The sequence below is a fragment of the Zootoca vivipara genome, chromosome 6 (assembly GCF_963506605.1).
Source record: "Zootoca vivipara chromosome 6, rZooViv1.1, whole genome shotgun sequence".
NCBI classification, from domain to species: Eukaryota; Metazoa; Chordata; class Lepidosauria; order Squamata; family Lacertidae; genus Zootoca; species Zootoca vivipara.
In genome coordinates this window covers 59834675-59960145 of record NC_083281.1, presented here as the reverse complement: position 1 = coordinate 59960145, position 125471 = coordinate 59834675, and the positions used below count along the sequence as shown (strand labels likewise).

At 45.9% G+C, this 125471-nt stretch overlaps 1 protein-coding gene across 8 annotated transcripts; it reads right to left on the bottom strand.

Moving 5' to 3' along the window:
* Positions 1 to 29332: 29332 nt before the first annotated feature.
* On the bottom strand, positions 29333 to 97809 carry ACSF3 (acyl-CoA synthetase family member 3). 8 transcript variants are annotated; one of them, XM_035118956.2, is made up of 10 exons: positions 97725 to 97809; positions 93511 to 94239; positions 92195 to 92350; positions 80912 to 81066; positions 78623 to 78768; positions 69468 to 69580; positions 57617 to 57743; positions 34972 to 35106; positions 34139 to 34250; positions 29333 to 29695 (listed from the first exon to the last, which is right to left on the bottom strand). In XM_035118956.2, exons 2-10 carry the CDS (start codon positions 94207 to 94209, stop codon positions 29578 to 29580), a joined length of 1761 nt encoding a protein of 586 aa, XP_034974847.2. In that variant the 5' UTR covers positions 94210 to 94239; positions 97725 to 97809; the 3' UTR covers positions 29333 to 29577. The 8 variants fall into 8 exon arrangements, 7 of the variants coding, with proteins under 7 accessions (XP_034974847.2, XP_034974845.2, XP_034974848.2 ...); XM_035118954.2 differs by having other exon boundaries at positions 97497 to 97790; XM_035118957.2 differs by having other exon boundaries at positions 97612 to 97790.
* Between the last annotated feature and the right edge of the window lie 27662 nt (positions 97810 to 125471).

Sequence of the window (125471 nt, the reverse complement as noted above, 5' to 3'; positions counted from 1 at the left end):
GCTGATGCCCCTAGAAATTCCATCCCTTCCTCTCCTTTAAAAAAGTAATGGCTTTGGGCCCCTCCAGATGCCCTATTTATGAAATACCTGTTCTGATTTGCTTGGACAAAACCTAAACAGAGGTTAGGCTCTGTCCAGCTTTTATCCAGCATTCGTTCTGATATGCTTGCAGGGAAGTTACACAACAACGAGCATTCATCCTGAATTGCTTATTTACAAAGCTTCCTGCTAGTCACCCATTCATCCCACACATTTCAATGCATTTCCCCATCGCTTTCCAAACCACAAAAGTCTGTTTTTGTTTTTAGGTGGATTTGTTGTGCTAAGCTGACAGAGCACCTGACTCCACTTTAATTATGCAGATTCCCAGCATGTGATCAAATCAACCCTGCAAAACAGCGAGAGTCCGGAGGCATCCTTTGCGGTGAGAGCTCACCCATGCAACATCACTCAGAGACCTGGATCTGCATCTATTCCTTTTATACAAATTCTGTACCAGGGGCCCACACTCTGGGTCTCTTAAGCACTGAGAAGTGCCCTAATGCAGAAGTTAGTCGTAGCCCACCTTTCCTCCAAGGAACTCGGGGCAGCATTCAGAGTTCCTAGGCTGTTTCCCACTCAGGTGCTCCCAAGCCCAAGTTTAGCTCGCAAATTTGGTTTCAGAGGAGCTCTTTCTCTGGACTACTTGGATGGAATAACAAGGCCTGACAAGCACTGCCAAATGTTCAGGATTATTGGGTGGTCAGGAGGTTGGCCACTGGCTGGAGAAAACTCAGACGGGAGCTGTTTCCCCGTTAGTTTGTCCTATGTAATTTACTTATTCCTGCCAACCTAGCAGTTCAAAAGCACAAAGTGCAAGTAGATAAATAGGTACAGCTCCAGCGGGAAGATAAACGGCGTTTCCGTGCCCTGCTCTGCTTCGCCAGAAGTGGCTTAGTCATGCTGGCCACATGACCCGGAAGCTGTACGGCGGTTCCCTCGGCCAGTAAAGAGTAATGAACGCCGCAACCCCAGAGTCGTCTGCGACTGGACCTAATGGTCAGGGGTACCTTTACTTTTTTTTTAATTTTTAAACATAATTTTTATTGATTTTACAAATTACAAAGAATGGTACATACATGAACACCTTTTCCACCTTCTTCCTATCCCCCTCCATGGGTCCTCCCCTGCCACAGAAGTATCCCACGCAGGTGAACAGTCGGAAGTGGTCCATTTTATGATTGGATTTCTGTCCTCCTCCCCCTCCCCTGCCCCGAAGCCCCCCCCTGCCACCAGGGAGCTCCAGTGAACCAGGGCAGTACGCAGGAGTTCATCCATCCAACCGTCTATTGTCATACCCAAAAAAAAGAAAATACAAAGAGAAAAAGAGAAAAAAGAGAAGAAAAAAAAAGACAAAAAGGAAAAAAGACAAAAACAGAAAAAAAATTCATCATAATTGTTAAATTCATAATTATTAAACCATCTTTTGTGGGCTTCCCCACCCTCCCCCCTTCCCCGGTTTTCCTCCCTTATTTATCATCTTCAACAGTTTCATATTTCATATTTTATAACATACACCTTTATATCTTATACCACTTTTAAACTAACTATTATCATTTTCGCCTAATGTCCAATCACTGAAAAATCAAACTCCCATTTTTTTCTTCCCGTGCCTAATTTTTACCCCCTCTATAAGCCTCCATATTTTCACCTTTTTCCAGAATCAATTCACTCTTTAAACCTATAACTATTCCCAAACTAACCTTACACCCCCCGAGTACCGGCTCCACCCCACCAATCCAGCAAGTTCCATAGTCAGCAGTCCAGTTATAATCCTATTAATCCATCCTTACAATCACAACTTCACTTTCCCTTCACCCCACCCCCTGTTTACAGTCTTTTGCCATCCAGGCCTCCCTATCAGACCCCTGAGCTTCTTCTCTTCTCTGCTTAATTTTTCCTTCTTCCCTGTGGTCATTCTGGAGTTCCAGTAAATCCAATCGTGCCCCCCTCGAAGGGGAGGCACTCCATCCAACTTTTTGTAGAGTAAAATCATCATTTTTTTCGTGGTGGGCTTCATTTTTTGTTAAATCATCACAGTCCTCATCTTCATCTTTTCCTTCCAAATCACAGTCACCATCATTGTCATTCTCACATTCGTCTTCTTCAGTTTCAAAAGCTTCATCTTCTAAGAAATCATATTCTGCCATCACCATCTGGAATTGTTGCTGTAACTCTTGCCGTTGTGTCTCCTCTTGACATAGCTCTATTCTTGCTTCCCACATTAAGGTCAAAACAGTCCGCTGAAACTCAGGCGGGTACCTTTTTGTTGACATAGTTCAATCCTGTCAAGGTCAAAACTTGTCACATGGGGTGGAATATGATCGCAGTCTATTTCCTCGACTCCATTTTAACAAGCTGGCTGCATTCTTAAAAATAAAGTTCGAACTCACATTTCAAAAGCATATAGTCCAAAAAAGAATTTCCAAAAAGTCCAGAAATAAAGATAGAAATAAAATTTAACTATAAATCCTGATCAGCTCACTGGGTTGTCTGGGCTGCCGGCTCCCGAGGAAAAGAAAGGTCTTTCTTAGTCTTAACCTCTTTCTGCAGGGCATTCACAACCACAGTCTCTCTCCCCTTTTACCCTGCATTTAGGGGAGATTCTCTTTGATGCCTTTGAGGGATCCTTTTAAGTTAAGATCTTCTGTTTACGGCTTCGGGTTTCTGTTTACTGTCTCTTATGTTACCGTAGGGGGGGTGGTGGTTTCCTCTTTTCCCCTCTCTCCCAGGTCCCAATTGTTGCCTTAATTTACATTCCAAAGAATCCAAATTACTCACAGTCTATTCATTTGCTGAATGTTCTTGGAAGAATTGGCCGCCTCCACTTCCCAGACTCGCAGCTTCGCGCTCTCAGAGCAGCAGTGTCAGCCTGTCCGCCGCGGTTCACCTCCTCGCTCTCGGGGGCTTAAACAAAGCCGATCCGGGGAGGAGAGAGCCCGCTTTTGGCGCCGCCAGGCAAAATCAGTCCCCAAAAAGCTCGATTTGGGGCTTTTAAGGAGGTTTCGCTTCGCTGGAACGATTCCCTCCACCTCTGAAGCGCCGAGGTCCGCTCCGCTGAGCGGACCCCCGTCTGAGCAAGATGGCGCGGCCAACCGGAAGCCGGGGTACCTTTACTTTTAATTTACTTATATTTTATTGATTTATATATTTGGTAGGCTATATATTCTTTTTTAAAAAGTATTTGAGAATATAAGAGAAAGGAGAAGAATACATTGTTATTGGTAACTATAAAAAATTAAAGTATGTAGGATATGCATTCTACCAAATTTAAGGCTAATATATAATATTGAAGGCACTTTACCACCACTCTGAATGTGAATGAACTTAACCAGAGAAGGAGCAATTTTTAAAAAAGTCATAATTGTTGTCCATAGGAAATTATTTCTCTGCTTTGCTCTTTAAGCTAGTGTGCACTTCTTTATTAGTTTTAATTTGCTGCATAATGTTAAGAGCAATTAGAAGAAGCATCCTGAATATGCCAGAGATATTTCAGATGATATGGAAAAAAAGCATACCATAATTATACTTTATATGAAAAAAACAGTGATGCTTCAAATCATACCCAACTCTATAATCAATCCTGAAGATAGAGTAAAATTTTTGTTAGTTGATGCTAACCCATGGATTACCCATGTGGTAGTGGTCTTTGTGATGAAGGCCATGAAAGCCAGGGAAAGATTTCTGGATGACAAAGTAAAGACCCCTTCATCGTCTGTTTAACTCGTTGCTTGTTTTCCTTTTATTCTTGTTTTGTGGGATGAAGGTTTTGTTGGGATAGTATGCAACGAATTTTAATATTTTTAATTACTGTCGTGTTGATATTTGTGTAAAGGCATGGCCCTCACAATAAACGGATTTGTTGTTGATGATGAAAAAAACAGCAATAATTATGCCCTGCCCTTCCACTGTATTGACATCACTCATGAGGGCTTACAGCCATTTAAATCAGGAATGCGGAATTTGTGGCCCTCCAGAACATATGGAGAGCACCAGGTTCCTCATTTCTGATTTACAACAACAACAACAACAACATCCATTCTGCCCCCCCCAAAAGCAATACAGAAAATCAGAAACAACAACAATAAAAACAGTGGTGTAGGAAACAAAGCCAGGGGCCTGAGCAACTTTATTCAATAATTACATGGAGTGAAAGTAGAAGATGTACCTCTGCTATGATGACTAAAGGCTGCCCAAAGCCTATACCTCTGGGGAGGGAAATCTTTTTCAGACTGAGGACCGCAATTCGTTTTTAGGCATTCTTCTGAGGGCCACAAATGGGGACAGAGGCAAGTGGAGGAAGCAAAGGATGTGTATTGTTTCTGCACACACACACACCCTCCAACCTTCGTCCAGGTAAGCAAACATTATCAGAGTTCAAGGACCCATTGCAGCCGGGCAGAACCCCCCCCCCCCAGGAGGGTAGGAAGCAGTGCTGTGGCCTGGGGAGAGTCCCGAGATTCCTTATCCTCTGGGGTTTAAAGACATTGAACAGACGTAATCGAAACAGATCTTACAAACAGTCACAGTCAGCCTCCCATATGGACAAATCCTAAGCGAAAAAAGGTAGGTTGGGAGAGAGCAGAGCCTGGGCTTGAGCTTTACTGACAGAACCATGGAAAGTTGGTTCAGGGGCAGAAGGGAGAAAAGTCGCGAGGAGGTGGCAAGGAACCAAGGGCCTGGAAAGAGTTGTGGGGGAGACAGGGCAGAAGATCGCTGGAGGCATTTGAGTGCATTTTTGGTTAGCTGTTCTGTCGCCTCGGGGGCTGATTGACCATGACCGCCTCTCCCTCCTTGCAACCCCAGGTCTGCTAGCTGGGATGTTTCTGAACAGCTGCTGCAGGAATTCCAAATGCTTACATGAGAGGGAGAGTTGTCCGGGGTGGTGGTCACAATGGGGGAGGGGGGGCAAGCAGAAAACAAGAGCCGAGGCTTTATTGCTGCTCCCTACCAGGCTCTGCTTGTGTCTCAGACGTCCATGTTTCCTGCTTGCAACAGGTCGCAATGTGAAAATCAAAGCGGGGAGGGAAGGATTTTTCATTCTACCAAGTTCCCACTCATCTTTCTCAGTTCCTTAAGTCTGCATTCCCACCCCCAGCCACCAGCAACTTTGAGCTGCATTGAAGGTGAAGCCCGATCAAGTTTGTAAAGAAAGAAGCGGTGAGGGTGAAGTAGGGAGGGTGACTATTTAAAGTATTGAACGAAATTATTTAACTTGCATTTGAGGCCAACAGCTTTCCTAAATATGTGGCAAATGCAAAACCGCCAAGGCATCTGATCCCACTCTGTGGTTAAGGGCACACAGTACACCACACAACACACAACCCACCTGCAGAAATTACTGCCACACAAGGGTGGGGTATAATATTTTAAAAACAAAATAGTGATGGCCAATAACTTAGATGCCTTTAAAAATGGATTAGACAAATTTGTGGAAGTGGGAAGGTCTGCCAGTGGCTCTAAGGAACCTCCAGATACAGAGGCAGTCTACCTCTCTGAATACCATTTGCTGGAAGTGGGGTCTTTCCTTCATGCCCTGCATATGGGCTTTGCAGAGGCACTGTGAAAATGAGGATGGTGGGCTAGGCAGACCTTTGGTCTGATCTAGAAGAGCTGCTCTTGTTCTTAAAGCAAAAAAGAAGCCACAGGGTACATTTTAGAAATGAGTTCACTCAATAACCCAAGGAAATACAGTTGTGACTTCTAAACATCATTTGATGGCTGTTTGGTTTCCATTTATAATTTTTATGAATGGCGCAGTGCAAGGTGGAAGTCCTGTGGAGCTGCACCTTTCATTCTGGATGGACCTTCTCCTGAAAACGAAACATTCATGCTGCCTGCTTATTGCACTGGTTGCCTAGATCTGTGCTCTCAAAGTGCATATAAGAAACATGCCAGAGGATTTTGTTGGGATAAAAGAAATACAAATACTTAAAAAACAAACAAACCAAGCTCAATCAATGCAATCCTATAAAATAAAGTGGTATGGACTTTCCAAAATAGGTTCTGGGACTGGGGATGCCCAGCTCAAATCAATTCCCTGGGGGTGGTCTGAAGGCATATGATGCAGCAGCCTTGCTGAAAACAAGCCTCTCTGCATAAAGTCAGCATCAGGAGGGGATGCTGGTCTGGGACAACCTGCCCCATGTTCCACCTGGAGTTCCATCATGAATAGAACAAACCTATCCTCAGGGGCAAGCTTAGGTAGAGAGCTACCTGGATGAATAGCTGCCATTAAGAGGGTGGTTGTCCAATCAACAGAGCTCCAGTGCCTGGGGGTGAGGGTGACCAATGTGGTGTTGAATTGAGGGCCAGTAGAACTGGACCATAAAAATGGCTGATCACCGAAGAATTGATGCTTTTTAATTATGGTGCTGGAGGAGACTCTTGAGAGTCCCATAGACTGCAAGAAGATCAAACCTATCCATTCTTAAGGAAATCAGCCCTGAGTGCTCACTGGAAGGACAGATCCTGAACCTGAGGCTCCCATACTTTGGCTACCTCATGAGAAGAGAAGAATCCTTGGAAAAGACCCTGATGTTGGGAAAGATGGAGGGCACAAGGAGAAGGGGACGACAGAGGATGAGATGGCTGGACAGTGTTCTCGAAGCTACGAACATGAGTTTGACCAAACTGCGGGAGGCAGTGGAAGACAGGCGTGCCTGGCGCGCTCTGGTCCATGGGGTCATGAAGAGTCGGACACAACTAAACGACTCAACAACAACAACAACACAACAACAGGGACTACTAGAAAAAGCTGTGCCTTGAGGATCTGTTGGGATCCTCTTCTGAGAACTAAGGATACTGGCTGGTCATCAGGATACCGCAGGACAGCCGAGAATCAAGCGAAGTGCCTGCAGCATGTCCCAGTCAGAGAGGAATGTCACAGTTGTTAATTTCCTGGGGTCCCAATGCCAGGAATGAGCCCTTCCCGCTCTGCAGGCATCTTCTTGTCTAGCTAACACTGGAGCCAGCAGGTCTCCCTGGGAGTGGAAACTCTCCCCCCCCACTGTAACTACCCTCTTGCTTGTTGGCTGGGCGACACCCAGAGGGGAAGAAATTTGGCTCAGTTCACAGTGTAGTATGTGCTTATGAAACTGGCACTTCCCCAAAACAGCACACAAATTGCAAAGCAGCTATCCTTCAAAAGGCACACTTCTCCAGCTATTGAAACGGAACTCTCCAATGAAAAGAATGGGCAGGAATTTGTACATCAGGAGAAAGTATGCATTACAACCCATATATTAGGGGGAACAATATACCAACATGCACATATATTGGGGGGAAGTGCTCACGTATAAAGTTGTATTTAGGCAAAATTGTATCCAAAACTGTGTTTGCGCCCACTAAAATGCTGTCAAACGCTTCCCAAAGTGTGTGCAATATGCACACTGACTTCAAAAGAGATTCGCAAACCGATACAGAGATGTGGCGAACTGAACTTAAGACTGGAAAAATGAGAAATAGAGAAAATGACAGAACCGTGGAAATGCAGAGTTTGAAGAGTCATCTATCTAGTCCAACCACCACTAAAGAATCTCTGAGCAATGGGCATCCAATCCAACCTCCAATGAGAGTCTACAACCTTGCAAGGGAGTCTGTTCAACAGCCAAACAGCTCTTACTGTAAGAAAGGTCTCCCTAATGTTTAGTCAGGCTGTCCTTTCTTGTAATTTGAATGCATTGCTTTGGGTCCTATCCTCTGGAGCAGCAGAAAGCAAGCTTCCGTCTGACAGCCCTTCATATATTTGAAGATGGCTATCATATCCCCATCCCCCATCTTGTTTCCTCCAGGTTAAACATACCCAACTGTTCAAGCCAGGTGTCCCCATCCTATATTTAAAAATGGAAAGCATAATGCTGGTGGTCAACAAAAGAGGTTAAAAGACTCTCTCAAGGCAAATCTTTAAAAATGTAGTATAAACACTGACAACTGGGAAACACTGGCCTGCAAGCACTCCAGTTGGAGAACAGCCTTCACCAAAGGTGTCATGGGCTTTGAGTGAGGTAGGCTGCCTCAAAAAAATGGCAACAAGAAATATCTAAATTTTTATAGGAGGGCAGGAGACCCAGGATTAAACATCGAATTTTAATAGATGTAAAGGATAGAGGTGGCTTCGCCCTGCCCAATTTGAAATTGTATTATGAGGCAGCCTGCCTCACATGGATGAAGGAATGGTGCAATTTGAAAGATATGGATATGTTGGACTTGGAGGGACATAATAACCGTTGGGATTGGCACGCTTATTTAATATATGGAAAGGCAAAAATACACAGAGATTTCTCAAATCATATCATAAAGAGATCCCTTCTTAAAGTTTGGGAGAAATATAAAGATCGGTTGGAGTTCAAAATCCCATGGTGGGCCTCTCCAGTAGAGGCCACAGAAGTGAAGAAAAAAATATGTTGGAAAATTGGCCTATCTATAAAACACTTTTAAAAGAAGAAGAGAACAAATTGAAACTTAAGAGCTTTGAGGAATTAAGAGATGTCATTACAGATTGGTTCCAATATTATCAAATATTCGAAAGATTTAAAGTAGATAAACAAAAAGGGTTCGCCAAGGAAACCTTGAGATTTCAATCCGACGCAATAAATTCAAAAATGTAAAACCCTCTCTAAAGCTTATCACCTCCTCCTCGACTAGGAAGTTGAGGAGGAGGAAGTTACATCAGCTTTGGGTATGCTATAACAATGTCTCAATGGGAAAACCTGTGGAAGAATAATTGGAAATTTACTACGTGCTATGCCATAAAGGAAAACTTGTTAAAAATGCAACACCAGTGGTATTTAAGTCCATGGAAATTAGCGAAAATGTACAAAGGAGCCAAAAGTAATTGTTGGAGATGTGGAGACCAAACAGGCTCACTGTACCATATATGGTGGCAATGTAGCAAAATAAAGAAATTTTGGGAGGAAACCCACTTTGAACTAAAAAAAATGTTAATAATCTCATTTATTAAGAAACCAGAGGCATATCTGTTAGGCATTACTGATTCAGATATTCCTTAAAAAAAAAAAAAGATATTTTTTGTATGCAACAGTGGCAGCGAGAGTTCTTATAGCTACAAGGTGGAAGAGTGACATAATTCCTTCTAGACAAGAGTGGATACAAAAATTGACTGAATATGCTGAATTAGGATAGTCTATCTGAAAAAATAAACAATAAACAGAGAATTGAATTTGTATCAAAATGGGAAGCCTTCAGAACATATCTTAAACAAAATTATAACCATGTTAAAATCTGTAGCAGCTTTTGAGTGATCCCAGCAGTTTTTATTAATTGCTTATAAATATAAACATTTAAAAATTGTGAAAATAGTAATATAAAAATAGTATTTTGATATGGCAGTAAATTTATGTAAAAAGAATTAAGGAATAAATGGGAGGTCGGGTATAAAAGATGAGATTTTTATTTTTATTGTAACATGAAATTGCAACCACAAATTATTTATGTCATAATTTTTATCTTATTTTCTTTCTTTTCCCCTCCCCTCTTAAGTTGTACCCCTTTTCAGTATTTTTTTTTGTATATAATAAGCATGGAAATAAGCATGAAAAAAAACAATAAAAAGAAGAAGACGCTCGAACTCAGGACGCAAGGGAGAAATGTGTTAAGAGGAAGGCACGCTTGGCAAACCCTCACCGTGATCAACTCCTGCCCAGAAACCAGTGTCCCCACTGTGGAAGGATGTGTGGATCCAGAATTGGCCTTCACAGTCACTTACAGAATCACTGTTAAGACCGTGTTTATGGAAGACAATCTTACTTGGCTACTGTCAGGGGACCACCAGAGGTCAGCAGAGAGCCCAGCGAGGAGGCGCAAGGGTTCCCTGATGCTGAGAGCTCCGAGCATCGCCAGGGCAGTCTGGCGACTTCATGCAGTAGTGACTGGCAAGCACAGAGTCCTGCGGTAGAAGGGCTCTCAGACTCTAGAGAGCATGAGCAGCGTGGGGGGACGCAGGGGACTGAAATGTAGGGAAGGGAGGAGGAGACTAGCGGTTCCCAAACTACTGTGTTGGAGGCGTTCCTGCAAGACGACACTTCCAGGATCTGAAAGTGACTGACTGGACATGAGAACTTTAGCTCTGCCTTGTGCATATCTGTATAATAAAACGTTGTAAATATACAGGTGCGGAGTCGGGAGTCGTTACTTGTGGAAAAGCATTATCGGCTCCTTCACAGTGCGAGTGATTACCAAAGAAGAAGATTTGCACATCTGATTTCTCTTGCCCAAGCATAAAATGAAAAACCAAAATGGACACAGATTCATTCATCCCTTAATGGCTCCTTCTTGGCTTTGTCTGCCCCCCTTGCCTTTTGGTACCCACTGGATGATGCAAAGGCATTAACAGTGCAACACAGGGGATGCTGCTGCCCCATGGGCTGAGTATCTGTGGTCTGGGGGGTCATGCAGCATGTCCTACTTCCCCCCTACAATGCCCCCCCACTCTCTGCACACACACACACACAATGCACAAATGCACATTGCGGGGTTGTGCCAGCAATTTCCCATCCTCACCTAGCCAGAAGGGCCTCACTGAAGGATAATCTATTCTTTGGGCAGTGCAAGGCCTTCCCTCAATTGATGCTTGGCCCACTCTGCTGCCTCTGCCTCCCCTCGACTGCCGCTTTGATGCCCAGGTGCCGAGACCATCTGGCTTCCTGCAGGGCCTGGGCAAAGTCCAAAGACAGCTTAGCAGCACCAGCACAAATATGACACACTTGGCTGCCATGTGCGAGTGTGAGCAAGAGAATGCAGCGCTTCTGTCCCTTCTCTGCTAGGCCTGGGCAGCAGCACCCCCTCCCATCAGCACGCCAGCTGGTATCTGTACTGGGGAGGACAGTGGCAGCGGTGGCAGGAGGAGCTGTTTTTGTCTCCATTTGGTGGGCATCACATCCTCTGACCTGGGAGGGAGGGAGGGAGCCGCAGTCACCTCTGCTGGCTCCGAGGCTGAAGCAGATGGCTATTTTGAGGATCCAGGAGGCGACAGAGGAGCAGCAGGCGCCAGCTGCGCATGGTTCTCTCTCGTGCCCTTCCCAGGTATGGACGTGGTACAAAGAGGCTGCTCCCAGTGCAGCAAGTCACATGCACTTGCAGTTTGTGCCAGCCAAGGCAATTAATTTGGTAGCAGATGGCACAGCTCTAGGCAAAGGGCTCTCTCTGCTGTGAGCGAGGTGCTGGAGCCCCTCTCCTTGCTCTCTGCAGGGCATTTAAAAGTGCGGAGGAGCAGGGGATAGTCCACAGACGCCATGGCCAGCTTTCTCTTTCCCTCTCTGTGCTGATTTTCAGAGTGGATCACATAGCTTCATATTAATTTTGGAAAGGCCATTCTGCTCATGGGCAATCAGCCTCACAAATTATCAGTGGTGCTCAGTGAATGGATACGACTGTGCAGCGTTTGGCAGAATAAGGCAGAGGAGCAGAAAGATATATTGGGGGGGGGGAAGGCTGTTGTTAGGGATGGGAGAGCAAGTCACACTTTTTGAAACAGTATGCAAACTGAAACACAGCCCTTTGAAATCCACACCTATCTCAATTTGGCAGTGCAGTTCTCCAGCCAGGCAATGTATACCAATATGCTTATACTAAGCGAAATAGCTGTGAAAATAGCTTCCTCCTACCTTTGCAGTGTATATAACAGATGTCCTCAGTATTGCACCTTGCTCCAACATTCTTCTTTTTTTAAAAAAAAAAGTGTTGCAATACTTTTATTGATTTTAACCTTCATTCATTGCCTTATTGAACTTATTTATTTATTTAAAAAAGCTCAATCAACTTAAAAAGCATCGCAGAACTGCTTTGGGGATGTGGGAATAAAGGAGTGTGTATGACACACAGGTTATAAAGCAATTGCATAGCTGCCAAGTTCTCCCTTTTTTTTAAGGGAAATTCCATTATGCTGAATAGGCTTCCTCGCGAGAAAAGGGAAAACTTGGCAGCTATGCAATTGGTGCTGTGCACGGCTGGTTTCTGCAGAAATGGTGCAGAGCCACTTTCCCTTCCTGAGTTGGACTCTGAAGAGAGAAGAGCACCCTCTTCCAACAAAACACAATGAGCTCGCTTCTGGGGTGGTGCAGGCCCACACATATCCTATGTTTGTATGTACATAACGCTGTGAGTGAACTACGGGCTAACAAGTGACTGGAAATATCTGCACTATTGGAAAACGGCTTTTTCCAAAGCATAAACCATTTTTTAAAAATTCCTCTTTGAAGTTTGCAAACGTGTCTGTTCCTGCGCCAACCTATGCTGGTCCTGGCACCACTGAGGTTACTATCTGCTGAACTCAAGATCAGCCTGGTCACAAATATTCCCCTGCAATGGATGTCAACCACACTTCCTGCCCTGGTTGCCTTTACACCTGCAATCTTTAACACCACTGGAGCCAGGAAAAGGGGAACGTCCCAAGCTCAGCTTGTCCTGGTAGTGCAAAATACTCTGTGGTTAAGGATAGGATGAGCCGCTCTTTTTAGGCGGGGCCAGCAGGGGGAGCTCAAGCACCAGCAAACAAAGCCTGGAAAATCCAGCCATCCATTCCTGCTGTGTCCAGGCCATGGGCTAGAGGGGCAGCTATGGCTCATCATGGCACAACCAGCCAAGAGAAGCCTGGCAGCAGTTTGACTCAAACGGAGTCCAGCTTCTCTCTTCTGGTAGAGATCCTGCTCCCACCTGTGGTCTTTCCCACTTTGCAATTGGGGTGCACCTTCTCCTGTGATGAGCACCTACTCTTGTGATGGGGGTGGGGTGGCCGCTGCTGCCACATGGCAAGGAGAAAAATGTGTGTGTGCGTGCTCTTGCATTTTCAAGGTAGGTTATCTCTCAAGGTTATGTATTTGGAAGATACAATCCATGTATCTGATGAAGTGGGCTGCACTCCAGGGATGCTTGTGCCATAAAAAAAGTGCAGTCTTTAAGGTACCACAAGACTCTTCGTTGCTCTTGCTGCAAGAGATGGAGGCTGTGCACACCCACCAGACCTTTAAAAGTGCATTCAAAGCACCTTCTTTCCCCTCAAATAATTCAGGGTGCTATAGTTTGCCAAGAGTCACTGTAAGTCTGTGAGGGGTACAGTGCCCAGAATTCTTTGAGGGAAATAAGGCACTTTGCGTGTGCTTTAAAGCAGGCTGCATATACACCATACATTTAAAGCTCCCCCCCCCAAAGAAGAGCTACAATTCTCAGAACTCTCCACAAACTACAGTTCCCAGGTTTTGGGGGGTGGAAGTGTTTTAAATGGAGGTACTTTATATTACAAGCTTAAAATGCAGCAAAGTAATTATTACCTGGATCAAATTTGTGGGTTTTTTTTTGGGGGGGGAATACATCAGGATATTTAAGGATCGTGGCTAATGTTGCATGCACACTGTTTCCCAAATGAGCAAAAGGAGTACACTGGATGCAAAGTGAAACAGGAGTGTGTACACAGCCTAACATAGCTACCGGTACCTCTCTGGAATTTGTAGGGTATATTTCAACAACACATATACTCCTTTCAAGTCTTGCTGATGAATTTTAAGACAACAGCTGTGTAAGAAAAAAGGTGGTTTAAAATCTACTTGGAAAAGTTGTTTTCTATTTTTATGGTGCTGCTGGTTTGCCTGTTTATATTTTACAGAATGTAAGAGGACAGGTCCCTACCCCAAAGAGCTTGCAGTCTAACATTTGACCTGGAGGTGGATGGGAACAAGAGAGGAAGGAACGGGAATTGGAGGCAGGGTAAATAGGGAAACATAATCAAGCCGCACGGGGAGAGAGGGCTCTTGGGCTCAGGTCCTGTTTGAGGATTTCCCAGAAGCACCTGGAAGCTGTTCTTATGCTCTTAATAGCCCATTGTTCCACCTGCTGAATGCACCAGCGGCCATAAACCAAAACAGTTAAAATATTTTTAGGTAGAGTATGACTTTAGATATTGGCAGTAAGGTCCGGCTGAACTGAAACAGTTTGAAATCCTGCCTCCCTCCAGCATTTCTCAAGCAATAGGGACCATCTTCTTGTTCCGACTCCCTCCAAGAGCTTCCAACGAAGACCTGGGAGTGGGGGTGGGGGCAGGAGCCAGAAGAGACATTTCCAAGTGGGGTATGGGGCACTGGACCTTTTTTTCTCTGCTGGAGATGCAAAACCTGAGCCTGCCCTTGTCGCCGGAATGATGGCAGAGGGCATTCCGAGGAGATCGGAGAGCAATGGGTTTTAGGAGAGGCAAAGGCCAGACCACCTTCCATGTGGAAAGATAACAGGGACAGTTCAGACCATACCCTGGAGGATTTGGAGGGGATCAAGCAGCTTCTCCGATACAACCCCCCTCTCCCCCCCCGTGTGTGAATGTGTACAGCGTGTGCATTTGAAGGAGGAGAGATGGGCGGGCAAGGGAGGTGTCGCCTAAGGGCCTGAGTTGAGGCAAAGAATCGCATTGAAAGGCCATTGGCTGTACTGTAGTTGTCACATCTGATGTTGTCGAGCGGAGCCACTGATCTGTGCAGGGTGGCTAGTGGCGATGCCACCTTGTCAGCCCACATATGCCCATCGCCTGTGATCCGAGGGTGATGTGCGACAAAGAAGCCACAATGCCAGCTGAACGGGAGGCATATGGGAAGAGCCCCCCAGGTGGGGACACCCCTGCAAGGCCTCCCTTGTCATACAGGGACTGTGAGGCTTGCTAAAGTGGCAAGGTTTTTTATTTTTGTTATTTTGAGGCTTGGGTTGAAAAAAGTGGGTGGAGGGAAAAGCTTTGCAGGACAGAACGGCTAAGTGCAGAAAAATCTTTCTCACTTTCATGCTCAATCTCTTTTTGACTATCGTCCAAGCAAAGAAAGAGCCCTGTTTGATTTGAAAGCTTGCACCATGAATGTGAAAGGCAAGTCGAGCCATAAAAATATAAGAAGAGTCCGGTTGCTGGATCAGGCCAAAAGGCCCATCTTGTCCAGCATCCTGTTCCCCATCACAGTAAACTAAACGTCTCTGAGTAGTTGGCAAGCAGGGGTGCAACAGTGGCACTCTCACCATTTGATTCTTAGCAGCTGGTGTTCAGAGTCACCGTGTCTCTGATGGTGGAGGCAGAACACTGCCCTCATGGCTAAAGATGAAAGAAAGAAAGGCTAAAGAAAGTGTTTGCCTCACATACGCTGCATTTTGGGCTGTCAGTTCAATGAGGCTACTGGGTTGGAGCCCTTTCCTCCTAAGGAACATATCCCAACTTCCCGATCATTTTGGTTGGTCTTTTCTGCAACCACTTCCAGCCCCAGAAAACCCTCCAGAGTGATGTGCTCAGCCTATCTCCCTAGCTGCCTTTGTACTTGGAATGATGTACTGGCTGTTCTACAAGAGGAAAAATTTCAGTTCCTCCTGGTCTGCCCTAATCCAGTGTCACCAGTATGCATTGAATTCTCATTCAATGTACATCCAAAGCACCCAAATAACCCTGGGAACTGTATTTTCCCTCTTGCAGAGCTACATTTCCCAGCACTCTTAATGAACCACAGTACCCAGGATTCTCTGGGGCAAACTGTGTGCTATAAACGTCCGGTGTGGATCTGCTCATAACACATTTGGTCAGGCCCTTCCTGAGAGCCAGTGTGGGGACACCTTTCAATACTCTCAGACCCTTGCACTGAGCAAGGCAACAGTGGCAGCATCTCCAGGCCTGGCAGTTTCCAGGCATGAAGCTCAGAAGGATGTGACTGGCTTAGGCAACCATGATCACAAAACCTGCCCCTGGACTCCTCCAACCTTGCTGGACAGCTCAGCTCCACCCAGTTTGTGGGTCTTGCTAGCCTTTGCCAATCAAGCTGGGGAGGGCATTCCACCCACCCATCCTCCCCTGCCATTTGCCTTGCCTTTAATGCATGGAAACACACACAGAGAGACTTTTCATTTCCTGGCAGTGGGCAGAATAAGTGTTTTGACTTTGCTGCTTTGGGTCCCCGGTGGCCTCTGGCCGAAAGAGGCCTCTCTCCTCCCTGCGGGGCCCCTTGATTAGCTGGCTCCAGCCTGACCCTAATGCGCTCTGGCAGGAGGGCAGTCTAGCAGATGGTCTCTGCCACTGGCACGCTGGAACTCTGGTGAAGTGGGTCAGGCTGGGGTTGGCATGTCAGGAGACAGAGAGGGAGATTATGTCAGATCATCTTTGACGAAGGAGGAAGAGGGGTGTGCGCCGTGCCATGGGACGGGCGCAAGAAAAGCATATTGTCTCTATCTTGGCCTCTGGCTCCCTCACATGTGCATGCATGTGTGCAACTGGGTTCGTAATTCAGACACTTGGGTGGTTGTGAGGCTGGTGGCCTTCAGGGCTGAGTGGGGACTTGAACCCTGCTCTCCCAGGTCCTAGTCCAACACTCCAACCACTATGCCACACTGGCTCCCAAATACACTGGCTGGCAGAAGCTGTTTGGGGCTTCAGAACATGGACAACCCCAGTCCAACCTGGAGGTGCCAGGGATTGAATCTGGGACCTTCTGCATGCAAAACAGATGTTCTACCACTGAGCTACAAGTCCTTCTTGCCAGGCACTGAAGCTGATTGCTTTTAGAAGGCTTCCCTCTCTCCATCACCTCACCTCATCCTGCACTCCTTTCCTTTCATCTGCGTGATAGTTGCCCTTTGGTCCACAGGTTTCCCACCCTTTCCTTACAGAGTTCAAACAAATGGTTGCCACGCTACTCCTTTATGGCACAAAAGCCCCACCAGAAAAACACAAAAAGTTGGCAGCTCATCTGATTCTCCAGAGAAATCACTGTGGGCGGGTTGGAAAGCAAAGACTTCCTCGACCTATTTTAGCACCAGGAAGAGAATAAGCCCTTCTTGACACTCCCCCCCCCCCCCCAGTTCTTTAGCTGCGCAAGGTGTGATTGGACACATTCATTATATTGCACCCCGCAGCAAATACAAATACTGCTGATTTGGTTCCAGCAAAAACAAACTGGTTGCATTTTGCATTCAGGCAAAGAGGAGCGGGGAGCCAACACAAGGATCGTAAATGGGAATCATGTTGCTTCACTGTTCTTCACAGCACTTAGCACTCCATTGGCACTGCATAAATACAAAGGCAACCCTCCTGCATTCCTCTGGGTTACAAGGGCCTTGGATTTTTGGTTGTGATCCACATAGGACACACTCACAGAAATAAGCTCTGTTACAAGTTACAGCAGAGCTCTCTGATGCTTGCATTGGGAATGGAAAGTTCCTTATGTAGACTTTCCCCAGCTGCAAAAGCATGCATCTCTTGTTGCAGCTGTCGTTGCATTCACACTGGGCCAGCAATGTACACAATCCTTCCCAAGAAAACTATGGCACCCCTCTCTCATCACAGCTGTTCTCTGAACTCAAGATCCAAGAACTAAACCACATAGGCTTGGTTACAGTAGGGTACCGGGATAAAGGGGCTGTGCCAAAGGCTTCAAGGGAAAAGGTGGGTTTTGAGGAAGGATTTGGATGAGTTAAGGACAGTGGGATTGCATAGGTGTTCTTCAAGGCAATTTCAAGCATAAGGGGGCAACAAGGGAAAATGGGCAGAGTAATTTCAAGGTGTGCAGGAGACCTTTGGCCAGTGGAGGCTGGAAGAACAAAGATTACGGGTGTAATGAACTGGCAGGACAACAGGGAGGAGGAAGAGGATTCCAGAGATGGGTTTAGCCGGGACTGGGACACACCGGGGCAAGCAGGGGCTGGGGAAGAAAGTACTCACGGCATGGCAGAGAATGGCGAAGGGTGGAGGTCAGTGCACAGGAACCAGAGCAGTAGGACCCATCATCAGAGCCAGAGGGGCCCCTGTCTCCATGAATATGATGGGCTCTGAGGCATAGGAACAGCAGGAAGAGCTCTCTAAGAGGCTGAGGCAGGCAAGGGCCCACAGCCCAGCTCACTAGCTGGCCAGGTGGGGCTCACTAGCTCTGGGAGGAGGTGTGTGATTTCTCAGCTGGAGTAGGCTCAGGACAGGTGAGGCTCATGTGCCTCATCAAGCCCAGATGCTGCAATCAGCAGGCAAAGCAGGAAAGGGAAGCAGAGCTGAGGTGCTAGGTCTGCTCAACTGCCCATGTTGATGGACCTCAGCTTGGATGCTCCAGGATCTCTGTGGGACAGTGCTTTGGTTTGGACACTGCACACTTGACATAAATCCCCAGGTAGGGCTAGGAGAGAGTGCCTGCCTGAAATCCTAGTGGACATCCCCTGCCAGTCAAGGCAGACATTGCTGAGCTAGATGCAACAATGGGTCTGACTCAGTATGACAACTTCCTATGCTCCTATTTAAACCAGCCCTTTATTCAAAACCATGAGGACTGGGATCTTACTTAATATTTAGGGACAGTAGCAAAGTGGCAGAGCAGCTGGTCGTCAACAACAACAACAACAACAACAACAACAACAATTTATACCCTGCCCTTCTGGCTGGCTTTCCCCAGCCACTCTGGGCAGCTTACAGCATATATACAAAATTGTAAAACATCAGACATTACAGGACTGCCTTCAGATGTCTTCTAAAAGTCAGATAGTTGTTTATCTCCTTGACATTCGATGGGAGGGTATTCCACAGGGCAGGTGCCACTACTGAGAAGGCCCTCTGCCAGGTTCCTTGTAAACTCACTTCTTGCAGTGAGGGAACCGCCAGAAGGCCCTCTGGGCTGAGTGAATGGGGTGGAGAAGCTCCTTCAGGTATACTGGCTGAGGCTGCTTAGGGCTTCAAAGGTCAGCACCAACACTTTGAATTGTGCTGAGAAACATACTGGGAGCCAATGTGGTCTCGGCGGCCGCTCCCAGTCACCAGTCTAGCTGTCGCATTCTGGATTAGTTGTAGTTTCCGGGTCACTTTCAAAGGTAGCCCCACATAGAGCGCATTGCAGTAGTCCAAGCGGGAGATAACTAGAGCATGCACCACTCTGGCGAGACAGTCCGGGGGCAGGTAGGGTCTCAGCCTGCGTACCAGGTGGAGCTGGTAGACAGCTGCCCTGGATGCAGAATTGACCTGCACCTCCATGGACAGCTATGAGTTCAGAATGACTCCCAGACTGCGTCCCTGGTCCTTCAGGGGCACAATTACCCCAATCGGGACCCCATTCATGATTTGCATGCAGAAGGTCCCAGGTTCAATCCCTCAAGTTTCCCAAAGTTGGACAACAGCTGCTGCCTAAAATCCTGCAGAGCTATTGCCAGCTAGCATCAACATTACTAATTTCGAGGGGGCCAATGGTCTGACTCAGGATAAGGAAGCTTCTTATGCTCCTGTAGTTTGGGGGAGGGGCATAGAAGAAATAAGTGGTTGGGTGAGGGAGTAAGTTCATAGAGGATTTGGAATGTAAGGACCTGGAAGTTATGTTGAACGGGGGAGCAGATTGGGAACCATCACAGGGACTGAAGGAGAGGCATCACCACCACCATATACTGTTGGTGCAATGAAAGACATGAATGGTTTTGGCACAGCACATACAGGTGGAGAACTTGACCTTCTGCTTGCTGAGTGAGGTGTCAGACCCCCAAATGAACAAAGGCAGCCTGCAGAGGGTGTGTGTGCGATTGGCTTGCACACAGGCGCGCACACACATAGCAGGGAGATGCACCACCAGGGAGAGGGGGATGCAGCAGCCCGTCTCTGCATCCCCCACTGCACAAGATGAGATGTGCCACTCTTGGCAGACAGCAGCCCTGCCACTGAATGCCGAAGCAGCAGCAATAAAGGCACCCGAGCCTAGGATTTTATATGGCAATAAAAGATAATGTCAGCTATAAAGAGCGCAGGCAGTTCCCAGCTCTGGAGGGGTGGGGTGGTGCTTGGGGAGAGATGCTGGCTTCCCTTTCCTCATACAGGCAGAGGAGCCAGGAGCAGATGAGAAAGGGGTTAGGGTGTGCATTTGGGGAGGGGGGGCTGCTGCTGCTGTGTGTATGTGTGGCAGGGAAGAGTTTCCTTTCGGCCTTAGGCAGGGGTACAGTGGGGATCTTGCTGTGCCCCCTTGCTACCTGGACGAATGCCCCTGAGAGTACACACCACCCTCAATGGCCAGAACTGCGTCACATCGTCCATGCTGATTTCAAACCCAGCTGTAGAGCTGTAAAAGCCGCAGAAAGGGAGCCAAGGAAAAGGTCATGGGGCTGGAACAACTGCCCCACAAGGAAAGGTTACATTGTTGAGGACTTTTAGTTTGTGGGGGAAGGTGAGAGAGAAGGGATAGGACAGAGGTGTGCGGAAAGAGGGTTTCTCTCCCCCCTCTCTCAAAAACGCTAGAAGCCCACAAGGTCATCCAATGAAGCTGATTGTTGGAAGATTGAGGACAGACAAAAGGAAGCATTTACAGTGGTACCTCGACTTATGAAGACGATCCGTTCCGCGACCGTCTTCGTAAGTCGAGGTTTTCGGATGTCAAAGCGTGTGGTTGGTACATGCGCGAAGCGCAATTTCACGCTATCTGTGCATGTGTTGACCGTGCACGGGGCGAAAAGACTTCCGGGGTTGCCGACTTCGGAAGTCGAAACCTTCGGAAGTCGAAGCATTCAGATGTCGAGGTATGACTGTATTCAGAGAGAATTCTCTCCCCCAAAAGAGGGAGTGAGGGCTAACTTGGATGGCTTTAAAATCAGTTTAGACAAAGGGCTAATCCACACTTACCTTTTGCCCTGCTCTTTCCAGGGGGTAGGTCTGCACTTTAAAGGTCTGCATCAGGTTCTTTTTTTATGCCCCCCCCCGAGCTTCCTCTGAGAAAGCCCACTCTTTAAAGTGCAACGAACGGCAATTGGGGTTGGTTGTTGTTGGTTCAGATTTAGCTTTAAAGAGCGGGTTTTCATGGGGAAACCTCTGGAGAGGGAGAAAAAAGCAGACTTTAAAGTGTGAACTTTGCCTGGAAAGCACAGAGGGAAGGTGAGTGTGAATAAGCCCAATTCCCAGGACAGGTTATCAAGGATTACTAGCTCCGATGGCTATGTTCTCCCTCCACTGCTAGAGGCAGTATGCCTCTGAGAAACACCAGTTGCTGGGAATCACAAATGGGGAGAACACTGTTTCACTCTGGCCGTGCTTGTGGACTTTCCGTAGATGCTGGACTATGCTTGGTCTTACATCTGATCCAGCACAGCTCTTAACTTATTAGCTCCTCCCATATTAGTTCCTTGTTCTGCTCACTTGGGACCTCAAACGTTTTTGTGTCAATGCAGAAAATTTGTCAGGTTCCTTGCAGTGCACACCCACTTCTTTCCCGCAAGAGCTGTTCACACTGGGGTTCCTCTGCAGCATAGGAGCTGTATTGGTTCAGAATGCAGAGAATGAGCATCGCTGAAAACCTCTGATTGGATGTGTGTTAGATTTCACAGAAGGTACCGTGCGATCCACGAGGCTGCCAAGATTTGAGGGGTAATATGCCAAGTAGTGAGAACTCCAGAGTTTGACCATTTGACTTACCCAGCTGTCATTCCATTGATACCCCACTGAATCCTTGCAATTCAGATGTTCTTTTAAATGCAACTCACTTTATTTACAGGAGCACATACTGCAGAATGGGGGAGAGCTGTGTGGTGCAAAAAGATGGCAACCTAATGACCCCCACCCCACTGAAAAGACTGCCCCAAACCAGCCAGTAGAGCTGAAGTCCAGAGATGGTGCACTAACTTAACCCAGAGAAAAAGCTCCCCGGGGAAAGTCGGTTCAATTTCAATTTGGCCATTTTATCTACTAGCTGAAAGGTTTGGAGGAGCTGAACCATGTTGGATCAATGAAGGTCTGGTTGGGCGGCTGTGGCTCCTATCCTCACCCTGATCCAGTCAATAGCAGGGGAACCAGTGACAAATTTAAGAGAAAAGCATGCAGAGCAGGTATATCCATCACATTAACGATCTGTCCCAATTCAATCAATGGGCAGAGTTGGAATCTGCTCCTCGGTCACTTCCTGTCCCAAATTCTTTACACTGCTCTGTTGCCTCTGCACGCTTCCTGGAGCTACTCCACAGGCCCTTGCTTTGAGATTAGCCTATGGATTGGGGGGGGGGGGAATCCATGGACGTTATGATGCCTGAATCAGTGAATGCTATTGCTGAATCGTTGGGCTGTATCCAGCATTGTCCATCCACGGACACAAGGACCATCACACTGGCAGACAGGTTGAGCTTTGATGCTGCGCAACATAGCAATCCAATGCAACAGCCACACTAGTGGAACCTTGATGCTCAACAGACAGCACCTTCTATTGTGCAGCAAAGTTACCAGCTACCTGCTTATGCCTTCTTTTGAGCAACAAAACTCCACTGGTACAAAGCTTCTCATCACCGGGACAAGTATTCCGCTAAGTCACTTTCACATTGGATACAACCCCGTAGTTTCATAGATAGCTTACATTACAAGACCCTCTCATTTTAGGCTATCTAGTCTATTCTCTGCTTGCTGCAAGAAATCCTGAACTGATGACTGTTCACCTCCTGGTTGCAGGCCTCCAGTGAGGGGCAGCCTACCCTACCCCTGCTCTGACTGCTCATGCCAACCAGACATTTCTTCAACCAAAATCTACCCTCCTGTGACAATTTGAGCTCTAATCCTGCCCCCTGGGGCAGCAGAGAACCAGCCTTTGCCCTCTTCTAGCTGACAGCCCTTCAGGGATTTGAAAAGTGCTGTCATGTTTGTTGTTTCAAATTTTTGTGGTTTTAATTTGCTTTAATTTGTTGCATTTTATCTGGTCAGGTGTATTTGAGACGTTCTCTTTGGTATAAAATGACTGATAAATGTATAGAGTGACTGTAATAACTAACTAACTTTGACGTATCGGGTCCCTCTGTACTTTTTAAAAACCAAGCCGCTAAACCCACCCAATAATAAGGCAGGCGTGATAGAGAATGGCACTGATCTGCTAGGGGGGGGGAGTGATTTGGGAGGTTGGCATGTTTTTAATTGCTTTTATTGCATGGTGTCACTGAAGACTCCTGCAGGCAGCAGTGAAGTAGACAGATGACTTAATAGCCTGTCGACGTTGCAGTCTAACGGAAGGGCGGGCTGCATATGATCCGACTGTCAATGGGGCACATGGGTCACAACTAGAGAGGAGGATGGCAACGAGCAGGAGGGAGGAAGAGGAATGAGCTGGTGGCCAATGGCAACAAGAGTTCATGGGTCATGGCTGCTTCCAAAGGGGCAGCTTGTAGTGCTACCCAGGCTGCAAGTGGAATTGAACTCCACACTAAGGAGAGCACTGTGCTCTGAGTGTAGAGCCCACTGTGTTCCATCCACACCAGGCATCCCCAAACTGCGGCCCTCCAGATGTTTTGGCCTACAACTCCAATGATCCCTAGCTAACAGGGCCAATGGTTGGGGAAGATGGGAATTGTAGTCCAAAACATCTGGAGGGCCGAAGTTTGGGGATGCCTGATCCACACGGTGTGACACAGGGGCGGGCACTTGAGACTCAGCACATAGTCACTTCCAGCCCTACAACCCTTTAATGACCCCATATATATTTAAATTCCATCTTGTAATCAGCACTGAACCTCTTTTATTTAATTAATTACTAAAGTGAGAAATTGGAGATAATAATAAAAAGGAAGTGGGCCATTTGTGAGATTCTTCTAACCCCTGGATCCAGCAGGTATTAAAATATAAGCCAGGCTAGCTTCTTGTGTTGAGGAGATTGCCTGGGTGGCTGGCCATTAAGAGAACAAAGGAAGGGGTACTGTACAAGACTGCAAGTTAGGGGGCTCTGTCAACTCAGAGGTAGTTAGAAGGAAAAATCCAGGTTTCATAGCAGAGTTGAAGTGATGTCACCTAGGAGTAAAGCAGCAAGCTGGAAGGAGAGTCAGAGCAAAGTATGAGAGCCACGTTTGATGTCTGTTTGAATCCAAGGCTGCGGCTATGAGAGAAGCAAGACCCTTTGGGGTATTGATGCTGTGAACCCCTCCATCACAGGCTCACGATGCATATATGTGCATCATAAAGACACAGCAGTCTCTGTTGGGCTTCACTTCAAAGGAGACACAAACCCTGAGTAAGTGCCTGGAACCCCAGGAATTTCGCACCTCTTGGAGACTGGGCTGGTGTGCAATGATATGTGTGTAGCAGTATAACACCATCAAAATATAGTGTTAATTTGTTGTGTTGTGGTGTTATGGAGTTATATAGCACTATAACGCTAGAATAGAATAAGGCAAATTTAAATTTATTTATATATATAGTGTGTGTGTGTGTGTGTATATATATATATATATATACATACACACACACACACCATTCTCTGGTCATGGCAATTTTATCCATGCTATTAATGCAGTGATTGGAAAAGGCTTTTGAAAGAGAACTTTTTAATATAAGATTAACACGATACCCTCATGGTGTTATAGCACTGAGCCTCTTTTATTTAATTAATTACTAAAGTAAGAAATTGGAGATAATAATAAAAATAATAATAAATGAGGGTCTTAAAAAAATGGTTCCTGTCCCAAAGGTTACACTTAAATCTGTTCTGCTGCTGTGGTAGGTTCACTTTTGGAGCTATAATTTCTAGAGTGGTTTCAAGGCCTCTTCACAGGGAACTCTAGAAACTGGTATCTCAGTGCAGGGAACAGGGGTCTCCTAACAACTCTCAGCTCCCTTAACAAACTTCAGCTCTCATAATTATTTGGGGGAAGCCATGATTGTTTAAAGTGGCACCACAATGCTTTAAATGTATGGTGTGAATGTGGTCTTTATGTCTGGCTAACCCAGTATCGTCTGCTCTGGAAATGGGGAAGCCTGTGGTTCTCCCATTAGTCCTGCCAACTGACTGTGCTGGCTGGGACTGCTGGGAGTCTAGCTGGAGTCTAGCAACATCAGGAGAGCCACAGACTCTGGCCAGGACTCTCCGGTGCCTCAGGCAAAAGCCTTTCACTCACCTGCTACCTGGAATCCTTTTACCTGGCAATGCTGAGGGATGAATCTGCGGGCTTCTGCAGATGCCCTTCCACCCAGCTACTGCCTTCCCCTACAACAGCAAGCCCAGCGGGACACAGCTGCTGCCCCTTTTGTCACCTCCATACTGCAAGGAGGAAATGATAAGCAGGGGCAGAGAGAGGAGGGAAGCTCCCTCTCCTTTATGCTTTAACTACAACACTGTCCCCTCCCTGCCCCACTTGGCACCAGCAATAGTCTCCCACCCAGGCAGGGAGCTCAGGTGCTGAGTTCAAGTGTTCATTGGCAAACGCTGAATGGCCTTTAAAGATCTTGTTTTTCCTTCCTTTCAAAAGAAAGCCCCAAGGAAAACGGCGCAGCCTACCAGCAAGCCCCCTTGGCGGAGCTCACATCCCTCACCCAAGCATGACAGGCAGCTGTTTTACTGTATTTGCTACCTGTGCTCATCCATCAAACCCATCGATCGGGCAACGGCGGAGTTTTATTAATGATCTTGTCAGTGGCCTGGTGCAAGGTGCAGAGGCTTGTCGGGAATGATAGATCGCGGAGCGCACCGACTGCTATTTATTCTCCAGTGACCTTGTCTCTCCCCATTGTTGCTTGCTTAAGAGTTATGAACGCGAGACATGATAATTTGATATTGATCTATATGGTAAGTGAAAAAATTTACTGCGTCGTTGATGTTTTAACCAAGGGGATGGCACGATAGCCCTCCTACAGGGTGCCCCACACAGAGTGCTCCTTCCTGACACCCATGGCTTGGTGAAGTGCCCCAATGGGTAATTGGGGGTGGGGTGGGAGGAGAGGAACTAAGGATGCTTGGCTCCTGACCCCCCCCACCTCCCCCATTTTTCACAATAAGCTCTATGATGCCACTGTGATTGGCAGGATCTGTTATAGCTTGGCAACAGAACTGCAACAGCAGTCAAAGGGAAACCTGGATCCCCCCCCCAAATTCTGGGTTTTTGAAAAAAAAAGTTGCCTGGGAGGGGGGATTCCCCCCTACTTTTAATTATTTTTAAAACTGCCTTCTTCTTGCAGACCATATGCTGCAGCTATGGTTCCAAGATTTTATCTACAAGCTGAAAAGGGGGCTGGAAACAATCTGTCATTATCTTTTTTCTGCAGAAAGAACCCCAAGAAAATGAATGGTATCCCCGCAGCCCTGGAAGATAATAGGGCCAGGGAGGGGTTAGCGCTATGGCAGGGAAGAGGCTAACCTTTGGGGGCCAGAGGGCCACATTCACCATTGGCCAACCCTCAAGGGGCTGTGTGGAAGCAGTGGGTGTGGCCAAAAGTGCATGTGCCCCCCCTCCCACACACAGAGCCCCCCCCCCCGCTCATCAAATGATCACTCCAATATCTGGGCAGGGCAGAGAGGTTTAAACCTGCATCATCCAACACAGCACTCCAATCTGTTTATTTATTGCAGCTCTGCCATAGGGTCTTGGGGTAAAGAGAAGCAGGTGGAAACGACAGGCATCTGGTTGGCCACTCTAAGAACAGGACTCTGGACTAGATGAGCCATTGGCCTGATCCGGAAGGCTCTTCTTATGTCCTTCAAATTTTTTCTCGGAGGCTGGATCAGGTCCCTGGACCTGGAGCTAGCCAACCCTGCTCTATGGACCCTAGAAGAATGCAGCTACACCCTGATCTAGGTAGGCATTAAAGACTGCTGGTGTGGGGGTTGTAAAAGGAATCAGGAGAAATCTATGGACCAAAATGCATTTCAATGGCCAGTGTGGTACAGTGGTTAGAGTGTCAGGCTATGACCTGGAAGACCATTGTTTGAATCCCTACTTGGCCATGACAGTCCCTGCCTCTCAGCCTGCCCTACTTCATGGAGTAGTTGTGACAATTACACAAAGGAAGGGGAGGACTAAAAATTTTGAATAATTTTTTTAAAGAGCCTCCTGGAGGAAAAGCTGAGAAACAAATGTAATAAATAAAATATATATTGGCTGTGGTGGATTGACAGGTGAGGGCTATTGCTCTCATGTCCTGCTTGTGGCTTCTCCTGGAGCCAAAGGCTTGTCCGCTGCACTTGAATTCCTGAAACCTTCAGACTGAACCACAACGGCTGTTCTAAAATTGTTTTACCCTTTGAAATCTTTCGAGTACGCAGACCGAAGTGGGTTGTGGACTGGCCTTATCTTGGCATTTGCATTAGCTATACTTGAGCAATATTGGCAGGAAGCACATGTGTGCAGAGCCAGCCACATGGATGAGCACTAGCATGTGCAGGTCTAGGCCTGTGGGAGTCTCCAGGTTGAATTGACTCACCCTAGGAAGCCTGTTGGGAGCAGCGCAGAGAGAGGGTGGGGGAGAGAGGCGTGCCTGGGTTATTAAGAGAGGCTGACATTTATTTGCTCTTCCCTAATGACTACTCCCTCCCCTCCACCACCCTGCATCTGTAGCCAAACAGAAGGAGAGTGTGGCAGAGCGTGCAAAAGGACAGATCGCAATTTACGGTGGGTTATTAGCCGTCCTCGCTCTGAGATTACACTCCCCTAATGAAGGACTCTTTTACGGCACCATAAAAATAGAGGGGGAAACCCCTCAAAAAGGGGGGGAGAGAAGCAGGGGGTGTTGGCTGGAAAGAGTGGAATGAAGAGGGGCAGGAGGGGACCAGGGTGTTTATGTGCACCTGTGATACCTGCTGAATGAGATATTATTTCATCCGAGATGGAGCCGCATGCAGGTTGAAGGTGAAGCGGAGCCAGGACTGATGACAGAAAAGGAGCACCAAACGGAAGAGTCTCCCCGTGGGGAACGTCTTCGGCTGTAGAAGAATGGGAACCGAGTAAAAGCATTTTAAAGCACATTGATCAGAGCACCAGAATCCCCAATGACGCTCATTCCACAGCACACACGAGAGCTATGGTGATGCTTCTCTTGCCTCTTGTGGAAGCACATGATAGGCAGAGCCACTTAGGTCCTGTCCACACTTCTGCATGTGCCTAGAAAGAATGGGTCTGATAGGTTTCTCCCTTGTCCCACTGCTTTCCAAGGGAAAATCTGCTCTTTAGTAATAGATTGGGGCAAATGGCAATCCCGGGGGAAACCCGAATTTCTGTTTGCTGAGTGCTAAAGAGCCATTTTCCCCAGAGGAAGCAGCGGGAAAAGAGGAAGTGTGGCTGAGCCCTCAGAGAATGCACTTTTGTGCTTTGCCCTTTGATTGGCAAAGTGCTGCTGCCGCCCAGAGTGTCTAATTATAAGAATTAGTGCAAACTGAGATGTTGCTTTAAAACAGAAAAGCAAACAAAACTGGATAGAAAAGAGTTCAGAAGTTTCCTGAAATAAGCAGAAACGGCCAATTCTATACTGGCATTCTGCCCCCCCCCCGGAATGCTGCAACACCCTAAAGACAACGGAATTTGTAACACGAAAGGTTGCAGCTTGCACCTTTGTCACTTGGGGTGGGGTGGGGAATTGAACTGGTACCTCGTTTGCAGTTCTCAAACCAATACACAAAGTGAGTTGCAGCTATAGTTCTAAATTCCCACTTCTCCATCAAAAAAGAAAATATGTAAATAAACATAAACATAAAAAGCATATATTTAGTGGGAAATGTGCAAAAAAATTGTTTATAGTAGTGAAAACAATGCACAAAAATGCATATTAGGAAAAACTGTTTGTAAAAAGTGTGTATATTTGGCAAAAATGTGTATATTAGAAATGCACATGGGCATGTACACATGTTCATGCAGACTTTTTAAATAAAAAACTCAAAATGATGCAGAAATAGGGCAAAGTGAACTTAAGATGGAAAAAACGAAAAACTGAGAGAAACTGAAATTGTTGTCAGATGTGTCCACCCCTAATATATTTACTTCTGAGTAAATATGGACAGCGTTGCATTGTTAATCTCTTCCAATTGTGCCATACAAGCCAACACTTTCTTGTGGCTGTTAAAACACAAACGTTGCCTGCAATATGCATTGGGGGCTTGGGTGGATGCTGCTCAGCCCCACAGGTGTGACTGCTGAGAAGGAGGGAAGGGGTTGATGGAATATACCATCTTCTGGACTTCAGGATGTGTGTGTGCGCACATGTAGGAGGGAGGGAGGAGAGGATAACAACAATTTTCATTGTCATTCCCTCCTTAGGAACCCAAAAGTATACAAAGAACACCTAAAGATGGGGGTGGATTAAGACAGGAGCCACTGGTTTGTTTTTTAGAGTCCAAGCAAGTCCATGTTTGCAGAACAGACATCAGTTTGCTTGTACATGAGTTGTTCAATTGATGAAACGAGGAGCCTTCAGTGGGTAGGGGTGTGTGCTCTTGTGTGGGGCCCAGAGCTTCTGTTCAAAATGCCTTGAGTTCCCACAGACCCTGGAAGGTAAAACCAGCAACCCTGATTGACACAGAGCTCAAAAATTACACCACTGCCAAACCCTGAACTCGCTTCAGGAAGAACATATTGCCAACCAAAAACAAAAAACAGACTGAGCAAGAAGAAAGCCAGATTTTATGAGACAGTGATTCACAAGTTAAGAAAATAAATCGCAGATCCTGTCCAACCTTACTCATCATGAGATAAGGACTTGTCAACACGCAAGGGTGCCACCGGGGAGCTGGAAAACAGAGCACTCAGTCACGCTTTTGGAAAAGCCTCACCACGCTGCCCCACATTTCCATGCAAGGGTGTTGTCACGAAGCCTCGCCGTTCTGCATGACTCCTGCCAGACGCCCATCGCTAGGCGGAGTAGAAATGCTTGAGAAGCTGCTTCTTGTCCACTTTGCCCATTTGGTTTCGCGGGATCTCATTCACCACTAGCAGTTCAGAGGGGATGGTGTAAGGTGCCATGAACTCTCTGGGACACACAAGCACATGTTCTGGTTAAGAGACTGCTTCTGCTTCTGCAAATGTCCATCTCCTCTCTACCCTTGCCCAAGTGCTGAAACATGGCTTCCCTTGTGATACAGAGCTGGACAGGGACACTGGAAGCTGCCTAATAACAATCAGACCCTTGATCCAATCTAGCTCAGTGTTATTTACTCTGACTGGCAAAGGTTACACAGTGTTTCAGTGGTGAGTCTTTCCCAGTGCTACCTGGAGATGCTGAGGATTGAGCATGGGACCTCCTGCTTGCAAAGCAGTACCTTTCCCACTGAGCTCCCAGTACGTTTCCGAGCACAATTCAAAGTGTTGGTGCTGACCTTTAAAGCCCTAAATGGCCTCGGTCCAGTATACCTGAAAGAACGTCTCCTCCCCCATCGTTCTGCCTGGACACTGAGGTCCAGCGCCGAGGGCCTTCTGGTGCTTCCCTTGCTACGAGAAGCCAAGTTACAGGGAACCAGGCAGAGGGCCTTCTCGGTAGTGGCACCCACCCTGTTATCAGACCTTTAGAAGGCATCTCAAGGCAGCCCTGTTTAGGGAAGCTTTTAATGTTTGATTTCTGTATTTCAATATTTTGTTGGAAGCCGCCCAGAGTGGCTGGGGGAATCCGGCCAGATGGGCGGGGTATAAATAAATTATTATTATTATTATTATTATTATTATTATTATTATTATTATTATTTCCCTTCTCCAAGATATTCTCAAGGAAAGGACTGTGCACCCCTCGGTATAAGAGTCAACAGATATAAACTGTGCAAACATTTGAGCCTGGAAATAATCCAGTGAAGGCTCCCGGTCATTAGAGCAGTGAGACATTGCCCTGTTCAACTTGGGCCAGGTGAAGTGCTCATGTTTCTACCTTTCCTCCCTACTAGCATACAGTTCACTGTGTCATAAGGCCTATGGCCCCCTGACCAGAACAAGCAAGGACAGAAGTGTTCAATCTGGAATCAAAACAAGAAGTGGGGCAGATGAAAAGAATGCACTTCTTTGCACAGTGCAAAATCCACTTCTGTCCTAATGGCCACTGGCATAGATGGTCAAAGCAAGGAGTCGCCTATAATAAATGTGTGAGCCTTCAAGGTGCTGCAAGACCTTTTATAGCTTTAAAAAGGGATTAGAGAAGGTCAAGGAGAAGGAGGAAGTCTTTCAGCAGCTGTCAGCCATCATGGCAAATAACAATTCCCATGTTCAGAGGCAGCGTACCACCGGTGTGGGAGATCAAGTGCTGCTGTTTCTCTCATGCTTGTGAGCTTCCAGGGGAGGACATCTAGCTGACCACTGTAGGAAGCAGAATGCTGGACTAGAAGGCGATTTGGCCTAATCCAGCACAGCCCATTTTAGGCTCCTATGCAATCGTGGGGGGTTTAGATCAGGGGTGGCACAGGAGGAGCAGCTGCTTGGAGGGCGTTCTGTACCCACATCTTGCTCTGGGAAACCCACGCATGCACGTGGATGCTTAAGGCTGGAGAAAGAAAGAAAGAAAGAAAGAAAGAAAGAAAGAAAGAAAGAAAGAAAGAAAGAAAGAAAGAAAGAAAGAAAGTGCCCAGACAAAGCACCTCCAAGAAGCAGAATGGATCACTTTTAATGGGTTCTCATCAATCCTTGCAATTAGATATGGCAGGAAGAGCAAATGACAAATTGTCAACATAAGCGCTAAGGAGCCTTGCAAACTCCCGGCCCTCCACACAAGCCCTCCTCCCATGTGCAAACCCCCTCCCCCCCTATTCCTCTTGCACGATGGGGAGGATGCAGAACAAGTTCAGCTTCTTATAAAGCCCCACCAGGGGACTGCCTGAGCCCGAAAGAAAGTCACCTTGCCCACTGCAAAGTGTGCGTGATCATGTGCATGTGGGCATGCCCTGCTCTGACGGATACCTCGTGGGCACAGAGTCTGAAGTGACATGCCAAACCCGCCCAGCATGTCAGGGCTCTTCTCCTCCCTCAGTGCCTCCGCTGCTTTCAAACTATCGATGCCATTCTGCCATGTGGAGGAGGCCTCAAACTCAGGACCCACTTGTCACCGGGAGGAGATTGGAGGCAAAAGCCACGAAATGAATCACTCTGAAGAGGGACATGTGTCTCCTGCCAGAGAATGTGGCGGGGGGTGGGGTGGAGATGAAGGAAGGCAAGTGACGTGGAAGATAAAGAGGAGAGACAGGAGGAGCGGCAGTGAAAGAAGCCGGCAGGGGTGTGAGACCCGGGAGGCAGCATGCAGAGAAAGCGAGAGCGGACCAAGGACCCTTCCCGAGGTGCTCAAATGCTGCTGCTCTGGAGAGACACATCACATTCAGGCTGGATTTTGCCTCTCGCAGACTGCCCTGCAATCTTGGCTGTGAGTGAGGAGACAGGCAGGAAACTGAGGCACAAGGGCAAAGAGGGGAGATGTGCAAGGGGATAGCACTTGTTCCCCTCCTGCCACCACCCTAACAGCTCTGACTCGAGAAGTGATGGAAGTGAAGGAAGTTAAAGGCTTGATAACAGCTATGCTGGGCCCTCTGTGCTTCACGTGGCTGGTATTCGGCTTTTGTGCCCTCTTACAGCCTTTATTCTCCCTGCGCAGCCTGCCGAAGAAGCTTTTGTAACACTGGTACTGTATACCATTCCCTCTTCTGGCCATCACTGGGCTGTTCTTTCTATTGAGGAGCTGGGCCTTTATACACGGATAATCTGGGAGGAGGAAGTGGGGCTGTACGTGAGCACACATGTTTGGTGGTGATGGGGAACCCACCTCCATAGCACAAGAAGCAGGAAATGACCGATAACCAACACTGCTGAGCTCATATTCCGCTCAACAAGTTTCCAGGGCCACACTTTCAGATGCCACATATACCAATTCCTAGGAGAACGCTAATGTGGGCATGGTGTAGTGAGCATCCCAGGTTGGTTGCAGCGGAACTATGGGAATGTAGGAACCTGATTTTCACTGTCCGTCTGGCTCAGCACTGTCTATGCTGACTGTGAGTGGGTCTCTAGCATTTCAGAGGAGAGGTCCTTCTGCATACAAAGCACATGCTCTGCCACTGAGCTATGGTCCTTCCCTAGGGAAGCAGAAGGCTAAACTAGATGGGCTTTTGGTATGACCCTTTAGAGGTCTTTCTATTTTGTTATGTAAAAAAAAATGTATGGGTGCTGTGCAAGTGCACATCCAGCCTCTCAAGTGTTAAGCAAGGAAGCTGGCATGCAGGCAGGGGAGCGAGAGGCCAGGGCTCAAGGCCTCCACACCCCTGGATTTCTTTGTGAGTTTTCTTTGCTGTTTATTCAGAGCAACAGAGGCTAGCAAGAGTATTCCTCACATTTGCTAAATTGCAAACCTCCCACTGTGATTTTTGCAAATCCTGGGGACTGTTTAATTGGGCAGCTGTGCAGCCCTGGATGAAACAAGAATGCCTGTGGTTTGTGAACAGCACCAGTTTCACTTACCCTCTAAAAAAGCATCCAATATGTTTTTTGGAGTGGGGGGTGGAGCAGCCACCTGGGACAAGGGAACCCTTATTCAGTTTGTATTAGTTGAACTGATGAAAAATGATGTGTGTGTGTGTGTATTCTGCTTCTATCATTCTATCACACCTTGGAGACTAGCTCTCTAATTTAGGGCCAGTTTGGTAGCAGGGGAGGGCAAGAAAGTGCATAGGAATACCATTGCACACAAAAAATCTAGAGCCATGTTTGTAGCCTCATGAGTCAGAAGAATTTAACTGTGTTGATCCAGACCCATTGGCCTAGAGGGAAGTGGCAATAGATAGCCCAACAGTAGCCCAGCCTATACTTGAATAACATATACAGACTAAATAGCTAGGATGCAACCAGCAGCTTTATAGAAGCAAGTGGACCCCTATTGGCTCCTGGTGTCACCTGACCCCTCTACTAAACACTGATACCACCCTCTGGTCAGTGGTTGCATTAAACTGCAACAGAGGACAACTGTCCCCTCTTGGCTAGATAATCGAAACACAGACTTCTACAACCAGATGCTAGTCTGATGTTTTGGACTACAACTCCCATTAGCCTCAGCCAGCAGAGTCATGGTCATGCTGGCTGGAGCTGATGGGAATTATAGTACAAGATATCCAGCTGTCACCAGGTTGGAGAAGGCTGAAGTAGGAAATTCACATTGGAGTAAAGTAGAGAAATGAATGGCATTCTACTGGTATATTTACTTTTTCATTTACCTGCTGAATATATTTTCATTCTTATCGTAGGAAAAATATATTAAAATGTTGGGAAGTTGGAAACCAGCTTGTAAATAACCTTAGCTTGTACCATTGGTTTGGCTACTGTTCATCCTGCATTTATTCATTTTACTTAATATATTTATATCCCACCTTTCTCCCAATAAGTATCCAACTGGAATAGACAATGGCCTGCCCTATAACTTCTCGTGACACCCCATACCCAGTGGGTGCTGCCATGTTACCTTGCCCATTCCTTCAGGTCCGTGAGAGACAGTGCCTGGCCCTCATGCAGCCTGACCACAGCGCTGATCTTCTGACCCCACGTCATGTCCGGGGCACCAATCACAGCCACATCTGGAGAGGGAAAAAGTGTGAAAGAGTCACACTGTGGAGGTGGGAGGAACTCCCTCCTACAAGAAATTCACCTGGCTCTGCCTTTACTTTGTCCAAGTTTAATTATTTGGTCTCCGTGTTAAACTTGGTGCCTGTTTCAGTTTGGTGGACAGCCTGCTAGAACTGTTTCAACTTGAGGTGACTTATTTAATTTATTCATTATGCTATTATTTATTTCATAAACTTTATACACCACTTCATTTTAAAAAAATCAAGAAAGATTTACAATCCTGCTTTAAAACATATTAAAATTACCTCATTTGCAATAGCTGTACTATTTTTTTCTCTTTCTTTACACGCTCTATGATTGTTTTAAATTTTGCCTTAACTACAGCTCGTTAGCTGCCCCGAGTGCCATTTATGGGAGAATATGTCCCAGGTTCAGGTCCTGATGATTTCAGGTAGGACCACCTAAAACCTCAGAGAGCCACTGCCAGATACTGTTGACAATACAATCCAAACTGTCTGCCTCAGTATACAGGGCAGTTTCGTTTGAGATGGTGGGAGAGAGCGAGAGAGCAAGTAAACGGGGGTGGGTGGGTTTCCCAGGGGTGGTACCTGGACTGTGGAATGCCATTGGGGGACCTGTCAGACCTTGCTGCTCTTTGTAAAGCACTAAGTACATGAACTACAGGTATATTAGTGAATCAATAAATAGCTGCAGGGCGGGGCTAGGCTTTACCAGCAATGCTGGGGTGGGCCAGCAAGTGGCGCTCGACTTCCAGGGCACTGATTTTGTAGCCGCCGCTTTTGATGATGTCAACTGAGGTCCGTCCTCGGATCCAGTAGGTGCCCTCCTTATACACAGCGGTGTCACCTGGAAAAAGAAAGGAGCTGGTAAGTCTGGACTATGAGGTAGGCAACATTTCTAGGGGGGGAACTGCAGGGTGGAGATCGACACCTGGTAGCCACTAATAATGAAAGAGGAAAAAGTGTGACAGCGTTGGCAGAGAAGGTAAAGACCAGAGGAAATGGCTAGTGAGGGCAGCTAATAGGATGAAAAAAGGAGGGACAAAAATATGAACAAATGGATGTTGTGCCTATCATATACGAAAAGCATTTTAATACCAATTAAAAACAATGAATGCCTATGACAATGCACATACAATATTTGACTTATTATTTGCTGTACTAGTTATTTGTTCTGGCCAATGAGGCAGCTCTCGAGTGAAACATATTTGGCTATGGTAAACGTTGCTAACTTATTGGTTCAGTTTGTTTTCATTCTTTTATTTTATGACAGATTATGAGCCATACCTAGCAGTTTGTGGACACCTGGCTGTTCAAATTTGGAAACTTTTTTTTTTTTTTACATTATAGCAGCTGCTGATCCATGCCAACTGGGCAGCAGCTGGAGGCAGCACCATCACAAAGGAAGACATCACCTGCCAATTCTAGGGCCTGAGATGGTCGCATTGGGGAAATGTGCTCTTTAGGTACTTGGGTCCCAAGCCACAGGACTTTACATACTAGAACTAGCACCTTGAAATTGGGGTTGGTAGCTCAATAGCAGCCAGTGCAGCAGCTTCAGGACCAGTTCACAGCCAATATGCCACTGAGCACATTCATGGCTTGCCTGTTGGGCTTCCTGGAAGAATCTGGTTGGCTGCTGTGGCAAACAGGATGCTGGACTAGATGGATCTTAGGGGGGATTGATTTGGTTAGATTAGATGAGCCTGACCAAAGGCTTACCATTGTCCTTTCCACCACGAGGGAGTCCACTCTGGCCCTGACTGGGTTTCCTTTTGTGGCTTGTCTCCCAGATCCTTCTGCCCTCTCTTTCACTTAGCCTCCCTCACATCCTCCAGCACTCTGGGAATCTGCAGCCTCCTAGGCAAGAGAAGCATAAGCCCTCCTCCTCTCTTGCCTGTGCCATCCGCTGCCAGGCTGAATCCAAGGCTATTCTCTGAAACATCAGCCCAACATAGATACGGAGGGTCTGCTCTCTGTGGACTGGTCGTAATGGTCCTCTTGCCTCAGCCCACAACTGGCTACAGCTGGTTAGCATTGGAGGTACGAGGTAGCAGAGAGAAATGGGATGAACTCACGAGGGCCAAATCTGCACAGTACATTTCAAGCATCATGTCACCACTTCAAACAATCATGGCATCCCCCAAAGAATTCCAGGAGGTGTACTTTGTTACGGGTGCTGTTAGGGGGTCCCTGCCACCCCTTCCCCGGCTACAATTCCCAGAGTGGTTTAACACTCAATCTCTCTTCATAGGGAACTCTGGGAACTGTAGCTCTTGGAGGGGAACAGGGGTCTCCTTACAATTCTCTGCACCCTCAACAAACCACAGCTCCCAGAATTATTTGGGGGAAGCCATAGCTGTTTAAGGTAGTATCATAATGCTTCAAATGTATGGTGTGGATGTGGTCTAAATTGCCTTATACTGAGTTGCATCACTGGTTCATTTCATTCAGTATTATTTGACTGGCAGGGGCATTCCAGAGTCTCAGGCAGAACTCCTTTCCTGTCTTCCATTGCATCCTCTGGAACTAAACCGGCTATCCGGAAAAGCTCCCAGATCCCAAAGCACATAGTTGCATTTCTCCATGCTGGTGCTCCTGTGGCCGCTCACTCAGAGCACTCACTGCTGGCCTCCTTTCCCCTGGGTGGGGGAAGGACCTGCCATGTAATTGATGTGCAGGACAAAAAGGGGGTAGGATTGTGCTCCTCTCCCCCTCATTATCTTAAAGGGAAGGAAGCTGCAGATGCAGCAGCGCTTCCAGAGTGGCTGTTTTAAAATTCTTGCAGGTTTTATTAAGAGTGCCTGTGGTGGAATTTGCATATGAAGATGCAGAGGTGTCAAGTAGTGTAGCTTTGTGAGGGAGAGGTGTAGAGATAGCAAGCGAAATCTTCTTACAAGGAAGGGATGGGGAGGTGGGCTAGAGTACTTTCCAACATCTTTCTATGCAAGGCCTTAGACAATTACAACAGAAATAACATCTAAGCAATCTCTATTTTTATGAAGCGATCTCTATTTTTATGAAGGCCTCCCAGAACAGAAGCTTCAACAGCGAGGTTGTGTAGTGAAGGTACTGGGGGATATTTAGTTCAATTGAACTGCAGTGTTCAGTTAATTGCTTTGACCCTGTTACTGGACAGAGCATAGCTGTGCAGATGCAACCCTGCACCTCTTCATTCTCCTCCAGCGCTGCTATATTTTACAGACCTCTTGTCATTACACTGGTGACATGCCTCTTTGAACTTTTTACACCTGAAAATTTGTGGGTTATTTTTTTAAAATCAAAACAGGAGAGGGAAACGGCTGATGGCTTGTACATGATCATAGTAAAAGGCTCAATAGTGCCTAATGAATCCCCTCTTTTTTTACCTAGTTCCTTGACTAGGTGCAATCCACACACACCTGCTATATTCTGTCAAAAATATTCCTAGATGTACCAAGCTCCAACAAGCTGTGCAACAGGAGACGTCACAAAGATTCCAGTGCAGGCCTGTGAATATCATTGAAAGCAGATGTGATCTGCTGTTGCAACTTCCTTCCTTTAGAAACAGTGACTGCTTTGAAAAGGGCTCCCCTCTCTGCTTCTTTGCACCTTCCACTCTAGGCTCCAAAGTGTTGGGCGGTGGGAGCCTCCCTGGAAGCGAGAATTCCAGGTCCCTCTTCGACTTACGAGAATGTCTTCCTTTGCTTGACAGACTCTCCCAGGGAATTCCCAGCTGCCAGACTCTTTCAGTAGCACAGAGATCATTCACTTTGAGCAGGTACAGACAGAATGAGGCATCTTCCCTGCTGGATTCCTTTGCAGAGGCCTGCTACTTGGAGAGTTCCCTTGCTCTCTGAACTAGCATGTTGACAGGATAAGGCTGGGCATTTCAGCAGAGACAGCTCCCTTCCCACCCCCACCCCCTTCGGGGAAGGTCTCCTCTGAAGCAGGCAGAAGCAGAAGCAGATCTCTGTGCTCCTTTGGTGGCTTTCATCAGAGATATTGAAATTATCCCACAAATGCAACTGATTAGGCTGAGAGGGGAATAGCTGGAGGGGCAGCTCATGGAGGATGTGATGGGTGGAGAACAGACAAGTCTTTCATGGCACCAAGTGAAGGGCATCCAGCGGTGTGCAAGATGCTTTGAACTGGAGAAACGTTCTGGTTCTGTTAGTGGGTGGAGGTGGGGGAGGAGCAAGGGTGGCTCCTTTCGTCCTTGCCACCCCAAGCACCTAACTGTCTGGGGACAATGGTGGCTAGTGCCCACTGGGACTGGTAGGGCAGAAGGCAAGGAAACCAACAGTCAGAGGAGCCAAAGAGGCTGCAACAATTAATTCTAGTTTTCTCCTCCTCCTCCTCCTCTTCCCTGTGGTATTCTAAAAAGGGCAATACTGAGACTGAGGAGGAGGAAGTTGATGGGCACTGCCATCCCCTGGACTGGTTGGAAGAAAGAAGGCAGGCAGGGCAGGTTGAGGTCAAAGGGGAAGTGACCATTCACCCAAATGGATCAGCCTCCAGTGAAGAGCAAAGCATGGACAGCAGGACAGTGCTCCAAAAGGGATCCTTCGCCAGGGGTTATGCCAGCCTCCTGCTGGACTTGACAACAGCCATGGCTGTTAGTGCCACACTCTGAAAATTCCAGTGCAGGGGCAGAGTCTCGGGGCTCACATATAACACAGAGAGAGCAGTAAAGCCCTTGGATAAAAGGCATTCTATACAAAAGGAGGCTTGTGGAGAACAGGTGCGGGAGGGGATGCAGAATGACAAACAATTAGAGGGAAGGAGTAAGAGATTAATGATGGGATGGGAATCGGTTGTCCCCACAACAGCCATGCGAGGTGCAGAGTTTATGGCATGCAAGGGTCTGTGATGTGTGTACGTGTGTGTTACGGACATAAACCTCCCCACACTCCCCAAATGAAAGCTGCATCAATAGTTCCCCATCTGCTCACATATATCACACACTTCATTCCAGTTTATTAGCCGGAATAAATCATAAATATTTCATTATACATCAACGGTGCTCGACTCCGGGAAGGCACAATCCATCACCCCGATGCTCCCCGCGACCCGCCACCGCGCATTAAGCTTTCCAGTCTATTAAACAAGATTGATACAGTGTGCTGGGATGGACTGAGGGAATGTATTTATAGCACACTGGGGGAAAGGGAGGGCACTGAGAGCACACAAGCAGCCTGGACAAGATGAAGCTCCCCTCAATGGTACGTGGGCCACACAGCTGCAGGAGAAAGTGCAGCATCCATCAGGGGCCGAGTCTCCCAGGCACTCGTGAATGATTGCATCAGCCTGGTTTTCTCTAGTGCCGTGTAAATTAAATTGTGGGGCACACCGGACATCCCCCTGACCTGTCAAGAGGCTGTCGCCTCCTGCTAAGAGAGAATATGGAAAAGAATTGGGGAGGGAGGGAGAATCCAGTGGACTTTCCCTCTCCCAATCTAACAGATGTCTGGTCAACTTTTCCATCAAATAAAAGCCTGGCAGATTCTGTCACAATAATTTGAAATGAAATTGTTCCTATAGCAGGGAGGTTCTTCCTTGCATTTAATCTCCTTAGGGTTCAGAAAGCAACATCTTATTTATCGGTGGACAATGTGAACAGCCATAAGTAAATATGTAGGGCCCTGCTGGGTCAGCCAAAGACTCCATTACTCTGTTCTCCAAGTGGCCACCACGATGCCCACGAGAAGCCTGCAAGCAGGATGTGAGATGCAACATTATATCTCATGGGAGCGTGTTCCATAAATTTATTATGTGCTTTGTGAATAAGTCTTCCACCAGCTGCTTCTGATCCACAACCCTCTGAGTATCCATGAGAAGTTTTTGTCTATGCCCTCCTTCAGTACCCCAGTTGAACTATAACTCGAAATAAAACCCAGCAAGCCAAAAATGAAACCAATGTTCACTGTGTCAAAAGCAGGGGACCATGTGATGTTGCATCTCCTGTTCGTGTGCATCCAAGTCCTGAGTTAAAACAAGCTGAGCCAACTCCAGTAAACCCAAAATAAGTGAAGAGGAAGAGGGAAGAGAAAAACTGACAGATCTCTGCAGGTGACGACTATGCCTCAGAATAAGAAATTATATCACTCATCAATTTGCAAAGCTCCATACCTCTGCAGGTGACACAATGCCTCAGACGAAGAAATTATACACCACTCATAAATTCACCAAGATCCATTTTAATACTAATCAGACTTCTTTGCTGTCCCCTGACTATCTCTGGGGCAGATTTTCACTCCCCTGGTGGTTCAAATCTTCCTTCTAATTGCTTAATGTACATTTCCTTTAAGATTAAATAACTTACTCCCACTCCTGTTCACAGTTCACCTCTACCCCTAATAAGTCTAACTATGGATCCCCATCATAATTCCTGTCTCTTGGTGGATGACACAGTTTATATTTCATTTATGCAGGGCCAAATGTTTGCTGTAGAAGACAAAGAACCAGTATGGTATCTGCTTGGAGGGCTTGCAACTTATATTGCTGGACATAGCAGGGAAGAGAGAAGTGAGTTGGAAGAGAAGGAGATAAAAAAACTCCAAAACATTCAGGAAAGGCTTAGCTAGGCAAGCAAGTCTTCAGGGAGAGGGATGTAACTGAATTGGGAGTGCAGGAAAAACGAGAGATGCAGAATTCAGTTTAAGAATTTGAACTTCTTCTTCTTCTTCTTCTTCTTCTTCTTCTTCTTCTTCTTCTTCTTCTTCTTCTTCTTCTTCTTCTTCTTCTTCTTCTTCTTCTTCAATAAAATTAACTCTGAGATTACTGTATGGAGGCAGAAAGATTCCTACATGCCCCAAGGAATGCAGCTCTTTTTCAGGAACATCACTCTGAGGAAACAGCCAGTGTTACCAAGTGGGGCTCTGATTCCTTCCTCCTTGAGGAGAAAAAGAAAATCTCTCAGAAGAGGATTCAACTTTCCAAATAATTCCTGATACCCCTATTCTCCTCTGAACTCTCGTCGCCAGGAAGGAACATGAGGCCAGTCCCATTTTGGCCTGCATTACTGTCCTCAGATTCCTGTTCCAAATTCACCACCATGCCACAGTCAAAGACTCCCAGAGTAAACAAAGTCCCTTTAAAGGTGAAAGCCTCATTCATTAGAGCCAACACCCTGAAAGAAGCCAAAACCCTACTCAAGGCTCAGTCAGAGGAGACTAGTTGTTGGAGCAACATTCAAATATAGCTTGACTAGCTTCTAATCTAGGCCAAACTCCACTTGGAACTCTCCATGGTGCTGACCGTCTCCCTGCTCTGCATATCTTAGACAAGGGGTTCCCAGCTGTGGTCTGCCGAGGTGTCTGTGAGGGTAGTCTGTATACACAAAAATAAAAACCACCCAGCATCCAGCACCATGCAATACAATGACTACAACAGGCATGAGAATCCACACAGATCCTCAGCAATTTTCAAGTGGTCCATTGTTGGGGAGTGTGGTGGGAAGGTAAAGGTAAAGGGACCACTGACAATTAGGTCCAGTCGTGGACGACTCTGGGGTTGCAGCGCTCATCTCGCTTTACTGGCCGAGGGAGCCGGCATACAACTTCCAGGTCATGTGGCCAGCATGACTAAACCGCTTCTGGCGAACCAGAGCAGCGCACGGAAACGGCGTTTACCTTCCCACCGGAGCGGTACCTATTTATCTACTTGCACTTTGACGTGCTTTCGAACTGCTGGGTTGGCAGGAGCAGGGGCCAAACAATGGGAGCTCACTCCGTCGCAGGGATTCGAACCGCCAACCTTATGATCAGCAAGCCCTAGGCTCTGTGGTTTAACCCACAGCGCCACCCACATCCCTGTCTTAAACCCTGTCTTAAACCTGACTTTCCAGTTTGTCTGAACACATATGTCAGAATCTGACTCCTTTCTGCTAATCAGCCTTGCTGGACTTTGACCCTGGCCTGACCAGATTCTGATCACCAGACTGTGGGTGGATTTGTCTCCCAGCTGCATCTCACCTGAGCAGCAGGCACTGCTGCCTGAAACAAAACACACTGTAAGGAAAGTTTGGCTTGAGGTGGCTGCTAGAGATTCCCTCTGCATCTCTTCCTATAGACTCCTGGTGTCTTCTGGATTCCTACTGCTGCAACGATTAATAAAGCATCAAAGGCTTCTGTGGGGAAAGGAGACGGCACAAAAGGACAGTCCAAACCTTCCTCAAAACCTTGCCATCTGCTTATTATCTATCAATACTTATAAAGAACTTGATTCTCCATTGTAGTCATCCACCCTCTCCTAGTATCTAGGTTTCACCCTGCTGAGACTCATTTGTGGCCAGCAGGCTGCACAGAAGACACAGCCCCATCACAGCAACAACAGGTTCCCCCAGGTTTTAGGCTAGAGGAACCAGGTAGGATTATCAGCTAGGAGTGGGCATATTTTTTTCCTTTCCTTTCCTTGCGGTGTGGGTGTGGGGAGTGCATGTCACCATTCTAGAGGTTATGAGATACTGAATACCAATCACAATTGGCAGGTGGGACAATAAGGCCTGTAGGTTTACAGTGGTACCTCTGGTTGTGAACAGGATCTGTTCGCAACCCGCGTCAGCGCTTCTGCGCATGCATAGGTTGCGATTCGGCGCTTCTGCACATGCGCGAACCGCTGAACCCGGAAGTAACCTGTTCCGTTACTTCCGGGTTCGGCGCGTTCGTAACCCGTGTTGTACACAACCCGCAGCATTCGTATCGAGGTATGACTGTATTATGCATTTATTTTAAAAAAGTTTATACTGCTTAACATAATAAAAATCTTGAGGCCAAAGATGGGGAACCTGCAGCCTTTCAGATGTTTTTGGACAGAAAAAAGAGACACCTCTGACAAATGTCCTGGTCACAGTTTCTCATTTATGAACTCTATCTAGTCAATAAAGCTGCGACTGTATTTTAAACCCAAAAGCTGGTGTCCACCTCTTCTATGCCAACCGCATATATTTATTTATGAGTGCCCTGTTTTTCCTTCCATTTCTCACACTCTCCATGAGGAGAAGCTGTGCTCTGCTGCCCTTCCTGGATTTTGGCACTCTGTGGTCAGGAGAGAAGGAGTTAACCAGGGAAGCAGATCTCAGAAGCTCTCGCCATGGAGGGCCCTGGAGCACGCAGCATCCTGCCTGCCTGCAATGGAATTCTTGTCATGCTCCGAACTCCATGAGTTTGTTTGTATTCTGCGCACAGCAGCACAGAGCCTGCTGTCGGAGTCATGCTGCGAGAAAGGGCAAAGCCCTGCCGAGATGAAAGAATGCGAGGCACTGGTAGAGCCTCCCCTGGCATTTACACCTTTAAAAAAGAACAACAGAAAGACAGAAAAGGAAACCCACTCAAGGGCTTTTTTTTCTTTTTTGCAGAGAACTCTGCTAATAAGCTCTTCCTCAACAAGAGGCAGGGTGGAGACAAGCCAACAGTTCTGGGAGAGGCTGCAGAGGTGCTCTCTCTCACACACTTGCTTCAGGTACCTAGGAGGCAGGAGCCTCGGCAAAGGTAGCCTTCCATTGACGAATGCCAAGCCACTCACTCCTACATCTCCATTTGGCTACTAACGCCTAATAGTGCTGTTGAGGAGCCTGCCTGGCAAGCTCCCTGCGCTATAGGGTTTGGGCACACAAAAGTCAAGCTGGTAATTGAAAATGTGGGTAAATCAAGAAGTGCCTGCCTTGAAGCACAGGTGTTTTTTTTTTAATAATGTGCCAGAGCCTTGATTCCTTGTTGTGCAGATCATACTGGCTCTGTTGTTACTTCTCCCTGCAGGCAGAAAGGACAGATCAGTCACTGGAACGTGCAGAAATCTCTGGGGTGTGTGTAGATTGCAGGCCTTAAAATTGGATAAGGTGCAAATCTGGTATCCTAAAAGGATGGGCCTCCAATGGGCTGTACCTGCACTGGGTGTTTAATGCACCCCATTGTTTAGCCCAGACACTGAGATCCTCCTCCGACGGTCTTCTGTGGGTTCCCTCACTGCGAGAAGTGAAGTTACAGGAAACCAGGCAGAGGACCTTCTCAGTAGTGGCGCCCTCCCTGTGGAACATCCTCCCTACAGATAAGCAACTATCTGACTTTTAGAAGACATCTGAAGGCAGCCCTATTTAGGGAAGTTTTTAATGTTTACGGTGTTTTTACTATTCTGCTGAGTACTGCCAAGAGCGGTTGAGGAAACCCAGCCAGATGGGCGGGGTATAAATAGTAAAATTTTTATATTTATTCTTAAGCCAGAGCTGACTGAACTGCCAACTACCCAACCCTCCTAGGTGATTTGTCTCTTAGCTGTAGGGCAGAATATTTCACCCCCCCCCCCAGTTAAGCCATATCCACCCATAGAGGCACCTAGCCCTCTCTTCAGACCAGCTGTTGCTCCCCAGCAGCATACTGCCTCTAAACATGGTTCCACATGGCGAACTCATTCTCTGAAAGCAGAGCCTTATGCAGTCAAGATAGCACCATACAAGCACAAAAGGATTTACAGAAGTACATTTTTTGGGGCGGTGGGGGTCTCTAAGGAGAGGTGGGTAGGAGACCCAAAACAGCCCAGGCCTGAACATACACAGAGGCCATGGAATGCTGGCTGACTTTTAGAACTGAAGGAAAGGAAGACTGAAAACAAGCAAAGAGGTGGAATGGAATGGACTATTCTAAAAGAAGACATGGCTGGCTGACTAGCATGCTGAAAAGGAGTACTTCACACTGAAACATTCTGTTGCATGTCCCCCTTATGATGACTAACAGCCACCAAGAGATCCATCCTCTATTAATTTGTCTAATTCCCTTCAGAGGCACCTAAGCCAGTGGACAAGACCACACTTTGTGGCAGTGATTTCCATAAGTTAATTATGCAATGTACTCTGGGGTGCAGATTATTTTGGGCAATCCTGAAGCTCCAGTCATCTGATTTCATTGCGTGACCCTGAGTTCTTGTATTATGAAATAAAAATGTTCCTCCCTGTCAACTGCCGTCAAGGTGCTGTGGAATTTCTAGAGAAAAAAACAGGTCACCATAAATAGGAAACTTCCTAACTTCCTTCCTTCCTTCCCTTTTTCTACTTTCTCTCACATTAGCATTTAAGTATTCATAGGCATCCCTGCAGATGGTGAAAAGGAAAAAAGAGAGTCTGCCATGCCACTCAGCAGCTTGAGAGGCTGAAGCTTGGCAAAAATAATTGCAATAACCAAGATGCTGGAGTTAAAACCCCTTTGCTCCGCTCCTGCCCTTTGCAGAACAGCTCCGGGATCAATTACACATCTAGCTAAAGCAAGCAATAACTCTCTCCCCCCTACGCCCATGCAGTGACCTTCCCGTTGTGTCTCGTGAATGAGCAGGGTTGTTAAATAGTCCACCAAGGTAGCAGCAGGTGGGCACAGTGGCAGTGGTGCAGAGGATTCCCTGCAAAAGGTGTCCAAGTAGCCCTTTTATTTAAAAATAGAGAAGCTTTCGTCACCAACCACTGTAAGCAAAGCGCTGCAGCCACCCTCCCTCCTCCCCCCATTTTTGCTTCCATCACAATGCCATTAGTTCTGAGTAAATATGTTCTCAATTGTCTTGAGTGAAGCCCACAGGGAGGCTTCTGTTGAAAGCAAAGAGCCTGGGGCTATCACTCCCAATGATGTTATCTGCCCAGGATTACAGAGTGGGAAGGAATTGGAAGCCCTTAGAAGTCAGAGGCTTCTTCTTCTTCTTTCATATGTCCTTATCAGCTGGCTGGGCAAAACACTGAGTTAAATAAAAGGCTAACTGCTTACAAGGCATTTGGCCTTGAACTGGGGAGGTTGCAAACAAAGTCACTGCTTCCAGACACTGGGGTGACAGAAGGCAGTGTGGAGAGGAGAGGGAGAGGGAATGAAAGCTTTAAAAAGTGAGAAAACAAAGCCCTGGATACTGTGATATTATTTTTTATCAGATTCCACCCCACCTCCATTTTTGGGATGCTGTTTTTCCTTACATACAAGGAAGAGGAGGATCATCATAGGATGTTGCCTGCTACAGAGTCAGCTCAATATTCTTTACAGTGCTTTCCAAGAGTTTCAGCCTGGGGACATTCCCACCACTACCTCTGAGCCACAGTGGGCACTTGCCAACCAACCTGCCAAGCCTTGAAGATGTGAGTGTGCTACATGAAATAACAGAGAAAGTGAAAAAAAGAAAGAAAACCTTTATCAGATGTATGAATGGAACTCAACGTGTACGGCTGTCTCATGACTCCAGAATACTATGGATTGAGAGGAAGTTTCTGCATGGAAGAGTGAAACATCTTCAGAGCCAGCCCCTGAACTATCACCTTCTACTACCCTAGAATTGCTGGCACAAAAGCAGCCCATTGCACCAGTGCCTTTCTGGCTCGAGTAGATTCCACTGCCTTTCTCTGACTCCAGGACAGTACCCTCAGTAGAATCATGGTCACCTCTGTGTGGCTGGAGTCAACAGGCGTTAAAGCAGGCTAGGTCCCTTTATGGTGCTGGAGGAGACTCTTGAGAGTCCCATGGACTGCAAGAAGATCAAACCTATCCATTCTGAAGGAAATCAGCCCTGAGTGCTCACTGGAAGGACAGATCCTGAACCTGAGGCTCCAATACTTTGGCCACTTCATGAGAAGAGAAGACTCCCTGGAAAAGACCCTGATGTTGGGAAAGATTGAGGGCACTAGGAGAAGGGGACGACAGAGGACAAGATGGTTGGACAGTGTTCTCGAAGCTATGAACAGGAGTTTGACCAAACTGCGGGAGGCAGTGCAAGACAGGAGTGTCTGGCTTGCTATGGTCCATGGGGTCACGAAGAGTCGGACACGACTAAACGACTAAACGACAACAGGTCCCTTTAACTGAAGAGACTCCTCTCACAAAGGCACAGCTGGAGATGGAGCTGTGTTTAATGTGTGTTTCTTTTGGGGTTGCCTGTTGCTGAAACAAAATTTGAGTTGCTTCTATGTGTCAACTACCTAAGCCAGGGGTCTGCAACCTTTAAGACAAAAAGAGCCACTTGGACCCGTTTCCGAAGGAAAAAAATAAACTGGGAGCCGCAAAACAGGGACGTAATTAGAAATCAGAGGGCCCCATAGCAAAATGTGCTATGCCCAATAATCAATGCCCCAAAATGCCATAGAAAATTAATCAGGGCCCCAGTGTACCATAAATCATAATCAGTGCCTGATGTAAATAAAAATTAATAATGAGGGCCCAATGTCATCATCGTCATTATAAAATAACTTTGAGTTTGGGCTGCCTTGATTACTGGGAATGGGCAATACTCTGACTCCCTTATTAGGACACCTGTATGGTTTCATGTGTGTTGCTCCCATCAAGTGAACTTATAAAATTTCCTCATATTGAATCAACCCATTGATTAATACATCTAGCTCAATCTCCTGACCAGGCCGGCAGGAGGCTGCAGGCAGGAGCAGCAGCAGCAAACACGCGCTACGAGCCCGCAAGCCTTTTCTGCTGCTGGGCGGGAAGAAGCGCGCCCGTTTTAAAAAATAAATAACTCCGCCCCCGCCCCCCGTGAGCCTATTGGCTGCAGAAATGCGGCGGGGAGGGGCTGATGCAGGGAGGGGGCTGACCACGCTCCCCGGGCTGCTAACGTCACCTTGCGTCCTTTTTGCACAGCGCATGCGCACAGCGGAGTTGTGGACTCCGGCGGGCGCCGTGCGGGGCGCAGGCGCACAGCGCGCCGCCGCAGCTGTGTGCTCCGGCGGCGGCGGGCACCGCGTGAGTGTCTGGCGAGCGTGGCGGGTGCCACGCATGGCTCAGGCGGCGCATGGCTCGGACGCCGCCTCTCCTCGTATCCGCTCCGGAGCCACAGCAAAGGTGTAAAAGAGCCACATGCGGCTCCGGAGCCGCAGGTTGCAGACCCCTGACCTAAGCGCTTAGTGGAGCTGTCCAAAGTGCTATTTGCATCTTGCTGATTTCCTTCTAATGTGGAGAACCTTTAGCCCTTCAAAAGTACAACTCCCATTAGTTCCAGCAAGAATGGCCAATGACAAGGGATGATGGGAGTTATAGTTCTCGAAGGTGAATGGTCCCCCACGCCAAATATATGTGAATATACCTTGCTTCTATTACTAGAACCTGGGACTCTGTTTCATCTTTTCTACTATCTTGTTTCTGCTGCTCCAGAGAAGTGGACATGGAGCAATGGATTCAAACTTCAAGAAAGAAGATTCCACCTAAACATTAGGAAGAACTTCCTGACAGTAAGAGCTGTTCGACAGTGGAATTTGCTGCCAAGAAGTGTGGTGGAGTCTCCTTTTTTGGAGGTCTTTAAGCAGAGGCTTGACAGCCATATGTCAAGAATGCTTTGATGGTGTTTCCTGCTTGGCAGGGGGTTGGACTGTATGGCTCTTGTGGTCTCTTCCAACTCTATGATTCTACTTTGACCCTGCCTTTTTGAAACCAGAACTTTGCACTGCTTTGCCCTGTCTGACCCTGCCATGAACTCCTGCTTGGGTCAGAATCCCCATGCTGCTGCGGCCATTGCTTGGAAAAGAACAGCTGAGGTTATGGCATAGCTGGTTATAACCTAAGTTGGAGAGAGAAGACCATATATTCTGATAGCTGGCATTTGAAAACGTAAATATAATGCACAATCTAAACATAAATTTATGCTTGCTAGTGCATCAAAGTTTGAACAGTAAATGAGGGACAATTACATTTTCTTTGTGCAGTAACTACCCATACTATCCTGAGAGACTGGATAAAATTATTCAGTGAATTCCAATTTTGCAGCTGCTCATTTCAACGGTCTCAGAGTTTCTTTTAATTGAAGTACAGCAGCTATAAGGTCAAATACAGATTTGCCCAGGGAATGTCCATCTTTAATGTCCTATTTAGGAATGTAGGGAGCTGCCTTATATTCAGTCAGACCATTGATGCACCTCAGTGCATACTGTATACACTGACTGGCAGCATCTCTCCTGGGTCTCAGGCAGGAAACATTCCCAGCCCTACTCAGAAATGCCAGAGATGGAACCCGGACTGGTGGTCTCTTATGTATTTATGTATGTATAGTACTAGGTGTACCCGGCCACACATTGCTGTAGCTCAGTGTGAGAAATTGTAGTGAAAGTTAAGAGAAAGTATACGGCCTGTATGGCCGGATTGGTTCTCGGGGCATCGGCTCCGTTGGTGGTGGGGCCTGCCATGGCAGTGTGGGTCTCGGGGCATCGGCTCCGTTGTCTGTGGGGCCTGTCGGGTTGGCATGGCTCTCAGGGCAGTGGCTCCAGCGGCGGTGCATCCTCTGGGGCCGGCCTGGTTCACAGGACGTCGGCTCCATTGGCGGCGCGGCCTCCGGGGAGACTTGGCTCTTGGGGCGTCGGCTCTGTCAGGGGTGGGGCCTGTGGGGCCTGGCCTGGCTCTTGACGGCATGCAATTATGGAGAGGCCTCGATGGGGAGGTAGGAGGAGGAGGAGGGGCGGGATTATGGCGCTATTGCTACACAAAAGGATATGGCATCTGTTCCTTTGACATCCACTGGAGGGTGCTATGTTTTTTAAAGACAAATTCATGTTTTTACCTGTGACAGGTTTGACATCTGTATAATCTAAGGTTATGGAAACTCACATATTGGAATGTAATGTTGTGTCCAAATTTGAACGCAATCGGTCAAGCAGTTTCGGAGAAAAGTGGAAGTTAACAAACATGAACATTTTACATTTTTATGTACGGTATATAGATTTGGGCATTTAGAAATGGCTTCTGAGAATCCAAGGCAGTGACGTCCTTCCTGTGGAACTGAGGAAGCCCTGGTAGTGTTATCGGCCCCGTAATGGTATTCCTGATTTGCTCCTATCATATTCCCTTGTGAGAAATCTATTGGGGACTGTGTGCCAGTGATGGACAGGGGCAGAGCCAGTGGTGGACAACCCGCCCCCCCATTCCTGTCCCTCCTCCACAACCAACAGGAAATTAAGTCGAGGTCTGCACATGACCCCTAAGCCAGATGTTCCCATCCCTGGGCAAAGCTAGAGTACAGTGCCTTGCTGCTGGAGCTAATTAAGTTAGGGGACCATCTATAGGCAAGGATATGTCAAAAGAGACATAATCCTAGAGGTCAAGGCTAAGCAGATCTTCCCAGTCCATCTGAGTTAATCACATCATCCCACCAGGCCACTCTCTGGATCTTAACCTCTGCTTACTAGAAAACTCTCCCTCTTCCCAGCCTTGGGCATGTGTATTTCATGCAGCGGGCTTACCCTGCTGATAAGTCATATGCAACACTTGCAGGAGCTCATAATTAAGCAATAATTTAAAACAAAAAATAGTATTAATCGAATTTATGACTGGGAGAGACAATGTAAACAAACATGGGGAAAATATTGCATGCTAGGATTTTAATTAGACATGTTCCTATTTATAGCTTGTGCCGAACAGGCGCAAGTGATTTCTATCTCAGGTGTGAACGCCCATGAATGGAAACAAATGCCCACCCTGGAGTGGGGAACACCTGCTTCTCTCTGGGGATTGGAAAGAGCCAGAAAAAGCCACTGCCAACTCAGTGTAGTATTGCAGCGTGCCATCTGCTTAACCTTCTCTGTGCTAGCTGGCATTGAAGGGAACAGAACAAGACCAGCCAAGCTCAAGTGAAGGGGTGTTTTTGGGTTTTTTTGGTCTTCTATCCTCTTAGGGTTGAAGGTCAAAAGGACTCACAGGGGAATGAACAGAACCTTCAGGGCTAACCACAGAACAGATTGAAATTCTGTGCCAATGTGACATCTATTCTACACCTGAATGGATTCTGCAAATCAGGCACATCTGCAAATCTTGCATAATTTATCCTTCTTCTATGAGCCATTGGGGGAGGGCCAGGAGTTTAGCAGAGCACTGGCATTCTGCCCTCAGACCGCTAGAAGTCCTGGTCGGTTGCCTTCAAGGGTCCAAACATTTTAAAACTTGACCTGCCAGAAGGAAATCCATCAATGATTGAAGTGGATACTGCCAAGTAGTTCCACAGGTGCAGATAATTATGTGGACTCTACCAGATTTACTTTCCATAGGTGAAGGGGCAATTATCTGCTGTGAAAATATATTCTGAGGCTCATGAGGAAATACAGTGACAGCTGTTTGCTTTAGTAGTTCCTGAACTGCAAAGTGTTAAGAAATGTTAGATTTAAAAATAACTATCATTGCACATTAGTGCCATGTTCATGATTTGAAAATCCCCCACTGCCCCCTTTTTTGTATTCTCTCAATTGTGGTCACATTCCACCAGCCGCGGGCAGCATCCAAATTTGGGGAAATGTGAAAAGCAACAGACCTGCATCCTACCTAAACAATGGAATCATCCATACTGCAACCCACACTCCAAAATGTGTCTGATTTACAGCTGCGATCCCTAAAACAATGATATTCAAGGTGCTCTGTAAAAAGTCTGAGACTGTTGGGTAGAAAAGCAGAAAACTCTGCAGAAATAGCAGGGAAGAAATTCTCACATCCTCTGGGTGCCTTCGCTACTTAGAAACAACAATTAAGATTCTCAGAATGGTGAAATCAAGCAGTCTGTTCTGTGTGGTGCACAATGCATTTGCAGAAACTTGCCGGGCAGCCCCACTATTAGGCAGAGAGAGGCAACTGCTGCAGAAGCTGGGCAGCGGGCGGGACTGTATCCCCCTGACTGGAAGACAGATCACTGTGTGTTATACAACCTGTATAACCTGCTGCTTACACCTGGGCCCCTTAAACTATCTTGCTACCCTCAGGTATCATGGACAATGTTGTCCCATCACCTGTGTTCAGGCAAGATTCAACCACTAGTCCGGTCAACTCCCCTGTGTGTGCATGCACCATCTTATCCTTTGCCTCAGGCTGCAAGATGTCTTGGGCCAGCCCTGGAAGCTTAGGATATGCAAATATTTATTTTGAACCAAAAGAAATGCATTTGAAAGGTAGAGACTGGGACTTCCGTAAAAGGAACTGTAATATAAGCTCTGAATACCAAAATACAGGATTTGGTTACTTGCAAAAGAGCAACATTGATTGCATTTATGTTGTCTGCACAGCTCAAAAGCAGGGGAGCTTAATAGAAATGAGTCATCGGTTTAAAGCCCACGTCAAACAAGTTAAATAACTCTTACTTTCTTAACAACATATTAATCAAACTGCATTGATTCTTGAATCAGATTCCGTTACCAGCCAAGGCCTCTATCTTCCTGGCCCTGATGCAGGCATTAAGGGAGTTTTATTCTGACAGATACAATATAGCAATCAATAAAGTCTTATTATATGGAGCTGATATACATGGATTTGCTTGCAGGATTTATGCACCACTTTCAAAGTCGGCACTATTTCATGTCTCTGCCTCAACCTGTAATTGAAAATAAATCTCACCAAATACTCCCAGGTTCTACTTTCCTAGACGTGTGGGCAAATGTGAATGGAGCTAGGCTATCCTCGGGGAGAACATAGCTCTATGATCTTGCCTCTCCCTGCCACTCATGCTGCACAGCGTGCTTTTCCTTTGGGAGAAATCCTTTGCACAGTGGGAGGGGGATGCACATAGACACTCAAGATGAAAGCCCATCTTTCAACCAAACTAGTGTAGCCACTCTGCGCTCTTATATTCACTTCCACAGAGTTACAGCAGGAAAAGCTCCTGGCGGACTATGTCCTTATTTCAAGGTATTGGGAGAACACAAAAGCAACAGTTGGGATTCAAGAAACCGTAGACATGATGCTAATGCACAAGGAGTGCTGCTTTTCACCCCACCATTTTGTAGCACTTTGCAATTTAGGAAGTACCGTACTCTTTGTGAGCTTTAGAACGCTGCCTGTAACTGCTTGAGTGGTTTTGTGACTACTTGCACTGAATTCACCTGGGTCACTTCTTCTTGTGGAGAACAGTGGTCTTGGTGTTGTGGACTGCATTTATTGCATTTTATGGGGCTCATGTATAAAGGTCTATCTGCACCAAAGTGACCTTTCACATCCCTCACAGGAACACGCAGTTTGTCATCATTCCATGGATAAGTCAGAGTGTTAGTGAACATTTCATGACACCACGGAAGCTCAGCCAATGACAGGGAGGGTCTTGTTCACACACAGCTAGGCAACCATAAGTTTTTAGCCCATCATATGTGGGATTGTTTACTGGCATGTCAAGACGCAGAAGAAGATGCTTCTTTATGTAGGTAAGAGCCTAAACAGTTGCAAGGAGAGCCAAGGCCAGCTGCATTATTTCCTTTCATAAATAAGTACACAAAGACACACACCATTAACAGCCCTCCATTATATCCATGGGGCATTTGTTCCCACCTCTAGCTCTTTTTTTCTGACCCTTACAGACTTCAGTTACCCTACCTGCCTAGAACTTTGGAGCTCCATCTTAATGTGGCTCAATCCATCACCAAGTGCAGCGTGTTAGAATCTGCATGTGCTTTCTCTGCTAGCGATTATTCTTCATTTGCTGACCTGCTGGTTTCTAGGATTGTCATTAGCAATAAGCAGAATGCTCAATTATGGCTCAGAAGTTATTAGAGGCAGAGCAGCACACCATCGCCAGGTTTACTTTGCTCCAGTTGTGCTCCCACCCCAATTGAGGGCCAGGTTCCACATGCCCTTGAATAATACCTCAGCAGCAGCCTTGCCACATTGGGCCCCATGCCCAGGATGGGAAGGGGGGACATAAGTGGCCGCATTCAGACCTAAGGTTGGAACTGAGTCTGGGGGCCCAGGTTGCCTTTAAATTGGGGTAGGTAATAGTTCCTTCCCTTGTTCACTGCTGCCTTTCTCTATCTTTTCTCTTTATACCTATGTGACTAGGACTGGAAAAATCCTGAGTGCCTGGTTGCACGAGCAGTTAAGACTCTAATGCTGGCAAGTAGGATTTTAAGGTATTTTCCCCAAGCCATGATAGAGCTGTGTCAGTAAATGCCCTTGTTGCAGTTATAATATGCTTCATTTGCATTCTTTGGAACACCATGGCAGTAATTAACTCTGTTTAACTCATTCAAATGCTTCCTCTAGAACTCACTTAGTAACCGTCATTTTTGCTGCTGCTACAAAATGCTTTGGAGTAGGTACCTCTATGGGATTCATAACAATAGAAGAGGAAGAGCATGCTGCTGCTCAGTCTTTTGTGTATGGCTGGGTATGCTCTGTGCACCCACAGCACAACAGCAGAATCCAACCTTCTGAGTATCTCAGCATTCGCTCGATTTCTTTAAAAAAAAAGTTTGTAGACCTCATTGCTACAGGGATCAAGTTTCAAGGCACAAGGACGGTATCTGCTAAAACTGCAGAATACAAGTGGGGAGCTCAGTAGGACTCGTAAGAGTTCTGCCTTTCAGTCTGAAGAGCTGGTCTCTTCTCGGTGAAGCATTTGTGTACCAAAGGACTGTGATACATGCTTTACATGGAAAAGGCCCCAGGGTAAATCCCTGGCATCTCCAGGTAGGGCTGAGGAAAGCTCCTGTCTGAAATCCAGGAGATTGGCTGCCAGCCTGTGTAAACAATACTGAGCTTAATGGACCAATGGCCTGGCTCAGTTAAAAGACAGCTTCCCTATATTCCTTCCTGTGCCCCTGTGCATCATATGTGCCTACATACAAAATACATAGTTTTCTGAATAGCTAACAAGGCAGTCTCACCTGCAAACCTGCATCTCACTATGGATCAAGAGGTGTCAGCTCTGGAAATATGTTGCCTACCGTATTTTTTCCCTAAAGGATCCAAAAGGGGACAGGAGGATTGGAGGGAGGGGAAGGTGGGGTGCAACCAGAGGGAAACAATCAAAATGCCATCACTCTCTGTCAAATGAGATTAACAGTGGTAGGACGGAGGGTGGCTTCTGAGGCTTCTCCAACTTGCCTCTAATTCAGAAGAGCTGTCATTTTCTCCCACCACCACCCCGCTGCCAGCATTTCTTGCTTGGAAGTTAAAATTTGCCCAGCGAAAGGGTTAAGTTTAATTTATACTGATTTCCATTTAATATCATTCTCTCCCCGTAGGAGCCAGCAGCTGTGAGCTGATTGTAGTTTCTCATTATGCAGTCTGTATCGCTAATGGTCTGTGACAAAGGCATGGCATCTTCCAGGCCATACCCCCGAGAGCCAATTAAACACACATACTCCCTTCCTGTTTGCAATGCATTACAATGAAATTAAACTGAATTTCAAAATCATTTTCTCCTAAAGACATCTCTTTACAATAATTAATGCATGCCATTCGTTTGCATCTGAAATATTCATCAGGAGGGTCAACTTTTTAAAAATCCTTTCGTTCTTTTTTTCTTTTTTAAATGGATTGCCCCACAATGCTGCATTGCCCACTGACATCAAGCCGCAAAATCTCGCTGCTCACAGGAGGACTGCGGCATGAGCAAAACTTGCCAAACTGCAGCTCTCATTCAAGTCACAACCAACCAACCAACCAACCACAAAATGAATAGAACACACACAGTAAAGTCACAGAGAAGGCACCAGAAAGTCAGGTTGAAGCATTCAAGTCAGTTATTAATGATGTTGTTGTTGTTGTTGTTGTTGTTGTTGTTGTTGTTGTTGTTATTATTATTATTATATAGCATTTTACTGTCCAAAGTGCTTCACATATGTTATCCTGCTGTAATCCATACAACAGGCCTGCATGGTAGGCCAGTGTATTATTCTGATACTGCAGATGAGATGCTGACAGACGCTTGATCTAGAACACTCAGCAAATTATCACAGTGATGAGATTTGAACTGGGGGCATTGATGGTTTGCAGCTCATTTTATTTGGTGCCATGCTGCATGATAGTTGTCTTCCTCTCACATTCCTTCTCAGCCCAAATTACATTAAACAAGCAGCGATACAGAAAGGAAGTGCCCCCTGTGTGCAAACAAAGACCTGGGCAGGGGTGGGAATAGACTGAGTGGCGGGAATGAAATTAACCAGACACCCAAGCTTTCTGCAGCCTACAAGATTAATGACAACCAGGGCTGAACAAAGAGAGAGCAAATGTCCCATGTGTACACACTTACACTGTCACTAGTAACAGGAATGGGAAAGAGCCAAAAACAAGACGGTTTTGGGTCAAGAGGCTTCAGAGGCCAAAATGTAACTCTTAACAGGTTCCCCTGCTGAGGGATGGAGCTAGCAGAAGGAACCATTCCATTTTTAGGGCACAACTGTATGGTGTCCCCATCAGGGATGGGAATTTCAGTTCCTGAGACTCAATTCAGCCAGGGGTTCATATGATCAGCAGAGAATCCTTGACTGAACCCTATGAGCAAAGCACCACTTAACCACATTACTGCTGCAGACAGAACACAAGGAGGTCCCAACAGGGCTTGGGTTCGAATCCCTGCTCAACATGGAACAGGAAAGGTAAGTGGACACCGAATGGGAACTATGCTACTCTTGACTTGTTGCAAGGGCAAATTGAGTTAGCCAAGTCCAGAGTTATTTGCATACAAGAGATATAAATGATATATTAATTTATGCTTAGCTAACACGGTGCCCTGCAGATGTTGCTGAATTACAACTCCCATCATCCCTGACCATTAGTGACACTGGCTGGGGCTGTTGGAGATGGAGGACACCACAATGTCTACTCCTGTATTAATGAATCAATATTACTAACACTGGTCCAGTAACTTTGCCCGAGCAGCAGCCAGGCGCAAGTGCTGCATCAGTTCCTGGTTCCCAGCCAAACAAACCAGGGCTGAAGATCTTTCCCATAGTCTTGTGCCGTGAACCAATATGGAGGAGTCTTGCCACGGGGCAACCGCACTAAGACTCTCTCACTTGGGGGCAGGGCTGGTGCGTCCATTTAGGCGGACTAGGCAGTTGCCTAGGGCGTGTAAATGGAGGGGGCGCTGGCCAGCCTGCCCCGCAAAACCCCCGCGCCACCGCCGCCCTCCCACGGCGCACGCTCGCGCTCCTCCTGCCTATGGAGGGGAGGCTGTGAGCTCCTCAGCGGTGGAGAGAGCGAGCGGTGGTGGCAGCGCCCGTAGCTGAAGCCTTCAGCTATGGGTGCTGCCGCTGCTGCTCACTCACTGCAGCCGCTGAGGAGCTCACAGCGCCCCCTCCACAGGCGGGAGGGGGCTGAGCTCTCCTTTTGGCTTGCGCTCCTCCCGCCTATGGAGGGGACGCAGGGGCGTCAGCGGCGTTGTGCGTGGGGTATGACGCATGCGTCATGACGCATGTGCTGGGGGGGGGGGCGCCAGAAGGTGATTTTGCCTAGGGTGCAAAAAGCCCTAGCACCGGCCCTGCTTGGGGGTCCTATAAAAAATGTACGGTAGTTAGTAGTCTTATGTCAGGTCAGTTACTCTGTCCATCTCATCTCTCTGGCTGGCAGTGGCTCTCCAAGGTCTCAGTTACAGCAGGGACTGTTCCATCACTGGCTACCTGACCTTTTTAACTGGAGGTGCTGTAAGGGATTGAATCTAGGATCTTTTGCATGCAAAGGTACCTGTTTTAAACCAGCCGTCAGGAGTGAAGGCATCCCTGGTCTCCTTAGGTCTGTTCCAGTATTCCAGAAATACCGTAGGCCCCTTCACAAAGAGCTCCCCTTCTTTGTCGTCCAAACCTGGGGTCACCTGGGGAAAGAGAGATGCCATGTACTCCACTGCTAGCACAAGTTGCTTGCACCCACCAACCCAAAACAGCTGCACTCTAGCAATGAAGCAAGGAGATCCTGACCCTCCCAAGGCACCTGCATGACGGAGCAACTGCAGCCTTCTCAGACCTATCCTGCTTCACAATACCTAGAGCAAAGATGGCAGGTCAGCGTCCGGATGTGGATAGCCAAGTCCCAGACTGCTGTCTCTTCATGACAGGGCTGATGTCTGCAGGAGGTGACCAGGCTTCAGATCCTGCCTTCCCCAGCTCTCCTGGAGTTTCAGGAAATAGAACGACCCAACTGCTGCTGACCTACATAATGTGTCATCTTGGACTGCAGTGAGCAGAACAAGCTGACCCTTTCATTTTCATTTTAATGCAGCATGTCCTATGCCCTGGGAATATGGTGTGGGGATAGTGGTAGCAGCAGCTCAATTCCCCAGCCAGGTGGGCAAAAGGGAGTTTCAGCAGAGTTTGTGGACCCCTGCTTGTCTGAATCAAAAGGCTGGATGGGTTCCAAATTCCTTATCACCTGAACTTGGATTCTAGCAGAGGCTCAATGCTCCCCTCCCGAATCTTATCTACAGCACGGCTCCTTGGCAGCAGGCACCTCCCTGTTGTGCCATTTTGCGATACTACAGCTGGCTTGCAAACAGTAAAACAGAAAACCCGTGACGTTATCTTAATAGGATTTTGCTTCTTGAACTCGCAGGGTTCGTAGCTGTGCTCCCCAGTGCCTGGGAACATGTGGACCAGTTTGGCACTATCAGCTTGCAATGCCTGAACACTAGAGGCGGTGGCAGGGGGTGGGGTGGGGGAGAGGCAGAAAGACCGGGGGGTTTAAAATGGAGGTTCAAGATGCTTGTGCATATATGGCACACCCACAAACTTGACATCCCTTGAAAACAACAACAACAACCACAACCCCTTGAAGTTCCCAATGGAGGGCTTCTTCTGCAGCCAGTCAGCTCGCTTTCTTTTCTTCTTCAAAATCTCCAAGGTACCCTTTTGTTGATACACCGGATCTAACTTACAAGCAGCTGTTGAAAGCATCAGATGGCTAATTGCATAGATATCCTATTCTCCAAGTGCCATATTTTAATGCACGTTTCAGCTGCTTTAATGCGTTCAAGCAACTTTAACATGCAGACACGGTGTGCCCTGGAAGACTGGCGTTTGATAGCTTTCCGCCGCAAAACGGATTCAGCAAGCTGAGCTAGGCCAGCCGGCGCGCCAGATAAGATTACATTTGCCACGCATGAAAATAAAAAGGTTGTAATAAACTCTCTGAAGGAATAAATCCGGGTGATTATAAAATGCATATTTTCAATGCTTCAATTTTACCTCTCTATTAGCAGGCAGCCAAGGTGGCTAGTAGAGAGGTGAGAGCTTTTCTCTGATACTTTCCCCAGGCAAGGCTCAGTTGTTTACGGGTGAGTTCCAGGATAGCCCTAAAGCCTGCTGCCCTGAAAAAACTGCAGCAGAGGAACTGGAGATGGACATTAGTGCTGCTAGAGGCAAAGGACTTGGCTAGACAACCTTTGCTCTGGCCCAGCAATGTTATGGTCTTCACTTGTTTTACAGGATGTCTATGTCTAAATGGAACATTTGCATGAGCCAAATATTCTTGTAAGTTACAGTGGAACAGACTCCATTGGAAAGTGGTAGACTCTCCTTATTGGAGGTTTTTAAACAGAGGTTGGACGGGCATCTGTCAGGGCTGCTTTAGTGGAGATCCTGCATTGCAGGTGGGTTGGACCAGATGATGCTTCAGGTCCCTTCCAACTCTACGATTCTATTATTCATGCCACTCAAGGAACAGGTGAACTCATGCCAAGTCATTTCATTGGTCTATCTAGCTTACTGAGTGCTAGTCCACACTGACTGGCAGAGGTTCTCCAGGATTTCAGTCCGGGTTCTCAAGCAGATGCTCTATCACTGAGCTATGGCCCTTTGCCTGAGGCCTTGGCTAACACACCCATTCACCAGCCACCAGATGCTCTGCATTTGCGTGCTGACACTGCTGTATCCATCAGCAGCAATAATTAAATGGAAAGTCTGTGCACCGAGGAAGTACACCTTGGGATTCCAGATATCAGAAGCAACTAGGCAAGCTCCTTGGAGGAAAAAGTGAGATATAAATGTAATCAAATCAAATAACTATTAGCTGTGATGCCTATATGGCACTCTGATGTACATCCAGCAGTGTGGGCTGACAGCAGGAGACGGCTATTGCTCTTGTGTCCTGCTTGTGAGCATCCTGGAGGCACCTGTTTGTCCACTGCGTGAAAGAGGATGCTCAACTACCTGAGACCTTCAGTCTCATCCAGGAGGGTTCTTCTAACATTATTTCAGGCAGTTCTCATTAAAGATTGAAGCATACCTCTTCTGGGCAACAAATGATGGAGACAAATCAAAGGGAAGCCCTTTGTGTCCTGCTTCATGTTGACCATTACTGGAAAGAGAACGCTAGAGGAGACTTTCAGATCCACCACCAAGGAAATTTGTATATTCAGCAGACCATGGCCTCTGGGAACTCCTCTGGTTGGGAGATGCTGCCAGTTGCCAGGTAAAAAGCCCTGTGCTGAGGTGGGAGAGTCGAAATAGACTGCATATCATGAAATTTAGATAGTCAAGATCACTTACTGTCCTTGGACGTAACATGTTGGGCACATCTCCTGTGCAAGCCCCTTTGAAATCCACGAGAGTCCCTTGAAAATTCATGGCACCATGGGAACTTATGCCATTTGCTTACACAGGAGATGCTCCCAATCGGATTGTGCCCTTGCTCTAGAGGAGAGTCAAGCTTAGGCACCATGCATGGGCACCAGCATTCCCTGCAAAGAGCAAGAAAAGGCAGCAAAAAGTTTTTTTTTTAAATGCTAATCTTCCTAGTGGGACGTGGTTGTAAACGTACCAGCTGTGCTCTCCAAGATCACCGGCGGCGGCACGCAGAAAAAGCAATAAAATTTAAATTTTAAAGAAGCACTTCCAGAATGGCATATTCCCACTCCCACCATCATCACCGCCTGGCACTGGTTAAAAATGCAAAGGGTTTGCACTGCTGGTTTATATTTGCAATTAAATGATTACCTGAATCAAAGTACTTAAGGAATACTAGGAAGTTTCTTCTTGGTGGGGGTGTGGGGAGTTAAGCAGGAGAAAATCATTTCTGCTTGTGCCGTCTGCATAAATGAGTCATTTTATTAATCCATTTGCTTAACAAAAAATCAGAAATCTGAATAAATAATTTCTAATCAGAGCGAAAAAAACAGTAGGGAGCTCTTAGTCGGCGCCCCCCCCCCTCCTGGTTTGACATGGCCACGTGACACTGGCCATACAGCACCTGCCAGGCTGTGGAACAGACACAGGCAGTTGGGCGCATAACATTTGGTATATGCTACTGATGCCAAGGATGGAGGGTGGAGCTGACCAGGAGAGAGGTTAAATCCACATTAGCCAAGGGCTCACCAGTGGCAAACCACAAGGCACCACCACCACCACTGCAAATGTCCACATTCTTAAAACTGTGTGCGATCTATTTATGGAATTCACAGGCCCAAAATGTTATGGCTACCACTAGGTCAGATGGTTTAGACAAATTCATGGGCAGAAAGTCTTATTAATGGGAGGAAGATATGCTGCAATATTTGGGTTGCAGGTCCTCACCTCTCATGACTAAGAGCAGTGCTCTCCTTCTAGGTTCCAGCCAGCCACGGCCTCTTCTAGGACGTCTTTCTTTGTAAATAGACACTCAACATTCCTTGGCTGCTCAGTCCTTCTTGGACTGGTTTTTTTTTTTGGGGGGGGGAACCCTCTAAAATGCTTTGTTTTTTTTAAAAGTAATTTTTGTACTTCTGCAAACTTCAATAGTTCTCCCAAGCAAGTTGGCACCTCCTTCTAGTTGGCCCCATTTTGGATTCATTTCTGTTGGCACTCACCACTCGTGGGATGGCTGTGTGGAACTTCCAAGTTCCCCTTAATACCAGTTGCCACAGTGGAAGAGGGCTATTGCCTTCATGCCCTGCTGGGAGATTCCCCAGAGGGATCGAGTTGGTCCCTGTGGGAAGCAAGACACTGGACTAGATGGGCATTCGGTCCTGACCCAGCAGGACTCTTCTTATATTCTTGTGCGTGCCTTGAACAAGAGTTGTCGTCCAGAGGATGCTGCCCACAGAAGTCATTTAGTTCAACCTTCTGTCCAAAAGGAGAACCATTTGCCTGCGTCAGGACCTGTTCTTGCCCACCTCATCTGTCGGCATCAGGCCTATGCAGAAAAACGAAGCAGCAACCAATCAACGCGTACTCTGGAGATCAGGATACTGCTGTTATTCCACAACAGGATGGGTGTGACTGGGCAGGTAGGTGAAGAAATTGGTCACTTGCTGCCTGGCTGTTGCTGGTGTGACACCTTCTTCTGCCCAGCCACCTGCATTCCAACATGACTTTTTGCTGGATAGCTTCCCTGTTAATTCAGGACACTGCCTTTAACCTGCCTTTGCCTCGCCACACGGCTTCCTCGCCTCAACAGAATGATGGGGAAACCAGTCATACTAACACAAGCTGGCAGAAACGGGACCCTCGCTTGCCAGCTCCCCACAGGGAGTAGTAGCAGAGGACGGCAGAGGCAGCCAGCCTCCTTTTGCCTTCTGCAATAAACACACCTCACCTGTGCCCTGGGGCACAAGCGCCACTTGGCCAGCGGCATCCTGCTGTGGCTCTGCAAGGGGTGAGCTAAGAGCAAAGGGGCTTGTTTTTCACAAGGCCACCAATCCAGGCATCAGATAAAGCAATAAACTTTTAATCGTCTATTCTGGCAGATTTGCTAGTAGTAAAACGCTCAGCAGCACATTACCCATCTCCTAGGCAACCTGGTCCCTCATACCCATTTGTAATTAAAAATTCCCCCATAAGCCCCCTTTCCACACAAGCGGCATTATCTCTGCTACAAGCTGCGTGTCCTGCAGCAGAGGCTACAGAAGGCAATTGCAAGGCAGCGCCATTTCCCTCCTGCTGGAGAGAAGGCAGATTTCAGCTCCTTGGGGAGACAACACCAAGGAGGAGGAGAAGAGGGAAGAAAAAAGTCACCCAGAGCCCAGACTGTAATCTGCAACAGCCACATTTCACATCTGGCTTTGCAACGGTAACTTTTCATAAAGGAGGTTTGGAATAATGCAATCAATTCGCTTTTCATTTTGGTAGGTTTCACATTTTATTTTTTTTAAATGAAGGGAGAAATCGAAATGAGAAGAGGAGGAGGATAAAGGAAGCATAGAGGAGAAAGATCCTAAATAGTTGGCGCAATCTGTAAATCATCAATAATGATTTTATTTGCATGGGTAAAGAATCTGTTATGCAATACACACTGTACATACATACACACACACAAATCTAAAAGCAGAGAGTCCAAAACCCATTTTTTTGCTCGTGAAACTGAACCAATTTGCATCCCTCAAGACATTCAGTGCTCACAAGTGGGGAATTGGAGGCAGTTGGAATGACCCAGAAATTCCCATGCATGGTTTAAATCATTGTCTATTCTGTTTTAAAGAGGTGATTAATTTTAATTCACAGGCATGCCTCGGAGATGAGAGAGATCAGAAGAGGAACTGTCATACTGGGAATTCAAAAGCCTGCCTATTCTTATGCCAGTCTATCCTTTATTTATTTATACTCTACTTTTCTGCTTAAAAACACACACACACACACACACACACTGAATCACCAAGTGGCTTATAAAAGGTAAAAACAGGCAACCCAACACAGCAAATGGTCCTAGAAAGAAGAGAAGAGAAGATAAACAGCCATCTTCAAATATGTGAAGGGCAGAGGATGAAACAGGCCTGTTCCCTGTTGCTCCAGAGAACAAGAGCAGCTGAGTGGAAAATTGTAGTGGAAGCAGAATCAAACATTAGTTTTTTTTTTTAAGCCCTAATGATAAGAGCTGTTTGACAGTGGAACTGCCTACCTCAGGAGGTGGTGAGTTCTCCTTTGCAGGAAATATTTAAAGCAGAGGTTGGACAAGCTACCTGTCAGGGGTGCTATAGTTGCATCCTGTGTAGCAGACCCTTCACTGAGCAGGGGGTTGGATTAGGCGACCGCAAATGTACTTTCTACTTCTTATGATTCAAAATCCCTGCCATGAATGAACATACAAAATAAATAAATAAATCCCAAATACAACAGCACCCCAATAAAACAGCAGAGCGGGTTAGCAGAATGAAACCATACACTAAAAACACACTGGAAAAACTAATGGCCTATGCCAATGAAAAAGACGATACCCTTCTGCATCATTTGTGGTGTCTCCTTCTTAGCATCCACAAAACCACCAGTCCCACAGAAAATGGGCTCTCCCAGAGGGCACAATGCCAAGTTTTGGCTCTGGACCAGCCTGCTGCTACTCTCTCCTCCATCCACCCCTGCAGGGAAATGCCACCTGCTGAGTAATGCAGAATGCAGCAGCCTTTCATTGGGGGGAAAAGTCTACTTTGCTAATCTTTCTAACCAGCTCACCACTGGAAAGGAAACATTACCTGCACTCACAATTTGCTAAATATTTAATCCAGCTCCAGCGCAGCTCTTCGAGATGCTTCTCGGTGCATCCCTTTGCATTGGCCTTGGGGTGGGGGGTGGGGGTGGGGGGTGCAGGAGTCCAATAAGAGGTGTGGCAGACTTGGGCTCTTTGGAAGGACACGGTTTCCCAGAGGGACCATAGTTAGAGCACCTGCCTTGCATGCAGAAGGCCCCAGACTTTATTTATTAAATATTATAATTATACTCCACCTTTCCCCCCCCAGAAGCTCAAGGGGGCATGCACTGTTCCCCCCCCTTCCCTGTTCTATCCTAACAACAGCCCTGTGAGGTAGGTTATCCTGAGAGTGTGCGACTTACCCAAGGGAGCGTCATGGCTGAGTGGGGATTTGAACCTGGGTCTCCCTAGTCCTAGTCCAATACTCTAACCACTACATCCCACTGGTTCAATCCTAGCACCTCCAATTGCGTAGGAAGTAAGGTCAGACTATTTGTGCATCTCAGTTGGGGGGGGAGGAATAACGTGTGGTCCTGCACCCCACATGGACTCCAACTTCCACAGCTAGTCGTGAGGGATAATGAGAGTCATGCTCCTGCAACATCTGGATGGCCACAGGTTCCCCAGCCCTGATCAAAGCCCAGTGCAGTCTGTTCTGACTGATAGCAGCTCTCCGGGGGCTCGGGTAGAGAGAGGCCTTTGGTGTCACCTGCTACACGGCCCTTTCTTCTTCTTCTTTTTAAAAATGGGAGATGACATGAATTAAAGTCGGGAAGAGTGTGCTCCACCACTCATCTAGTCACATGTTGCTTCCTCTCCTCCTGAAGCCCCTGTAGCAACAAAACTGCTCACTCTCAAAAAATCTCCCAGTTAGGAGACGTGGCATTTCTGTGCAGCTGCAGAGCCCGTTTTATCTGCTGACAGCGCCCCACTGCCAAGGCTCAGAGTTCGGCTCTTGGATCTAAGCAAGCGCTTCTTTTCTTTCCCTTTTTTAAGGGGAGGGGGAGAGTGGTGGCGGAGTTGGGGGGGGCGGCTTTAAAAATAAACAAACAAACAGACAGACAATACCCGCTATGCTCCAAGAGTTTGCAAGCTCCTGCCAGCTGGGAAGCTACAGCCTATGAAATATGCATCCCAGTGAACAAAGCAAGATGAAATATCCAGAGCTGAGCAACAAAGAAGAAAGGGGGATTAACCCTTTCCTGCGCCTCAATGCTGATAAAATTAGAGTGCCCCTCCAGATGTCCTTTTTAATGTGATTTTGCCTTCACAATAATTTGCGCTCACAATCGTACTGGGGCCAGGGCAGTTATATGTCATGCTGTTTGCAAAAGTTCCATAGCAGTCATACCACTCCATTTCCAATTGGGGAATGACTAGTGACTACCTGCTGAAATCCTGTACCTTTTCATATCACAAATGTTCTGGGTTATGCTTTATTATGTTTTATATGTGTTGGAAGCCGCTCAGAGTGGCTGGAGCAACCCAGCCAGATGGGAAGGGATAAATATTATTATTATTATTAGTAGTAATACTATTACTACTACTACTAAGTACTACTACTACTTCCGAGGCACCGCACGTGCCAGTGAAATCGCTTATATTTGAAACACCACTGAAAAGTCCTGCAAACACCCTTTGCTGTCCCAGCTCCATTCTGCCCCTTTATGTGACATTTCCGGGTGACTTCTGGGTTCGATGTGATGTCCATGTGTGTAGTCACACACATATTGAATGTGCATAAATGGGGGAGGGCGGTTGCCTGTACTGTACTGTCTCTGTGATCAGAGGCAGAGTATAGCCCTATCATGGGCTTATCTTCCATGAAAGTGTGTCAAATCCTCTTTTAAAGCCATCCAAGTTGGTGGCAATCACTGCCTCCTGCAGGAGTGAGTTCCATAGTTTGACTATATATTGTGTGAAGTACTTTCTTTTGTCTGTCCTGAATCGTCCAACATGTTGCTTCGCTGGGTGTCTATGAATTTTACTGTTATGAGAGGGGGAGAAAAAGTTTTCCCTGTCCACTTTCTCCATGCCATGCGTAATTTCCACTTACTCACCTTTTCTCTAAACTAAGAAGTCCCAAATGTTCCTCATACGGGAGCTGCTCTAGCCCCTTGAGCATTTTGGTTGCCCTTTTCTACTTTCAATTGCAATACACAGAGCCAACATTTTCATATCTCCCATGACTCCAAGAGCTCTTTCCCTGGCTAGTCACCACCAGTTCAGGTATCATTAATATACAGAATAAACCATGGTAAATAAACATGCTTTATATAAATATATGTGTGTGAGGAAAAACCAGATTCCAGACTAATAGTTATCACCCACTGCTTCTGTATTATAATCAAAAGAGTCTTGGGCACCTTAAAAGCTGACAAATTTATTACAGCATAAGGTTTTGCGGACTCGAGACCACTTTGTCAGAGACATGAAATGACATCTTAGTTGGCAGGTATACAAAGGAGAAAACGGCAGGGCAGGAGCTGAATGGCAATGAGATGCAAAAATTACAGCCAGTGATAATTAAAGCTTAAATATCTGTTAAACAGGCACACTTGTAACCTTTTACAACAGCAGTGATAATTGCTGAAATGATTATATTAACACCTTCAGTGAGGCAGGGAACCATTCTCAAGAGTTAAAGATAGTCATCTTAAAGGTGCCACAAAGCTCTGAGTGTTTCTGCTACAGGACACTAATGTAGCTACCGCTCTGGAAATTTGCGCATTATGGCTTTCTTACTTGTATTATAAAGGCACTAAATCGCAATCATATATAATATCGCATAAAATGTACTTTTAAAAGGAACGATTAGCAACAGCGCAGTGGGGCTTGATGCTGATCCTTGCCCTACTTCAAGCGTATCTCAAGGGCAAAAGTATGGGATGGAGGTTAATAATCGCTGAAGCCAAATCGGAAAGTGTGGATGGTGCCGAGGTTCAGAGTGAGGTTTCTCTAATGAAGCAAAGTGGGAGAAAGGAGAGAGAGGCAGCGCCAGCAAACTTCCCGCTAAGTAGCTTATTGATCTTTGGGCTGTGCCAGAAACTAGCTTTGCAAATGACATCAGCTCTTTTGGCACACTATCGCATGGCTCTCGGACTTCCAAGTGCGACTTTCTGACATGACTGCAAGAATCTTGTCCATCGAATTTAATCCTGTGGGTTAAACTTTCTATCTCTATCTCTCTTTTGAGACGAAGGTTTAATTATGAATCTCATAAACTGGAGACAGGAATTACAGAAGTAAACACTCAAATAAGTTAGACTACAGGTACGTCCAAACATTACAGTTATAAAGAGAAAACCTCAGATGGAGGAAGGAAGTATTCTAAGCAACATATGGTCATTCATAACATTTTTGAAGGACCACCTTCTACCATATGAGCCCATCCACTATTTAAAATCATCATTTGGGATGCTGCTCCAGGTGCCCCTTCATTCCTCAGGCAGCAACTAGGGACTGGACCATTTCTCTGCAGGTGTCCCAATTATGAGGAAGAGCCATGGGAAGTGGCAGAGCACCTGCTTTTCATGAATGAGGTCCCAGGTTCAATCCCTGGCATCTCCAGGTAGGGTTGGGAAAGACTCCCTGTTTGAAACACTGTAATACCACTGCTGGTCAGAGTTGATGGTGGGAACTAGAGGGACCCTTCAGAGTCTGACCAGGTCTAAGGCAGCTTCTTCTGATCTAATTTTGAAATTTCCTTTGCGGATATATCTGCCGGGTGCCTACTTTTCTTTAACACACCAAACCCAAAACCTGTTATTTTCTTGTGCTTTGGGCAAGCAGTAATACAGCAATAAGATTTCTCTTGCTATTATAAAGTTGCTGCCTTGGTGATAACACCCTCTGGTGGATGTGGCTGACAGGGGAAGAATGAAAGGGGAGAGAGTGCGAATTCAACAACCAGGAACCCCAACTTTTTCAAAGAGAAACATTTTCTTCACTTTGCATAACTTATTTTGGTTCCTGCCTTCAAAAAGAGAATGCAAAAAAATAAAATCGGCGGGTTTAGGGTGGGGAGCAGCAGCAAAGTGAGGAATGGGTGGCCTGTTAATGTCAGCTAGAATGAGCACTGCTTCTGTCTGGAAATCACCCAGAGCACAACCTCCAGCACAAGTGGACCTGGAGAAATGCATGATTGACTAAACTGCCTTCTTGCAAAAGAGATAAAAGATTAAAATCATTGGCTAAATTTGTGGAAATTTGTTCTGCCATGTATGGATTTCTTTACTAGAAAACTGTTTATAGTTATATTAGATAGGTAGGTAGGTACCGTAGATAGATAGATAGATAGATAGATAGATAGATAGATAGATGATAGATAGATAGATGATAGATAGATAGATAGATAGATAGATAGATGTGTATGCCAGGCCAAGGACTAAATAAGTGATTTATGCAAATATTTCTTTCATGGCCAAGCTCCTCTGAGTTAACTTTCCCGGTAGATCCTAGAGTGCTCAGCTAGTCTTCTGAATGTGCTAGCATTTGTCCAGGTTGGGTTGAACCAAGAAACCACATTTTGGAGGTTCACCATTTGAATCGGTATTGTAGTAGGAACAGAGGAAGCAGCCTTCTAGCAGAGTACTGTCAGCTCCGACTGGTTGTAGCTCTCTAGGATTTCAGGCGGATAAACCTTTCCCATCACCTCCTGCTTGACCCACTTTTTAACTGGAGATACCAGGAACTGAACTGGAGGCTTTCTGCATGCAAAGCAGGTGCTCTGGCTTTCAGCTATGGCCCCTTTCCAGTATTCGCAACATGCGTTCAGGGGGGCCTAGGCCCACTTAGAAACATAAGCTGAGTTTGCTTCCCCACCTAACAAAAAGAAGAAAACACCAACTGCCCCCAAAGTAGCCTCGGTGATAATTCACTCCTCCTGGCAAGGGGACCAAAGCAGACAGGAGAAAATAACCCTTTCCTTTCTTCAATGAATTGAAGAAATGAAAAAAACAACAACCCTTTTTTTAAATCAATAAAGTAATGATTAGTTATTAGTTACTGTATTCTAAGTTAGCCTGTGTTAATTTTTTTGTAATAATGTTTTGATTAAGATATTTTTTGTTGTAAATTTGTGTGAAAAGAATAAAAAAAACTAAAAAAAGAAAATAACCCTTTCCTAACCTCTTTGCCCTTCCTGTCCTCTGCACAAGTTTGTTAATACCTTTGTGTCATTCTCATCGCCTTCAGCATGGATGGTGTAGGCGGGGCCTTCCTTTTGCGACCTTTCTGAGGCTATGCGCACTTGCACTCCGGGCAGTGGAATCCCCACCGACCCTGGGGGGGGGGGGAAGAAAGAGGAAGTTTTCTATTAGGAATGTTGGATGAAGTTATAAATAAAAATGATGAAAAGTTAGTACTCTATGCAACAGCAGCGGCAAGAATCTTGGTTGCCGCATATTGGAAAAAACAAGAAATACCAAAAATTAGCGAATGGCAAGAGAAATTATTCGGTTATTTAGATCTAGCGAAATTAACAAATTCAATTAGAGGTGGAAGTAAACAGAAATTTCATCAGAGTTGGGAGAAGTTTGGAGATTATATGAGGAAGCACTGCCCCACACTAAAAACCTGGATCTGTCTCTAACAACCTGTACTATTTGGGCCATTCCGTGAAAAATGAGCCTGATAAGAAAAAAATTATTTTTAAAATATACTTATTTTACTTATAGTTTCATTAACTAAACATATTAAAGTTCAATATTCCAAAGGAAAAAAGAATTTGAAATTATTTTTTTCATGAGAAATTTGAGCTTGAAGTTTCAGTATCACTTTTCTGATTGTGTAGCTTAATTTTGTTCATTTAGGTTGGCATTATTTTTTAAAGATAAACAAAAATTGTGGTTGTCATTGTTGGTATATTATTAAAGTGAATAACTTTGTCTACACATTGGACTTGAAAATTTTTAAATAGGTAAGTTATTTCTATTTTATTTTTATTATTGAATGGGATGCTGTTTCAGTGTCCCACCCGTGACAGCAAAAGGTACAAAAGTTTATTTTGTGATAAAACTAATTTATAGGTTATGTTTGTTTTATTGTGGGAGTATGTATTAGAGTATAACACACCTATCAATAATAAAAATGCAGTTAATTAATGTAAACACCATGAAATTTTAATAATTTTTTTCTGTCCCACCCGTGACAGTTTTCAGCTTGTTTTATTAGGTTGCTAACTGTTGTAGCTTGAGTTAGTGATTTCAGCAAGTGATTTCAGCTCTCTGCAGACAGGAGACAGATTCCTCATGTAATAATTCTTTATTCTGGCAAACAAGACTGAGGGGACTGAGGAGAGGGGAACTAGCTAGAAAGAGATACATTTTGGAGGGAACAATCTCAAGCAATCACAAAGCTGCCTTTTGGTGGAAACCAATAAGACTAAGGAGCCAAATGCAGCTGCTTGAATGAACCAATAGTAGCTGTTCCTTCTGGAACAAAGGCAGTTACCGTTACTTTACCCTAATGCGAATACATACAGTAATACAGATAATATAACCTTTGAATCAATACACAAAATGGGAAAGACTACATCTGCAGAACGTATGAGAAAGCTGCGTGAAAAACTAAAACAAGATAAAAACAAATGTGAAAGCTTCAAAGAAAAGGAGAGGGTCAGAGATAAGAAGAGGCGAGAAAAGATGAAGTTGGTAAAGAATTTGTCTGCAAAATCACTTATGGAATACAGACGGAAAGAAACTGAGCGCAAAAGAAAGTACAGACAAAAGATAAAAGAAAAAGAATCTAGGCCAATTGGCGACACTACTATTCCAGAGATTGGGTCATTTAAATGCCCACAATCTCTTGGAAAGGCTGTTACCAAAGTTAAAAGAGTGTTGCCATTAAGTCCACGGAAAAGAATAGCCGTGTTACGAAAGCTTGTGTATGAGAGTTCACCTCAAGCGTCAAAAACACTATTTGATAAAAGCCCTAAACAGAACACCAAAAGTTCTATTATTTCACAAGATAATATCGCAAAGGTCCATGAGTTTTATAATTCAGATGATATTAGCAGGCAGGCACCAGGAATTAAGGATGTCAAATCTATTAAAGATCCAACAAGTGGAAAAAGAATCAAAATCCAAAAGCGGCATATGAATATGACAGTCCAAGAGGCCTATGCCTTATTTAAGATTGATAACCCAACAGTTGAAATCAGCAAATCAAAATTTTATGAACTGAGGCCTAAAAATATTGACTTAGCTTCTCAAATGCCACACAATGTTTGCGTTTGCAAATACCACGCTAATTTCAATTTCCTAATTGAAGCCATAAGTAGGAAAGACATTTTTTTTCCTTCCACACATTCTGATCTTTTGAGCCTTACTTGTTGTGATTTGGAAAATGAAAAGTGCATGAATGGTGAATGCAAAAAGTGTGTACTTAATTTGCACACCCTAATTGATGAAGACTTAAACATGTCGTCTGAGATTTTCTGGAAGCAATGGAAAGATGACTGTTCTAGCCGGCCTAAGGTTTTTGAAGCAAAAGGAACCATAGAAGAAGCTGTCAATGAGCTACAAAATCAATTTAGTAAATTTAAGAAGCACTTCTTTGTAAAGCGATTACAAGCTAAAGCTTTCAAAAATATGAAGGACACAGTAGCTGATGATGAGGTGATTCTTCAAGTGGATTTTGCTGAAAACTATTTGGCAACATCGCAAGATGAAATCCAAAGTGCACACTGGACCCACAACCAAATCACAGTATTTACTGGTTGCGCTTGGACTCAAGGCAAAGTACGTTCTTTTGCCGTGGTTTCGGATCACTTAACCCACGACAAATACTCAGTATATGCATGCCTAAAAGCCATAATTGAAGAACTTAAGAAAGAATTTAACAGACTGACAAAGGTCAAAATCTTTTCTGATGGGTGTGCTGGTCAGTTCAAAAATAAGTACACACTGTCCAATCTGTGTTTTATGCCTGAAGACTTTGGTGTTGATGGGGAATGGTTTTTTTTTGCTACATCCCACGGCAAGGGTGCCGTGGATGGGATTGGTGGATTAACTAAGCAAGCAGTTTGGAATGCAGTGAAACAAAGGAGAGTAGTAATCAATTCAGCATCAGATTTTGTTAAATGTGCTGAAAAAGCAGTACCGAGAGTGAAGTTTGTCCTTTTAACACCTACTGATATCAGTGCAAATATGGCGATGCTAGATGAGCGCTGGACTTTGGTGAGGAAGATTCCAAACGTGCAGTCCAACCATTTTTTTAAAGCTAAAGACAAAAGAAGTTTAGTTTATGGACCTTCTTTTCAAAAGTCCACCCACGTAGTCTTCACAGAACTGTTCAAGTTAAAAGTTTCTGATGTTTACAGAGATTCTGATAGTGACACAGAAAAACAAGATGGTGTAGCAAGTTGTACAAATGAAACAGATGTGCCGGTGGTTGGAGTGAAGCCGTTTGTTGATGGAGTGACTATTGGGACATATGTTTTAGTTGAATTTGAAACAACTACAAAAAGACAAAGAACCAGGCCTACTAAATATAGATATGCTGCAATATGCCAAAGTAATGTTGAAGATGATGGAGAAGTCAAGGTGATGTGTATGCGAGCAGTTAACAATTCTGGAAAGCTGTTTCAAGTTGATGAAAAAGACATATCATATGTGCAGTTTGAACATATTCTTAGTATCTTACCCCAACCTAATGTTAAACGAGTCAGAAGGAACATTTTTTATGAATTTACTGAAAATGTAGATGTGTTTGAAAGTGGTTAATTGGCCCAGAGATGGACTAGAAGAAAATATTTTTAAAATAGATTTTAATTTTAGTAAATACAACATTATACTTTGTAGGCTATAGTAGATAGTAAGTATAGTAATAGCAAAAGGTTTTTTTGTAATTATTCCATTTTTAACAACCTTAATTGTATGTTAAATCAAGTGTATGCCAGACGCGTCCCACCCGTGACATTTCATTGTCCCACCCGTGACAGCATTTTTTCCTTAATTTTGTATCATTAAATTTCTTAACCTAAATTTCTGATTGCATAGTTGTAACCAATAAACATTGATTTAAACAGATATGCTGAGTTTATAATTGATTCACCTCCCAACTCACAGAGTTTTTCCATAAATCAAACTTATCTCAAGCTCCGTGTCCTTTTTTTGTCCCACCCGTGACAATACTTTAACATTTAATAAAATTGTCAAAAATATCCATAAAAATAATAAAAAATTAGTAAAATGTTCAGTATCTTATTAAGAACATAGTTCAAATTTTGGTTGTTAATTTTTATGTATATTTACATTCTTACACATGTGTGAATACCAAAAAACATGGTCCAAGTGTCCCACCCGTGACAATGGAATGGCCCATTTATGAAAATTATGACAATAAGAGGAATAACTAAGGAAATGTGTTAGTTTAACAGAAGCAGTATTGAGTTAAGTTAGCCATTCCGGGATGAAGATAAGTGGAAGTCGTATGGGAAGAGAGGATAAGTTTATTTGCTTTAATTTATGTCTTTTTTTTAGTATGGTTATTTATGATATGAAGGCTTAATGTGATTAAGTTTGAGAAACGATTAGAGTGTAAATGATAAAGTAGTAGTATGAGGAAAGGACGGAGTTGTGTAATAGGGTATATCTATACATTTATAGTACTTGAAGGTTTGTAAACCTATGATTTGTAAAGTGTATGTTTTTATGTTTGTTGATTTTTAGTATTATTTTCAATAAAGTTTATATAAAAAAGAAAAAAGAAAGAAAGAGGAAGTTGAAAGCTGGTGGGTGGAGCAATTGGACAGACAGCAAGCCCAGCACCAACTGCTAACAGCAATGGGTCAAAATGTGAGCTATTTAGTTCAGGACATTTGCAGAACATTTCCTTGTTTCAGTGGAAATCCATTTTCAGAGTTCTCTCAACTGTGGCTTTCCATAAAAGCGCTCTCTCACACAAAAAAACATCCTAAGTGTTTACTATTAAAGAAAAATTTAACAGCTTTTGCCCAGTTTGGTTTTTTAATTTGAATCAGATGGCACAGTGTAGCTATCTTGGCATAGAATTTGGGAAGTAGTACAGCAGCACAGCCCTTGGTCCAGGGCACAGGTCCAGTTACAAAGGGGCAGGCAAGCTGAAGAGGGCCACAAACTGTGCCGAGAAACCCTGCTGGAGCTGGGAAAGTCAAGAGGGTAAAGGCCACACACTTCTCATTTCACCCAGAAGTCATGTGATGCAGAGAAGAGGCAGGATAGCCCTGATGCTGGAGGAGAGGGCCTTGAGCAGTATGCCAGCTTGCATCAACAGCATGAGGGAGGATGCAATGGGGACAAAAAAGCCCTGACGTGACAGGGGAGAACACCAAGCAAGAGGCAGAGGCAGCTAAGGACCAAGGATACTGCATACTAGCAGGGGCCCAGCAGAATTATTATCATTTTTATTATTATGCCAACATTTATCAGTTGCCTTATACAAAAGAAAAAGTCTCAAATAAACTTGATAAAATGCAACACACAAAAGCAATTTCAAAATCTGAAAATTTTAAAATGATCAACAACACACCAAAAAATCAAATTCCCATCCAATAATATAATAATGACAAGTCCTACCCACCTCACTAAAAAGTGACCACCAGCATAGCAGGCAAAGGCCTGAGTATACCAAAAGGTTTCAGCTTGGTGTCAAAAGACTGGCAGGGATGGTGTCAGGTGTGTCTTCCTAGGGAAAGCATTCTACAGGGGGAGGAGAGGGGACATACTACTGAAAAGGTCTGTTCCGGTGGCCATCCTTTGCACCCCCCCTTGAAGGGGGGCACACGGAGGGGGGCCCTCTAATGAAGGGTGTGGGCACATGTGGAGATGCAGTCCTTGAGGTACTGTATTCTGAGCTGCATAGGGCTTTAAATAGGGCTGCCATATTTTTAAGAACCCCCCCAAATTGTTGAGCGGTTTTTCTATTAACTTGCCTAAGATCCAGGACAAAGTGCCGCCTTTCAGAAATTACCCCCCCCCCCCAACCCGGACATCAATTCCACCTTTGAAATCCCAGTAATGTCAGGGAAGATCCGGACGTATGGCGGCCCTACTTTAAAGGCCCAAACCAGCACTCTGTATTGAGCCCGGAACTAACTGGTAGAACATCCCTATTGGGGTGTCACCAGTTGCATCCAGAAGACTGGAGTGGAGAGTGCTGGCCCAACAGCAGCTTTTTCTGTGGCTGCCTCTGCAGAAAACGACCATTTCAAACCTGCCCTTTGACTAAGCTATTGACAATTGGCTTTGAAGCATCGATCAGAAATGAAAGGACTCTAGCCACCCGCACCCAGGACCTGAAGGCACTGCAGTGTTTTGACAGCGATTCCTCCAACACCAATTTACAAAAGATGGAAACAATGGATGGTGCATCTTCCTGAGTGAGCTGTACATGTGTGTCTGATTCACAACCAGTGCATGACATGACAGAAATTTAATTATTGCAAAGATAAGGAGGTCTCTGTACTCAGACTATGCAACAATCCCCCCTCGTGTGCAGAGGAAAACCAACCGTAAGTCTCCCATACTTTAATTCAGTCCCTATATTGCCAAAATAAACCCAATGTATAGATATATTTTAAAAGGAAAAAGCTACCCACTGAGAGCTGACTTATCACACTCTTTCCAGAAAGGGTCTATTTTTTCCCCTCCCCTCCCAACCCAAAATGACAAACCTTTGAAAGCAGAGGTCTATAAAAGGCTGGGAAACGCTGACAATGTTAATTATAGTGATACCAGCATGGCAGTGCAATTAAAGTCTTCGCGCAAAGACAATGACTCGCGCTCATCGGGGCCGAGTGACATATAAAAATTAAGTCTGTACGGGTAACAGAGGGTCCAATTCAGCTCCCCGGTGATGCCAGGCAAAGATGGCCAGGGAGTGGGAGTGGAAGAAGAGAAAGGAAGATTCAATCCTATGCAGATGGAGAGATGTTTGGGGGTTTTCTTTAAAAAGCAGCCGTGGCCTTTTCTGATTCTTGCCATATAACCAGGGGAGAGGTCTCTGCACCTGTCCCCTTTTAGTTTGTGAGCTCCTGGGCCTTTGGCAAGCTGCCTGCCAAGCTAAACTCAGCCCCGGCAACCCAAGACAGGCAGCCGTCAGAGAAGGGAGCAACCCTATTAGCCCTTCACCAGTTCTCCCCCCCCCACCCCTGTTTAAGTTAGTTGTCAGTTCTTCCCTGATAAATTTAATTGGCCCTGCGGTCTGTGTCCTTCAGTATCAGGGGACCTGGATGCTGTTATGTGTGGTGGTGTCCTCAGAGAATTGAAACAGGCCAACGATAAGGCTCTCAGCACTCTCCCTGTCAACAATCTATGGAGTCCCCGCTGTAGGAGCTATTAGCCGCCTCTGATCTAAACCTCCAATTAAAGTGGTGATTAGGCCCAGTGAGGCATTCGCTGGCCATGAATTATTCATCTCCCTTCACAGTAACAACACCGGGGGGATAGAGAGAGAGAAAGAGGAGGAGAGAGAGAAAGAGTGTGTGCACACTGCAGAAAACAGAAGCATTTTAAGCAGGGTTTTAACCATGTACGAGCAAAGCGCTTATCTCCAAATCTTTCATCTCCTCTTCTTTCGGACAGAACCTCTCCTATACTTTTAGATCTCAGCACCTTGAGAACAGAAGTGTCAGGGCTCTACAGATGACATGACATGGTCCCTGGAGCTAGGGGTGGAGGGTGGAAAGGAGACAACTGGGAGGCAGTGGAGAGGGGGGACTGGGGCGTAAATGCCTCTGCGAATTGCAAAGGTGGCAGGAGGAGAGGGGAATCCTCCCCCCCCCCATTTTGCCAGCACTCTAAAATAAACTTAGGATGAAAAATATATTGCACACGTATATTACATGTGAAAAACTGGGCAGGGGTATGAGTCCTGGCAGCAGAAGACACAGGCAGATCTGCCTGCACACAGCAGCTTCCCATGTCATTCCAACAGAGAAAGCAGATCTGTGGGGAACATTCCTTTGCATGTGCAGAGCTGTACCTGCCTTTGGAATGAATGAGACACCCTGTACACATCTGGGCACCCAGTTGCCAGCCAGGTTCCTGAGAGAGGTTATCCGAGGGCACAGGCCACAGGTTTCCTTGAGTGCGTCCTCTATCTGCTCACGCTCCTTCCAAACAGAGACTCACTGGGGTTGTTCTTTTAGTACGGAGTTCAGAAGTCTGGCCTTGTGCAGGTTTGCCCCCATGGTGAGGCTCCCTGGGAACTGACTTTACAATACGTTTTCTCATGCTGCCTGACGACTCCATACCCCGCAGTGCCAGCTGTCCAGTCCTGAAGCTTTTGGTTGTTCTAATTATTCTCTTTTGTCTGTGTTGTGTCAACCTCAGCATCTCGCTCCTTTTTCATCTTTGTCTCTAGGGAGATTCTTGGCATGCATCCTACTACCGAATACAGCGCTGGAAGAGCGTCATGGCGCTGGAGCACTTTGATCGTGCCACTGTTGCTTAACACCTTAAGCTTGAAAAGCTGCAATCACAGGGCCCAGGATGCTGCCTTTCGCCACCTCCGCTGGGCAGTTCTAAAGAAACCCTGTTCTTTGGGTCTGCTATGACACAGTGGGTGAAGTCTCTGGGGAGCAATATCCGCGCACATCAGCTGAAGATGTGTTTGAGGATGAGAGTTTTGCTGGTCTGGGCTGCAGCATTTGAGGTTTTTCAGTTCATAGAAGAGCAAGAAGAAAACTTATAGAAGCATACAAAAATTATACATGGCATGGAGAAAGCAGATAGAGAAAATTTTTTGTCCTTCTCTCATAGCACTAGAACTTGTGGACATCCAATGAAGCTGAATTTTCTGGGGAAACCAAAGTACTCAGCACATAGATAAACTACGGAATGCACTCCCAAATGAGGCAGTGATGGCTACCAAATTTGTTGAATCCTCTTTTAAAGCCATCTGACAAATTCATGAAAGCTGCCAATGGCTACTAGCCATGACGGCTACGCTCTGCCTCCTTGGTGGAGGCAGTATGCTTCTGAATACCACTTGCTGAAACCACTGGGGTGGGGAGTGGGGGGTGCTGTTGAGCTTGGGTCCCACTTGTGGGTCATTAGCTAACTCCTGTTGGCTCCAGACAGCACAACTCATATGTCAGGTATTATGTGAGCTGGAGTCCAACAACATCAGGTGAGCCACAGGCTTCCCCAGTCCTGATATATACATTTAAACAGCAATAACAGCCTTATTTATGGATTTAAAGAGGTGAGGGTTTACCTGCCAAAACAGATGCTTAGTACAGTCCTGATCTGAAAGCACCTCCCCCTTTTCTCCAAACGTACAGTACCTAAAGCACTTTAATTATTGTAGGACAGCTTGCAGCCCTCGCTAGATTCTTACCTGGTATACGAGGGCCATGGAGCGGGTTCGAAAGCGCCATCCCAACCTCCGTCATCCCATATCTCTCCAACAGTGTGTGCCCAGTGATGCTCTTCCACCTCTCCAGGAGAGGGACTGGGAGGGCTGCAGATCCTGACACCATCAGTCTGCAAGGAGGGATGCCAGCAAGAGTTAAGTTGCTTAACAACTGCAGAGCAGGCTTATTGCTACAGCTGTTCAATATCTATTTAGAACCAAGTGCAGGGGCCTGCCGGATTCTGCTTTCAGCAGCACTACCTAGAAAAGGGGAACTCAGCATCATGCCACCTCTCCCTTACACCTTAGGATGGATTCAGACAGGATGGACATGTCTGGGTGGGTAACCGAGTAGGATATTAACTGGGAGTGGTGAGAAAAAAATAATTTAAGATGACTTTGGTAGAGATAATGAATGGGGGTAACTGAAAAGGAATTGCATTGATTTGGAGCAGGATCTGTTGGGAAATTAAGTTGGGGTAAATCAATGGAAGAGAAACTGATCTGGAGTGATCTGTGGTGGGCTGCAGGTTAATTGAAGAATTGATCTGCGTTGATCTGGATGGGAAATCAGTTGGCTTGCATTCTGTGATATTAATGTTTTAAATGTGAATCTCAGCCTACAGATTAGAATATCCATGTTTGCCTCTTTGGGCCCTTCCCCCAAAACTTCTGAGTAACTAAGTAATGGACCTGGTTTCCTGCAAATGCAATACAGGTTGCAAGAAGTGCTGGTCCCCCATGAGCACAGGAATAGCCTCTGGACAAAATGTAACTGAGAAAAAACACCTACATAAGACAGCCACCAGGAAAGCAAAACGTACTGGACAGGCTACTCTCTAGGGCCAGTCTTGCCCCGGAGCAAGACGTTCCTTGGCAATCGCTCCACAAGCAGAGAAGAAAACAGGGCGGCATTCGCTGCTGCAAAGTGGTGACAGTGCGATGAGGGCTGGGCACCAGCCAGAACAGAAAAAGGGCTTTGCATCTACATCTTGGAACCCAACCCGAGAGCAGAGACATGACAGATGGTTTTTAACAAGATAGTAGGAGGTTAGCCTGGAGAATAAGCTGGATCCCTGGCTCTTGTCTCTCAGAGGGCAAGCTGTATGGAATCATAGGAACAGCACCACCAGATTGGAAGGTGACCATGTAGCTCAACATCCGCCCCAGAAGCAGAATATCCTGTCCCTGAAGTATCCCCTGCCAAGTGCCTGGTTCAGCTTTCTGAAAGCCTCCTTCTGAAAGAAGGAAATCATTTGCGGTGGACAGTTTAATTCACTGCACAACTGCAAAGCTCCTTGAAGAGCTTCAGAGTGGGGGCCAAAAGAAGTGCCCATTGAAATCTAGGAAATCAGATTCTGCAATCAGCACAGCAGCTCCATGGGTCCCTGGACAACCCTTTCCCACAACTCTCAGAAAGGGCCTGGCAGGGGCCATGGAAGAATTTCAATTAGTTCACATTTAAAGGCAAATCTACCTAATACACCCTTTCCTAAACAATATACGAGAACTGAAACATTTGCATTTTCCCGCATTTTGCAATGCAGTTCTCTAGCCATGTAATGTGAACAAAAGTGTATATACTGGGGTAAAGTGTCCATAAAAAGCTCATATATTAGTGAAAATAGCATTATTTTGGGAAAACAGCATTGCAAAAAATGTGCATTGCATAGAAATGTGTACATTATGAGAAATTCTTACTAAAATGCTGATGAATGTTCATGATGATGCTTTTTTTTAAAAAAAATATCACAAACTGAAAAAGAGATGTGGAGAACTGAATTTAAGACTGGAAAAAAATGAGAAAAAGAAAGGAGTCTGCTAATCGGCACCCTCCCATTATTTCACCCTCTTTTCCAACTTGAAATCAAGATGATCTGCCTGCTGTTGGGACTGATCCCTTGCCCATGATGTGGACATCACTCACCCTCCAGCAAAGGTAGTGTGCCTTTGCTAAACTGAAGGAACGGCCTACATGCTTAATTCAAGGCAGAACCCATCAGCATCAGATCTGGAATTTGACCATGTGTTGATGCGGATTGTCTTCTGTGCATTCAGAGGGGCTGGAGGTGACCTTAAGCACCTGCAGAGCGATTCCTTTCAATTACAGCAAACCAGTACCAGCCTCCCAATACAGAATAAATTAGCCCGTTTCTGGGATAGGGTGGGCAACTAGGAAGGGATAAAATGTTACCATTATGCAACTAAATTCAAGTCAGGGGAAGAGGGAGAGGAAAACACGGCTGTGGCTTTGGCTCAGGTAGGACCACCTACCTGATATTTTCCCGGCAGGCAGCATGAATGAAATCTTGGACGTGAGGCTGTCGGAAATGCTTGTCATAGTGCTCCATCAGCTTGGCATAAATGGTGGGCACTGCCATGAAGACATTCACCCGGGGAGCTTGGGGTTTCAGAAATGCCTCCCAGACCTAGAACAAGGACACAGAAAAGCCACTTGAAAAGGCAACCCAACAAAGCTAAACAATGCTTCCTGCAAGGGTCTCTCTGTCTCCTTTATCCCGGTTGAATGTGTGGGAATCCGGCCCCAGGTCATTTGGAGCTTTCAAGGTTAAAATTGGCATATAGTTGTGTCTCTCTGTGTTATTATTGTTTCTGTTATGGTGATTTTCAGTTTTGTATGGTTGGAAGAAAATCTAATAAAATAATTTATTTATTTTTAAAAATGGCATTTTGAATTGGGTCTGGAAATGCACCGGAAGCCAGCGCACACGCGAAGCATTGGCACCATAGTGTATCAGCCTGTTAGGAAAGCTTTTTCCATCCCCCTGTAGCTGAGAGGAGGATTCAAAAGGACCAGGCAGAAGCAGAGAGTTGCACTGAGAGGAGAACCTGATCAGCCATACCTAAACTCTTTTGGGATCAAACTCAGAGAACGACAAATAGCCACTTCACATCCAAAAAGGGGGGAAAGAAACATCTTGCTCACTCGCAGTGCCCCACAACAGGCACAAAGTGGGTCAGACTCCCACATCTGGCTAAGCTGACTCTGGGGTCTTTGGGCTTGACTGAGCAGCCAGCCTCGAGAGCATCGGGAGGCCAAGTCATGAAATGAATATTTAAGCTTGGCTAGTGTGCCCCCAGTGCTGTTGCTCGTCTCCCTCAGTGCTGCCAAGCAAGAGGGAGAAACCCCATAAATAAACAACGAGACAGTCCTTGCCTGTACTGTTATGGTAACCTTCCTCCTCCTGCCCTTCTTCCCAGCTCCTGCCCCATTGCTGACAAATGTATTCTCTAACAATTCATGACACCATGGTGATTCCCTCCCCTCCCCCCCCCCCCCGCCAGCTCAGCATGCTCAGGCACAAAGAGGTGTGTGCAACAGGGAAGGAAGGCGTGATATGACTGAAGGTGATCAACTCACTCTCTTTCCTAAACCAAACTCCCTTCTTCTGACGCCAGATCTGTCCACCAGCTATTTGAGCCACAGAAATGCCTTCCAGTACATCCAAGAAAGATGACTCCCACATCTAGAGGGTGCTCTGAACAAAAGAAGTGTCTTCTCGGTCAGGTCAACGGCCCATCTAGTCCATCACCCTGTTTTCAGTGGCCAACCATATGCTTATGGTAAGTCTGAAAGCAGGACCCAAGCGCTACAGCTCTCTTTCCCACTTGTGGCTCCCAGCAACTGGCATTCAGAGGCATCTGTGGAGGGAGACCTTCCTTACGATGCCTGGAAGTAAGTGGCCATGAAGAAACTAGCTGCAGGTCCAGGAGGCTCGCCACCCCTTCTGAGAACCACAGGGGTTCTGTGAAACAGTCTTACCTTGGAAGTTGAACAGAATCCGTTCCGGAAGTCCGTTTGACTTCCAAAAGGTCAAAAACTAAAGCACGGCTTATGATTGGCTGCAGGAAGCTTACTTTCTGGGGGAACCCCATACTAAGAATTGCAAAAAAGATGGCGATATGGAAAAATTGGATGGAAGCAGGTGTATCGACCAACTGATAGATGGGGAAGATGAATTTTATACTTTTGCTATTTTAAGACAAAAATATCATCTATCAGATGCAGCCAAATGGCAATATCTTCAATTACAACATCTACAAGTGTGTTTGGGCCATCAGCTCTTTTAGCTTCCGAGATACCTGAGATATTGGAGCAATTGGACAACTCAATTCAAAAATAAAAAGCCAGCAAATTACTTTCTATAGATATCTATTAACAATACACAAGTTCAATATGCAGACTGCAAGAGATGATTGGAACTTTCATTATTACCCAAACAGTGGGAAAATGTATTAGCTTCAATACCTAAGGTGTCATTAGATTTAAAATTAAGACTAATACAAGAGTTTATTGGACTCCTTTACGGTTGTATAAAAAAGGGTTAGCTAAGAAAGCTCAGTGTTGGAGATGTGGCTTAGACAATGCCTCTCTGAAACACATACTTATATACTTATACAGTGTTCTTTGCTTAATAAGTTTTGGGAGAAAGTGCTGGACTGTGTAACTATGACTGTGCAGAAAAAGTTAAACCTTTCAGCGGAGAATATTTTATTGATGATGATAATAATAATAATAATAATAATTTATTTATACCCCGCCCATACCTGCAGTATGGAAATTATCAAAAGGAAAACGGAAATGGATTTCCCATGCCCTAATGGTGGCCAAGAGATTGATATTGAGGAATTGGAAAAATAAAGATACGATACCCTTCAATCAATGGATTGATGATATGATATCACTGGCAATTTATGAATGGATTGATTACAGGCGCAGACTCTGTATAGATAAATACTATAACATTTGGAATGAGTTTATACAAAATGTGGTAGGCTATTAACATTTACATAAGAACTAGGACAATAACACTATACCAATTTATACATGAATGTATGTGAATATCGTATATTGCTTTGTGTGTGTGTACATATTTTCACTTTTATACGTATCGTTGTTGTTTTCCTTCCCTCTAACTTTCCCTTCTTTTTTCTGTATCACTTTATTTCTTTTAACTGAAATCACCTTAATACAATATAAATATTTTTTTTAAAAAAAGATTTGATCCCTGGTACAAACACACACAGGTGCACAATAGCACAAGTTAATACAGAAATCCCTGAGAAATACCGTGTTTCTCCAAAAATAAGACACCGTCTTATATTTATTTTTCCTCAAAAAAAAACACGGTGGCTTATTTTCAGGGGATGTCTTATTTTTTATTAAGTAATTAAGTAACCTACAAGGTTAAACTGCCTATCACTATGGCTTATTTTCGGGGTATGGCTTATTTTCGGGTTATGGCTTATTTTTGGAGAAACACGGAATATCATGGTTTCCATTCAATCTTTTCTCCCATGCCCTCTCATCTAAACAGCCCCCCCCAAGCTTTCCCTTTGGAGTGTTTCTAATTCTCAAATCAGTTTTCCAATTAAATAAAAACAAAAACCGAAGTTGGAACCCCAACCTCCCTGCCCTAAACAGATAACTGTATCTATACGCAATCCACAAGAGCCTCTTTGGTGAACCAAATTCAAATTGGCATATTAATTCATGTTGTTACCAAGAAAAGGGAAGGGGGGCCTTTTCACAAGTAACAATATTCTAATGCATGTTAAATCACCCCTTTACTTTTCTTTTGATCTCTAAGGCAGCTTTGTGTTCCCGTCTTGACTGACAGGGTGCTGGTTACATCGCCTGCAAAGAAATAAATAAAATGCGCCAGGCTTCTCTCCACCCCCCACCCCCCACCCAGTTTCTCTAAAGCTTTCAGTCTGATCCAGATAGCTGAGCATCTTCGTGACAAAATATATCCAACTGAATAGTGCTACTTGGTAGTGTTCTGCTTTGTGGGATAAAAACTTGTGTAGAGATTTGCTTTTTGAACTTGGTTCCCTTGAGCAGGGATGGGGGGAGAACTCTCATTCAGTTCGCATCTAAAAATTCACATTTCATCCTTTGAAATTTGCACTTTTCCAAATTATGCAATGGAACTCTCCACCCAAGTAACGCGTATAAAACTGCACACGCCAGAGTAAAGTTTGTGTATAAATGCACATATTGGTGAAAATAACACACACAGATTCAGTAGGAAAAACTGCTTTGCAAAAATGTGTAGATTAGGAAAAATAGCACCTAACGTGTTCAGAAGGGGGGGGGGGGGAAACTTGCCCCAAACTGAATTTTCATGACTAATGTAGAAATGTGAAGAACTGAACTTAAAATGTAGAAACAAGTAACTAAAACTGAAATATTTGCCCATCCCTACCCTTGAGTCGCCTAATGCTGTCTTTATCCCACTGCTACACAAACACTTTATTGCCATTCTCTGCTAATGGATTCTGGTGGGGGGAGATGCCTCAAGAATCCAGCCTTGAAGTTGGATTCAATGTATAGTTAACTTATGGAACTCACTGCAACATGGTATTAGAACAGGTATCCCCAAACTTCGGCCCTCCAGATGTTTTGGACTACAATTCCCATCTTCCCTGACCACTGGTCCTGTTAGCTAGGGATCATAGGAGTTGTAGGCCAAAACATCTGGAGGGCCGAAGTTTGGGGATGCCTGTATTAGAAGAACAGTTAACCCCAAATGGTTTTAAAAGGGTTCAGATAAGGGGTGGGGAAACCTGTTGCCCTCTAGGCGTTGTTGGACTTTCATATACCACCAAAGACAACACAGCAAATGGCCAGAGAGCATTGTAGCTGGAGTCCAACATCTGGAGGGCTGCAGGTTCCCAACCTCTGGTTTGGGTGAATACATGGAGAGCAAAGTTTACTTTAAATCAGATGTGGGGGACCTGTGGATGTTTTTCTTCTGCAACTCCCATAATCACTGACCATTGGCTATGCTGGCTGGGGCTGATGGGAGTTGTAGTCCAGTGTTGTCTGGAGGGCCAGATGTTCCCCATTTCTCTCTTGTCATAACAGCCAAACACACAGCTGCTGGGCTCAAAGGCAGGTGCCCTGGCTCCCGCCTAACACACACAGACAGAGGCTCTTACTTGTAAGTAAGAGATCTTTATTCAGGAAAGTAAAGGTACAATCTCAGCAGCATATATCTCAAGAGTCACAATTCAGGATTTCAGGTGCAGGAAAAGGAGTTCAGAAATAGATCGGGGCAACACAGATATCCCAACAAGTTTCCCCATCCCTCCCACCCAGCTTTTAAAGATGAGGCATGGCATGCTCACTCGTGATACTCTCTTGCCTTGCGGGAATATGAGATTGCTCCATTGGGGCGGGTGGCTCTGCTCCCATCCACAAAGGCATTGCTAAGTTCTAGGTGACAAGACTGTACCTGCCTGTTCAGTCGCTGCCAACTTCTGTTCAGACTTCCCCCACCTGGTTGATCAAATCCCGACATACTGCTACAGGGCAGGGATACCACCCTGCCATGGCTGGCTTGGGAGCTTCCTGCAGGAATCTACCTGGTTGCTGTTGTGAAGGCAGAATGCTGAGGACCAAGGATCTGGTGCAACCTAGCAATTCTTTCATCACCCTGCCCCATTGAGTCTCTACTGACTCCTTGGCTAAGGTAAGAAGTTTTCAGCACAGAAGAGGAAGCAAAAACCTCCTTCTTTCAAAAGCGGCCTGAGCTCTTGCTGTTTGTGATACCCTCCAACTGTTTGTGTGCTCTGCATGATTCTGTTTTAATCACTTATTCATCTGCAGGCTCTGCTGTTCCCTGAGCATCCCAGGCTACAGCTTTTAAACCCTCGCTACGCTGCGGGCATGCTGAAAGGAGCAAACACTTTCCCCAGGACCCAGGAATCTAACAAAATATGACAGGCTCCAGTTTCCTTTCGTCGTCTTCTTCTTCTCATCATCTCCCTCCCTCCTGCATCTCCCTTCTCCCCCCTCACACTTCAAAAGGCATTACTCTGCAACAGATGCTGAGGACAAATGGCAGATCTGGCAAGAAGGAAAAAAAGATATAACTTTTTCTTTCACCCCTTCCCCAAGCTGAGGATTGTGAAAAATGATCCAGTATAAACTGTTCAATGGTGATGTTCCCCTTCTATGCTCTTGCCAGTGTCCCCTTTCAGATGGGGTAGGGGGTGGAGGGTAGAGAATGAAATTTAAAAAAAGTGAAGGGATGAAGCCACCAACAACTTTCTCCAGGAAATATAGGATTGGGAAACCCCCCTCCTTAATAAGAGACCTGTTTCCTAGAGCCAGGGTTTTTGCCCCAGCCACATGCCATGAAATATGCCCCGGGATTCCATTTACCCATTATCCAGTCCATACAGCTGGTGCATTCAAAGCCCAAACTGATCTTTCCTCATAGAGAGGACAGGCAGGAGTAATCTGCACACCTGGTTCCCTGTAGTGACTGTAGGGCAGTCCGTGGGGGGGGGGGGAGAGCAAGTGAAGGATGGTAGGGATTGCTGCCTTTCCCACAGGCACATCCCACCATTGTATCAAGGTTACTGCAAGGCCAGGAATAAGGGACTCAGGAGGTGAGATTCAGGAATTGGAGCAGCCAAATGAAGCTGTTAGAACAAGTGCAGAAAGGAAGAGGCAGGCCCCAACTTTGTTCACACCCAGAGGCTCCAATCCCAGGAAGATGACCCCTCCAGTCTGGTGTTTTACCACAGGTGTATTCTGCAACATATTATTGACACAATAATAGTGCATTAGCAGCAGATTAATTTTGTTGGAGGAAGTAAACCTCTGGATACCAGGTGCAGAGATTGCTGTTGTGCTCAGATCCTGCTTGCTGGCTTGCCATAGGCATCTTGCTGGCCACTGCAAGAAGAGTACGCTGAATATGAAAGGCTCCATCAGCCTCTTATTACATTCTGATGTACTTCCTTGGAAGCCTTCAAGAGGAGCCTGAATGATCATATTGTGAAGGTTCCCCATATACAAGATACAGTGGTCTCTCAGTTTGTGACCACAATCTGTTCCGCGGAGGCGGTCGCTCGCTGAAGCGGTCACTCCCCGAAGGCATGCTTCTGCGCGTGCGCGAAGCGCCGATAGAGCGCTTCTGCGCACACACATGCTGCGCAGATCGCGTCTGCACATCCGACGCCGCAGAACCCAGATGTAAACACTTCCGGGTCCGCAGCAGTTGCTCGCCGAAGCAGTCGCTCCCCGAGGTAGTCGTAAACCGAGGTTTGACTGTATCCTGCTTTCTAGGGTCCCTTCCGGCCTTGCCATTTGCTGCTGTTGCTGCTTCTATTTGACTTCAAATAAACTTTTGCTTAGAAGAGATGTGCAGCACCCCAGCTGGAGGAAGTTTTGAGCATTTCTGATATTCTGCTCACAAGGGCATAGTTCCACTGGGATCCCACCAAACACTAATGCCAAATTCTCTGAAAGAAGAGGAGGAAAGCAGCCACTACAAGTGTCTCTTGGGGTGTTCTTGCTGTTTCCCTTGGATGCACAGACTGGTTACAGGGAAAGATGCTACAATGACTAGTGACCTAAGGGCACCACTGTGCTGACCCTGCAAGGAGCCTACTGTCACAAAGACCAACCGAACCAGACTGCCACATGTACGTGTAACTGTAAAGGCACGTCGTGAATTAAGTAATCTAATAAACACTGTAATAATAAAGTATTTATTGCGCATAATGAAGTGTTAGTGATTAGAAAGGTTGGGCACACTGCTGCGGTTTCTCCTGAACCCTTGCCAGTATTACTCAAGGCTGATTCTGGAGGCAGCAGTAGCTTTGGAAGAAAGGTTCCCGGCTTTGTTTTGATCGGCGTGTCGAGTGTTTGAGCTGCCATTCGGGTTTCTTTATATCGCCCTGTAATTGACTGCTCTCTCGAGGTGCAAAGAAACAGAAATACAAAAGGCGGAAGGAAAAGCTCAGGCTCCTTCTGCGAAATCCGCCGCTGAAACTGTGCCGCTTTCCCGAGAGCCGATTTCGGTAGCAAAAGGGCACTTTATAAACAGCTGGTGAAAATAGACTGGAACTCAAAGTCGGCTTGTGTTAAACTCCGTAAGAAAGCCCGATTTACCCTCCTGCACCTCCTTTGTCATGTCAATCAAACCACTTTCCTACTCCCTCGGGAGGCCCTCACAAAAAGGATAGAGAAACGGGGGGAAAGTAAACAAAAATAAAAAGGCACATAAAGTCCTCCCAAGGCCTTTACTGCACCAGAGAGCTTGCGGAAAAGAACAGGCCAGGCAGCTGGTCCCTGGCCAGCCATTCTTGGGCCAAGGCAGGGCAAGTGGGGGCATCGCTTAACCTTCTCGAGTTGGTGCCCTCTCTTGCCCTTGCTTGTCAGACTCCACTGAGCTCTCTGGTCAGCACACATCAGTTTGGACTCCCTCTCCCCACCCACCAGAACACAGGCTGCAACATGCAGATGTTGGGAAGGAGATGCAGAAAAACTCAAGTCTGTAAGGGGCAAACAGTATCTTAGTAGCGCAGGATTCACATACACACAAGGGGAATTACTTTGGAAACACTGCGTGGTACTAAACTACTTAGAGGAGATGCACTGAAATGAATGAACCTAAGTTAGTCATGTCCATTAACTTCAATGGGTCTATTCTGCGTAGGCCTCTGGTTGAATGCCACTCGATGTTCTCCTTGGACCCCTGCCCACACATACGTGTTCTAGAACATGTGTCTGTGCAATACACTGCAGGCAGGCAGCATTTGCTAAAACTGTTTTGCATGTTAGAAGGAGGCAGATTACATTTCAGTGGGGCTGATGCTTCTGTGATTAGAAGGGGGAACCCACAGTTCTGTACACAGCTACATCATGTGATGAACCACCAGACTAGAAATCAGGCTGGCCATTGGCTTTCCTCAACAGGAAGGACTATTAAAGCTTCCAGTTCAGTGTAGGACTTTGCCTGGGCTAGGATAGTATTTCCTGGGCCTGGCTTGGCCTGGCTATTAGTTCGTTTCCTAGCCTGGTCGTCAGCTGAACCTCCCACAGATCCTCAGTCCTGACACTGGCAGATTGTACTTGCTGGTTCAGCCTAATATTACCAAGTTCTCCAATCAATCCTTAAAAAGGATTTGGCCCCATACATTTTATCACCCTTGCAACTCTCCTTTGAAGCCTGTCAAATTTATCAACCTCCCAGCACTCAAAACAGAACATTTGGAATGCATCAGGTTGGGGAGGGAGGGCTAATAACTTTAAGAAGGGTGTTCATATGCCCCTCTTCCCAACAGTAGCTTTGGCTGGGAATCCAGACAACAGGAATGAAATTTTCACTGTTCCTAGAAGCACCTGGATTCCTACCTGACAGACAGATCATTTTAAGAAAACGACCCCTTTCCTCTTCTAAATAATCTAAGTGGGTTTGGCACCTTGGTGTAAATGCCATTGCCAAATGCTCAGGCCTCTTCATCTCCTTCAATACCATCTCACATCACAAGCACTGATGAAGGGGCTGCTGCTGTGCTTTTCATCTGCTCCACTGTGGCGCTGTCTCCAGGGATGGAGAGCGCGCATCAAAGCTGTCTCCTCTTGCAGAGCCATGATCTCAACATCTGGCACAGAGTTTCCATCATCACAGCAATGGGTGACAAAAGGACAACCATCTCTGGGTGTGAGAGAGGCCAACCAGTACAGGGTGTCCTTCCTGTTAATGCCACCCCCATTGCCACAAGGCACTGAACTGGCTAGAAAGAGCACATGGTGGGACTCACTTATTCCTTGGGAAATTGTCAAAAGCATGGGAAAGGCCATGCCAGCAGAAGATCAGCCAGACCTGTTTGTCTCTTTCTCTGAGAAATATACATTTCTAGTGTGTATTTCTTTCATAATGTTTATTAATGCTGTTCATAGAAGCAGTAGATAAATAAAACTATACCATACCATTAAAAGAACAACTACCCTTTGAGGAATTGCTGCAATATCTGCACTTCCAGCCAGAGGGAAGCAAAACACAGGCACAGAAGTGATGCTAGCTGAACTTCCATGCTCCTGAGCTGGCAAGGGCAGTTTGACTTTGCAGCCCTTTATTCTTTTGAAATTCCAAGGGCGTCTCCATTTTGCTAAACCTCTCCCCTATTTGCTTATTTATTTATTGGCTTATATACCACAGTGGAAAAATGCATGTTGGCAGTGAATGTAACACATCCGTAAAGCACCATTTTTTTTTAAAAAAAAAAAGCTTTATCAACATCTGGACAGCGATACACAATAACTGATGCCAGAGTTGCACATCAGAAAAGGGTTGTGTAAACAGAATGGTCTTGGGCAGGTGTTGAAAACACAGCACTGCTGGTGCTTGCTTGATAGTAGCGGGCAAGAAGATCCACAACTGAGGCATCGATGCACTACATATCCTCTGTATCTTAAAGAAGCCAGGCATATATCATGGGCCACCCTTAACTGCGCCATTCCAGTCAAATGTAATAATTGGGCTGGTATATGTGAGGCAAGGCTAAGCTATTAGGAGCAAAGGGAAAAATCTACTGCTTAGTGTTGGCATGGATGAATGAATCAACATTTGCAGAACACATCAGAGCCAGAAAGCACTGGCTGTATACAAAGTACCAGAGACAACCAGCCAATCTTACCTAGGGCAGCAAGAACTCTGAAGCCTTTAGGACTCACCACATGACACATGGCCCAAGCCAATCAGAGCAACAAGAACCATTGAAAGGTGAAGGCTACAAAGAAAGGCAGCAGAGCCTGGACATGGTAAAGCCAAGGGTTTTTGTTAAGAGACTACTACTTAAAAGAATGGAGTAGAGAAAGGGGAGTACAAGAATGAAAATGCAGGAATCTGCCTTAAAGTGAGTCGGACTACTGACCCATCATCTAGTGGCAGCTCTCCAGTGTTTCTGACCAGTCACTCCAGTCACTCCCAGCACTGCCTGGAGATACCAGGGATTGAACCCAGGATCTGCTGCATGCAAAGTGTGCGCTCTGCCATAGAGTTACAGGCCTTTTCAATTAAAAGAGCATTGGGTATTTTCACCTTCCTCTCTCTGAAAGTCATAGAAGTGATGGGAGACAGTTGGTCCCAGCACCCATTGCCATTCTGAAAGCAAGGGAGCCCAAGGTACACCTCTTGTACTGAGCAATACAGCCACTGTTTTGACACGAACCTGCTTCACATGCATGAAGTAACAACATCATTTTGAAGGAAGACCACAAAAACTACCAGAAAAGGAAAGATGGGAGGGCAGCAAATGAAGGGATGCAGAAAGGAAACCTCAAAAGGTGCGCAGGTGATGGGTACATGATGGGAAGGTGTTTTTGGTCATTCGTTGGAAAAGTCAAATTAGTTACTCCAATGAAGAGAGACAATTGACTCAAAACACATTTGGGCCAATAAACCACAATCTGTGCACCTTTGAGGTCATGACACAAAAGATACTGGACCACTAAGATTTTCTTTAGCCAACCACAAAATTATTATATTTATCATTCATTGCACACTTCCAGTCTGAAAGAAAAGATCCCACTCTTGTTTATTTTAATTTACAAAGGCTTCCATTTTTGCTCATCTGGAAGAGATTGTTACCTGCTGTGAGAGCCTATTTACAGCAAGCCCACCCCCACCCACCCCATCCTCACTCTAATATAAAGTCTCCTGCAGCAATTCATCTGAAAGGTTAGCAGACAGGTGGCAGCCCCCCACCCAGCAACCCTGACAAACTTACCGCCTTTGCGCTGAACTCAGGAAGCATAATGCATGTTGCGCCAACCCAGAGGGGACATAGCAGCTTGTTGACCACCCCGTGGACATGATGCAAAGGCAGAACATGGAGAATAATGTCATCCTTTGTCCACTCCCATTTGTTAACCAGCCCAGTTATCTGCAAAGAAATTTAAACAGGCAGCATTAGGAGTAGAGGCTACAAACAAGCATGCACGCCATTTGTTTCAAAAGTGAGGGCCCCAGAGCTTAGACTACTGTCAGTGGGAGACATGAAAAGAATAGAAGAGGAAACCTTTAAGGTGTGTTAGAAATACAGTTTATCCATCCAGACACTTTTAGAGGGCATCTACAGCATCTCCTTCTGCATCAACCTGCTACCTCTTTGCCATCCCCTCTGAAAAGAGCTTTAGACTAAACATTGGCTGGATTTAGACTGCAGCCGGTGTGTCTGCTTTGAGCCCTGTTCTACAGCAAGTCTTTGTTCAGGTCCTTGTCAGGAGGGCCAACAGCCCATTTTACCATGAGCCACAGAAAAAGCAGGCATGTGATTGGTGCTTTTTTTTAAAAAAAAAAACAAACAACCCCTGTTAGAATTTAGTTGCTATTGTTTTTGTTGTTATTATTATTACTGCTGAGAAAGAAAAGTGTTTCTTAACCATTATCTGTGAACAACAGAAACCCACAGATTGTGGAGCATGTATGGAGAAAAGAGCTCCAATCTCTTTGATTTGCTCAAGCCACAATGTCTGTGTGTTTCTGCCTCCCTAAAGGTACATTTTATCCACTGCAGGCAGAGACCTTGCGCTACCATGGCAGTCAGCAAGACTTAAAACTTCCAACTTTTTTTTTTAATTGCTCAGGGAGCTAATGGATTTTTTCTGCCTTGGGGATACACAGCTAAAGAGTAAACAGACTTTTCAAGATGCCTTTGTAGTCATCTTGTAGAAATGCAAATGGGTAAGAGAAGAAACTGCTCCAAGCTGGAACTGTCACCTCTGCTCTGCAGGGGAAGAAATACAGCAGAGTACTGGGAAGTGTCTTAAAAATTAGAGTGATGGTGTTTAAACCTGTCCTAGAGCTCTGCTCCTGATCCTAAACACAGGGATGATGGCTGTGATTAACAGAGGTTTTTTGTTTTTTTAACAATCAAACAGTATATAAATTGTACAAAACAAACAAACAAACAAACAAACATCGCCCCACACAGACTCAGAGGCACCGCTCTTTTCCTACTACTACTGTTCCCCAGTTGAGCCCATCCACAACAAAACAGGTTCCTAAGTGAGCCGCAATTGAGCAGGTGAAGAATAAACTCACCACAGCTTGGACATTCTGGTGGGTGCTGAGGACACCTTTGGGTCTCCCAGTTGTGCCACTTGTGTAAATGATCATGGCAGCCCTGCCCTTCCACTCTGAAATGGGGCAACTGGCTTTGAGAAGGGATGCGTCCACTTTTGAGCCACATCTCCCAGATTTGGGAAGCGAAAGCACAGGAACCCCAAGTTTCTCAGCACTAGGGGTGACCTTCTCTACATACTCTTCCTCTACAACAAGGAGAGCACTTTGAGAGTCCTTGATGAAATACTCCAATTCCGACACAGGGTGTTTTCTGTAAAGAGGAACAGCTGTGCCTCCACTCATCCATGAAGCCCACTGTGCAGTTACATAGGAAGCATCATTGGGGCACAAAAATGAAATCCGTTCACCCTTCAAGTCTCCGCCCGAGCTTCCGAGAGTCTTGCAGATCATCTGGGATAGATGGAGGCTTCGAGCGTACAGATCTTTGTAGGAGTGCTCTCCATGTTGGTCAACAATGGCAATTTTATCTCCAAAGGCCAGTGCTCTGGTGAAGACAGGAGCAATCTGTCCATGACAAGGTGTCCTGCTAGTATGTAGGCCTTTAAAGATGCAGTGAGCAGCGCTTAGGCCAGAGGAGTCCCAGACTGGAAGGCATAAGCCACGAACTAGACATTTGGCCAGATAGCTCCTATTTGAAATTAACAAGGAGCCTAACATTTCTCTGGTGCCTCCTGGCTAGCTGTGGTGCTGGAGGAAGAAGAAGAAGAAAAACTCAGTCAATATGCAGAGCGTGAACAAAAGATCAGCTCAAAAGACCATAGGAAGGAAGGAAGCTGCTGCACTTCAGTCCTGCCTGTGGGCTTCTGTTGGGTATCCAGTTGGACACTGTGAAAGCAGGGTGCTGGAATAGATGGCCCACTGGCCTGATCCAGCAGGCTCTTCTTAGATTTTTAAGACACACAAGAAGGGCAATGGTATCACCCTGCAAGACATGTTTCCTTTCAGATCAAAGACCGCCAATGGAAACTTTATTGTAAAGAAAAAACATGCAGCATTCTGTAGGACTGAATAATAATTTCTCATCACAAAAGTGCTGCCAGAAAAATATCATGCACCCCAGTGCTCTGGTCTCAAAGCTGACTTTGCCCTTCAGGATACAAGATGGGCCATGAAGTATACTGTGTTTTCAGTTTAACAGACATCGGTCCAACAAGAGAAGTGATCTTGCTGGATCTAGAGATGTGTTTCATCTTCAACATTAAGAATGGGAAACCCTGGGATAGGAGGTAATTAGGGCTCAGCAGTACTGTTGTAGTGATGTAACCCAGCAGAAAATGTTGGCACAAAACAGCAAAAATGTGAGGTGTTTCCATGCATCCAGGCGATTCACTTAAGGAACACTAAGCCAGAGGATGTAACAAAGCTGAAAGTTTAAGCAGGAACCGAGTGGAAGGGAAAAGTGTAAGATGGCATGTTGGGGGGCTGCTCACAGGAACTGAAGCAATTTATAGGACTGTTTATAGCCACCTCACAATTAAATTTAAAAACTCAAAGGGAAAAACTTTCCAAGATTCAATGCATTAATGAACAAGGTGTGGTTTTAATATGAAGCCCAGCTTGGCCAAGTTGTACGCATTAATGTGCATAACCGCTGACAACAAGCTTAATTCTCTCCACCCGCCTTAATTTCCTCTAAGCTAAAAGCCATAAACTTTTTGGCTTCAACATTCTCCACTTTTTAAACCACTCTGAAAGAAGCTGCTGATTTTGCGTGGGAAGGGCTTTTAACCAAATGTGTCACGCACCAGTGGAGAAGGAAAAACACATCCGATGACAGCAGCTTACCCTCTTTCCATTTCACACATTCCTCCCTAGCCTAGCAGCACAACTTTAAAAAGGTGTGTGTGTGTATACCTAACAATGAGGTTCGTTAGCAAAAACCAAATCACCTTCTTTATAACTTTAAAGCCCCCTCCCCAAGACAAATTCTTGCTGCTGAAGGTGTGTGTGAGACCTGTTAACAAGGGTGATAATTGGGAATGTGTATATCTTATATATCTTCCACATGCATGGAACCAACCCATAATAGGCCACGTATCCTCAGCAGAAAATACTATGGTGCGAGTTGCTACACTGGAATGGAATTATCAAAGGATTTTCTGTGTATATACACAAACAGCCAAATTCAGGAAATCTGGCACACATTAGATACCCTTTTATACATATTAACCTTCTGTTCTCACAACCAGAGTTGTGAAATGATGCTAATTTCCCACCCTTTTAATAAGAATAGAACAGCCCTACTAGATCAGACGTAAACCCATCTAGTTCTCAGTGGTGAATAAAATGCCCTAATGGGAAGACCACAAGCAGAAAATGAGTACAACTGCATTCTCCCGTCATATTCCTGAGCAACTGGTACTCAGAGGCATACCGCCTATCATACTGGACAATACATAGGTTAGTAGCCATTAACAGCCTTATCTTCCATGAATGTGCAGCAAATTCCATAATTTGACTGTGTGACAAAATCTTTCTTTTTGTCTGTCCCGAATCACCCAACATTCAGCTTCACTAGATGACACCTTTGGGTTCTAGTAATATGAGAAGGGACATAACCTTCCCTGTGTCCACATCATGCATAATTGTACATACCTCTGTCACGTGCCCCCATATTCACCTTCTGTCTAAACTAAAAAAAACAACCCAAATTTTGTAACCTTTTCTTAAACACAAGTTGTTCAAGCTATTGGTTGCCCTTTTCTGCATCTTTTCCAGCTCTATGATACTTGCTTTCAGACCAGAACTGCATTCCAAGTGTGGTCGCAACTTTATCTCTTCCAAAGGCTGATCTAGTTCAGCTTCTTGCTCTCATGATGTCCAGTTGCTTCTGGGGAAGCAGGACTTGAGGGAAACATGACCCTCTCAACTTGTGATTCCCAGCAACTGGTATTCTGAGGCATTACTGTTTTCGACACTGGAGATAGAACATAGCTATGGTATCATAGCTAGCAGCCATTGATAGCACTATTCTCTATCAATTTCCCAAACTAATTACATCAGCACAATCCCTGTGACAATATTTGCCTTGTTTTCTTTTAAAGACATTAATGTTATAATAATAATAATTAGTGTTATTATTATGTTAGTGGTCGTCACTACTTCTTGTGGGAGTTAGCCAATATTGGAGTCTCCAAAACTTCATGGGAAGGGAATTCAGTTTCCTCTTCCAGTTTACCCATGCTGTGCTTTATAATTAACTGGCAAGACCTGCACTGTAAACAGGGATCATGATGCTGTAAAAAACTAATGTGACCCCCAAGGAGGGTCAACAGGCAAGAAAATGGGGGTACCCCTACTGTTGATCTAACATTTTCATAGAAACAAAAGCACAGCACAAAAGATAGCATTGCCATCAGATAGATATCCCCCATAGAGACAAATAAATAGTTCCTACACAGAGGGATAGGCTGTGGGTTGCCACTTCCCTCTACCACAACCAAGTGTGGTGTAGCACTTAAGAGGGTTGGAAAAGGACCTGGGAGAACAGGGTTCAAATCCCAGCTTGGCCATGAAGCTCATTTTGAGTGACCTCAAGCCAGTCACTGTCTCTAAACCTAGCCTGCTTCATGGGGTTGTTGTGAGGATTATTTTTTTTGGGGGGGGGGGACGACGACGACCATGCATGCCATCTTGAGCTGCTTGGAGGAAACGGTGGTCCAGAAAAGAAATAAATAAGCCCTGTTCCCGTGCAATTTAACTGCAAGGGTTCAGCAAACGAAGCTTTTCCTGGAACGGAGAGAGAAATGGTGGAGGAAGGGGGACTTTAGCTGCAAAATGTGGTCAGGTAAGAGGGGTGCTGGAAGATGGAGGGTGAGGAAAAGGAAAACCCTACTACCTCCCCGCCCCCACGCCCAATGTGTAGAGGGGGTAATATTTATTTATTCCCTTTATATCCGGACCTTTCTCCCGAAGGAGCCCAGGGCGTCAACTAACTAATGTACCTAAAGAGACAGGAGGTGCATCGCCTGGGCTGGGGAGGGGGCGGGTGGAGGTGGAGATGAAAGGTCCCCGCTTCACTTTCAGGGACCAGAGAGGGGAAGGAAAGAGCAGTGACACCTTCCTCTCACCCCGCCGACGGTCATTATTTCCACTCCTCAGCAGAGAAGAAGACGGAAGCCCCTTCCCTTCTCCGGGTCAGCCTCCGCTTCCATCCCCGCTTTTGTTCTCACCCGCAAATCAAGACGGACGGACGGCGTTCGTGCTTCAGCCTGCCGGTCCGTCCGCCAACGACGTCCCCCGTGCAAACGAGGAGCGGCCACGCGAGTTCCGGGGCATGCGTGGGACGGCGAAGGTGTCGGGGAAGGAGGGCAGCTCCCGCGCGCGTGACGTCGATGCAGAGCCCTGACGTCGTCACTGGATGTTAGGGTGGCGACACTGCCCCAGTCCGATCTGATGTCATTGGCGTCCTGTGATGACGTTTTTTTTGCTACATTGCCTATGACGTCTTCATGTGTTGAGCCAAGAGGATCAGGATCACAATTCGGGGGTTCTCAACATGCTCAGAATCGTACAAAACTGCCATTTGATCGCTGAATTTGCAGAATTTGGTTTGCCGCGAAAACAAACGCACCATAATATGCATAATAATCATTCAGCAGCACCCTCATCAGTGTCTCATCATATATTGTTTTGCTGCCCTCCTCCCCACGTCATCGGACCTGTGCCTAATATTAGAATTTACTTGCCATCTTTTACAATTTGGTTGGCACTGCTATACTGTACTATAGACTCGTAAGTGCTGACCATGTGATCTGTGCACAGTCATCTATTTGAAGGGCAGCTGGGTTTGAAGGACTTTCTGGTCCAAGTCTCATTTAAATATACTGTAAATATGTGGTCAGGCACCTTGAAGCTGTCCATCCACAGTTTAGCACCTGGCAGCAGAATGAGCAGGCACACAGATCACCTGGTCGTAGTTGTGCCCATTGGAGTGATATATGTTGTATTTCAATTTAAATTATAGCAATTATTACTAAATTTGCACATATGCAAAGTTTATGCATCTTTGTACAGTATTTTAAGTGATGTTCCTTTGTTCCAAGGACACAAAAGAGATCAGCCCCATTGCCTCTCTGACATGACACTTGAAACACAGAATTTGCTTATGTTCATTAAAATCGGAATTTTATGTAAACTCTGGATTGTGGTCCTGTTTATGTTTCTGAAGTGAGATTATAATAGCGGGATAATAAAAATATGTATTAATGATGTCTAAATATTAAGGGAGTCTTTCAGAGTTGTGGAACTATTTGTTTTAAAAATACATTCAAGCTGAAAAGATTTTCACTTTTGTGCTTTCTTATACATAGTTTTCTCTTTCAAATATTGTTAGGTATAAATTTTTTAATGCATCAGCAATGCATGAGGTGCTGCAACAATATATGTTTTTAGTCTTGCTCCTGGGTCTTCACAAATTTAGAGGCATGTGTGTTTTATTCATTTATTTAAATATTACTATTTTAGTAACCCACCACTCAATGGTTTAAGAGTACTTCTCAAAAACAGAGGACAGAAAAGGGTTTCACCCAGATGCTTCCCTGAATTATGCCCTACAGAAGTCTTCCAGAGCACAGTTTCATCTTAAATCTCCCTGTTTTCAGCTTTCATTTAAACAAGGCCTATGTCAAGCCCATCACAAATGCACAGAGCAGCTTGCAAACCTGACTGGAACAGAGACCCTAAAGGCTCAGAAACGAAAACGCCAATTAAGCAGGCCCCTAGAGTATTCTGGTATAAAGGCCTTGTGATCTTTAAGTCAATGTCATGATTTTTTTCTTCTTCTTCCTGGAGGTGTGATGTATAATTGATCAGCCTTTGGGACTGCCAAACCCTTGTTGCCCCTTCACACATCTGTGAAACACTGTACACTTGTTAGGGCCCTTTACGTCAAGCTTAGTCTACACACACTTCAAGTACAAGGTGTTAGAATCCTGAGGTGGGAAAATGGACTGTGCCACCAGACTAGAGACGGGAGGTCTCAGATTTAAATGCCCCCTTATATTTAAAAACTCGCTGTGACTTCATAAAAATTGCACACACAACAGCAGAGCCATAAAAGGGCCTTTCTCCCTGACCTGCTAGCTCTCTATTTGCAGAGAGGTTGTGTGTGTGTGTGTGTGTGTGTGTGTGTGTGTTTTAAAAAAATCAGACATTAGAGAGCAATTCACCTTCATCCTTAAGCGGTACAGTCCTTTTTTTCCACTGGGGCTTTCTACCTTTTAAACATTATTTATAGAGCATCTTCAAAGGCACATCTCAGAGTACCCTTGCCACTTGAGATGAGGTGGGTGGTGAATGGGGATGAGGGCTTTTTCAGTAGTGACACCCAGCCTATGGTTTCTCTTGCTTGAGAGGCATGTCAGGCACCAAACCTACTGTGTTTTCAGTACCAAATGTAGACCTTTTTATCTACCCTAATCTTTTTAATCCTCTGTTTTTTCTGCTTTCATTTTTTTAAAAAAAACTTACATTCATATCCTACTTTTCTGGGATACAAGATGGTATATACATGGTTCCCAAGTGGTTTCCCATCAGCAGACTCAGGCCTGCTTAGTGTCAGCAAGGTAGTAGGCTCTGTGGATTTAGACTTTACCCTGGGATATTCTTGTACTGTTGTGGTTCCTCCTTTGCACTTAGGTTAATCTGCTGCTGTTTTTAGATCACATCTCATTCTCATCATTCCACACATGTGTAGACTTAGCTTGACTTAAAAAAAAATATTGAATTTTATGGATAATTTGTTCTTTCCTTTCCTTTCCTTTCCTTTCCTTTCCTTTCCTTTCCTTTCCTTTCCTTTCCTTTTCCTTCCTTCCTTCCTTCCTTTCCTTTCCTTTTCCTTCCTTCCTTCTTTCTTTCTTTCTTTCTTTCTTTCTTTCTTTCTTTCTTTCTTTCTTTTATTAGATCTGCAAGCCACTCTTCAAATTCAGAATGACACCGGAGGGCAGAAAATATTTACCTTCTAGTCCTGCATTCTCTTCCCAAGAGTGGCCATCTAGAAAATCCCTTAAGTGGGGCAGGAAGATGCTAGACTTCCTTGGCTATTTCCCCCAGCTTCTGACATTTGGAGGTATACTGCTTCTGCACACAGAGGCTCCATTACTTAGCCACAATGGCTAGCAGAGCCAGAGGCAGCTTCCCAACACCTGGGATTGGAGATAGGTCCTCAAGTCAGGGCAGAGACAGCTGAGGCCCTGCACCACTGCAGGCGTGCTGGCCAGCCTGGCGTGGAGAAAGCTTATTGGACTGCAGAAGCTATGAGGGGATTCCTGCTGCATGTGTGTTGTGTGGCAGACGTGAGCGGCCTTGGCACAGCCCTGTGCTTTCGAGACTCTGGCTCTGCTTTCAGACACATGGCAGAACGTTGGGCGCATCTGCCAGCTCCAAAAGCAGCTGCAAAGGGGGCTTGCCTCTTTGCCTCCACTCTGCCACTCTGGTTGAGGGAAATCAGGCAGAGTAACACTTTGTCAGCTACCTGTGGCTGCGGCCGTAGCACCAGGCAGCTGCAAAACGGATTTGTTTCCAAATAGTGGCACATGCTTTCGGAGCGTGCCTTTTCCGCTCGTTCTGTTTATTCGCTGGCTTGTTTTTAAATCCCACTTTTTTGGCTGACGATACCAGGGTGGCAGATTCCGGTTAAATAATTCAACAACGCTTCATCATTCTCCAGCAACCTGTCGTTGCCTTTCCCTCTGCCATATGTGAAGCAGTAACCATCAGTTGCTTCAGACATCTTGTAAAGACTCATCTGTTTGCACCAGCCTTTCCTGGAACCGTAAGATTAGACCCTGTTTTATTTGTTTGAATCACTCAATTACATTTTTTAGAATGCTTTTTTGTTGACCTTTTATTGATTTTAGGCTGTGATATTTATTTATTTCATAAAATCTATGGCCCGCTTGATTGTTTAGAAAGAAGTACCTCAATGGCTTGCAAATACATTTTAATAATGGTTGTTTTTAAAAAAGAGAGAGAGAGAGAGAGAGAATGTGTATACAGTATAGTACACTGCTTGGAGATTTTAAAACTATTAAGCGGTTTATAAATGGTTTTAAATAAATCAATAGGCTAAGGCTAGCCTATTGGATTCTAGCCAAGAGTGCTGGATGCATTAATGATCCTAAATACCTGCTGTTGGGAATCACAAGTGACTTCAGACCCTCCAGGTGTCTCTATTTTCCAGGGACCATCCAGGATTTACAGAAGCTGTCCCGGTTTCTGATTTGATCCAGTAATGTCCCACTTTTCCTTAGGCATTCCCTATTTCCATTGGAGAAATGTTGGGGGTGGGTATGCATTGCAAGTGAGAAGGTTCTGCTTCTGAGATTCCGTTTGGGGATTCTGGTTGTCCACTGTGCAAACAGGATGTTGAACTAGATGGGCCTTTGGTCTAATCAGACAAGACTCTTCTTGGGTTATAATGTTCTTAAAATTCAACGCTATTGTTCCCAGGAGGGGGAGGGGGCAATGTGCTTTAAAGGTACACAAAGTTAACCAAAAACAAAGCAGTATTTTGAGCCTCCTCACATTCAAGCAAAACAAGCATGTTTCTGGCTGAGCAGGCCCTTTTCAAAGCCCCTCGGTGAGTCAGGTGTCAGTGGGAGCCAGAAGTGCATTGCCCCTAAGGAGGGAGCTTGGTTCAAGCTAGAGAAACAAAAGGAAGCTGTGGAAGCAAAGAGTGCTTTTGAAAGCAGTAAGAGAAGCCCCTTCAAACAAGGAGGCAGCATCAAATGGGCAATTCTACCCAGATGCCTGAGGCTGGCTAAGCACATTAAAGGATAACCCTGCCATCCAGCAGAGGGCAGTGGTGTTCAGTGACAGTTCCCAGCACATGGCCGGGCTCTGTGGGTTGTGAGGATAGTTGCATTGGCCAACTCTTTGGTTGGTTTTTAGGGGCTGTCTCAAGCAATCCACCACTACAGAATTTGGCATAGCCTGCTTTATCTCCTGCTTGTCCATGTCTATTCCCAGCAGTGGCAACAAAATATTTCGCTCAGTTTCCATAAGAAAGGTATAAGCAAAGTTTTGCAGTGATACTGAAAGAGCCATCTCCTCTGCAAATAAATATGGGGGAAAGGAAATATGATTTACAAAGTGGGTTTGCAGGGTAGCTCCTGGCTTGGAGCTTTTGCACCAAACCAGAAGTGCATAAAGCAGAACAAAGAAAGGAAATCACAGTTTAAAAAAGGCACAATAAAATATAATGAAACAAAATGCATTCTGCATTATCCAGTGGTGGCAAAGGAGGAGAGGGGTGGTGCAGCTGATGGCCCAGACTACTCCAGCAGTCATGCAAACGTTTTCAGTCCACATGTCTGAAAACTTCCTGGATTTTTTTTGTACTGGTGACAGGTCAGCTTTTCATATGTGGCCACAAAGAACCATGTGGACTGTAGTTTGATGTGGGTGCTGGGAATTGTAGCTCTGTGAGGGGTAAACTACAGCTCCCAGGATTCTTGGAGATAAGTCATGAACTTTAAATGTGCTTTATATGTATGGCACAGATGCAACCTATAGGACCCTACGAAAGCAATCTTTAGAACAAAAGCAAGCATTTTGCTCCTGCGCAAATGAGGTCTGATCAGAGAAGTCTTAAAAGGATTAGCATAATTTGTAAGGTGCAGAACAGCATAGATTGAAATCTGCTCTTCAGTTTTAGAATGGGGCAAGCCAGGAGCGACTCTTACTCCAATGACACTCCCATGTCGCCTGCTTCCATTCTGGAACAATGGGCTCAGGTGATCCTGGGGTTTCCCACTCCCCTCTTCTTCTTTTTAAACATAGTGATTACTTGGGGGGGGCTCACCTGCCCTCTTTTCTTAAATTTGGACATCCTCTGCCTTGGTGGGTAATGAGGAAGGTCTTCCTCTCCCTCTCTACTAGGGTTCCAGGAAAACGCAGAGCAATTCAGGGAGTCTTATCAAGTTCCTTGATGCTTTGCATGGAGAAGGTCGGAGGCTCAATCCCAGCATCTCCAGCCCTACCTGGAGAGAACACTGCCTGAAACCCCAGAGAGTCACTGTCAGTCACGGTAGACAGGACTGAGCTAGATGGAGGAGAGGGCTTTCAGTGGCTCCTAGCCATGGTGGCTGTGTTCTGCCCTTGTAGTTGGAGGAAGTAATGCTTCTGAATGCTAGCTGCTGGAAACCACAGGAGGGGAGGGTGCTCTTGTGCTCAAAATCTGTTTGCAGGCTTCCCACAGGCAATGGGTTGACCACTGAGAACAGGATGCTGGGTCAAATGGACTATTGGCCTGATCCAGCAGGCACTTCTTATGCCCAAGGATCTGACTCAGTATAAGGCAGCTTGCTATGTTCTCTATCTTACTATAGTGCACTGATAAGAACACTTGTTTTGCATGCAGAAGGTCCCAGGTTCAGGCCCTAGCATCTCCAAGTGGGGACTGTGAAAGGGGCCACATAAACACTGGTCTGAAGCCCTGGAAAGCTGCTGCCAGTCCGTGTAGACATTGCTGAGCTAGATGGACCAATGGACTGGCTCATTATAAGGGAGCTTTCTGTGTTCCTTTGCAATGACCTTGCAGGGTCACAGGCACACTGCACATCCCTATACCTCCTCCCTGGCCTCTTCCATGCACACACGCTTTCAATACAAAGGTAACATTATCCCACAGGCCTTGAAGAGGAAGGAGCCTGTGAACTGGCAATAATGAATTTGTCAAGTGGGAGACAAAACATTTCAATCAGAAGCTGCCATTGTCAGTGGGGAATGCTGAAAATGCCAAGCTCCCCTTCTGCATGGCTTGGGGTGGAATATTAACAAGTGCCGTGCTGTGCCATGCTATGCCTTCGCTCTTCTTCCAGACTCAACAAGGATCCCAAACTCTTGCAAAAGTCAGGAATTCACTTCTGCACAAACTGCCCAGGAGACCAAAGGGAGCGGGTGGTGCTGGAGGAATGAGCAGCTTTTGTAGCCCTGAATTCTCTCAACCTTTGCCAGGTGCAAAGTGAGAATGTGACGTACCAAGAAAAGGCAACGCAGAAGGAAAACAGAAAGCGGAAAGGGGCAGAACCTGCTGGTTGTTTGAATTGGGATAGCAGATCCAAGGATTCGTGCCATTGTGCAATTTTTGGAGGGCAGTAGGAGACCCTACCACAGGGACGCGGGTGGTGCTGTGGTCTAAACCACAAAGCCTAGGGCTTGCTTGCCAATCAGAAGGTCGGCAGTTCGAATCCCCACAACAGGGTGAGCTCCCGTTGTTTAGTCCCAGCTCCTGCCCACCTAGCAGTTCAAAAGCACATCAAAGTGCAAGTGCAAAGATAAATAGGTACCGCTCTGGTGGGAAGGTAAACGGCGTTCCCGTGTGCTGTACTGGTTTGCCAGAAGCGCTTTGTCATGCTGTATGCCGGCTCCCTCGGCCAGTAAAGCGAGATGAGTGCCACAACCCCAGAGTCGTCCACGACTGGACCTAACGGTCAGGGGTCCCCCTACATAGGAAAATGCCGCTTTCCTTTCCATGGGTCAGGGAAACCAGGCAAACAGCTTCGCTTTTCCAACTCACTCCCCCCTGAATGCAGAGCTCTCTGCTGGGCAGAAGATAGGCCAACCTCCCAGGCCCTTGGCCAGCTTTTGAAGCTCATTCTTGGGACTCCCTAATCGACACTAATATGACACCTCTGACCCCATTGCATATTTAGCCTCCAATATAAACCAGCAGCTTTTATGCCACGTTTGTAATGACTTTTAAAAAATAAATAGGGACACTGTCGCAAGTAAACCTCAGTGCAATAAAAGCTTCTGCTTCAATCTATAATTAATCAAGGAGCTGCTTAATGTAGGGGAAAGAGAGGAAGGAACGGGGAGAAAGCAGGACTCAGGATAAGCGTAAAGCACCACTGGAGGCATGTGGGGAAGGAGGCCACAAATATCAGTGAGCCAAAAAACAGGGGGGGGGGAGCATGAGTGGTTAGGCTTTTGCACACACAAAAAAAACCAAAAACCCCAAGAACAAAATAACAGTGAGGCTGATCAGGGGCACAGGAACATAGGGAACCCCCTATACTGAGTCAGACCATTTGTGCAGCTAGCACAATATTATCTACACTGGCTGGCAGCAGCTCTCCTGTGTTTCAGCTCTCCTGTGTTTCCCAGCCCTGCCTGCAGATGCTGCCAGAGATTGAACCTGGGACCTTCTGCATGAAAAGCAGGTGCTTTATTGCTGAACTATGGCCCTCCCCCACCCATACCATATAATTGCTTGCTCCTAAAACAAGGCACTGTCAAAGCAATAATATAGAGGATAGTCTTGCAACAAATAATTCTTTTGTGACATGAGCTTTCATAGGCAGGAGTCTCCCTCTTCAGGACCTCTGACCTGCTTTCCACACCACATTGTCATGCATTAGGCTGTAGACTAATGAAAGAAACTCCTGGTTTCATTTCATTTTGTTTCATTACTTAGTTTTTTTTTTAAGTTTCAGCCACCAGTCAGACTCTTCCTTCCTAGTTCACAGGCCTCCTTTTCTGGAATTGATCCAGAATAACCAAAATTCCCCAAGGAACTGGGCAGAACTGCACTGCAAAATTCAGAGGGGTGTGAATTCTGAAGGATGGTTTTGTTTCAGTTGCTGTATTGTTCTGGAAAGTGCATATTAGGGAGCTTTTCCTTTTAAATGTGACCTGTACTGAATTTCTCCCCTATCTCTGCTCCTAATAGCTTTGGCAAGTCATAGGAACATCCAGAAATGAGCAATTCAGAGAAAGCACTTGGGGAGTCTTGAGTGCACCTCCTTTTTCTTTCAGAGATAGACAGAAAGGCCCCTTCTCCAGGCACTGTCAGCAATTTACTCCTTCTGGCTGCATGGAGTGGGGAAAAGATGGGGAGCAGACCCATCTGGAGGAACATACAGGGGACTCCAGATGGACCAAGCTCATGCAACAGGTGCATGGATGGGGTGGATGGGATTTTCCAGGCTGCACAAATGTCTCTCTGTCTGGCAACCAACTATCCATGGGCCAAGGGATACAATCTGTCCCTTTAATAACACAGCCTGGGGTTTATCACCACCCTGGACAACCATAGAGGCGAGCTCCTAAGAGACAGATGGAGGGCAGTTTAATCCAATTAATCAGAGACTGTTGGTTCTTATTGTGCCAAGAAACTGGCCTGTCTGCTCTGATGTCCTACTCTGAGACCCAGGGGTCGGTCCAGAATGCCTCCCTTCCACCTCCAAGGCACAAGGCTCCTCCTCCCTCCTCTAAACTAGGAACAGGCCCTCCAGATGCTGCTGAACTACAACTCCCATCAGCCCCAGCAAGTATGTCCAATGAGCAGGGATGGTGGGAGTTGCAGTACATCAACATTTGGCAGGCCAAAGATCCTCCATGCCTCCAGTAACTGCCAGGGGTGGCCCTTCCACAAAGCAAGGTGAAGCCATTTGCTTCAGGTGGCAGATCTGATGACTGCTCCTGCCACTGCACTGCTGCCAGCCCTGCAGGGCTTTTGCCTTGCCACTGCTGCAGCACCAACATCCTTGCCACTGCCACTGCACCCTTGCCACTGCAAGTTACAAATGCCTCAGGTTACAATCGCTTCAGGTTACAAATTCTGCTAACTTGGAAGAGTTACCTTGAGTTGAGAACTTTGCCCCAGGATGAGAACGGAAATCATGTGCCAGCAGCATAGTGGCAGCAAGAGGACCCATTAGCAAAAGCACACCTCTAGTTAAGAACAGTTTCAGGTTAAGAACAGACCTCCAGAACGAATTAAGTTCGTAACTAGAGGTACCACTGTAATGCCATTCATCTATTTGGGAAGCGTGGATTTTTATTTATTTATATTCATATGTATATTCCACCTTTTCCTCCAAGGGGCTCAAAGCACATAATTCTCCCCCTCCCCCTTTAGTCTAAGAGACAGTGACTAGGTCACCCAGTGAGCCTCGTGGCTGATTGGGGATTTGAACCCTGGTCCGTCCAGCCATGGGATGCAGGTGGCGCTGTGGGTTAAACCACAGAGCCTAGAGCTTGTCGATCAGAAGGCCGGCAGTTCGAATCCCCACGACAGGGTGAGCTCCCGTTGCTCGGTCCCAGCTCCTGCCAACCTAGCAGTTTGAAAGCACATCAAGTGCAAGTAGATAAATAGGTACCACTCTGGTGGGAAGGTAAACAGCATTTCCGTGTGCTGCTCTGGTTTGCCAGAAGTGGCTTTGTCATGCTGGCTGCATGACCTGGAAGCTGTACGCCAGCTCCCTCAGCCAATAACGTGAGATGAGCGCCACAACCCCAGAGTCGGTCACGACTGGACCTAACGGTCAGGGGTCCCTTTACCTTTACTGTCCAGCCATAGTCCAACACTTTAACCACTACACCACACTGGTGTAATGTTACACCACATAGTCCAAAACTCTAACCATTAAATACCCTGTCGCTGCAACAGAAGAACACTATAGCAAGCAGGGTCATTTCTTCTCCCCCCTCCCATCCCACGCCCCAAACACAAACACAAAGACTTTTTCCTATGTCCGACAGCTGAATTCCTTATAGTGTTTGCAATAAACACCACAGTGAAAAATATTCCCTGTCTCCCTCCTCCCTCCCTCCATCTGCCAGGGGTTCTAATCTTTAATCCTGTCCTAATCTGTTCCACAGAAGGGACCCCCACCCAGTTGATATCTGGGGTCCAAAGAGCTGTCTCCTCCCCCATCCTCCCTTTTCCCCTGGGCACAAAGTAGTGATTTAATCAGAGTAGGTGGATTGCCGAGGAAAAGGGCAAAAGTCAGTCTCAGGCTGCAGCTGGGGGTGGCTGGGCAAGAGGGTCAGGCACCCATATGCTCTGAGTCAGGAGAAGCCCAATTCATTAATTTACCATAGCAGAGCCTTCCTTCCTCATATCTTCCAGAGCTCAAGCAAGTGGGATATAACCCTTTGGCCTGTGTGGCAAGTGAGCCTTGCTCTGTTTCTCTCCATGGTATGATCTTAGCTAGATAACATTGTGTGGATATGCATGCCTATGGGAAACCTTCTTTTGGCCCAAGAGCCACTTACCCTTCTTCCAGGGCCATATGCCAGTGGCGAGTAGGGCAAAAGGCTAAGGTAGGCAGAGCAACAAATGCACATTTTACCTTTGTAAAGTAGGCTAGTTTCTGCACACACTCTCACACACCCACCTCTACCCCCCATTCCAGACAAGCAAGAGGCACAGCCTTGGTGTTGGGCATTGCTGTGGGTCTTGACAATTGCCTAACGGTAGGGTTGGCCCTCTGGTTTGGATGAAAAGTACTTGGGACATAACCCCTGGCACACCCTGAGCCCTGGGAAACAACAGCCAGCTGCCATCTATTGGGGATTAGGACCAGTGTTTCCAGGTCTGAGGGTCTGATGCTGCCGCTTCCCCTTCCAGAAAGCAATCGTGCTTGGATGGAATACAAAAGGTAAACAAATAAATGCAGGCTTTGAAATCCCTCCTGGCATAGCATCATCTGTGAAATTGATAAGTGTACCGTTTGCTGCTTTATCAAAGATATTAAACACAGTCCGACCCGGGAGGAAAAAGCTAGAAATTCAAAATGAATAAACTGCAGGGCTGAGAGACTGATAGCTGTAAAATGAAATTCAGCAAGGATAATTGTAAAGTGTTGCAGACTAGAGAGGAGACGAGCAAAAGTCGCTAGTATAAGAGGAAGATGAATCAGCTCGGGAACAGCCTGTGAAATAAGCAAGGGGCTAGTGCAGAAAAAGCAAAGCTCGGTGGTGAAACACAGGTGCCAAGAAAGCCCAGGTTTGTTTGTTTAGGGAATTCCCCTTTCGGAAACTTGGCTTGTTGCAAAGCATGGGGGCAGGGGGGGATAACAACTAGGAGGAAATTTTATAGCTCAGTTTGAATGAGTTAAATCTGAAGGCAGCCTGGCTCCCTGGAATTGTTTGAGTTCATCTCTAATTATTAGCTGAAGCCATAACAATGTGAGTCCTGCTAAGGGAAATGGCTTCTGCTTTGAAGCCTGGGCAGGAATGCACAGGATGCCTGTCAGCTTTACAAGGAAGATCAGGACTCGCCCGCTTTGCAATCCCTCCCAAGCTTAAACGGCTTGGCCGATGAGGCACAATGGCGATGGATAGGAGTGGAAGATATGCCTGTTCTGTGTATGCTCAGCTCTTGCTATTTGGCCCCAGAGCTTAAAGCAGAATGATGGCCCAGGACTCACAATTTGTGTTATAGAGGGGGTGGTTGGATCTTGACAAGGAGTGGGAGGAGCTTGGGGATTTTGGAGCTGGGAGACCCTGGCAGAGGCATAGCAAGCCCAGCTGGTACCCGGTGTGGAATGTTTTTGTCACCTTCCCCCCCCATCAACAGCTCGGGGTAGGCTTGGGAGTCGCGGGCAGGCGCTGAATGTCACCCCATCAGCGATGACACCTGGGGTGGTCCGCCCCCCTTCCTACACCTCTGTGCCCCCACCCCCACAACTCCCAAGTACCCTGAGCCGTTGGGGAAAGGGGGGAGCTATGATGCTTTGCCGGGGTGCTGGCAAAGCTGCGCAGCTCGTCCTCTCGGGAGCCACAGCTCCTGTCCGTAAAGCAGCAAAGCGGGAGCCGCTTACAGTGAGCCAGGGAGGGGGCCCACCGGCTTGCCGTAAGCGGCTCCTGCTTTGACGCTTTACAGCGAGCTGGGGAGAGAGGGAGGGAGGGAGCCATACGGACGTTGCTGGGAGCTGTACGGACGGTGGTGGGATCCTCTGCTTGCGGCTGCAGTGGCGGCAGAGGGATCCTCTGCTTGTGGCTGTAGCGGCGACGGAGGCATTCCAACGGCGTCCGTATGATGCTCGGGCGGCGCCGGCAGCAAACCGCTGTGGACAGCGTGTGTGCGGCGTTGCTACGTACAGCGCATGCATGTGACACTGCACGTGTTGTACATAGTGGTTTGCTGCCAGCACCGCTCAAATGCCATATGTTCTGTGGCGAGATCCTCTGCTCGCAGCTGCAGCCGCGAATGGAGCATCCTCCACATGAAACTGCAGCGGCGCGATAACTGCTCATGCCGCTGCGCCCAGGCCAAGGCGGCAGGGCAAGCACCCCGTGGGGGTCCTTCTTGTCACACACCCCAGACATGGAACCCAGGGCGCACTGCCCCCCACCCCCACCGTGCGATGCCACTGGACCCTGGGGAGGGTCCTAGAAAGATGGGAGAGGTAAAACTGGGGCCCCAAGAACTGTCTGAGCCTGAGAATGGGGCCAGTAGCCATTGATCCCTTCATGGATCAATGCCTTGTCGTGGCGAAGGGGCTTGAATAACTCAGAGAAGCTATGAGCTATGCCATGCAGGGCCACCCAAGATGGACAGGTCATAGTGGAGAGTTTTGACTAAACGTGATCCACCTGGAGAAGGAACTGGCAAGCCACTCCAGTAACCCTGCCAAGAAAACTCCATGGACAAAGACAACAGGCATATAAAAGTTATGACGCTGGAAGATGAGCCCCTCAGGTCGGAAGGCGTCCAACATGCTACTGAGGAAGAGCGGAGGACAAGTACAAGTAGATTCAGAGCTGATGAAGCGGCTGGGCCAAAGCCGAAAGGACGCTCAGTTGCGGATATGCCTGGAAGCGAAAGGAAAGTCCGATGCTGTAAAGAAAAATATTGCATAGGAACCTGGAATGTAAGAACCATGAATGGAGGTAAGCTGGATGTGGTCAAAAATGAGATGACAAGAATAAATATCGACATCCTGGGCATCAGTGAACTAAAATGGAAGGGTGCTAGCAAAGATTTACCACAACAATGACAATAAATGTTGGAAATGTAAGAAAGAAATAGGTTCATTTTACCACATGTGGTGGACATGTCCACTGGTGAATGACTTCTGGAATAAGATTTATAATGAAATTAAGAAAGTGCTAAAAGGCACATTGGTGAAGAGACCAGAGGCATTCCTAGTGGGCATTGTAGGGAAGGAGATTCCCAAGAGAAAGGTATCCTTTTTCATGTATGCCACTGCAGCTGCAAGACTGTTGATCGCTAAATACTGGAAGCAGCAAACGTTACCAACGATTGATGAATGGCAGATGAAGATGATGGAATTTATGGAATTGGCAGAGATGACCGGACGAATCCGCAACCAGGGAGAACAAGCAATTGAAGAAGAGTGGAAAGATTTTAAATTGTATTTAAAAAAATACGCTAAAGTAATATTTTAAGAATAGAAATTAAGTGGTAAATAAATCTGTGGATTAGGTAAAAGAGGTTATTCTAGAATAGAAAATAAGAACTTAGTATTAAAAGTGAATATTTAGAGGTAGAATTTGCTAAATTGGAAGTGTGTTTGAGAAACACAGGGACGGGAACCCGAGGAGGTCTCAATATACACTGTGATAAAGATAAGTTATATAGTTTTCTATTTTTTCTTTTTTATTTTCTGTTTTTTTCTGTTTTTCCTGACTTTTGTATTTTTGCTTTTTTGTATCTCCCCCATCCTTTCTAAACCTCTGTAAATCCCTTTTCTACTGTGAAAATCAATAAATATCTATTAAAAAAAAAGAACTAAAATGGAAGGGAATGGGCGAATTCAGTTCGGATGACTATCATATCTACTACTGTGGGCAAGAATCCCGTAGTAGAAATGGAGTGGCCCTCATAGTCAACAAAAGAGTGGCAAAAGCTGTAATGGGATGCAATCTCAAAAATGACAGAATGATCTCGATACGAATCCAAGGCAGACCTTTTAACATCACAGTAATCCAAGTTTATGCACCAACTACCGGTGCTGAAGAAAGTGAAATTGACCAATTCTATGAAGACCTACAACACCTTCTAGAAATGACACCAAAGAAGGATGTTCTTCTCATTACAGGGGATTGGAATGCTAAAGTAGGGAATCAAGAGATAAAAGGAACAACTGGCAAGTTTGGCCTGGGAGTTCAAAATGAAGCAGGGCAAAGGCTAATAGAGTTCTGTCAAGAGAACAAGCTGGTCATCACAAACACTCTCTTCCAACAACACAAGAGACGACTCTACACATGGATATCACCAAATGGGCAGCATCGAAATCAGATTGATTATATTCTCTGCAGCCAAAGATGGAGAAGCTCTATACCAGGCATGTCAAACCTGCGGCCCTCCAGATGTTTTGGACTACAATTCCCATCTTCCCCAACCACTGGTCCTGCTAGCTAGGGATCATGGGAGTTGTAGGCCAAAACATCTGGAGGGCCGCAGGTTTGACATGCCTGCTCTATACAGTCAGCAAAAACAAGACCTGGGGCTGACTGTAACTCAGATCATCAGCTTCTTATAGCAAAATTCCAGCTTAAACTGAAGAAAGTAGGAAAAACCACTGGGCCAGTAAGATACAATCTGAATCAAATCCCTTATGAATACACAGTGGAAGTGAGGAACAGGTTTAAGGATTTAGATTTGGTGGACAGAGTGCCTGAAGAACTATGGATGGAGGCTCGTAACATTATACAGGAGGCAGCAACGAAAACCATCCCAAGGAAAAGGAAATGCAAGAAAGCAAAATGGCTATCCAACGAGGCCTTACAAATAGCGGAGGAGAGGAGGCAAGCAAAATGCAAGGGAGATAGGGAAAGATACAGGAAACTGAATGCAGATTTCCAAAAAACAGCAAGGAGAGACAAGAGCATCTTCTTAAATGAGCAATGCAAAGAAATAGAGGAAAACAATAGAATGGGGAAAACCAGAGATCTGTTCAAGAAAATTGGAGATATGAAAGGAACATTTCGTACAAAGATTACCATAATCAAGGACAAAAGTGGTAAGGACCTAACAGAAGCAGAAGACATCAAGAAGAGGTGGCAAGAATACACAGAGGAATTATACCAGAAATATATGGAGGTCTCGTACACCCCAGGTAGTGTGGTTGCTGACCTTGAGCCAGACATCTTGGAGAGTGAAGTCAAATGGGCCTTAGAAAGCACTGCTAATAACAAGGCCAGTGGAAGTGATGATATTCCAGCTGAACTATTTAAAATTTTAAAAGATGATGCTGTTAAGGTGCTACACCCAATATGCCAGCAAGTTTGGAAAACTCAGCAATGGCCAGAGGATTGGAGAAGATCAGTCTACATCCCAATCCCAAAGAAGGGCAGTGCCAAAGAATGCTCCAACTACCGCACAATTGCGCTCATTTCACACGCTAGCAAGGTTATGCTTAAAATTCTACAAGGCAGGCTTAGGCAGTATGTGGACCGAGAACTCCCAGAAGTGCAAGCTGGATTTCGAAAGGGCAGAGGAACCAGAGACCAAATAGCAAACATGCGCTGGATTATGGAGAAAGCTAGAGAGTTCCAGAAAAACGTCTACTTCTGCTTCATTGACTATGCAAAAGCCTTTGACTGTGTCGACCACAGCAAACTATGGCAAGTTCTTAAAGAAATGGGAGTGCCTGATCACCTCATCTGTCTCCTGAGAAATCTCTATGTGGGACAAGAAGCTACAGTTAGAACTGGATATGGAACAACTGATTGGTTCAAAATTGGGAAAGGAGTACGACAAGGTTGTATATTGTCTCCCTGCTTATTTAACTTATATGCAGAATTCATCATGCGAAAGGCCGGACTAGATGAATCCCAAGCCGGAATTAAGATTGCCGGAAGAAATATCAACAACCTCAGATATGCAGATGACACAACCTTGATGGCAGAAAGCGAGGAGGAATTAAAGAACCTTTTAATGAGGGTGAAAGAGGAGAGCGCAAAATATGGTCTGAAGCTCAACATCAAAAAAACCAAGATCATGGCCACTGGTCCCATCACCTCCTGGCAAATAGAAGGGGAAGAAATGGAGGCAGTGAGAGATTTTACTTTCTTGGGCTCCTTGATCACTGCAGATGGTGACAGCAGTCACGAAATTAAAAGACACCTGCTTCTTGGGAGAAAAGCAATGACAAACCTAGACAGCATCTTAAAAAGCAGAGACATCACCTTGCCGACAAAGGTCCGTATAGTTAAAGCTATGGTTTTCCCAGTAGTGATGTATGGAAGTGAGAGCTGGACCATCAAGAAGGCTGATCGCCGAAGAATTGATGCTTTTGAATTATGGTGCTGGAGGAGACTCTTGAGAGTCCCATGGACTGCAAGAAGATCAAACCTATCCATTCTTAAGGAAATCAGCCCTGAGTGCTCCCTGGAAGGACAGATCGTGAAGCTCAGGCTCCAATACTTTGGCCACCTCATGAGAAGAGAAGAATCCTTGGAAAAGACCCTGATGTTGGGAAAGATTGAGGGCACTAGGAGAAGGGGACGACAGAGGACAAGATGGTTGGACAGTGTTCTCGAAGCTACGAACATGAGTTTGACCAAATTGCGGGAGGCAGTGCAAGACAGGAGTGCCTGGCGTGCTATGGTCCATGGGGTCACGAAGAGTCGGACACGACTAAACGACTAAACAACAACAACAACAACAACAGCCAAGTGGGAGAAAAGCTGGGTCCAGGGGAGCAATCAAGAGGGTTGGCAAAGGAGTGCTCAACCCCTGTGACCTCCATTCCACATACTTCCTGCTGTGAGGCATCTCCCTTCCCCTTTTTGAGAGGCAACTGAGAATAAAACAGATGTTGACCCCAGTGCCAACACTAAGTCCATCTCCAAGGATAGGATGGTAACACAAACTTTGAAAACACCCCCTCTTGGGACTCTGGCTGTGCTAGGCTGTGCCTGCCCTGCTCTTCAAAAGGAAGATGCAGGGGGTGTTTTGCTTGTTGGATCAAAGTCTTAGCTTATGCTTAGCCATGCATCTGTACCTCTTATTTACCTGCTGCACCTTGTAATTTATGCCTTGCCTATGCACTGGTCTGATTTATCCATTAAAGGCTTTGACAGAAACTGGACTGTGAATTCTAGTTCTTTATCTGGCAGTGAGTGCCAGGACAATTTGGCACAATGTGTCGGGCAGCACATGCAAATGGGGGGCGGGGGGGCGGGGGCAGCTACCTTCTTCCTGAGTTAGAATTCCACCCTGGTTTCCTACACACACACACCTGCCTCCTCCCTATGGTTGGAAGGTTTGTTACCTTCCCCTACACTAAGGGCTCTCTCCTTTTAAGACATTGTAGGGAAATCACAAACTAACTCCCAGCCAGTCATTTTACTAACAAGATGCATAGCTAGACCTCTGCGGATACATTTCCCAGTCACCTTATGCATTTTTGGCACCAGCTCTAGCCCACAAAAGCTTATACCACAATAAAATCTGTTAGATGTTCACACATCACAGGACTTTGGGTTGTTTTTGCACAACTGATGAACATGGCTACTCTTCTAAGATTTGTTTATATGGAGGAGCCACCCGTTCCATGGGTTTTTCAGAGATGGTGAATCCAGCTCAGGGCTTGCATTAGAAGTAAAAGCTGTTTCTGTTCTCTTATACATTTGAGAATGCAGATGAGGAAGGTCCCCTAATATTAAGATCCAGTATGGTGCAAAGGTTAGAGTGCTGGACTAGGAGCAATGCAGAACCAATTTTAAATCCTCATGAAGCTGATTTGATGACACTGAGGTAGTTGCCTATCCCTAAGCCTCGCAGAGTTGTTCTTAGGAGAAAATGGAGTAAAGAAAACCCATGTGTCCCTCTGCACTCCTTGAAGGAATGCCAAAATGATGGTGGTGGTATCCTGTTCTAGTCTGGGATCTCCAGGAGGTAAAATCTGGCAAGTGTTCAGGTTAGTTCCCAGGAGTTTCAGGACCACGGTCAGCTCCTTGCCTTGCTAGGTATAAACTCAGGCTGTCAGGCTTGGAATGCTGCTCCAGCAAAGGCCTGGTCCCAACTGAGTAGTCCTGCTGTCAGGTTGGTGTCCCAAACTCTGGCCATTTTGGTCAGTGGGAGTATTAAAGGTGCTATGCCCTATTCCTCAAGCCCTGCCTCCGAGGGAGCTGGAGAGAGTTCTGGGGAAGGTGATCCTCATCATTACTCTGGTTTCCCTTTTCTATGTTGACAAAGGTTCAGAAAAGGGCAGAAAAAAAAGAATAAACAAGGGACTGGAGCAACTTCCCTATGAGAAAAGGTTATAACATTTGTGTTTGCTTAGTTTTCAGAAAAGGCAAGTAAGCTGTGACATATGTATAAAAGTATACATGGCATGGAGCAAGTGGACAGGAGTTCTTTTCCCACTCTCATAATACTAGCGTTTGTGGACATCCAATGAAGCTGAACATCATAAGATTCAGGATTCAAGTCCTGCATGCAGGTTCCCCATTGGGGCATCTTGTTGCCTGTTGTGAAAACAGGATGCTGGACTAGATGGGAATCTGGCTCTTTTTATGTTCTTAACAATCCAAGGAAGAGGCGGGGTGACCTCCACAAACTGTGCAAGTGAAGGCAGAACTTACCTGGTTCTCCCTCCCCATTAAGAGGTTGTGTTTTTTTAAGGGGTGGGAGTTACTTCTAAGGCAGTTGCCCCCAATCTTCCCCATTGTCTGTGTCATCAAGCCCTTCCTTTGAGAGCAGGGGATCTGAGTCCTGGGCCATGATGAAACACAACCCTGTCTTCCATCAGTCCTTGTAAATGCCAGTCCCCTCCCAAAGACTGGAGAGATGTAGCTATCAGCATGATACCTCAGTGTAAAGAGCAACATGATACCTCAGTGTAAAGTGCTTGCATCAAGTGGCTGCCACATCACCTGGAAGGAGGAAGAAGTGCAAAATCGCCCCATTCCCATAATTGTATCAAATGATGATTGATGGAGATTAGTTCCTTGTTCACAGAAATTAGGCGCATACTTTTGGTGATGCTTGGATCTCAGCTGTGAACTGCAGCCACATGTAAGATGCCATCAAGCCCTTGCAGTCAAAGAGCTTCTTGATGGAGGACTTGGTCAGGGAGAGAAGCCCAGAGGAAGACTTTTCTCCCTGGGAATATGTCTGAGATTCAGAGGGCTAAGCAGCCAAACAACCCAAGGTGTCCAGAACTGTCATCAAGAGGTCTCAAACCATAACAAGTGAAGAACAACTCCAGGGGTGTGTGGGCGCACACACATTTATTTATTGTTCTGGCTATTGCTGCTGCTGAATCTCCTGCCACCCTTGTTTATACTTATTTATTTACAGATTTCATAAAGTTTCATAATATCTGTACACTGCAATTTCATGAAAAATATAAACGCAGTTTACAATTATAATACGATGAAAGGCAACAGCCATTAAGCAAAAGACTGTTGGGAAAGCAGCGAACCAAACCCTCAAAGCGAGTTGCAACTCATTTAATTTCAAAGGCAACATTAAAATGGCCTTGGAAGTATGGAGCAGACCCCTGCCCCCGGCTCCATTTAGGACAGCCTTCTTTAACCTCTTGCCCTTCCATCACCCCCTGGCTGCATGGGGCAGGTGAGGAGCTCAGTTCAGCAGCGTATGCCCTGTGCGCAAAAGGTCCCAGGCATTCCAAAGTAGGTCAGGGGGTGTTCACTGCCTGAAAACCTGGAAAGCTGCTGCTAGTAAGTGTAGACACAACTGAGCTCGATGGACCAATAGTCTGACTTGGCACAAGGCAGCTTCCTATCTATCTAACATCCGAAAGGAACCAGGTTGGAAAAGGATGCTTAGCATGTACAGTTTAACTGAATAGCAGTCTACTGCTCATTTATTCATTCACGATCCTTGTCTGCAAAAACTGGGCTGTTGCCATAATGCACATCCCCAAGAATGCAGATACAAATAGCTTTTTGTACATGTTCAAGTCTTTATCGGAAGATCCCTTCTCATATGGAAGGTGCCTAAAGAAGCCAGGGTGGCTATCTAAAGAACTTTAAACTGAGTTAAGATTTAAAAGGGATATGTACAAAAAATGGAAAAGGGGGGAAATCACCAGAGAGGAATTCAAATATATAGCCAGCACGTGTAGAGACAAAGTCAGAAAAGCTAAAGCACAGAATAAACTCAGGCTCGCCAGAGAGGTTAAAAGCAACAAAAAGGGCTTTTATGGGTATGTCCGTAGCAAAAGGAAGAACAAGGAAACAGTGGGGTCACTTAGAGGAGAAGATGGTGAAATGCAAACAGGGGACAGAGAAAGGACAGAACTCCTCAATGCCTTCTTTGCCTCAGTCTTCTCCAAAAAAGAAAACAATTCCCGACCTGAAGAATATGGAGCAGATGATTCAGCAGGGGAAACACAGCCCAGAATAAGTAAGGAGGTAGTACAAAAATACTTGGCTAGTTTAGATGTATTCAAGTCTCCAGGGCCAGATGAACTACATCCAAGAGTATTAAAAGAACTGGCAGAGGTGATTTCAGAACCACTGGCAATAATCTTTGATAATTCCTGGAGAACAGGCGAAGTTCCAGCAGACTGGAGGAGGGCAAATGTTGTCCCTATTTTCAAAAAGGGGGAAAGAGAGGACCCAAACAATTACCGCCCAGTCAGCCTGACATCAATACCAGGAAAGATTCTAGAGCAGATCATTAAGCAAACGGTCTGTGAGCGCCTAGAAAGGAATGCTGTGATCACTAAAAGTCAGCATGGGTTTCTGAAAAATAAGTCATGTCAGACTAATCTGATCTCATTTTTTGACAGAATTACAAGCCTGGTAGATGAAGGGAACACTGTGGGTGTAGCCTATCTTGATTTCATCAAGGCCTTTGACAAGGTGCCCCATGATATTCTTGTAAAGAAGCTGGTAAAATGCGGGCTAGACAATGCTACCATTCAGTGGATTTGTAACTGGCTTACTGACCGAACCCAAAGGGTGCTCATCAATGGCTCCTCCTCATCCTGGAGAGTAGTGACTAGTGGGGTGCCACAGGGTTCTGTCTTGACTTGGATGATGGGCTTGAGGGCATCCTGAGCAAGTTTGCAGACGACACCAAATTGGGAGGGGTGGCTAATACCCCAGAGGACAGGATCACACTTCAAAATGACCTTAACAGATTAGACAACTGGGCCAAAGCAAACAAGATGAATTTTAACAAGGAGAAATGTAAGGTACTACACTTGGGCAAAAAAAATGAAAGGCACAAATACAGGATGGGTGACACCTGGCTTGAGAGCAGTACATGTGAAAAGGACCTAGGAGTCTTGGTAGACCACAGACTTGACATGAGTCAGCAGTGTGATGCAGCAGCTAAAAAAGCCAATGCAATTCTGGGCTGCATCAATAGGAGTATAGCATCTAGATCTAGGGAAGTAATAGTACCACTGTATTCTGCTCTGGTCAGACCTCACCTGGAGTACTGTGTCCAGTTCTGGGCACCACAGTTCAAGAAGGATACTGACAAGCTGGAACGTGTCCAGAAGAGGGCAACCAAAATGGTCAAAGGCCTGGAAACAATGCCTTATGAGGAACGGCTTAGGGAGCTGGGTATGTTTAGCCTGGAGAAGAGAAGGTTAAGGGGTGATATGATAGCCATGTTCAAATATATGAAAGGATGTCATATGGAGGAGGGAGAAAGATTGTTTTCTGCTGCTCCAGAGAAGTGGACACGAAGCAATGGATTCAAACTTCAAGAAAGAAGATTCCACCTAAACATTAGGAAGAACTTCCTGACAGTAAGAGCTGTTCGGCAGTGGAATTTGCTACCAAGGAGTGTGGTGGAGTCTCCTTCTTTGGAGGTCTGTAAGCAGAGGCTTGGCAGCCATATGTCAATAATGCTTTGATGGTGTTTCCTGCTTGGCAGGGGGTTGGACTGGATGGCCCTTGTGGTCTCTTCCAACTCTATGATTCTATTCTATGATTCTATATGCTCCAGCATTGCAGGCACTGCAGCTTAATGGCAGAGGGCAACCTTTGCAAATTTGAGGGATCAACTTAGTTTCCTGGTCTACCCAGTCTTCAGATGGTTGACTTAAATCTCAAACTGAGTTAACAGAGGGGTGCATGGGCCCTTGTTGCTGACTTGATAAAATCTGTCGCCTGCCCATCACCCTGTCATGTCTTAAACATACAGGAGGCCTTGTCTGGGGTTCTTGTGCAGTTGGCAACTTTGTCCCTGAGGTAAGAAATGCATTGCCACCTCTTGCCGTAAACTCAGACTTGCTTCTATTGGCATTGTGGAAGTGTGAGTGTGTCTCTTAATATTCACAGGGATTGGCTGCCAGAGGCACATCAGCTGATCTCTTCCAGTGGGTCATGTGTCCAACCTCCCTGGGGGACATTCCTGTGCTCTGGCCTGGGCTAACACTAGCTGCCTCCCCAATCCTTCAGTGCAAATACTCTTCTCAGCTCCAAGGTCTCTGCAAACCTGAGGCACAGAGGAATGATGGGTAAGGGGTGTGTCTTCGGCAGTTCCTGTTGCAATGCATCAGGAGGACCGATGTTTGTTTGTGAAAGTAGCCAGGGATTGGGCTGCTGTGTTACTGGAGCATAATTCCCCCCTACATACACACCTCTTTCTGCGCAGCAAGAGAGGGATGGAAATGAAAGCAATGGGGGCAAAGAAACCCGACAGGTCTCTGGTGACCTCCATACCAAGAGAAGGATAGGAGGGTAGGATTTGCTGGAACGTGCCAAGAAGGACGGCGGCCTTTTTGTTGAAAATCTGGGATGCGAAATTGATCAACAGTCCTTTTTTTCTCCCTCCCCGCCTTTCATTTTTGGCATGAGCAGGGAAAAGCGGAGCTGGTGTACTTCTTCCTGGAATACGTCTGCCAAGCCCACCGCAGCCCCCTGTGCCCCCCAGCCAGCTTGGATTCGGCATTTGCTCCAAACAGAAGGGATGTTTGTGGGCTCCTCTTCTTCTTCTTCTTCCTCTCCTTCTCCTTCTTTCTTCCCCCTCCTCCAAAAATATGTGGCTACACAATCAGCTGCTGAAAGGATCACAGTACTCTGGGTTTGTTCCCTGCCAATTTCTCTAAGAGCTCAAGCTGGCACTGCAGGCAGCTCCGGTGGCAACCAAAGGAAGAAGCCGGGGAGGCTGGATCGCAAAAGGAGGGGGATAAAAAAAATATGGACCCATGCCATCGACAGAACAATGTTCTCTGCCAGGATGCCAGAAGGCAGCATGGGGCCAAAAGGAACATATGAGGCTGAGAAGCTGGCAGCCCACTGCGAAGCAGGTGGCAGCTGAGTTGGCAGAGGTGCCATGGAGGATGGGTTGCCGAGACGCGGCAGCCCAGGCGAAAGAGAGGGAAAAGAGAGAGAGAAAGGAAGAAAGGAAGGAAGGAAGGAAGAAGCAGGGAATCTGGAATGGCATGGCAGGTAGCGAGCAGGCAGTGAATCCGGAGGAGGAACGAGAAAAAGGTATTTGCCTTCCTTCTTGTTGTTTTTCTCCCAAGGAAAAAAAGACCGTTTGTGTGCCTGTGTTTGTGTGTCCATCTGTGTGCATGGCTGTTTGCCTGCCAGCAGTGCGCGAGTGTGCAGTGACACACCGGTGTGCCTTTGTGCATGGTTATACCTCTCGAGCAGAAGAGAGCTTGGGCTGCTGGGCATTGCTGCCATGGAAGAAGCCACATCTTGCAGCCTGTGATATTGCCTGGGCTTTCTACCTCTCTTGCTTGTGTTGCCTGTGCCTACAAGGCTAACCTTGCCTAGGTTTGTCTTCAGTGCCCATCCATTTCCCCTGGCAGTGGAAGGCTTTGTTTCAATCTGGGCAGGGGGCTGGATTTTGTGGTTCCCCCCTCCAGTTTGGGCCTCAGCAAGGCTGAACAGACCTTTTGATGGCGCAGCCCCAAATCTAGTGCATTACTCTTGCTCTTGGAACAAGCCCAGTGAATGGAGGTGGACTAATCCACTCTCCAGCAATGTATGGAGTTGGACTGGCCTGCTCAGTTTGGGGTGGAATTGGGGGCTGGCATCTATAAAGATAAGGCAAAGGTGGGACACACCAGTGACTGAAAGCCTTTCATGCTGAGCAGAGCAGCAGAGGAATCTGCCTTGGTCCATTTAGCTCAGTATTGTATACTCTGACTGGCAACAGCTCTTCAAGATTTCAAGCATGAGGCACCAAGGATTGAACCTGGGACCTCCTGTATCCACTATGGGCCTTCCACAATAGATTATGCAAATGTGGCATCCCATGGAAATCCCAACAGCGCTCACAGCCAAAGGGGTAAGAATTTGCTTCCTGCCTTGAGCCAAAATGCAACGTTGCACAAGTACAAAGATGGGACAAAATTCCAAACGTTGAATTTTCACTTTGGAAATTCAACATTGATACTTCCCCGGCAACCCCAACATCTGAAACCTGGCGGATTACAGAAACAACATTCGTTGGCCAAACTCAATATTTGTTTTACCTAAAATGCCTAATTGCTACAGAATTTGTAGCTGGGGATGCTGAAAGCCATTTCAGCTCAGGGTAATAGAAATGTCAATTTTGCAGGCAAATTTGAGATGGTTGAATTTTGCTTGAGAATTCTCTCTCTCTCTCTCTCTCTCTTTCTCTTTCTCTTTCTCTCTCTCACACACATACACACACACATTCCAGCTTTTCTTCCCACACATATCAGGGAAATGCCCTCAAATAATGTAGGACAGCGGAGCAATTGAAATAGGGCAGCTATGGTAGGCATTGGCCTATTAGAAGAAGGGGGGTGGCTTTCCCTGAGACTTTCTCACTGTGTGAGAGAGGGCACTGAAACAGGGTTGCTTCAATGCAGGTTCAGCAATTGTAAATAATAATAATAATAATAATAATAATAATAATAATAATATCCCTGCCTAATGGATTATCCTGGCTTGGCCTAGCTCTGTGCAGGTCATCTCAGTTCTGCCGTGATGTTGCAGATCAGGCCAGGTGGAAATGGCCCACAGAAGACTGACTTTGGGGGTCTGACTTTGGGGGAAGACTTATCTCTGGCACTTCAGTGGGAGGAAACAGGGCTGGATTAAAACCTTTAGAGGCCCCAGGCAACAAAAGGGTTTCGATGCCCACCATAGCTAATACAAGATAAAAACAATAATGAATGGCACAATAAAAATTTAAAACAAAACAAAACATTTATTGCAACACATGACAGGATCTGATTCCCTTGCATTATTTTCATCTAGGTTAGCAGGCTGCCTCCTGGATTAGGTAAGGAAGAGATTTTTTTTAAAAAAAACAACAACAGGAAAATGGAGGAAGACTGTATAGTGGAGTGTAACAAAATTTGTCCAACAAAGTTCTGGTTTTTCCCATGATGACTGCTTCAATGTTTTTTTTTTAATCCAATGTCAAATTATTCAAAAAATAACAATAATCTCATTTTTTTAATGTCTGCTTTGCTGGTGTCCTAAACACATGATTAATTTGCCTATTGGGTAATCCAGCACTGGAATGAACCCAGACTATTATAAAGTTGTGGAGCTGCCTTTCCCCCTATCCCACATGCTGATCACATGCCATACTGGAGAGATGCTGAAAGAATAGCCAGTGCACTGGTGTTGGGTGAGAACTGGGTGTAGCACAGCAACCACTGGTATCTCTAAGGACCACCAGCTTCTCTCTGACTGGTTCTAGGGCAATATCTTTATTTGGTAGGTCAACCCACAGATTATGCAGAATCTGGCCAGCTGGAGGACAGAAGAGGAGGAATGGGTGGGGAGAGATTTGGCTGGTGGCCTGCATCTGCTGAAAGTCTTCAAGGCAGGCTGTGAGAGGAGGAAATGCACATCACAATGAGGCTGTTTTAGATGTCTGTGCAGGTATTAGGTTATGCTGCCGAAAGGCCTACTGTGAAGAAGAAAAAGGAGGAGGAGGAGGAGGAGGAGGAGGAGGAGGAGGAGGAGGAGGAGGAGGAGGAGGAGGAGGAGGAAATAAGAAGTGTGGATTTCCCATCTCTGGAATCCCAAAAGCCAGCTGATGAGGAGTTCTAGAGAGCTTTCGGTTGGCCTAATGACCTAAGAACAGGTCATGCAATTTCCTTATGGGCTTTTGCTTGAAAACCAGTGAGTTGCAGAACTGGTGTCATTCCGTAATGTATTTGGATCTCTAGTACAGTGGTACCTCTACTTACGAATAACTCTACTTACGAATGTTTCTACTTACGAATGGAGCTCCGCCCGCCATCTTGGATGCGGTTTAGATAGGATTTTTTCTACTCACGAATTTTTAGATAGGGTTGCTTCGACTTACAGATTTTTTCTCCCAATGCATTCCTATGGGATTCGACTTACAATTTTTTTGACTTACGAATGTGCGTTCGGAACACATTAAATTTGTAAGTAGAGGTACCACTGTATTTCCTAGAACTCAGGATCGGTTGCATCATCTTTAAAAAGCTGAAGTGGGAGGGTGGGAGAATCTTTGAAAAAAGGCAGCGGAAAACCCACCTAAAATCAGAATAAATTCACAGCTAATCCTTGCACCCAGTTACAGCTTGCTAGCTCCAGAGAGAAGGAGCTACCTCTGAGCATCCTGGTACCACACTTTTCCCATGCTCCATGGCTTTGCATTTCAATCCTGTCTCTCTTTTCCTCACTCACAATTTCCTGGTATTTAATACTTATGAGTATTATACCTTGATGAGGTGTGTGTGTGTGTGTGTGTGTGTGTGTGTGTGTGTGTGTGTGTATCTTGAGAAATCTCTGAGATCAGGAGGCAGCTGCAGTTTTGTGTTGTCTTAAACAGCTCCCACCCATGCACCCAAATTGAATTATCAGCAGTGATTAACCAAGGTGTCTGGTGGTGAATGGGTGGCTTTGTGTGAAAATTAACTTGAGTGACCTTAGAGCACATAACCAAGCTGAAGGATAATACATACATAGGGGGAAAGAGAAGGAGTGAGAGAGCTGGTTTTTAATGTTCTCCCTTACACATACTGGGTATTAGTTTTATAAACTTTTGTGTAGTTACAGAACTGCAATCCTTGGAGGTTTCCAAGAAAAAGCAAGGCAGCTGACAGGGATGGGCAAATTTGTCACTTTCAGCCCTCTCAGTTTCTTATTTTTCTACGTTTTTCTATCAGTTTGCAATATATATAAAAAAGCCCTCATAAAAAATTCACCAGTATTTTAGTTTGAATTTCTCCTAATATACACATTATTTTGGCAAACCATTTCACATAGTATTATGCATTTTTGTATGTTATTTTCATTATATATGC

What these genes read in the sequence shown, in the direction of transcription:
- ACSF3 (XM_035118956.2), bottom strand. Translation starts at nt 94,209, where the DNA reads ATGTTAGGCTCCTTGTTAATTTCAAATAGGAGCTATCTGGCCAAATGT. An exon ending in CTGAGTTCAGCGCAAAGGCG is followed by an intron (nt 81,067 to 92,194) that starts GTAAGTTTGTCA and finishes TCCTTGTTCTAG; the next exon opens with GTCTGGGAGGCATTTCTGAA. An exon ending in GGCCCACCCCAGCATTGCTG is followed by an intron (nt 34,251 to 34,971) that starts GTAAAGCCTAGC and finishes TTCCCTCTCCAG; the next exon opens with ATGTGGCTGTGATTGGTGCC.